Source organism: Phocoena sinus, chromosome 11 (genome assembly GCF_008692025.1).
Source record: "Phocoena sinus isolate mPhoSin1 chromosome 11, mPhoSin1.pri, whole genome shotgun sequence".
Classification (NCBI taxonomy): Eukaryota; Metazoa; Chordata; class Mammalia; order Artiodactyla; family Phocoenidae; genus Phocoena; species Phocoena sinus.
The window spans coordinates 83,208,843-83,326,546 of NC_045773.1; the positions used below are offsets into that span (position 1 = coordinate 83,208,843).

The 117,704-nt window shown below is 38.9% G+C and overlaps 2 protein-coding genes across 7 annotated transcripts; one reads left to right on the plus strand and one right to left on the minus strand.

The window, feature by feature from the left end:
- The first annotated feature begins 11,904 nt into the window (after window positions 1-11,904).
- SLC17A1 (solute carrier family 17 member 1) lies at window positions 11,905-88,077 on the plus strand. Of its 6 annotated transcripts, none has more exons than XM_032649154.1 (13): window positions 11,905-12,072; window positions 15,343-15,427; window positions 33,860-34,032; window positions 43,958-44,191; window positions 44,278-44,365; window positions 44,707-44,793; window positions 50,900-51,018; window positions 51,122-51,283; window positions 52,280-52,412; window positions 52,499-52,646; window positions 60,617-60,707; window positions 68,754-68,890; window positions 87,845-88,077. In XM_032649154.1, exons 2-12 carry the CDS (start codon window positions 15,400-15,402, stop codon window positions 68,886-68,888), a joined length of 1,398 nt encoding a protein of 465 aa, XP_032505045.1. In that variant the 5' UTR covers window positions 11,905-12,072; window positions 15,343-15,399; the 3' UTR covers window positions 68,889-68,890; window positions 87,845-88,077. The 6 variants fall into 6 exon arrangements, with proteins under 6 accessions (XP_032505045.1, XP_032505046.1, XP_032505044.1 ...); XM_032649155.1 differs by lacking the exon at window positions 11,905-12,072 and adding an exon at window positions 12,178-12,237 and having other exon boundaries at window positions 87,833-88,077; XM_032649153.1 differs by lacking the exon at window positions 11,905-12,072 and adding an exon at window positions 12,178-12,237.
- LOC116762199 (probable small intestine urate exporter) lies at window positions 85,969-89,970 on the minus strand. Its single transcript, XM_032648938.1, has 5 exons — window positions 89,764-89,970; window positions 88,613-88,745; window positions 88,373-88,520; window positions 87,447-87,535; window positions 85,969-86,105 (listed from the first exon to the last, which is right to left on the minus strand). The coding sequence occupies exons 1-5, from the start codon at window positions 89,968-89,970 to the stop codon at window positions 85,969-85,971; spliced, it is 714 nt and encodes a 237-aa protein (XP_032504829.1).
- Between the last annotated feature and the right edge of the window lie 27,734 nt (window positions 89,971-117,704).

Consider the following 117,704-nt stretch of genomic DNA (forward strand, 5'->3'; position numbering starts at 1 on the left):
GACTATACATTGGGTGTTGTGTGATCTTGTGATTTATAATAAGAATTTTATATTTGGTCTTTGTCCCTAGCTTCCTAGCTCCTAAAAACCTCGAAATGTCCCAAGTGGAGAGGTGTCTTTTGTTATGTTAATGTGGTTACTTTTGGAATGTACCAAAAGATGGGGGCTGCTTGCCAAGGGAATCCAATCTGGATTAGGGGGTGGAATTTTCAGTCTCACTCCCGTGACCTTTGGGGAGGGGAGAGGGGCTGGAAGTTGAATCAATTGCCAATGGCCAATGTTTTAACCAATCATATTTACATAACGACGCCTCCATAAAAGCTCAAAGGAGTTGAGTTCAGAGAGCTTTCGGGTTGTTGAACCAGAGCATGTCCATGTGCTGGGCTCCCAACCCCATAGGGAAGAAGGTCTTGTGTTTGGGACCCTTTTGGACCTCACCGTATGTATCTCTTCATCTGCCTGTTCCTTTGTAGCCATTAATGTCCTTTGTAATAAACCAATAATCCAGTAGATAATTGGCTTCCTGAGTTCTATGAGCAACTCCAGCAAATTAACTGAACCAGAGGAGGGGATCGTAGGAACCTCTGATTTACAGCCAATATGTCAGAAGCACAGGTAACAACCTAGGTTTATGAGAAGCATCTGAAGTGGGGGCAGCCTTGTGGGTTTCAGCCCTTAAGCTGTGGGATCTGATGCTACCTCCAAGTAGACAGTGTCAGCATTGAGTGAAATTGTAAGACGCCTGGTCAGTGTCCATTGAGAACTGGAGAACTGCTTAGCAGTGTGTGAAAAAAGCCCATGTTGTACCTTGTGCATATGACAGCGTGCAACGGGAAGTAAGCCCACTGGGAAGCATATCATGTGTTGAATTATTCATTTGTCAACACATCGGGTGTTGGTTGCATATGACAGCACATTATTCGACAGGACATTATTTCAGCACAGCCATTGTAGAATTTGTGATTTCATGAGAACTGTTCATCCTCTTCCTTGGCTCTAGATGAACCCACAGGTGTGAGGACAGTAGTGCAAATGGGTGTGTGTGTGCTGATCTCCAGTACAGCCCAGTATTTGCAGCAGCCTCTCGGAGTCAGAGTTTTTCAAGAAAAGGGAATTGATTTTTCTTGAGTAATAACAGTAGTGGACATTTTCTAAAAGTTGCAGAATGGTTAAGTTGCTTGTCCAGGGTCACAGCAGTGAGTAGCAGAACTGAGATTCAATCTCAGGCAGTCTGACTGAAGAGTGTGTGCGAAACTTCTACACTACACTGCCCCTTAAAAGTATATTTTGGGCTTCCCTGGTGGCGCAGTGGTTGAGAGTCCGCCTGCTGATGCAGGGGAAGCGGGTTCGTGCCCCGGTCCAGGAGGATCCCGCATGCCGCGGGGCGGCTGGGCCCGTGAGCCATGGCCACTGGGCCTGCGCGTCCGGAGCCTGTGCTCTGCAGCGGGAGAGGCCACAGCGGTGAGAGGCCCGCGTACCGCACACACACACAAAAAAGTGTATTTTACTTGGATCAGGAACAGCTACTAGCTATCAAAAAATTATAAAAGTTAATATAAACTATTTTATTAAATCTTCACAACCTTATGGATTAAGAAATTATTTCCATTTCCTCACAGGGAAGAGACTGAAGGGCCGGAAGGTTAAATGTCTTCCTCAAGTGCTATTTGCGTTAGGGGCAAGAATTTTACAGCGGCCAAAATTCCACTGTATAGATTGATATAAATGTTAATCAAGACTGATATTTCTGTTGTTCTTCAAATACATTGTTGAGGTTGCACTGAGCACTTCATCATTTTATCCTGCTGGGTTGCTATCAAAGACCGTTTACCATGAGCTATAAGTTTCATCTGCTGGTCCCCATTAGCTCAAGTCTCACCCCAGAACTAAGTGCCCATCAACCTGCTGGTCCTTCTGCACACACATTCCATTAGTTGCTATTTCACCACCAGAGTAAACTGTGAATCAGAAAGCAGGAAGGCCACCTAAGGGTAGGTCAGCCATCGAGGTCTGACTCAACCTCACGGAGGAGGTCTCTTTCAGACACCAGATCTTAGAATTGTTCCAATCAAGGGCAAGAGAGTCTTACCCTTCTGCTCTTCGTATGTGCTCACCTTTATCATTTCTGAATTCTTCAGTTTGGGTCATTTGGGCAGAAGTGACCAGTGTCCTCCATAAAGGCTTCAGCCATCTGGCCTCCCCATTTGAGCACAGATATGACCAGAGACGTGCTGACTGAGGATGGACTTTTGTTTGTATTCTGTATCCTTGCCTTCAACCTATACACTCTGATCTCCCTTCTCATCACTCTGTGTGCAAACAATTCATTGCCAGGCATACACACAGCCTCTAGTACAACATCTTTCTTATAGTAGTTTTAACGTGAATTTTTTTTTAACGTGAATTTTTAAGTAGGCATAATTTACATGATACAGGAGCGAGCTTTTAAGTGTAAAACTACTGAGCTACTTTATTAAGATCAGAAGTTTACAGGTGATATTCAAAAAATAATGACATGTATTGTGAAACTTTTGTTTTCCCAGGCAACACCAATCTGGGGCAGAAGTGGGGGGAAATGATTCACACTTACAGGGGAAAGATTGCACTGATCTGACACCAGCCACAACCTGCTCCTACCAAGACTTCACCCTCCAATAAAGCTCAAATCTTTCTGAGAATCCCAATGAGGGACTTATTATCATGAGTTTTGTATTATCATTGCTATGTCAATATTTGGTGTCAAACCAACAAGAAATTTAAAACCATTTCCAATATGTTCATTTGATTCACTCCTTTTCATTATCTGTAAATTCCATTACACATATGAGTAGTCATCGTGGATGACATAAGTATCCCAGGAAGCTGTTCCTATACCAGATTAGCCGGCAGTAATTTAACTGTATCCATTTTTGACCCAAACCACATAAATGTAGCCTAATTTTTAGCCCAAATTAAGTATATTCCCACTTAAGCTTTGCCTTAGCAATATTAAACCATTCCCTCCATTACTTCATCACCCATCACTAGGGGGAGTCCAACAGAATGGTGATGGATAGTGGCCTTACACGATTGTGGTTAAAACTGGTTAAAATTTTCAAACACCTAAGACTATGTGAACACATTTCTAGTGCCCTGTCCCCCTCCACCGGAAGCTTGGAAACAGCCCATGCAAATGACAGGTTCTTAATCTTGTCACTGAGAGTACTATATGGATATGACTGACTGCTGAAGGTCCTGACATGGCTGTACCATGCTTCTTTGAGTCTTCAAAGTAAGCACATAATAAATATCCAGTGAACTGAACTGAAGCACCAGTGTATGGTCAGGCCACTCCGGATGGCTGTTCTCTTGCTCTCTGTACATCTCCTGCTCGACCTACACCTGCTTCACCTACGCCCAACTCACAGGAACGTGCTTTCCCCCTGCCCCTTAGGCCAGAATGGCTTCACCTGCTAGTTTATAAAAGGGAAACAGCTGTCCTCAAGATGCTCATTACCCTGAGGGGCTGTGAGGGACGTGCCCCAGCTGCTGGTTTCCCTGGTAACTGATGAGCCAACCTGACGTCATTCCCCCTATAAATGGTAGCCTCTCCACGCCCGCCCCCTCCATGGCGAAGGCTGCTGCCATGTCCTGCAGACTGGCTGCCGCACACAGTGGGGTGCTGCTCCGGGACCTGGTTTCAGACATGTAAGATCCCCTGTCCAATAAGCCATTGACGTCTCTGTCGCTGTCTCCAAGCTATTTCTTCGGTCTTGAGGCTGGGCAACTACAAGGCTTGCAGGCCTGCGGGGTGCAGACTGATGGGTCAGCCAGAAAGCCGGGGAAACTCCTGTGAGCGCCACGATGTTGGGAAAAAAGGACAAGGAATGGAAAGTTGTGGGGAAAGACGTGGCTGTCCATTTGCATGTGGGGGCCTGTAGCAGCTGTCTGCCATGAGAGGTATCTTGCTTTTTCCATTATACTGATGATATCCTGTTAACCTCGGAGTCCCTTTCTAGTTTAAAAGTAGCAGCCCTGTACTAGTGACTCATCTGATTGCACAGAGATGGCTGGCAAATAAGCCACTGTTTGGGGTCTAGAAGATATGTGTGTGAACTCTAGGACCCCCATGGACATCAGTAGTGACCAAGGGATCCACTTTGTCAGCCATGAAGTTCAGGAATGGGCCGATAAGAATGACACACACCGGCATCTCCCCCCGCCTCACAACCCCACTGCTGCTGGGCGGTGAATGAGCTGCTTCAACAACAACTGAGACGGGAAACCTGCTCCTTCAACGTGTGGACACATCCCAAGAGCTATCGGCCCAGTGCTGACGCCATGTTAACCCAGAGGCCGCTAGTCAACGCCATTCAGGTTCAACTGTTGACCACTGAAGGACCGTTGCCAACTGCTGGCCAGGACGATAACTCACTTTTGCCCTCGCCACAGGATCTACCCCCAGAAGAACACATAACATGGCCCTGGGACTGGCAGGTAAGTCTCTGTAGTTTGGGTTTGCTGCCTCATGGAGAAGAGGTTTAGAAAGAGACAAGAGGTTTCACCTGTCTCCTACCCAGCCCCACCTAAGAGGACTAACGTAATTAATCCACGCCCCCTACTGGAGAAGGGCACCATTACACTAACCCTGCAGTTATGGCCTCTCCAGTATTCGGCACTGGCTGTGGGGACTGAGGGTAGACAGGCTGTGGGGTCCTGCAGGCCAGGACAGAAACCACGGGCAGGGGTGGTGGTATCTCAATGCTGTTACTGCTTGTATTTTGCTCAGTGGTCATCATCTTCCCTGTATTGTGCCTGTTAAACACCTTACATTTCACCCCTAGTCTGAGCAGAGGGAATCTGTTCACAGACTGGGCGACAACAGTGGCCTCACTGTGAAATGAGTTTGATGGCTGGGTCTACAGGGAGACGCCGTCATGGTCCTCCTCTGGCCCCTCCATGACCCGATAAGCTCCTGACTCCATAAGTTTGCCCACCTCTTGGCCTCCTGATACTCTTTCACTGCTGTTGTCTGTATTGCATTTGTGGTAGCTGGTTGCAGTTCGCCTCTGTGTACCTGACCCCTAGGACCCCTCACTCCTCAAAGTGTGAGGGGACAATGCGGAAGGTGGGGGGGCAAGATTGTAAGGGTTATGCGGGGTGTGTAGGGGTGGAGTATATGGAGGCTGCTCAAGATGGCTGTTCTCTTGCTCTCTGCCCATCCCCTGCTCTACCAGTGCCTGCTTCACCTACACCCTACTCACATGACTGACCTTCCTACATACTTGCGCCGGCCCCAGCTAATGATTGTTCTAGCTTTAAATCAGGACATCTCCATCATAATAAGTTATCAAAGGGGCCGTGAGGGGCATGCCCCTTTGCTGGTTTTCCTGGTAACCGACGAACCAACCTGACATCAATTCCCCACATGAACGTGCTTTCCCCCTGCCCCTTAGGCCAGAATGGCTCCACCTGCTAGTTTATTAAAGGGAAACATCTGCCCTCGTGATGGCTGTTAACCTGAGGGGCTGTGAGGAAAGTGTCCCCACTCCCGGTTTCCCTTGGTAGCTGATGAGCCAACGTGATGTCAAATCCCCCTATAAATGGTTGCCTCCCCTTCCCCATGCCCCCCCCCCCCCCACAGCGAAGACTGCTGTCAGGTCCTGCCTGCCTTCCGCCCCACATGGTGCCACTCCAGGACCTTGCTTCAGACATGTAAGATTCCCTATCCGTTACACCATTGATGTCTCTGTCACTGACTCCAGGCTCTTTCCTTGGTCTCAAGGATGGGCAAGTACAGGGCTTGCAGGCCTGAGGGGTGCAGCTCAACCGGTGTCTTCCAAATGTCCTATTCCACTTCATCATATGAGTTTCCAAGCAGAACTACCTTGTCCACTATGTCTTAAAGAAGTTTTGGTAAAATTGCTCCTTTAGTTTTTACCTGCAAACCCCTCGGAACCCTCTTCCCTCAAAGTCTGAGGGGCTGAACCACACTCACTTTTTCTCTCCCAGTAATCGCCTCTCTTTATTTCCTATGCAATTGTTACTGAATCAGCAATATTGAAATTGTGTGCCTGCCTTCATCATCCCTTTGGGTAAGGTTTTGTCCCAATTTTCCTCATTCCCAGGGGTCTTTAGTCACTTATGAAGAGGTTCCCATCGGATTCCTCCATAAACCAAGCATATTAGGATTTTACTGATTATTATCAATGAAAACAGCTTAGGTTCATCCTGAGACAATCTCTACCTTAGCTGTATGTGTGCTTAAAAAAAAAATCAATGTAGAGGTTCTTTCCCATCAAAAATTAAGAAGTCTTTCAATTAGTCAGTAACTGCAGTACACATTCTCAGTTCCCTTTGCCAGAACTACCTACCAATCTGCAGTGAGCTTTCTTTCCCAACACCTGTCACCTATTTGCCTTATTGGGTTATAGGAGCCTGTTTTGCCTGCCAGCATGAATGTGCCTGGGAATTTATGTCCTCCTGGGAACAGGAGACCAGTAATTCATCGCCACAGAGAGATAAATACTCCAGCTCCCTTGCTCCTACTGGGGACGTCTCTGAGGCAAAACCTGCACTGTCTCCCAAACTCCTAAGAATTGATCTGGACCTTACTCGATATCCCTTCTAGATCTTCTCTTCTCTGCCAGTTTTTCCTGGGAATGTGTCCTAACAGATCATTTTCACAGGAATCCTCATTTCAGGATCTGGTTCTTGAGAATTTGATCTAAGACAGTTGTTTCTGCAAGGGAACCTAGGATGCAGACTCTCAGGATAGACTTCTGGAGTTAAATCACTCACAGGCCAGATGGCACAAGGACCTTCTTGATGTTAGTAAGAGCGGTGGTAATAATCCTGGCCTACTGTAGCAGTATGATTATGAAGACCCTCTCCTGTGGGACACTGGGGTGGGAAATGGGATACTGATGAAAGGACATGCACTGGCTTGGTTAATACTTCTAGTGTTGAGAGATATGGGGAAATAGCAATTATAACAACTTCGAAGCTGGCTCTTTGATGGTCAGTACCACTGAGGGCCTCAAGCAGGAGAATTACATCAGAGCATGACATGAAAGTCAGAAAATCTCCCTGACAGCCTTTAAAGATACGCGATCTCCAATAACCAGAAGGAAGACCTGTTCTGAAGATCAGACTCAGGATTTGATGGTCAGACTAGCAGAAACACAAAGAAGACTGGATTTAAAGGCACAACAATTATACTAAAGACAAGTTTGGGGTAAACCTGAAACTTATCCTGCAGGAGTGGCCATACCTGCGCTGGCAGACAACAGCCTCTTTGTCTGCAGACCACATAGAAAGCGCAGTTGATACAGATGCCTTGCAAGAAAAAGCTTACTTGGTCAGTTTCTGTTATAGTTTCCTCTAATATCTGACAAATAATAAACCTAATGCTAGACAAATAACTAGGTCAGATCTTAGTATGTCCTAACTGGTATAGTACTGGTCCCACTAAGAGAGGGAAGGGATTTTTCACCAATAAAGTGTCAGGAATAAGGAGAGTGTGTCTGGAATATGGGACCAGGCTTTTGGGGCAGAATGTAAGACTGGATGAGGGAGACTTTGTCAATACGGGGATACAAAGCTGTGACTCAGGACTTAACGTTATATAAGCCTGAACGGGATGCCTGAAATCGTCCACTCGTGGAAAATTAGTAACTCAAAAGCAATGCTAGGGCTTCCCTGGTGGCGCAGTGGTTGAGAGTCCGCCTGCCGATGCAGGGGACACGGGTTCGTGCCCCGGTTCGGGAAGATCCCACATGCCGTGGAGCGGCTGGGCCCCTGAGCCGTGGCCGCTGAGCCTGCGCGTCCGGAGCCTGTGGTCCGCAACGGGAGAGGCCACAGCGGTGAGAGGCCCGCGTACCGCAAAAAAAAAAAAAAAAAAAAAGCGACACTGCATGCCAGGTGGAATGGCGGAGAGTAATGCCATTTTAAAAGATTTATAGGATGCTAGGGTGATGGCCTCTATCATATTCCCATTCAACTCACCATTTTGTGGCCCCAGCAAAAATGGATTGTAACAGAAGATGAAGGATTACCGTAGACTTAATCCAGTGGTAGTCTTAATCGTGTGTGTGTTGTGCCAGATGGCATATTTTTAATAGAACAACTTTATTTTCAGCATGTATAGAAGTCCTAGTTCCCAGAAGAGAGGAATGCCTCCAGGAACAGACTTAGTAAGGCTTCCAATAAGCCTAAAACTATGAATGCTGACTTGTCACGTTGGGATCCTCTTGCTGGTAGACCAAGTGAAAGAAAGAAGCCGCCATACTGGCCAGGAGTATTTAACCCTGATCATATGAGACTGTTGGTTGCTACCACATAATAGGGACAGAGACAAGTATGTCCTGAGCTCAGGGAATCCCATGTCCATTTTAACTATGAAAAAGTAATTACAGCACCTACATAAAAGTTATGGCATCAAACCTTCAGAGATGAATTATTGGGTTACCCTACTCTGCAGGCAACCCAAAGCAGCAAATGTGCTGGCCAAGAGAGGAGACCTGTAATGGGTAGATGAAGAAAGATCATGAATATCAGTTACGTCCTTGGGACTGATTACGGCAGCAGGGGTGTAAATATTTCATTAATCTTTTCTTCCTGAAGAATCAGTGCTATGAACTTAATGTGAAGGGAGAATGGAACTGAAGAGTGTGAAGGATAACAGAAGCTGTTGGTGCGCTGCCCTTATCTCCTGGGGTCCTTTATATTTTGGAGCACACAAATTCCCCTTGTGCCTTCACTGGCAACAGCCAGCACCCCCATCACTTGGTTTGAGGGCTGCCCTTGGGTTGCTGGAACCTACTTGATCTGTGCTCACTGAAAGGTAAAATTGTCTGGGGAGTTAGGACCTCCCAGAGGCAGCCCTTAGCCAGGGATTAATGGATGCTGGCATATACATACTCCAACTTCTTTAGCTTTGGTTAGGAAAACTCTGAGGTATGGTCAAGGCTGTGCCCACTGCTCCCTTGCAGAATGAACCCCAAATTGCCTTCCTCCAGATTTAGCTTGTTACCGCACTCTTGTTTGTTCTCCTTTCTTTTTCTGCCCACTTCCCTCCTTCCCTGCTGTTTTCATTGTTTTTCTGAAAATACTGCCTATTAAATCACTTTTACAGGAATCTTAATGTCAAGGTCTGCTTCTAGGAGAAGAAACATTTATTTTGGTAATAATATTAGTGTTATTTGGATGTTAATATGGGTATAATAAAGCAAGAAATGTAATTATATTAACTAAGACATTCAACATGAGGGGAAAATGCAAGAGTATAAAATTAACGAACTTTAAAAGAAATCGCTCTAACATTCAATTTGAATTGGAAATATTAGAATTTATGATTTTTCTCTTAAAAACTGTTTCCAAACTCTTCCACTGAAAAGGCCTAGACGCAATGAGCACCCCAGTGCCCAGTGTGTGGTCTCCAAATGTTCTTTCTTTCTGAAAGGAACCAGCACTCCTTAAAGTCCAGGTCTGGGAAAAGAAAATATTTGGGGACCCTAGAATATAATTTGTGCTAGAAAATAAGGAAGCTAACCAAGATCATTAGGGTCATGTCATAAGGACATAGAAACCAGCTTGAAGGGACTCTTGCTGGCCAAAGAGGAGACAATCTGAGAATCAAAATAGAGTAAGGACTGATGGATTGAAACACATCAAATTCCATGAGGTCATAAGTTTACTTGGTCATCTTTGCTAAGACACTAAATTATTATTCTGGAATTTTATAAAGTATTTATCCTGACTTTCCTATTAAATCTGTATTTAAGTATAACCAAATATTTGATTAGGAATATTTCCTGTTTTGTAGAAAATTCCAGCTCATAAATGAAGGCATGATAGGATTAGAAAATCACCATTTTGCAACTTCTAATGAAATAACAGTTCTAGGTAACATTAACAACAGCTAAAATCACAGGTGAAAGGTTAAGTACTTTATTAGTGGATAAATCAGAGAATATCTGAACCCCCTGATCAGTCTTACTAAAAGTGAGACAACCTGCTATGGTGAAAACATCCAGCACCCCTACGAAGTATTCATGTCCTGAATCTAACCAAGTCTCTCTATATACTTAGTAGTTCCCAGGATAAAGAAATATATCAAATGACACAGGAAGCAATTAGCCAAATCAATTATGAGAGTCATTCTGCAAATGACTCTTGTATTATTGTTGTTTTAAATAACAGCAAGTAGAAAAGAGGGGGTGGAATTGTTATGAAATTAAAGAGAGCCGAGAGCCATAACAATTAAGTGTCATATGTGGATCTTGTTTGGATCTTCATTTAAATAAATCAAGTATAAATGAATAACCTTGAAGCAATTAGGAAAATTTTCATAATGACTGGATATTAGATGATATTAAGGAGTTATTGTTTATTTATTAGATATGCTGATGGCATGTTACGTTTTCAAAAGTCCTAATGAGCTATGTAGTCATGCTGTACATTTTGCAGGAGAAATGACATGATATAATAGAAAACAACCTTTGGGTATATGGAAACTCGAATGGCCAATTATTGAAAATTGTGGAAACTGGTTAAGGGGTACATGGTTATATTAGACTGGTCTACTTTTTTTTTTTTTAATGTTTGAAACTTTCCATAATAAAACGTTAAACATAAAAACTTAATAAGGAAAACACAGAATCCAGATGTAGAAGCCAGAAGTAATTTCAAAGGGTATGACAGAGCAGTGTAAAGCTTTGGGGCCAGCAAATAGAATGATGGTTCCCTCCTGGGTAATCAGTACCTAGAACTGGGGATATTGACACCAGATAGGAGGTTGTTTGCTTAAAACATGGACATTAAACAGCTGCTGACCTGGGACTTTCAATCAATAAAAGGGCCCCTTCCCAGAAAATGTCAGAAGTTGCCAGTCTTTGTGTCAGACAGGACAAACAGCACAAACATCCTGGAATAGCCAGATGAAAATCAGCAAAGCCTAGACTTCAGAAAAAGAAAACAAACCCAGCTGTATATGACAAGACATCAAAGTCTCTTGGGCAAATGGGTTAAGGTTTTCAACATTTTAAAAAACTTTTTATTGGAGTCTAGTTGATTTACAATGTTGTGTTATTTTCAGGTGTACAACAAAGTTCATCAGTTATACATATATCCACTTTTTTTACATTCTTTTCCCATACAGTTCATTACAGAGTATTGAGTAGAGTTCCCCGTGCTGTGCAGTAGGTCCTTATTAGATATCTATGTTATATATAGTAGCGAGTATAGGTCAATCCCAATCTCCCAATTTATCCCTCGCCCCCTTACCCCCTGGTAACCATAAATTTGTTTTCTACATCTGTGACTCTACTTCTGTTTCAACATTTCTTGAGAGAGAAAATAATTTGTTTAATTTATAGAGCATCTTCTATGTGCCAAACATTTATTGGGCACTTTAAAAGCACACTAAAAAAAATTTAAATGCTTAAGTATGTAAGAAACTATAGTGCACAATTTTTTATTTAAGGGTTTAGATGTCCCTATCTGCTCAGTAGTTTGCCTTCAAAGGGTTCCAAGGTAAAATGCTCCCAAGTACTGCTATAGATAGGAGGCTGAACCAGCAGAACTTACAGTCAATGCAGGAGAAGCCACAAGGGAATTCATACTCTTCAGAGGACACAACTCAATAAAATGTACCTCATTCTGAGTAGCTTGAATATTAAACAGATGTGACCTTTGGAAGAGATGACAAAAGGAGTGTGGGGGGAGGAGGGATGAGACGGAGGGAGAGGAAGGGAAGAGGAAAAGAGAGGAGAGGCAGAAGGGAAAGGAGGGAAGAAGGAAGGATGGAAAGGAGGGAGGGAAGAAGTGGGGAAAAGCCAATACGTCATTTATAAGGCATTTAGAAAGCCATAGCATGCCTGTCAAAATAGTACTGTACGCACAGAACCATCCTCAATAGAAAAATCCTGGAAATTCTTATGGGGCAGGCAGGTTCTACTTCCTGGTAGGGACAGAGACTGGTGGTGTCTGTCTGTCATGGTCATGAAATTACTGGCAGATTTCTAGGAGGTTTCTGGCCCATTGGATGACTTTAAGACTTGCACTCCTCCCCTGAAGATTCAAGGCAAGAATGTAAGTGAAGTTAAAAATTAAGTTCTCAGCTTTGACCTAGGGAGATCAAAAGATATGAAGAATTTAAATGGCTGAAATTAGCAAATCCTGTAATTCAGTATTTTTAAAAGTTGAGAGGAAAGTCTGCACAGGGGAAGAAGGAATCGCTTTTCTGTCCTGAATCAGGTTAGTGACTATACGCTTATCTACTATTCATTAAATGAAATTTACAATTAATTAATTCCCCAGGAGGATTAATCAGGAGGGCTCCTTTGTTAGAGATCTGGTCAAAGGTATTTAGCAATCTGGGGAAATCTGGGGGGGAAATACGTATTTTCGCAAGTTTTTCACAAGGGAAAGAAAAAAAAATTTGTAGGGATGAATGTGAGCTGGACAGTTATGTGGATAGACAAGGAAAGAGAAGTGTGTATTGTGGTGGATGGTGCTTGTGTATTTGTGAGTGGTGTGTATGTGGTGGAGAGTACATGTGTGCTCATGATGTATGTGATGGTGGTGGTGGTGTGTGTGTGTGTACTGAAAAAAACAGCAGCCAGACATTCCAATGTGTAATAATGGTAGTTGACAAACTGCTCGTTTAAATACACTTTGCAAATCCAATCTTAGGAATTTTAAGTGTCTTTTGAGCATCTGCTGTCATATATGCTGATATGGTCAAAACTCTTTTGTTTGATTCACCCACTTTTCTGAGCTTCCTACCAACAAAGGCAGACCTGGCAGCAGGAGTCCTTTTGTCCAAGGTAGTAGGGAGAATGATTTGCCTCTCCTTATAAGGGTGCTATTAAAAAGCAGATCTTTAACTCTATGAAGATATAAGAAAACTAAAGGAATTAATTTTACCTTTAATTCCTTTTCTGACATCTTTCCTTTCTTTTTGTACATCCAAGTTTCTGACCTTTAGCAATCTCCTTCTGTCTGAAAAACTTCTTTTCGTATTCCCTGCAGGGTAGGTTTCCTGGCAATAAATTGCCTCATGTTTTTTGTGTTTCATAGTCTTTATTTCTCTTTCACTTTTCTTTTTAATTCATTCACATTCTTGCATGTAGCTCAAGTTTCTTTTCTTTTCCAACATCTTTATTGGAGTATAATTGCTTTACAGTGTTGTGTTAGTTTCTGCTGTATGACAAAGTGAATCAGCTATATGTATACATATATCCCCATATCCCCTCCCTCTTGCGTCTCCCTCCCAAACTCCCTATCCCACCCCTCTAGGTGGTCACACAGCACCGAGCTGATCTTCCTTTTTTTTTTTAAGATTCCATATATATGTGTTAGCATACAGTATTTTTTTTTCTCTTTCTGACTTACTTCACTCTGTATGACAGACTCTAGGTCCATCCACCTCACTACAAATAATTCAATTTCATTTCTTTTTATGTCTGAGTAATATTCCATCGTATATATGTGCCACATCTTCTTTATCCATTCATCTGTTGATGGACACTTAGGTTGCTTCCATGTCCTGGCTATTGTAAATAGAGCTGCAATGAGCATTGTGATACATGACTCTTTTTGAATTATGGTTTTCTCCGGGTTTATGCCCAGTAGTGGGATTGCTAGGTCGTATGGTAGTTCTATTTTTAGTTTTTTAAGGAACCTCCATACTGTTCTCCATAGTGGCTGTATCAATTTACATTCCCACCAACAGTGCAACAGGGTTCCCTTTTCTCCATAGTCTCTCCAGCATTGATTGTTAGTAGATTTTTTGATGGTGGCCATTCTGACCTGTGTGAGGTGATACCTCACTGCAGTTTTGATTTGCATTTCTCTAATGATTAGTGATGTTGAGCATCCTTTCATGTGTTTATTGGCAATCTGTATATCTTCTATATATTTCTAATGAAATGTCTGTTTAGGCCTTCTGCTCATTTTTGGATTGAGTTGTTTGTTTTTTTGATATTGAGCTGCATGTTCTGCTTGTAAATTTTGGAGATTAATCCTTTGTTGCTTCATTTGAAAATATTTTCTCCCATTTTGAGAGTTGTCTTCTCGTCTTGTTTATGGTTTCCTTTGCTGTGCAAAAGCTTTGAAGTTTCATTAGGTCCCATTTGTTTATTTTTGTTTTTATTTCCATTCCTCTAGGAGGCGGGTCAAAAAGGATCTTGCTGTGATTTGTCATAGAGTGTTCTGCCTATGTTTTCCTCTAAGAGTTTTATAGTATCTGGCCTTATATCTAGATCTTTAATCCATTTTGAGTTTCTTTTTGTGTATGGTGTTAGGGAGTGTTCTAATTTCATTCTTTTACATGTGGTTGTCCAGTTTTCCCAGCACCACTTATCGAAGAGGCTGTCTTTTCTCCACTGTATATTCTTGCCTCCTTTATCAAAGATAAGGTGACTATATGTGCATGGGTTTATCTCTGGGCTTTCTATCCTGTTCCATTGATCTATATTTGTTTCTGTGCCAGTACCATTCTGTCTTGATTACTGTAGCTTTGTAGTATAGTCTGAAGTCTGTGAGCCTGATTCCTCGAGCTCCATTTTTCTTTCTCAAGATTGCTTTGGTTATTCAGGGTCTTTTGTCTTTCCATACAAATGGTGAAATTTTTGGTTCTAGTTCTGTGGAAAATGCCATTGGTAGTTAGATAGGGATTGCATTGAATCTGTAGATTGCTTTGGGTAGTACAGTCATTTTCACAGTGTTGATTCTTCCAATCCAAGAACATGGTATATCTCTCCATCTGTTTGTATCATCTTTAATTTCTTTCATCTGTGTCTTATAGTTTTCTGCATACAGGTCTTTTGTCTCCCTAGGTAGGTTTATTCCTAGGCATTTTATTCTTTTTGTTGCAATGGTAAATGGGAGTGTTTTCTTAATTTCACTTTCAGATTTTTCATCATTAGTGTATAAGAATGCAAGAGATTTCTGTGCATTAGTTTTTTATCCTGCTACTTTACCAAATTCACTGATTAGCTCTAGTAGTTTTCTGGTAGCAGCTTTAGGATTCTCTATGTCTAGTATCATGTCATCTGCAAACAGTGACAGTTTTACTTCTTTTTCACTTTTGAGGGGTATCTTCACTGCATTTAGAATTATAGTTTGGCAGGATCTGTTTGTTTTCTATAGTTTTCAGGTTTTCTGTATATTTAGTAATCAACAAATATATCATAAAAATGAAATGTGAAAGCAAGAACATGATAGAGTTGAAAGGGTACTGGTATGACAAAGCAAATTTCCCTTGGATTAATGTTTTAAATCAGAGAGGAGTGCTAGATGGATTTTGCTCAGTTCCTCCCCGAGTTATGCTGACATCAGTGTGTTTTGCACTTGCAGTGGATAGAGAACAAACCCTTCAGCAAGAAGAGAAGCAACCGGAACACCCTTATGTAAATGGATAACCAGGTCCCTCCCAGGAAAGGTAGAAATTATTCTCTGTTCCTCACATAGGTTTTCTCCTGCTCAAATATGACACCACAGATTCCATGTGAGAGGCTTTTGTCCATAAAAGTATGTATGGGGTCTTAGAAATGTTCAGGAAAGGAGGTGAAAGAAAAAAAAAAAAAAAAAAACGAGTCCTGCTATGGTTTTCCATTAGAAAAACCCTAAATAAAAGAATCCTTGTATCTAGATTGTTCACACTTTGTTATTTTGATTCTTATATACTTGTCAGTTTACCACTTGGTGCAGAATATCAGAAAGAGGTGCACTATTTTGGTTTTATCTCAAGGAGAAAGAGACAGATCCATGGATGCAAGTGAGGCAGGATGAATGTTCTTGAGTCACTGCACCCTTGTATATCAACAGGTGGATATTTACAGAATATTTTTTTAGACTAACTGTTTATCTCAAGCAGGGCAGGGGGAAAACAATAAGGAATTACTGCAGATTAGTGTTAGGTCCATGTCATAGGGGACAAAATTCTAGAAGAGAGGGTGGGCAACAGATTGCATACTCTTTCAATTTATATAAATGTTAGTGGGCTATTAAATTTTATATTTCTTGTATCAATTTTGATATTTTTATATTGTTCCTTTGAATTGGAATCTATATTCAAATTTATACATGAACATATAAAAGATATAAACATGTATAAGACATAAGCATATATACATATATATATATAATTGATTCCTGCCTTTATGCTTAACATTTCCTCCCTTTTAGGTTCTTTGGGTTTGTCTCTTTGTTCATTTTCCAAGTCTTTGAGTTCTCTCTTCTTTTCTGATAAATATGTTTAGGAGTGTACAGTTTGCTCTAACTTTCCATGAATTTGACATGTAGTATCTTACCGTTACTCAGTCCCAAGCACTTTAGAACACCCCTTGTGACTTTTTTAAATTTTAATTTAATTTTATTTTTTTTACATCTTTATTGGAATATAATTGCTTTACAATGGTTTGATTTTTAGATTTTTAAATGTTTTATTGAAGTGTAGTTGACTTACAATGTTGTGCTGATTTCTGCTGTACAGCAAAGTGACTCAGTTATACACATATATATATATTACACATAAATATACATATACACATATATATATTCTCTTTCTATATTCTTTTCTAATTTCCTATGTTTTCTTTAATTCAAGACATTTAGAAGTAAAGCATGTTCTTCCTGGAGTAACGTAGAGGAAAACAAAACACAAAAGGGCACCCCTAAGTGACCATGACAAGCCCTCCTCCATACATGGTGAGGATTAGGTTGTTTAGAAAGCTTTGGAACAAGTCATCTTGGTGTATGTGTGTACATTCGTGGTTTGAGATGTTTTTCAGATGACCCAAGGCCAGTGAGTTTAAAATGAAAGGAAGGGCTCGGTAATGATTAAATTTCTGAGGCATTCTTTTCTTTCTTCTGCTCAGTTCCAAGGTTCAAACAGGGCAAAAATTTTTGCCTGTCTCCCTGGAAAGTTAGGAGGCAGTGTATTTACCCTTCACTGCCTCAGTGAGTTTTTGGCATCTAAACGTTTAGGGAAGAGGTCTCTTACTAGACCTTCCCACTGCCAGGGCTTTGGTGTCTGACTCCTGTTGTCCCCATTCCCTGGGAATCCAGAAAAAACCCTGTGATCAAATGTCTTCAGGGTAAAATCTTCCTTCAACGATCAGTTTATGCCCTGAAGACTGTCTTCACAAAATCTTTGGCCTGAATATCTCATCTTTCCTGCCAGATCATCCACACTTTCAATGAAATGTTATTTTAAATATATTTTATCTAATATTCTTATCTGTTTACAAAGGGAATCAGTCCAGAAAGCTTATTTTCCGGGCACTAATGTTTCTCTTTTCACTTAATATATCTAAATAGTAACCCACATTTGTACCTAAAGAGCTTCCTCATCATTTTTTAGAGTTGCATATGAATTTGGTATGAATATATTATACTTTATTTAACTAATTATTGATTTATCTGATTTGTTTAAAATCTTTTACCGTTGTTTCAAACAATTCTTCAAAAATGGATAATGATATAAAATTCAATTCAGTGAGATAACTGAAAAAATATTTGTGCAACTAAATAAAATAGCCTCAAATATATAAAAGCAAAATTAACAGTACGTTAAAAAGATACAAAAATCCTAATAAAATATTAGCAAAACAGGTTGAAGAATTTATAAAAACATTTTTAAAAATCATGAACACTAAGTCCAGCTTAACCTAGGAAAGGAAGAATAGTTTTATATTAAAAAGTAGATAACTGTCATTCAACACAAATTAAAGAGAAAAACTGTATGATGATCTCAATAGATATACAAAAAATATCTTTATGAAATTAACAGTCATTCCCAATGAACACTATTAGGTAACTAGGAATATGTAATGGACAGAACTCTAAGATGGCCCCTTTGCATTCTTGGGTGGAACCAAAGTGCAAAGGACAAAGCAGAGAGCTCAGAGGACAGAGCCAAGAGCCACAGGGATTATCCCCAGGCCTTGAGAAAGATCCAACATTTGTCTAGCTGAACTTCAAAACTCTTATGGATCAATGACTCCTTTTTACTCTCCATTTTTACCCTTTGGAACTAGAATGTCTGTATCAGTTATTCTGTGCCTGTCCCACCACTGTACAGTGGAAGTTTTGGGGGCATGTAACTTGTGTCCTTAGTTTCACAAGTCCACAGATAGATACTGCACCGAGGGTGGTTTACTTTTAGAAGCTTCATCCACACCTGTTTTAGATGATTTGGATCATGAGATTTTGGAAATTTGAGCTAATGAGATTTTGATGAGGCTTTGGACTTGAGTTGATGCTATATTGAGATGAGACCTTTAGGAACCTTGGGAATGGGGTATGTTTTGCATAAGGGATGAACATGGATCTTCCAGGACCAGATGGTGAACTGAAGTAGGTAGAATTCTAAGCCTGCCCACAAGATCCTGGCCCCTGGTATACATACACCTTCCTCCAGTTTTTGAAGCAAACACTAACCTAGGTGCTGCTTGAAGGGATTTTGCAGATCTAATCATGGTCCCTAATCAGCTGATCTTAAAATAGGGAAATTATCCAGGTAGGACAGATCTAATCACGACAGCTCTTTAAATCTGGGTCTAGAGGTCAGAGAGCAGTTAGAGAGGTTCAAAGCATGAGAGGGATTCAATATAAGAGAGATTTACAATAGCCCGGAGATGGAAACAACTTAAGTGCCCATCATTGGATGAATGGATAAAGAAGATGTGGCACATATATACAATGGAATATTACTCAGCCATAAAATGGAACGAAACTGAGTTATTTGTAGTGAGATGGATGGACCTAGAGTCTGTCATACAGAGTGAAGTAAGTCAGAAAGAGAAAGACAAATACTGTATGCTAACACATATATATGGAATTTAAAAAAATTATGTCATGAAGAACCTAGGGGTAAGACAGGAATAAAGACACAGACCTACTGGAGAACAGACTTGAGGATATGGGGAGGCGAAGGGTGAGCTGTGACAAAGCGAGAGAGAGGCATGGACATATATACACTAACAAACGTAAGGTAGATAGCTAGTGGGAAGCAGCCGCATAGCACAGGGATATCAGCTCAGTGCATTGTGACCGCCTGGAGGGGTGGGATAGGGAGGATGGGAGGGAGGGAGACGCAAGAGGGAAGAGATATGGGAACATATGTATATGTATAACTGATTCACTTTGTTATAAAGCAGAAACTAACACACCATTGTAAAGCAATTATACCCCAATAAAGATGTTAAAAAAAAAAAAAAAGATGTGCTGTTAGTGTAAAATGCCTATCAGATTTCAAAGACTGAGTAGTAAAATAATAAAAAATTTAAAAAAAGATTCTACCCTGCTGGCTTTGGGGATGGAGGGGTCCATGTGAGAAGGAATGTACACAGCCTCTTAAAACTAGCAGCTCTTAGCTGACAGCCAGCAGGAAAATGGCAACCTTTGTACTACAACCATGGAAAACTGAATTCTTCCAATAGCCTGAATGAGCTTGGAAATAGATCCTTCCTTAGAACCCATGTTGGCTGATCCCTTGCTATTAGCCTTTAAGACCAGGAGTGGAATATCCAACCACATCATGCTAAAACTTCTGACCTATGAGCTAATAAACATGTGTTGTGTTAAGCCATTATGTTTGTGAAATTTTTTTGCACAGGAAAGCTAGCTGGATATAACGTCAATATTTAAAAGTCAAATTTATTTCTTTATACCAACCACAGACAATTTAAAAATATAACCTTCATTGGGTTGTAACAATGTAGGTTCACTCCTCTTTTCTTTCAGGCTGGCCAACAAATGTGCTTTTGGATCTATGCCAATCTGACATGTCATCGTAGTTTCTCTCTCTACACAAATGTTTTTGGTGTGTGTGGGGCCGTTATTCTGCTTACCACACATCCCATAACAGTTATTTGAGTTATAACAAGTTCAACCCACAAGAAAAAATTCTACTTAATTTAAGTTATAATTTTATTTCTAGAAATCTAATTGGCACAAATTTTCTGGAACATATTTATAACTTAGACATTAAACCACATAAATTCCTACAGATATTTTTCTTTCTTCCTTCCTTTCTTCCCTCCTCTCCTTTTTTTGTACTTCCTTAACCCATTTTTTGTACCACCTCCCTCACCGCTGGCAACCACTAATCTGTTCTCTGTATATACGAGCTTGATTTCTTTTTTTTTAAGATTCCACATATAAAAGAGATCATACAGTATTTGTCTTTCTCTGTCTGACCTATTTAACTTAGTGTTAATGTCCTTGAGGTCCATCCATGTTGTCCCAAATGGCAAGATTTCATTCTTTTTAAATAAAAACACTAATTCAAAAAGATACATGTACCCAATGTTCATAGCAGCGTTATTTACAATCACAAAGATATGGAGGCAAACTAAGTGCCCATCAACAGATGAATGGATAAAGAAGATGTAGTATATATGTACAATGGAATATTATTCATCCATTAAAAACTCAAATTCTGCCATTTGTAACAACATGGATGGACCTAAAGGGTATTGTGCTTAGTGAAATAAGTCAGACAAAGACAAATATTCTATATTACCACTTATATATGGAATCTAAAGAATAAAACAAATTAATGAATGTAACAAAACAGAAACAGACTCACAGATATAGAGAACAAACTGGTGGTTACCCAGTGGGAAGAGGGAAGCGGGGAAGGGGCCAGATAGTGTTAGGAGATTAAGAGATACAAACTACCATGTATAAAATAAGCAACAAGGGTATATTGTACAGTACAGGGAAGTATAGCCATTGTTTTGTAAAAACTTTAAAAGGAGTATAATTTTAAAATATTGAATTACTGTGATGTATACCTGAAATTAAAATAATATTATAAATCAACTATACTTCAATTAAAAGAATTTTATTCTTTTTTAAGGCTTAATAATCTTCCATCATATATATAACCACATTTTCTTTATCTATTCATCCATCAGTAGATACTTAGGTTGTTTCCATATCTTGGTTATTGTAAACAATGCTGCAATATACATGGGGGTATAGATACATTTTCAAGTTAGTGTTTTCATTTTCCTTGAATAAGTACCCAGAAATGGAATTGCTGGATCATACAGTAGGTATTTTTTTCTTTTCTGTAATTTAATTTTAATATTTTTAAATTTAATTTTATTTTCTTAATACAGCAGGTTCTTATTAGTTATCTGTTTTATACATATTAGTGTATACATGTCAATCCCAATCTCCCAACTCATCCCACCACCACCCCACCTTCCACGTTCCCTCCTTGTGTCCATACATTTGTTCTCTACATCTTTGTCTCTATTTCTTCCTTGCAAACCAGTCCATCTGTACCATTTTTCTAGATTCCACATATATGTGTTAATATACGATATTTGTTATTCTCTTTCTGACTTCACTGTGTATGACAGTGTCTAGGTCCATCCATGTCTCTATAAATGACCAAATTTCATTCCTTTTTATGAATGAGTAATATTCCATTGTATATATGTAACACATCTTCTTTATCCATCTGTCAATGGGCATTTAGGTTGCTTCCATGACCTGACTATTGTAAATAGTGCTGCGGTGAACATTGGGGTGCATGTGTCTTTTTGAATTGTGGTTTTCTCTGGATATATACCCAGTAGTGGGATTGTTGGGTCATATGGTAATTCTATTTTTAGTTTTTTAAAGAACCTCCATACTGTTCTCCATAGTGTCTGTATCATTTACATTCCCACCGACAGTGCAAGAGGGTTCCCTTTTCTGCACACCCTCTCCAGCATTTTATTGTTTGTAGAGTTTTTGATGATGGCCATTCTGACTGGTGTGAGGTGAGTACCTCATTGTAGTTTTGATTTGCATTTCTCCAATAATTAGTGATGTTGAGCAGCTTTTCATGTGCCTCTTGGTCATCTGTATGTCTTCTTTGGAGAAATGTCTATTTAGGTCTTCTGCCCATTTTTTGACTGGGTTTTTTTTTAATATTGAGCTGCATGAGCTGTTTATATATTTTGGAGGTTAATCCTTTGTCTGTTGATCTGTTTGCAAGTATTTTCTCCCATTCTGAGGGTTGTCTTTTTGTCCTGTTTCTAGTTTCCTTTGCTGTACAGTAGCTTTTAGTTTCATTAGGTCCCATTTAAAAATTTTTGTTTTTATTTCCATTACTCTATGAGGTGGATCAAAAAAGATCTTGCTGTGATTTATGTCAAAGAGTGTTCTTCCCATGTTTTCCTCTAATTTTATAGTGTCCAGTCTTACATTTAGGTCTTTAATCCATTTTGAGTTTATTTTTGTGTACGGTGTTACGGAGTATTCTAATTTCATTCTTTTATATTTGGCTGTCCAGTTTTCCCAGCACCACTTACTGAAGAGACTGTCTTTTCTCCATTGTATATCCTTGCCTCCTCTATCATAGATTAGTTGAACATAGGTGCGTGGATTTATCTCTAGGCTTTCTATCCTGTTCCATTAATCTATATTTCTGTTTTTGTGCCAGTACCATATTGTCTCGATTACTGTAGCTTTGTAGTATAGTCTGAAGTCAGGGAGTCTGATTCCTCCAGCTCCGTTTTTTCCCCGCAGGATTGCTTTGGCTATTCAGGGTCTTTTGTGTCTTCATACAAATTTTAAGATTTTTTGCTCTAGTTCTATGAAAAAAAAAATGCCATTGGTACTTTGATAAGAATTGCGTTGAATCTTTAGATTGCTTTGGGTAGTATAATCATTTTCACAATATTGATTCTTCCAATGCAAGAACATGGTATATCTCTCCATCTGTTTCTGTCATCTGATTTCTTTCATCAGTGTCATATAGTTTTCAGAGTAAAGGTCTTTTACCTCCTTAGGTAGGTTTTTTCCTAGGTACTTTATTCTTTATGTTGCAGTGGTGAACGGGATTGTTTTTTTTTTTCTTTTCTTTTCTTTTTTTGCGGTACGTGGGCCTCTCACTGCTGTGGCCTCTCCCGCTGCGGAGCACAGGCTCCGAACGCACAGGCCCAGCGGCCATGGCTCACGGGCCCAACCACTCCGCAACACGTGGGACCCTCCCGGACCGGGACACGAACCCGTGTCCCCCGCATCGGCAGGCAGATTCTCAACCACTGCGCCACCAGGGAAGCCCGGGATTGTTTTCTTAATTTCACTTTCTGATCTTTCTATGTTAGTGTATGGGAATGCAAGAGATTTCTGTGCATTAATTTTGTATCTTGCAAGTTCACCAAATTCATTGATTAGCTCTAGTAGTTTTCTGGTGGCATCTTTAGGATTATCTATGTATAGATATCCTGTCATCTGCAAAGAGTGTCAGTTTTACTTCTTTTCCAATTTGTATTCCTTTTATTTATTTTTAATATCTGATTGCCTGGCTAGGACTTCTAAAACTATGTTGAATAAGAGTGGCAACAGTGCACAACCTTGTCTTTTTCCTGATCTTAGAGAAAATGCTTTCAGTTTTTCAACACTGAGAATGATGTTTGCTGTGCGTTTGTCATATATGGACTTTATTATGTTGAGGTAGCTTCCCTCTATGCCCACTTTCTGGTGTAATGTGTTGTTGGATTCTGTTTGCTTGTATTTTGTTGAGGATTTTTGCATCTTTATTCATCTCATCAGTGATATTGGCCTGTAATTTTCTTTTTTTGTAGTATCTTTGTCTGGTTTTGGTATCAGGGTGATGGTGGCCTCGTAGAATGAGCTTGGGAGTGTTCCTCCCTTTGCAATTTTTTAGAAGAGTTTGAGAAGGATGGGTGTTACCTCTTCCCTAAATGTTTGATAGAATTCACCTGTGAAGCCATCTGGTACTGGAATTCTGTTTGTTGGAAGATTTTTAATCACAGTTTCAATTTCATTACTTGTGATTGGTTTGTTCATATTTTCTATTTATTCCTGGTTCAGTCTTGGAAGGTAATACCTTTCTAAGAATTTGTTCATTTCTTCCAGGTTGTCCATTTTACTGGCATAGAGTTACTTGTAGTAGTCTCTTAGGATGCTTTGTATTTCTGCGGTGTCTGTTGTAACTTCTCCTTTTTCATTTCTAATTTTATTGATTTGAGTCCTCTCCCTCTTGATGACTCTGGCTAAAGGTTTGTCAGTTTTGTTTATCTTCTCAAAGAACCAGCTTTTAGTTTTCTTGATCTTTGCTATTGTTTTCTTTGTTTCTATTTCATTTATTTCTGCTCTGATCTTTATGATTTCTTTCCTTCTGCTAACTTTGGGTTTTGTTTGTTCTTCTTTCTCTAGTTCCTTTAGGTGGAAGGTTAGATTGTTTATTTAAGATTCTTCTTGTTTCTTGAGGTAGGCTTGTATAGCTATAAACTTCCCTCTTAGAACTGCTTTTGCCACATCCCATAGGTTTTGGATCGTCATGTTTTCATTGTCATTTTTCTCTAGGTATTTTTTGATTTCCTCTTTGATTTCTTCAGTGATCTCTTGGTTATTTAGTAATGTATTGTTTAGCCTCCATGTGGTTGTTTTTTTTCCCCTGTAATTGATTTCTAATCTCATAGCACTGTGGTCAGAAAAGATGCTTGATATGATTTCAGTTTTCTTAAATTTACTGAGGCTTGATTTATGACCCAAGATGTGATCTGTCCTGGAGAATGTTCCATGAACACTTGAGAAGAAAGTGTAATCTGCAGTTTTTGAATGGAATGTCCTATCAATATCAATTATATCTATCTGGTCTATTGTGTCATTTAAAGCATCTGTTTCCTTATTTATTTTCATTTTGGATGATCTGTCCATTGGTGTAATGTGTTAAAGTCCCTCAGTATTATTGTGTTACTGTCAATTTCCTCTTTTAGAGCTGTTAGTATCTGCCTTATGTATTGAGGTCCTCCTATGTTGGGTGCATATATATTTATAATTGTTATATCGTCTGCTTGGACTGATCCCTTGATCACTATGTAGTGTCCTTCCTTTCCTCTTGTAACATTCTTTATTTTATAGTCTATTTTATCTGATATGAGTATTGCTACTCCAGCTTTCTTTTGATTTCCATTTGCATGGAATATCTTTTTCCATCCCCCCACTTTCAGTCTGTATGTTTCCCTAGGTCTGAAGTGGGTCTCTCGTAGACAGCATATATATGGGTCTTGTTTTCGTATCCATTCAGCGAGCCTGTCTTTTGGGTGGAGCATTTAATCCGTTCACATATAATGTAATTATTGATATGTATGTTCCTATTACCATTTTCTTAATTGTTTTGGGTTTGTTTTTCTTCTCTTATGTTTCCCATTTAGAGAAGTTCCTTTAGCATTTGTTGTAGGACTTGTTTGGTAGTGCTGAATTCTCTTAGCTTTTGCTTCTCTGTGAAGCTTTTGATTTCATAACTTTAAATATATCGTGCCACTCCCTTCTGACTTGTAGAGTTTCTGCTGAGAAATCAGCTGTTAACCTTATGGGAGGTCCCTTGTATGTTATTTGTTATTTTTCCCTTGTTGCTTTTAATAATTTTTCTTTGTCTTTAATTTTTGTCAGTTTGATTACTATGTGTCTTGGTGTGTTTCTCCTTGGGTTTATCCTGTATGGGACTCTCTGTGCTCCCTAGACTTAGGTGGATATTTCCCTTCCCATGTTAGGGAAGTTTTCAACTATAATCTCTTCAAATATTTTCTTGGGTCCTTTCCCTCTCTCTTCTGGGACCCCTACAATGCAAATATTGGTGCATTTAATGTTATCCCAGAGGTCTCTTAGACTGTCTTCACTTCTTTTCATTTTTTTTCTTTATTCTGTTCCACAGCTGTGAATTCCACCATTGTGTCTTCCAGGTCACTGATCCATTTTTCTGCTTCAGTTATTCTGCTATTGATTCCTTCTACTGTATTTTTCATTTCAGTTATTGTATTGTTCATCTCTGTTTGTTTGTTCTTTAACTCTTCCAGGTGTTTGTTCTTTAATTCTTCTAGGTCTTTGTTAAACATTTCTTGCATCTTCTCGATCTTTGCCTCCATTCATATTCTGGGGTCCTGGATCATCTTCACTATCATTATTCTGAATTCTTTTTCTGGAAGGGTGCCTATCTCCACTTCATTTAGTTGTTTTTCTGGGGTTTTATCTTGTTCCTTCATCTGGTACATAGCCCTCTGCCTTTTCACCTTGTCTACCTTTCTGTGAATGTGATTTTCATTCCGCAGGCTGCAGGATTGTTGTTCTTGCTTCTGCTGTCTGCCCTCTGATGGATGAGGCTATCTTTGTACGTTACTTCTATTTTTATTTTTTTAAGGAACCACCGTATTGTTTTTCAGAGTGGCTGCCACAATTTATATACCCACCAACAGTACACAGTTCCTTTTCTTCACCTCCTTTCCAACACTTATTTCTTGCCTTTTTGATAATAGCTATTTTAACAGGTATAAGTTGCTATCCCATTATGGTTTTGATTTGCCTTTCTGTAATGATGAGTGATGTTGAACATCTTTTCATGTACCTCTTGACCATATGCATGTCTTCTTCGGAAAAATGTCTATTCAGTTCTGCCCATTTCTTAATTGGATTTTTTCTTTGTTTTTCACTGTTTAATTGTATGAGTTTTTTTATATTTTGTGTGCAAACCCCTTATCAGATTTATGATTTGCAAATATCTTCTCCCATTCAGTAGGTTTCCCTTTCATTTTGCTGATAATTTCCTTTGCTCTGCAGAAGTCTTTTAGTTTGATATAATACTCTTTGTTTATTTTGCTTTCATTGCTTTTGCTTTTAGTGTCATATTCAAAAAATCATCGCCAAGACATATGTCAAGGAACTTACCACCTATATTTTCTTCTAGAAGTTTTATGTTTTCATGTCTTAAGTTTGTCTTCAATCCATTTTGAGTTAATTTTTGTATATGGTGTAAGATAGTGGTTAAGTTACATTGTTGTGCATGTGACTGTCCAGTTTTCAGAACACCATTATTGAATATTTTAATATTAATTGAGGTATAATGATATAAAATAAAATATGGATCTTAGGGATATATATAGATGTGTTTTTTTAATTTTTGAATTTTATTTATTTTTTTATACAGCAGGTTCTTATTAGTCATCAGTTTTGTACACATTGGTGTATACATGTCAATCCCAATTGCCCAATTCAGCACACCACCATCCCCAACCCCCTGTGGCTTTCCCCCCTTGGTGTCCATACATTTGTTCTCTACATCTGTGTCTCAACTTCTGCCCTGCAAACCGGTTCATCTGTACCATTTTTCTAGGTTCCACATACATGTGTTTATATAAGATATTTGTTTTTCTCTTTCTGACTTAATTCATTCTGTATGATAGTCTCTAGATGCATCCAGGTCTCAACAAATGACTCAATTTCGTTCCTTTTTATGGCTGAGTAATATGCCATTGTATATATATACCACATCTTCTTTATCTGTTAATCTGTTGATGGGCATTTAGGTTGCTTCCATGATATGGCTATTTTAAATAGTGCTGCAATGAATATTGGGATGTATGTGTCTTTTTGAATTATGGCTTTCTCTGGGTATATGCCCAGTAGTGGGATTGCTGGATCGTATGGTAATTCTATATTTAGTTTTTAAAGGAACCTCCATAATGTTCTCCATAGTGGCTGTATCAATTTACATTCCCACCAACAGTGCAACAGGGTTCCCTTTGCTCCACACTCTCTCCAGCATTTGCTGTTGGTAGATTTTCTGATGATACCCATTCTAACTGGTGTGAGGTGATACCTCATTGTAGTTTTGATTTGCATTTCTTTGATAATTAGTGATGTTGAGCAGCTTTTCATGTTCTTCTTGGCCATCTGTATGTCTTCTTTGGAGATATGTCTATTTAGGTCTTCTGCCCATTTTTGGATTGGGTTGTTTGTATCTTTAATATTGAGCTGCATGAGCTGTTTATGTATTTTGGAAATTAATCCTTTGTCCATTGATTCATTTGCAAATATTTGCTCCCATTCTGAGGGTTGTCGTTTCATCTTGTTTATGGTCTCCTTTGCTGTGCAAAAGCTTTTAAGTTTCATTAGGTCCCATTTGTTTATTTTTGTTTTTATTTCCATTACTCTAGGAGGTGGATCAAAAAAGATCTTGCTGTGATTTATGTCAAAGAGTGTTCTTCCCATGTTTTCCTCTAAGAGTTTTATAGTGTCCAGTCTTACATTTAGGTCTCAAATCCATTTTGAGTCCATTTTTGTGTATGGTGTTAAGAAGTGTTCTAATTTCATTCTTTTACATGTAGCTGTCCAGTTTTCCCAGCACCACTTATTGAAGAGACTGTCTTTTCTCCATTGTATATCCTTGCCTCCTTAGTCATAGATTAGTTGACCATAGGTGTGTGGGTTTACCTCTGGGCTTTCTATCTTGTTCCATTGATCTATGTTTCTGTTTATGTGCCAGTAACCTATTGTCTTGATTACTGTACCTTTGTAGTATAGTCTGAAGTCAGGAAGTCTGATTCTTCCAGCTCCGTTTTTTTCCCTCAAGATTGCTTTGGTTATTTGGGGTCTTCTGTGTCTCCATACAAACTTTAAGATTTTTTGTTCTAGTTCCATAAAAAATGCCATTGGTAATTTCATAGGGATTGCAATGAATCTGTAGATTGCTTTGGGTAGTACAGTCATTTTCAAAATATTGATTCTTCCAATCCAAGAACATGGTATATCTCTCCATCTGTTGGTATCATGTTTAATTTCTTTCATCAGTGTCTTATAGTTTTCTGCATACAGGTCTTTTGTCTCCCTAGGTAGGTTTATTCCTAGGTATTTTATTCTTTCTGTTGCAGTGGTAAATGGGACTGTTTCCTTAATTCTCTTTCAGATTTTTCATCGTTAGTGTATAGGAATGCAAGAGATTTCTGTGCATTAATTTTGTATCCTGCAACTTCACCAAATTCATTGATTAGCTCTAGTAGTTTTCTGGTGGCATTTTTAGATTTCTCTATAGTATCATGTCATCTGCAAACACTGACAGTTTTACTTCTTGTTTTCCAATTTGTATTCCTTTTATTTATTTTTCTTCTCTGATTGTCGTGGCTAGGACTTCCAAAACTATGTTGAATAATAGTGGTGAGAGTGGACATCCTTGTCTTGTTCCTGATCTTAGAGGAAATGCTTTCAGTTTTTCACCATTGAGAATGATGGTTGCTGTGGGTTTGTCGTATATTGCCTTTATTATGTTGAAGTAGGTTCCCTCTATGCCCACTTTCTGGAGAGTTTTTATCATAAATGGGTGTTGAATTTTGTCAAATGTTGTTTCTGCATCTATTGAGAGGATCATATGGTTTTTCTTTTTCAATTTGTTAATATGGTATACCACATTGATTGATTTGCGTATATTGAAGAATCCTTGCATCCCTGGAATAAATCCCACTTGATAATGGTGTATGATCCTTTTAATGTGTTGTTGGATTCTGTTTGGTAGTATTTTGTTGAGGATTTTTGCATCTATATTCATCAGTGATATTGGTCTGTAATTTTCTTTTTTTGTAGTATCTTTGTCTGGTTTTGGTATCAGGGTAATAGTGGCCTCATAGAATGAGTTTGGAAGTGTTCCTTCCTCTGCAGTTTTATGGACGAGTTTGAGAAGGATGGGTGTTAGCTCTTCTCTAAATGTTTGATACAATTCACCTGTGAAGCCATCTGGTCCTGGACTTTTGTTTGTTGGAAGATTTTTAATCACAGTTTCAATTTCATTACTTGTGATTGGTCTGTTCATATTTTCTATTTCTTCCTGGTTCAGTCTTGGAAGGTTATACCTTTTTAAGAATTTGTCCACTTCTTCCAGGTTGTCCATTTTGTTGGCATAGAGTTGCTTGTAGTAGTCTCTTTTGATGCTTTGTATTTCTGTGGTGTCTGTTGTAACTTCTCTTTTTTCATTTCTAATTTTATTGATTTGAGTCCTCTCCCTCTTTTTCTTGATGAGTCTGGCTAATGGTTTGTCAGTTTTGTTTATCTTCTCAAAGAACCAGCTTTTAGTTTTCTTGATCTTTGCTATTGTTTTCTTTGTTTCTATTTCATTTATTTCTGCTCTGATCTTTATTCTTTCTTTTCTTCTGGTAACTTTGGGTTTTGTTTGTTCTTCTTTCTCTAGTTCCTTTAGGTGGAAGGTTAGATTGTTTATTTGAGATTTTTCTTGTTTCTTGAGGTAGGCTTGTATAGCTGTAATCTTCCCTCTTAGAAGTGCTTTTGCCACATTCCATAGGTTTTGGATTGTTGTGTTTTCATTGTCATTTTTCTCTAGGTATTTTTTGATTTCCTCTTTGATTTCTTCAGTGATCTGTTGGTTATTTAGTAGCATATTTTTAGCCTCCATGTGGTTGTGTTATTTTCCCTGTTATTGATTTCTAATCTCATAGCATTGTGGTCAGAAAAGATGCTTGATATGATGTCAATTTTCTTAAATTTACTGAGGCTTGATTTATGACCCAAGATGTGATCTATCCTGGGGAAATTCCATGCACACTTGAGAAGAAAGTGTAATCTGCTGTTTTTGGATGGAATGTCTTATCAATATCAATTAAATCTATCTGGTCTATTGTGTCATTTAAAGCATCTGTTTCCTTGTTTGTTTTCATTTTGGGTGATCTGTCCATTGGTGTAAGTGAGGTGTTAAAGTCCCCCAGTATTATTGTGTTACTGTCAATTTCCTCTTTTAGAGCTGTTAGTATCTGCCTTATGTATTGAGGTCCTCCTATGTTGGGTGCATATATATTTATAATTGTTATATCGTCTGCTTGGACTGATCCCTTGATCACTATGTAGTGTCCTTCCTTTCCTCTTGTAACATTCTTTATTTTATAGTCTATTTTATCTGATATGAGTATTGCTACTCCAGCTTTCTTTTGATTTCCATTTGCATGGAATATCTTTTTCCATCCCCCCACTTTCAGTCTGTATGTTTCCCTAGGTCTGAAGTGGGTCTCTTGTAGACAGCATATATATGGGTCTTGTTTTCGTATCCATTCAGCGAGCCTATCTTTTGGGTGGAGCATTTAATCCGTTCACATATAATGTAATTATTGATATGTATGTTCCTATTACCATTTTCTTAATTGTTTTGGGTTTGTTTTTGTAGGTCCTTTTCTTATCCTGTGTTTCCCACTTAAGTTCCTTTAGCATTTGTTGTAGAGCTGGTTTGGTGGTGCTGAATTCTCTTAGCTTTTGCTTGTCTGTAAAGCTTTTGATTTCTCCATTGAATCTCAATGAGATCCTTGCCGAGTAGAGTAATCTTGGTTGTAGCTTCTTTTCATTACTTTAAGTATACCATGCCACTCCCTTCTGGCGTGTAAATTTTCTGCTGAGTAATCAGCTGTTAACCTTGTGGGAGTTCCCTAGTATGTTATTTGTTGCTTTTCCCTTGCTGCTTTCAATCATTTTTCTTTGTCTTTAATTTTTGCCAATTTGATTACTGTGTGTCTTGGCGTGTTTCTCCTTGGCTTTATCCGGTATGGGACTCTCTGTGCTTCCTGGACTTCAGTAGCTATTTCCTTTCCCATGTTAGGGAAGTTTTTGGCTATAATCTCTTCAAATATTTTCTCTGGTCCTTTCTTTCTCTCTTCTCCTTCTGGTACCCCTATAATGCAAATGTTGTTGTGTTTATTGTTGTCCCAGTGGTCTCTTAGTCTGTCTTCATTTCTTTTTATTCTTTTTTCTTTATTCTCTTCCACAGCAGTGAATTCCACCATTCTGTCTTCCATGTCATTTATCCGTTCTTCTGCCTCAGTTATTCTGCTATTGATTTCTTCTAGTGTAGTTTTCTTTTCAGTTATTGTATTGTTCATCTCTGTTTGTTTCTTCTTTAATTCTTCCAGGTCTTTGTTAAACATTTCTTGAGTCTTCTCGATCTTTGCCTCCATTCTTTTTCCAAGGTTCTGGATCATCGTCACTATCATTATTCTGAATTCTTTTTCTGGAAGGTTGCCTGTCTCCACTTCATTTAGTTGTGTTTCTGGGGTTTTATTTTGTTCCTTCATCTGGTACATAGCCCTCTGCCTTTTCATCTTCTCTATCTTTCTGTGAATGAGGTTTTTGTTCCACAGGCTGCAGGATTGTTGCTTCTGCTGTCTGCCCTCTGGTAGATGAAGCTATCTAAGAGGCTTGTGTAAGTTTCCTGATGGGAGGGACTTGTGGTGAGTAGAGCTGGTTGTTGCTCTGGTGAGCAGAGCTCAGTAAAACTTCAGTATGCTTGACTGTTGATGTGTGGGGCTGGGTTCTCTCCCTGTTGGTTGTTTGGCCTGAGGCAACCCAACACTGGAGCCTACCTGGGCTCTTTGGTGGGGCTAATGGCAGACTCTGGCAGGGCTCGCACCAAGGAGTACATCCCAGAACTTCTGCTGCCAGTGTCCTTTTCCCATACGGTGAGCCACAGCCACCCCCTGCTTCTGCAGGAAACCCTCCAACACTAGCAGGTAGCTCTGGTTCATTCTTCCCTGGGGCCACTGCTACTTCCCCTGGGTCCTGAGGTGCACACTACTTCATGTGTGCCCTCCAAGAGTGGAGTCTCTGTTTTCCCCAGTCCTGTCGAAGTCCTGCAGTCAAATCCCACTAGCCTTCAAAGTCTGATTCTCTAGGAATTCCTCCTCCTGTTGCCGGACCCTCAGGTTGGGAAACCTGACATGGGGCTCAGAACCTTCACTCCAGTAGGTGGACTTCTGTGGTATAAGTGTTCTGCAGTGTGTGAGTCACCCACCCGGCAGTTATTGGATTTGATTTTACTGTGCTTGCACCCCTCCTACCATCTCATTGTGGCTTCTTCTTTGTCTTTGGATGTGGGGTATTTTTTTTTTTTTTTTTGGTGAGTTCCAGTGTCTTCCTATTGATGACTGTCCAGCAACTAGTTGTGATTCTGGTGTTCTTACAAGAGGGAGTGAGAGCATGTCCTTCTACTCTGCCATTTTGTTTCCTCTCCCAATGCCAGTTGTGGTTGTTGTTGTTGTTGCTGTTGGATAATCTTAGATGTGTTTTTAAAAATGTATAAACATACAAACAAGACTCACAGAACACTACATTAAAGTCCCTTCATGTCCTTTTGCCCTCCTCACCAAGAGGGAATTGTTATTGTAATATCTAGCCACATAAATTAATTTTGCCCATTTTTGAAATTCATAGAAATAGTATGCATAAAAATAGTATGCACTCTTTGGTGTCTAGCTTCTTCAGCTGACCATATTTTTGTTGAGATTCATCCAGATTGTTGAGTGTATCAGTGTTTCCTTACTTTGTATTTCTGAGTAATATCCATTGTATTAATTCACTATGGTATGTTCATCCATTCCAAATATCCAGCTATTTTGAATAAAGCTGCTATAAATATTTCAGTACAAGCCTTTTGTAGACACATATTTTTATTTCTCTTGAGAAAGTGCCATTTGTTGAAAAGACTGTACTAGCCTCCATTGATTTGCATTAGTGTATTTATTCAAAAGCATATGACTATTTATACTCCTCTCTTTCTGGACTCCCTACTTTCTCTTATTGATGAATTTGTTTGGCCTTTCACCAACACTACACTGATTGCTGTAGCTTGAAACTACTTTAAATACATTACATTTTTTAAGTGCTATTTTTCTCTGCAATGTGCACATATGATTTTCTCAACCAGACTAATCATATAAGTTTTGAGAATAAAGCAGTTTACTTGAGGGAAGGTCTTTTTTGTTGTTCAGGGGACTTACTTCCAAGAGTAACTCAGGGTATTTGTAAATGGTCCCTTTAAAATAGACATGAGCCAAAGTCCTTCAAGGACTGGCTCAATTTTCTGGGACGTTCTATTAAGGATTATATTTTAGGGGGTATGAAATTATAAGTTCAGTCCCACATCTTCTTATTGTGTCATGAATTCTCAAAAGCCAGTTAGTACAATAAAATTTTTAATTAATATATAGGGGTCCAGATTTCTAAGTGGCACTTCCTAAAGTTAAATTATGTTTTTACCTCAGATGTGTTAACGATGGATACTTTCTGTTCTACATTCCAGTTCCAAATTTTTGTTCCATTCGTTATGGAATTGCTCTCTTACTGCTCCTCTGTAATGTTATAGTAATGTCACAGCGCGTGTGTATGAGCCTCACAATGATAGCCATGGTGAACAGCACAGAGCCACATGGTTTGTCCAACACCTCCACAAAGGAGCCACAGGATAACATAAAGGTATATCAAAAATATTATAGACAGTCATAAGTTTAAAATCCTATCTTGTTAACTAATTTGTGGAGAGGTTGAATGTTATCATAATTGATATGACAGTAATTATTAAAGAAAGACGCTCAAGTCTTGATCTGTCTTGCCAGTAGTAACCTAAATAAACATGTCCCACAACTAAAATATGTCTCAGTATTTGTAAAGGGCAAGAGAAGTTTGGACAAGAGAAAAAAGGAAAGCATCTTAAATGAGAATTAGAAGTCAAGACACTTTTTCTTTCTTATTTACATTTTTAACATACAGTACATTTACATGTTTCATTAATTTCATCTATGTAAGGTAATGAGTTGATACCTTTCAGAAGATGTAGTACAGAAAAAAATGAAAATAGGTGGGAAAAATATTCTCCACTATACTCTTCCTATGTCCCTTTATGAATACACAGGCAAATAAGAAAATATTTTCTTATTATCACCCCTATTTACATTAAAAATAACACTATATGAAGTGTACTGCACCCTGATTATTTTTAACATAAGCATCAGAACCAGGCTCAGATTTGACACATATGTAGGAATTCCTAGACAGGGAATTTAAAATAACTATAATTAATATGTCAAGGGCGCTAATGGGAAAAAAATGACAACATACAATACCACATAGGTAATGTTAGCAGAGAGATGGATATTATTAGAAAGCATAAAAAAGAAATAGTAGAAATCATGGCAACTGTAACAGGTACAAAGATGCCTTGATGGGCTTATAAGTAATCTCAACACAGCTGAGGAAAGGATCAATGAACTTGAATATAGGTCAATAGGAACTTCCCAATCTGAAATGAAAGAGAATTTAATAAATAAATAAACAAACAAACAGAACATCTCAGAACTGTGGACAATACCAAAAGTTGTAACATATGCATGACTAGAACACCAGGAAGAGTAGGAAAAAATGGGAAGAAGAAATATTTGAAAAATTAATGGCTGAGAACTTTTTGAAATTAATGGCAGACACCAAGCCACAAATCCAAGAAGCTCAGAGAACACCAAACAGGATAAATATTAAAAAGAAAAATAATCATCAACAACAAGAACAACCACCCAGACATAGATATTTAAATTGCAGAAAACTAAGACAAAGAGAACTTCTTGAAGGAAGCTAGAGACAAGAATCACCTACAGAGGAACAGGATAAGAATTACGGAAGACTTCTTATCAGACACCACTCAAACATGAAGAGAGAAATGAACTCTTTAAAGTATTGAAAGAAAAAAAAAAGACACCTGCCAAACTAGAATTCTATATCCAATGAAATTACCTCAAAAGTCAAAGAGAATAAAGACATTTTCAAGCAAAGAAAAACAGAGGGAGCTATATTAATTTCAGAGCAGAATTTATATCAAGGAAGATTATCAGAGATAAAGAGGGCACTGTCTGATGATAAAGGGGTCAATTCTCCAAGGAGACATAATAATCCTAACCATGTATGTCTCTAACAACAATCCTATACATGTATGCCTCTAACAAAGCAGCAAAATACAGAAGGCTAAAACTGCTAGAACTAAAAGAAAAGACAAATATAAAATTGGTAACTGTTTTCTATTTGTTACATCTGTTCTCTGTTACGTTTCTCTTTTCCACTCCTTTTTTTGTCTTATCTTGGTATAATTGAGCATTTTATATGATTCAATTTTTTTTTTTTTTTTGCTGTACGCAGGCCTGTCACTGTTGTGGCAGGTGACACACTGTTGTGGCCTCTCCTGTTGTGGAGCACAGGCTCTGGACATGCAGGCTCAGCGGCCATGGCTCACGGGCCTAGCCGCTCTGCGGCATGTGGGATCTTCCCGGACCAGGGCACGAACCCATGTCCCCTGCATCGGTGGGCGGACTCTCAACCACTGCACCACCAGGGAAGCCCTATATGATTCAATTTTATTTCTTCTCTTGATGTATCATTTATACTTAAAAAAATTGTTTTAATAGTTTCCCTAGGGTTTACAATATACATTTTTAAATAATAGAAATCCACCATCAAATAACACTTTACTGCTTCATGTGTAGTGCAGGCACTTTATAACAGAGTATTCTTAATTCTTCTCTCCCATCTTTTGTGACACTGCTGCTATTCATTTCCCTTATCCATATGCTATAAATACCCAATACAGAATTACATTATTGTTTTAAACAAGTAGGTATCTTTTGCATCAATTCAAAATAAAATAATTTACACCTTCATTTATTCTTTCTTCATGCTCTTCTTTTTTAAATGTAGATACAAGTTTCTGAACTATATAATTTTCCTTCTGCATAAAGAACTTCTGTTGGTTTTACCAAAACTTCTTCTGGCTTTATATCTAATAAATCTTTGCATAGCCCAAAGTAAAAATATCTGTTATGTTTTCTTCTAGAAGTTTTATAATTTCAGGTTTTACATTTAAATATTCATTTTTTCAATTTTTGTATATGTTGTGTTAAAGATCCTTTTTTACATATGTGTATACAACTGTTCTACCATCATTTGTTGAAAAGACTTCTTTCTCCACTGAATTGTCTTTTAAGTTTGGCAAAAAATCAATAGTTACAGGAATAACGCTACCTACCTGATTTTAAGACTTTGTTATAAAGCTACAGTAATCAAGACAGTGTGTTATTAGCATAAAGACAGAAAAGTAATCATTGAAATAGAAGAGAGTGTCCAGAAATAGACTCACACACATATGAACTACTGATTTTTTTCATGATTCACAAAAGAACAAACAAAAAAATTGGACTTCACCAAAATTCAAAAAACACTGTTAAAAGACTGAAAAGGCAAACCAGAGACAGTGGTAAATTTTTGAAAATCATATCTAGTAAAGGAAGTTCATCAAAAATCAATAATAAATGAAACCAACAACGCAGCACAAAAATGGGGAAAAGATGTGAATAGACACTTCATCAAAGATGATACATGGGGCTTCCCTGGGGGCGCAGTGGTTTAGATTCCGCCTGCTGATGCAGGGGACACAGGTTCGTGCCCTGGTCCAGGAAGATCCCACAAGCTGTGGAGCAGCTAGGCCCGTGAGTCATGGCCGCTGAGCCTGTGCATCCGGAGCCTGTGCTCCTCAACGGGAGAGGCCACAACAGTGAAAGGCCCGATATGACTACACATCAATTCAAATGGCCAAAATTATAAAGATTGGACATAAGTGTTGTAAGAATGTGGAGGAACTGGAAGTCTTCTACACTGCTGGTGATAATTCACAATGGTACAACCAGTTTAGTTAAGCATACAGCTACCGTATGATCCAGCCATTCCACTGCTACTAAAGAGAAATGAAAGCATGTGTCCATATAGAGATGTATATATAGATTCTCATTGTAGCTTTATTTGTAATAGCAAAAAATTGGAAACAGCCAACATGTTCATCAATAGGTGAATGAATGCGCAAACTATGGCCCGTCCATAAAATGGAATACTGCTTAGTACTAAAAAGGAATGGGGGGCTTCCCTGGTGGCACAGTGGTTGAGAGTCTGCCTGCCGATGCAGGGGACACGGGTTTGTGCCCCGGTCCGGGAGGATCCCACATGCCATGGAGCGGCTGGGCCCGTGAGCCATGGCCACTGAGCCTGCACGTCCAGAGCCTGTGCTCTGCAATGGGAGAGGCCACAACAGTGAGAGGTACGCATACCACAAAAAAAATAAAAGGGACGAACTATTGATACACAGGCCAACATGGATGCCACTCTTATTCTGAGTCAACTAAGCTAGATATAAAGAAATAGTACATACTGTATGACTCCATTTATATATAAAACTTCTAGGAAGTGATGACAAAGCAGATCATTGGCAGTGGAGGAGCAGAAGGGAGGAATTACAAGGAGTAAGAAAACTTTTGGAGGTGAATAATATTTTCATCATCTTGATTCTGATGATGGTTTCATGAGTGTACACATTTAAAAATTTAGCAAGTTGTACACTTTATGACAAAGATTAAATATACAGTTTATTGTGTCAATTGTACCTCAAAATATCTGTCAAAACCTATTCAAATTTTTTTTCTTTAATTCTTAAATATTTGTAGTATTCCATTGCCTTGGTTTAAATATCGAGAACCCCATTCTCTAGAGAAGATGACTCTAGAGAGATGACTACTCACAAAGGCTGTACTTCATTTCCTTCACTGTAGCAAAAGAAGAGGCAAGAGAGATGGCTACTCACAAAGGCTGTATTTTATTTCCTTCACTGTAGAAAAAGAAGAGGCAGCTCAAGCTGTGGAGCTTGGAACATTTCTTTGGCACATTCACCCCCACCCCCACCCACCATGGAACCTGCTGCTATAATCCAGGACAGTTGATCTTCTTCAAATATGAGTCACAGGAAAGGATTTCAGTTTGCTGCTCTACAAAGGTACTAGATGAAGAAACAGAGCACATAATTATTCTCAAGTATGAAAACTCACCAGGATATCATTTTCCCAAAGCAGATCTAAATTGTAACCTGAAATTACAAATGAACCTAAAAACTGGGAAAGCAACTCTAGCTATGGAAGGAACACTGCAGTGCAGCACATCCAAGAGCTCAAAACAAAAGATAGCCAGGTGGTAGCAGTCTATGCTCAGACAGCAGATGAATGGGGAAGAAAAAAGGAAATTAACAGAACTCAGAAAAGGATTATGACAAAATGAGACAGAACATTTTAGGAAAGAAGACAAAATAACAAGGAAAACAGCGAATAGGAACCACAGAGACCACAGTAAGGGACACTGAGTATAGAAAGGAAAAGGAAGGAAGATGAGAAAAAGTGTGACACATAAATGAGGAGTATTCTCTATCAGTCTTCCCTCTGCCACAACAGCCAAGGAGTATGTATAATTATTCTATTTAAAATTTACCAATCCGATAGAAATTCTGCCATAACTGTAAATTTTTTATTATTAATGAATGTGCACATTTTTATATTTCTGTTACCTATACTTATTGATCATTTCCATTTTTCTCTCATAAATTGTCTATTGATACCCTCAGTCCATTTTACAAGTAGGTATTATCTACTTGCTCATTTATATGACTCATACAGATGTATATATATTTATTCCTAAAATTTATATAGGATAATATAACATTTATATATGTAGCACTTTGTTTAATGACAACTAGTTAATGCAACTTAGGTTTTATCCTTCTGGTGTGGGGAGTTTATGAGTTCAGCAGTTTTAATTCAACTATGGTGGGATTTTTTTCTTTTTCTTACATCCTGCTGTGAAGAGTGATGGCTTTATGCCATTAGAAAAACAACCCAATATTCTGAATAATCTGCATAGGAAGAGTTGAACAAATGTGTGCTGGACCACCTGATATGGGTAAGGGTGAATATTGATTTCCTTGGAGAAATTCCTGTGATTTAGAAAAAAATGGCAGAACATCTTGTTCCATTCTCTGAGTAGCTTCCCACCAATGGAAAAGATCTGGAGCTTCCATGCTCCCTTGGCTACTCTATGGATGCCTCTCAACTATTCAATATTCTCAGAGTTGTACTCCTACCAGATCTCTCATGAAAGTCCTTTCCATCAGAAAGAGACATCACTATACAGAGGCTACAGGCTGACAGAGATTTGAGAAAGGGAGGAAAAAAAAAAAAGGGATGAAGGGTGAAAGATAACAGTGATGAGAGAAGAAACACATGGACTCCTACCTATTTCATTATTTCATAGTCAGCCAAAAATTTCATTAAGGACATTCATTATTTAACAAAACTCTTCATTTCTTAATATAAAAACTAATTATGCAAGTGCAGAGAAAGTTGAGAGAAGCAGACTATCATACACATTACCAAAGAGGCTTTATCTTGTCCTCACTTACTGAAATTAAGGCTTCTCCCTGTTCAGTGGGTCCAAAAATAGCACAGCCTCCTCATAGCCCAGGGTATAAGTTCAATGTTCAGAATTTCTTATATCAACTTTAATAATGCAACAAATTTATGCAAGACCACCTAGCCTAAGAATTGACAGAGGAAACCACTCCCAAGACAGACAACAAAACATGCCACATCAGAGCCAAGTGAAAGAAGAGAAATGGTCTTTTTCCTTCACTATCCCATTCAATTATTTCCATAGTTCAGCCTGAGAACTTCTCTTCATGATTTGATATTCTCTCAATTGCTGCTTTTCTCTCTGGGATCATGTGGTGGGGGGGAATGTTGTTTTATGAATGAGGTTAACTGAATAGAGAAATTAGAGGGTGAGAAGGGGCAGGAGGAAATTAATGATTGCAGTAAATGTAGTATTACATGGCACTCGACAGAAGAGTTTACATGTTTTTTACAAACATTCAAGAAACAGATATTAGAGATGTTGAAGATAAAGAGGTAGAAAGGTCTGGACTCACCTCTTCATACAGACACACCAAATATACAGCTACATATGGAACAACTTTCTCTGGAAAAAAAATTGAAAGCTGAGTAACTCCTACACATCGGGTGAACAAGAAAAAGCCCACAGCCAAGAGGAAATGCTGAGACACAATCTCACTGTAAACCCCACCCCTGGCAAGGCGACCCAGCAAGGCAACCCTGAGGAGTGAAGAGTTTGAGCCCCACAATGGGCATGCCAACTTTTAAGACCTGTGCCTGAGAGATACGCCACCCAAATATCTAGCTCTGAAAGCCAACAGGGCTCATATACACAAGTCCCACAGGGTATAGCGAACTGAGAAATGGTTCCTAAAGGGCTTGCACATGAACTCACCTACCCCAGAGCACAGAACAGAGGCAACCATTTGAAAAGCACCAAGATGTTCTATGAAAAAGGCTTATTTGCTTACCATAAACTGTTGGCCTGAGGGGCGGGCATCTAATTTAACACACATCTAGGGCCTGCTGGAGTTCTCTTTGGGGATGGAGACCAGCAGGTGCCATCCTTGTGTTCTCTCTTTGCTGTGCTCTGGAGAGCCAGTATCTCCCCAAAGGGAGTTTTTACATTCATCTGGCCTCTTGTTCTGGCACCCGATTTATTTTCTTTTTAACAGCTGCCGCCTTGATCATCTGGCTCTGGTGGCCATCAAGGTTTGACAAAATTAATATCCAAAATTCTAAACAAGTGAGTATAGAGGGAATGTACCTCAACATAATAAAGGCCATGTATAACAAGACCACAGATAACATCATACTCAATGGTGAAAATCTGAAAGCTTTTCCTCTAATATCAGGAATAAAACAGTGATCCCCACTCCCACCACTTTTATTCAACATAGTATTGGAAGTCCTCACCAGAGCAATTAAGCAAGGAAAAAAAAAAGGCATCCAAATTGAAAAGGAAGAAGTAAAATTGTCACTATTTGCAGATGACATGATATTATATATAGAAAATCCTGAAGACTCCACTAAGGAAACTGTTAGAAATAAAAATGAATTCAGTAAAGTTGTAAGATACAAAATCAATATACAAAAATCTGTTGCATTTCTATACACTATTAACAAACTAGCAGAAACAAAATTAAGAAAACAATTCTAATTGCATCAAAAAGACTAAAATATACAGGAATAAATTTAACCAAGAAGGTTAAATACCTATGCACTGAAAACTGTATGACGCTGATGAAAGAAACTGAAGAAGACACAAGTAAATGGAAAGATATTTTGTGCTCATGGATTGAAAGAATTCATATTGTTAAAATGTCTACAGTAGATGTAATCATCAAAATTCCGATTGCCTTTTTCACAGAAATAGAACAAACAGTACTACAATTTGTATGGAACTACAAAAGGCCCAGAATAACCAAAGCAATAATAAGAAAGAAAAACAAAGCTAGAGGCATCAAGCTCCCTGATTTCAAACTACATTCCAAAGCTATAGTAATCAAAAATTATGGTATTTGCATAAACTCAGACACGTCAATCAGCGAAGCAGTGTAGATAGCCCAGAAATAAACCCATACGTATTTGGGCAATTAATCTACGACAAAGGAGGCAAGAATATAAAATGATGAAAAGACAATCTCTTCAATATATAATGTTGGGAAAACTGAGCCACTATCTTATAATGCACACAAAAATTAACTTAAAATGAATCCAACATTGGAACATTAAGACCTAAAAACATAAGCTAGAAGAAAACATAGGTGTAAAGCTCACTGACATTAGTCTTGGCTATGATTTTTTGGATTTTACATCAAAATCAATGGCAACAAAAGCAAAAATAAACAAGTGAGACTACATCAAACTAAAAAGCTTCTGCATGGCAAAGGATACCGTCAACAAAATGAAAAGGCAACCTACTGAATAAGAGAAAATATTTGCAAATCATATCTGATAAGAGATTGGTATCCAAAATATATGAAGAACTCATACAACTCTATTGCAAAAAAAAATTAAAAAATGGGCAGAGAGGCTTCCCTGGTGGCACAGTGGTTGAGAGTCCGCCTGCCGATGCATGGGACACAGGTTCGTGCCCCGGTCCGGGAAGATCCCCTATGCTGCAGGGCGGCTAGGCCTGTGAGCCGTGGCCACTGAGCCTGCTCGTCCGGAGCCTGTGCTCTGCAATGGGAGAGGCCACAACAGGGAGAGGCCCGCGTACCGAAAAAAAAAAAAATGGGCAGAGGATCTGAATAGACATTTTTCCAGAAAAGACGTACAAATTGTCAAGAGGCATATGAGAGGGTGCCCAACAACATCAGGGATATGGAAATCAAACCCACAAGGTATCACCTCATACCTGTCAACATGGATATTATCAAAAAGACAAGAAATATCAAGTGTGGACTAAGATGTGGAGAGAAGGGAGCCCTAGTGCACTGATGGTATAACGTAAATTAGTGCAGTCACTGGAAAGCAGTATGAAGTTTCTTCAAAAACTTAAAAATTTAATTATCATATCCAGCAATTCTAGTTCTGGGTATTTATCCTAAGAAAATAAAAACACTAACTTGAAAAAATATCTACACCCCCATGTTCATTGCAGCATTATTTACAACAGCCTAAGGATCCATCCAAGGATGAAAGCACTGTATATATGCAACGGAATATTATTCAGTCATAAAAAGTAAGAAATCTTGCCATTTGCGACAACATGGATGGACCTTGAGTGTATTATGCTAAGTGAAATAAATCAGACAAAGAAAGACAAATACTATACCATCTTGTTTATATGTGGAATCTAAACAAACAAATGAATCTGAGCTCCTGGTTACAGAGAATAGGCTGGTGGTTGCCAGTAGCAGGGGGTCGGGGGAGGGTGGTGTTGGGCAAAATGGGTAAAGAGAGTTAAAAAGTGCACACTTCCAGCTATAAAATAAGTTATGGGGGGACCTCCCTGGTGGTCCAGTGGTTAAGACTTTGCCTTCCAATGGTTTTTCTGGCGGCCAAAAAACCAAAACAGAAGCAGTGTTGTAACAAATTCAATAAAAACTTTTTTAAAATGGTCCACATCAAAATAAATCTTTAAAAAAATTGTTATGGGGGTGTAGCAGATAGCATGGTGACTATAGTTAATGATACTGTATTGTATAGTTGAAAGTTGCTAAGAGAGTAGATCTTAAAAGTTTTCATCACAACTATATATATGGTGATGGATGTTAACTAGACTTGTGATCATTTCTCAGTATATATAAATATCGAATCATTATGTTGTACACCTGAAATTAATATAATCTGCCAATTATATCTAAAATCTTTTTAAAAAGCAAGTATTAAACGTCTATGCTGTGACAGGTATGGGTGGTACAAATGATGCCCTTGACTGCAAAGACTTTTCGTTATACTTGAGGGTACCAATGATAAAATGTAACTACACACAGATAATGATGTTATTAGGAATAAAGAAGTCCCATAATAGAGGATATTAGGCAGAGGACAGCTATTTTACATGGGGTAAGCTGGAAGACCAGTTTTCCCATATTCCTGAACATCATAGAAAATCATCTGCAGAGTGGCTAGATGTGTCTCCTTTTTCCTTTCAGGACCCTGTGTATAACTGGAGCACTGAAATCCAGGGGATCATGTTAAGTTCCATCTTCTACGGTCTACTCATCAGCCAGATTCCTGCTGGATATTTATCTGGAATATACTCCTTAAAGAAAATGGTTGGTTCTGCATTGTTCCTCAGCTCTCTGTTTACTCTGCTTATCCCACTGGCAGCTGAATTTGGAGAAGCTTTGGTCATCATATGCCGAGTAATCCAGGGACTATTCCAGGTATTAAGATAATACAAAAACTGAACCAAGAGTTTAAATTCACAGAAAGTGTCAGAGATCAAATGTTCTAATCATTCTTCTTTCAGGGGATGGCGTTAACAACTCAGCAAGTAGTATGGATCAAGTGGGCTCCTCCCTTGGAACAAGTCCGACTTACCTCTCTGAGTTTATCAGGTAATGACTAGGGGCCTAGAATGTTTAATCTCATTGTCATCTCATTGTAGCATGTGCTGCCCTAGAGCCGTAAGAAACATGTATGTTTTGAACTGTCAAGGGCTTTGGAAACCATCCTCACTTTAAAGATATGGGAATTGTCTGGGATGGAGAAGAGGCTTCCTTATCTCAAACAACAGAGAAAAGAGAGAAAAGCAAATATTTTATTATTTTCTTCTGTTCGGTGTTATACGTTATACAGATATTTCACTATAAATTGTTCACTGCTACCATGAGACTACATTATTTCTACTTCCAGATGCCTGCATTCATTGGGGGTGTTCTTTGTGCCTTCTGATTAGGACTTCTGCTAGGACCCTGTGTTGTCCTACTTATAACAGGATTCATCTGTGACTCCCTGGGATGGCCTATGGTCTTTTATATTTTTGGTGAGTCTCTTTCTATAAAAATCCCAGTCATTATTCAGAATTTTTAAAACTTAAAACTAAAAATGGAATACAGTAGTTTATATGAAGTTAGCAATATTAAAAATCATAAATCCCATTGAAGGAAAAAGAGCAGTCAACATTCATGAATTTCTTATTATAAGCAAGACATCATGCTCAGAACTATACGTGCATTACTGTATATAATTTCACAATTCTACAACATCGATGCTACAGATACATATCCCTTACGTGAAACTCTTGGGGAAAGGGATGATCAGAATAGATCAAAGATAATATGAGTATACTATTTATACTTAACATCCCAAGCAAAATTTAGAGCATCATCTCATAATCAAACACATTAATTTCTGAAGTGAAACATGAAATTCTCATAAATTGGAATAAATGAAAAACTATAAAGGATTGAGTTTTCTAAATAAGTTAGAAATCTTGGTTTCAGATTTGTGGATAAGGGACTGTGGATAGGTGCTATTGTGCTCGTTTGATACGTAAGGAAAATTACAGAGACTTAATTCAGAAGGATCTATTACAAAGTGATTCTTTAAAATGGTAAACAAAGATGTGGCAGAATCAAATGGATAGAGCAGTAATCAGGTGTTAGCAAAATGGAAGCTGATACCATCCCCAGGTCCAAAAGGGCAAGCAAGGGTATAGTCGATGAGAATCTACTAGGAGAGAGTCCTGTAGAGATGGCTGCCTTGAGAGGACCCATGACTTTTCATAAAAGAGCATATAGACTGAGGCAATGCTAGAGAAGGTGATAACTAGAGAAAGAGACACCCTAATCTCATTCAACCCTCTCCCTCTCATCTTTTGCTCAAGATTTCTGCTGCCTAAGTCTATCTGGAAAGCAGAGAACATAGGGGCCGGTTGATATTCATTCAAGTCAGCCATCTGTGGCCAAAGCAGGGTAAAGAAGGGTGGAGAGTGGATCTAGAGGGACAAACAGGGAACCCCCGATACCCACAGTGAGCAAATGACAGAGGCATGTCTTCCATCCTCACAATTTCATTGTTTTCATCACTGCATTAGTCATCAGTAGTAAGTAATGGTCAGTATAGTGATATTACACAAACCCTATGTCAGGAAAGGGCCGGAAGACTTGGAACTGTCTAACCTGGTGAAATGAAAACTTGAGCAGGCATGCCTTGCAGGACTCTCGTGTAAGAGAAATGCATACCTGCGCTGCATTACAAAACTAAAATTAATACGCAGGTAATTATAGGGAGGTGAAGTTTCAGCTCCATGTAAGAAAAACTTTTCAGTAATTAACGCTGCCCAACATTGCTGATCAAAAGTTGGGTGAGCCCCAGTATTCATGGTGTATTCATATTTCAACATCATATACATGTATACAGCAACATTTGTCATTTGCAGTTCTCATGGGTGGCTCTATGAAGCGCAAAGAAAGGGACTATGCATTATACTATGATAACAGCTTTACCATGAATTGCCCCATCTGCTTTTTCTTATCACTTAGAATAGGGGAAGAGTGCCATCACTTAGATGGCAGCAGTATAGGGATTTAGGTGTTACCGCCACAAGTCTTACAATGAGTCATACGGTGCCCATAGATGTGAAATAACCTGCCCAAGTTAGTGGCAGAGGCAAACTAAAACCAGGATGTTTTGTGGTTCCATGTGAATGCTCTTCTCAATAAAGTTAAATAAATCTAATCAATACTATTTTAAAGAACAAAATAATACCTGCTTTTAAGCAGCTGATGATTGCTGGGGAAAATTACCATACAGAACAAATTGAACCATACACTCACATTTGCACTTAAAAGGGCCTGACTGTCCTGCCATGTTTCTCTCCATAAATACTATTTCAAACTTCTCAAAACTACTCTTCTCAAATCTCTAAAATGGCTCCCTTTCCCTGCCGTCTCTTTCAAGTTACCTCCCTTTTAAGAGTCAAAATTATTGAACAACCTGTCTACACCCACGGCCCCCATTTCCTAGCCACCCACTGTCTCCTCAACTTGTATCTGACTATAAGTGTCTGACGCATTCTACTATCAAGAGAGCCCTTGCCAAGATCACTTATGGCTTCCATAAGAGCTAGAGCTGCTCTGAAGCCCAGACAGGAGGGGCCTTGCCTTGGATTCTACATTGTAGTGAGCCCATTCTGGCCCCCCTCCAGCCAAGCCTTCTTCATAGGGTAGAAGTCCATGGCATCAAAATTATAGGCTCATCAGAGCCCATGACTTTCCTTCTAATGATCACTCCCAGAATTTTTTGCTCATATACAACCAAGGCTTTTTCAGAACTGGCAGGACTCTTCCCCACATTTACTGAACTGAGGCTGGGCCGGGAGGTGACAGGTAAAACTATTGGCAGAGAATATAGATGGAACATGATGGGGAAGCCAAGAATTTCTCTACAGAGCCATTCAAAACCCCTAGTGGTGTGGGACTGGATCTGGGTTGGAACAGAAGAGGTCAAGTCCCAGATCAGTGATCAGGGATTTGTGACCAGTGGAATCTAAGTATTCTAAATTTAAACCCGACTACCCGGGTCATTTTCTTTCCTCTGGCTTCTTTCAAAATTTTCTCTCTTTTATTTTCTGCAGTTTGAATATGATATGCCTATGTGTAAACTGATTGATTGATTGATATTCATCCTTTGTGTTCTCTGAGCTTCCTCTATCTGTGGTTTTGTATCTATCATTACTTTTGGGAAGTTCTCAGTAATTATTCCTTCAAATATTTCTTCTGTTCCTTTCTCTTACTTCTCTTTCCGATATTCCCGTTACACGTATACTACACTATTGTAATTGTCCCACAATTCTAGGATATTCTGTTCTTTTTTATTCTTTTACTCTATTTGCAATTCAAGTTTGGAAGTTTCTATGGACATTTCTTGAAGCTCAGAGATTTTTCCTCGACCGTGTCTAGTCTCTTAATGAGCTCGTTAAAGGCATTCTTCATTTCTGTTACAGTGTTTTTGATTTCTAGCATTTTCTTTTGATTCCTTATTAGCGTTTCCATCTCTCTACTTACATTACTCATGTTTTTGTATGTTGTCTGCTTTTCCCATAAGCATTTTAATCATAGTTGTTTTAAATTCTTGATCTGATCATTCCAACACCTCTGCTATGTCTCAGTCTGGATCTGATGCTTGCTCTGTCTCTTCAAACTACATTTTTTGTCTGTTGGTGTGCCTCATGTTTTTCTTGTTGAAAGCTAACAAGATATACTAGGTAAAAGGAACTGAGAAAAATAGCCCTTTAGTGTGAGGTTGTATGTTTTTCTGGCTAGGGGTTAGGCTGTGCTTACTGTGTGCTATAGTTATAAGTTTCAGAGGCTACAGCTTCCTCTGGTGTCTTTGTTTTTGTCTTTCCTTGTCTTTGAGTTTCTCTAGAGACTTCTTAAATAAGGTTTGTGATGTGCAGTTCTTCTAGGTGGATTCCCAATAACGTGCAGGGCACTTTTGATGTGGTGGTAAGGTGTGTATGTTGGGAGACAGTGTTCTATAGTGCTGTGATTAGGTATCAGTATTTTAGTGAGCCTCTGCCCCGAACTTGACCTTCACAAGTCCTTCTCAGTTTTTTTTTTCCCCTCCTTAAGTGAGACAGGAGGAAGGGGCTGGAATTGGATATTTCCCTTCCCTTAAGTTGGTTAGGCTCTGGCAAAACAGTTTCCCTTTGAGCAGTTTTTGTTAAGAACAGAATGCTCTAGACATAATTCAAAATAGCTACTTTTCCCTTCCTCTCCTGTAAGGATGGAGGGATTTTTCTCTTCTATTCACTGTGAGAACCTGGTAGGTGTTCTGGAGATAAAACTCACGAAAGTGTGAGGGGTCTTCTTAAGACTGGGCCCCCATCCCCAGACTTTTCACCTCTCAAACTTGTCTACACTGAACCTAAAGCAAGCCATCAATTGCTAGGTTTTCCTACCCTAGAACTGACTGGTTCCAATGGAGTTTTCTGTTTTCCGGGCTTCTGTTCTGGGAAGTTGTCATTCTCTGTATCTACCTGTCTGTCTCTCTAGAGACAGGAGGGCAGTGGTTTGCCCTGTGACCTCAATTCTCTGAAGGATCAAAGAAGAGTTATTGATTTTTAGTTTGTTCAACATTTTCCTTGTTTTAAGGATGGGAGTGATAACTTCTAAACTCCTTATATGCCTCCGAAATGCTGGCCAAGCTCCATGCCCATAAATCAAGTGGAAGTTTTTCAGTCCACATTTGACCTGAACTCTCAATCATATTCAACAATACCATTCTTTCCCTTGTGCCTTTGCCTCTGACTCCATGCACTGAACCTCAGTGACTGGACATTTCCTTCTCATCGCAGTCTCTCTGACCCTGTTCTCCCTACAGCGGACTTTATCCTTCTGGCCATTCCCTCTCAGTCTCCTGTGCAGACTTCTCCTCTTCTACTTGCCATTAACTGTTGTCTTTCTTCCAAGCTTTTCTCCAGCCTCCTCCTCTAGGGCTATTTTCCATCCCTAGACAATATAATCCATGCTTAAGCGTCAGTTACCACTTGCTAATCATGTGTCCCTGGGTAAGCAAGCAGATCGTTCCGAGCACCAGTCTTCTTATTTTGAAAAAGAGCTAATAGTATCAAATGTATTTTCTGAGGGTTGAGTACAATAATACAGAGAAATATATGTATTGCATGTGTATTTATTAGGTGCTCACTTTTCTTCATTTACATTTTGCCTTGGGTTTGGGCTCTCAGGTCACAGAATGAGGTGGAAATGGTATGTTGTCAAAGTATTCTTTTAATGTTGTCTTAAAGTGTGTTGTAAGCATCTGAGATCTCACAGTGGCTCCAGGTTTCCACATGGTCTGGTCTCATTACCTCTCATCCTCATCCATTTCCACCCTCACCTTGCTCCCTGCCCAGTGACACTGGCCTCATAACTCTGGGCTTTGGTACTTATTTCTCCCTCTGCCTGGAGTGTCTGTGCCCCATCCACATCCTAGCCTTCCCTGAACATGGTACTCCTTCCTTCCTCCCCCCATAACTCTCCTCCATAGCTCTTTTCACTGACATTTACTACCTTTTATTTAATTACTTTTCATTATCTTTGTCTCATCCATTAGAAACTAAAGTCTGTGAAGGCAGGGCTTTGTCTGTTTTATTCACTGTTGTATTCCCAGGGCCTAGAATGGTTCATGGTACATAATGGACACTTAACCAATACTTGTCAGATGAATGGATGCAATTCTGGAAGGCTAACTACTGAGTACTACATACTCCCTGTCCTAACATAGGATTCCTTATGATCAGATCATTAGTATAAAAAACAGAAAAACAACAAATAATTTGGCAAACTCTTATGGGACTTGGACAATCCCTAAGGCCTGGTCTGCATCTTAGGAGCATAGCTAAGGCCTAGCTCTCAAAACTGGGTGATTGGGGCTTCCCTGGTGGCGCAGTGGTTGAGAATCTGCCTGCTAATGCAGAGGACATGGGTTCAAGCCCTGGTCTGGGAGGATCCCACATGCCACGGAGCAGCTTAGGCCCGTGAGCCACAACTACTGAGCCTGCGCGTCTGGAGCCTGTGCTCCGCAACAAGAGAGGCCGCGATAGTGAGAGGCCCGCGCACCGCGATGAAGAGTGGCCCCCGCTTGCCACAACTAGAGAAAGCCCTCGCACAGAAACGAAGACCCAACACAACAAAAATTAATTAATTAATATACTCCTACCCCCAACATCTTTAAAATAAGATTGATTTAAAAGTAAGATTTAACTTAAAAAAAAAAACAAAACTGGGTGATTGTCAAGCCCTGTGTGGGCTCAGCTATGCCGTACTCTCACAGTAGAACACATTAGGAATCTGTAGAGATGATGGCCTAAGAGCCGGGAGGCCCAGCTGTCCTGCGTGGAGAAAAAAGAGGCTAGGAGATCAGGAGAGGCCAGAGGGTTTACCACCATTTCTGTAAAATTCATTCTGTTGAGAGAGGCAGCTATGGATACAGAGAAAACTATCAAAATGTGAGCTTTGTTGCAAAGTTCCAAAAAAGAAGAGAGGAGTCTAGGTTCTCAGACCAATAATGAAAAATGCCAGTTTGGAAAAGAAACTCACTATAGACAGAAGCAATTCCAATTCTAACTTGTCCTGTTCCAATAGGTGCTTGTGGTTGTGCCTTAAGTCTTCTCTGGTTCGTTCTGTTTTATGAGGACCCAAAGGACCACCCGTGTATAAGCAAAAGTGAGAAGGAATACATCACGTCCGCCCTCGCCCAGCAGGTAGAACACGCATGCTCCACTTTGGTATCTCCCAGATTCTGTGCCAAATAAAATGTGTTCCATCTTGTCCTAATGTGCTAATGATTAATGGGTTCCTTTCCAGGTCAGTTCAAGTGCACCATCTCTGCCCATCAAGGCTGTGCTTAAGTCTCCTCCACTCTGGGTCATTTCCCTCTGTAATTTTGCTTTTTTCTGGGCAAATAGCTTCCTGAGTCTGTATACACCAATGTTTATCAACTCCAAGTTTCATATTAATGTAAAAGAGGTAAGTACACCTTCTGTTCTTCACTTTATGAAGGACTTTGCACCCATTTCCTTTTCTCCCATGACTCTAGTCCTAGCTCTTGCCCACCGCTATACTACTTAGCTGGAGACGTCACTGTTTCCAATTATTAGGTCAACATTGCCCAGAATAAAAGGTGTAGACATGGTGTCTAGCACTCCCACAATACACACTCACCCACATTCCCACAGAGTCCCTATCTCCCGTTCCCTGTATAATCACCCTTATGTATTCCTTAAGGCTCAACACCATTGTTCCCTGCAGGGTCCGATCCTTTCCTGAAAGTCAGTTGGCCAGGCTCTACCACCCTTTCCAGCTCATACCAATCCTCTCCCCTGGGGAAAGGCAAAGAGTCCTGGGTTGTGAACCCATGACTCACAGCTTGCTCTGAAAGGACTGACACTTTCATTGGTTGTCTGACTTGGAGAATTACTGATGCCTGGAACCTTCTGTTGTTTGATGCCATAATAACCAGAGAAGACTCCTTTAGAAATGGAGTCTGGGCTTGCCATTTTGAGACATTCTATAATGAACTTCCAGTAACCCAGCTTAGTGACCAGTGTAACAGTGAGGTCACTTAAGCTCTCTAAGATTCAATTTTATCTTCCATGAGATCATGGATCTGCTGCAAGGATTAACAGCAGCTGGGTCCACAATAAGCACCATATACATGTTTTCAATTGTTATCATTATCATTTCTATCACTTTCCCCACAGGCAGCATTTCCCATTCCCAACATAGCTTTCCTCTCTACCATCTAGGACTTTCAGGTCCCAACAGAAAGCTAGGCAGATTGTGATGACTGTTTCTGACGCCCAAACGATTTTTCTCTTTCTCTTGGGTAGTGTGTCCCCAGAAGTAACTCTGGGATTGTACGTTGATGGTTTCCTATATGACAATACAAATTTTAGATACTGCATTTCAGTGTAGGGCTTATCCTGTTTCTCATACTCACTCGGAATAACATTCCTTCCTCAGAATGGGCTGCTGTCTTCCCTCCCCCATTTGTTTGCCTGGATTTTTGCTATCCTAGCAGGTCATATGGCAGACGTCTTCCTGTCCAGGAATATTCTCAGCCTACTCACCATCCGGAAACTCTTCACCTTGCTAGGTAAGAAGCCAGGACATTCAAGCACTTTGGGGCATTTCACGCTCATCTTTGGGATACACCTGACTGTTGTCTGAATCGCTCCCCAGGACTTCTCCTGCCCGCCCTCTTCAGCCTGTGCCTGCTTTACCTGAGTTCCAGCTTCCATGGCACTATGATTTTCCTGATACTTGCTAATGCAACAGGAAGCTTTTGTATGGGTGGAATATTAATAAATGTCTTGGATATTGCTCCCAGGTAGGGTTTTAAAAATCTCTTTCTTTCTTGTATCCAAGTTCTCAAAGTTTTAAGATTTCAAGTATTTTGCAACTGGTGGTCAGCAGGCCAAAAGTTCCGAAGAAGCATCTATGTAGGTCAGACATATAACTTAAATAATATTTATATACCAAATGATATATGCAAATGTATGCAACTCTCACATGTGTATGAAGAAGTATAGTCCAGTGATCAGGAGAACAGATTCTAGAGTCAGACTCTTGGGTTTCATGACCATTTTCCTCAAGCCAATTACTTACTCTTTCAACACCTGTTTATCACCTATAAAATGGAGGTAATAAGAAAATGCTTACCTCATAAGTTATCCTCACAAGAGGATTAAACAAGTTAATATAGTCAAGTACATAGAATAGTGCCTGGAACATAGCAAGCATGTATAAGGGTTAACTGATCCATTAAAATTGTTATTATACCATGCTTATATATTATTACTCATGAAGAAAAGCCATCAGTTAGTAATATTTATCTTGTAACTAAGGAAACTGAGTTTCAGATACTTAATTTTCAGCCTAAGATCCACTGGCTTGGATATTAGCTAGGACTTTAACCCAGATCTCCGTGACAAAGAACTTTTCCTCTTTTTACTACGTTATGTCTTTTTTTAGATATAATAAGTGTGACTGATGGAAGCAGTTCTGTCATTTGCACAACTGCAGGGGACACTCTTCACATTGTACTTTATGGGGCTAGCAGTCTCTGGAGAACATAGATTCAATATGAACAGAATTATTTGAAGCTTTGTAAAGCAGTAGCCTGGGGTAGAGAGGCAAAAAGAAACCAAGAATGATCTACTTTGTCACAGTTCTGTAAAGAATCTTGCCCATCAGATCTATACTAGGTGAAGGCCAGAGTAATGAAGACATGTATCCATTTGATTTATTGAGTTCTGAGACCCTCCTTAAAAATGCCTGCAGGTATTCTGATTACTTGGAATTATATAAAGACATAAACGGATTATTTGATATTGAATACACAATGCCACCTGAGCCATATGCACTCTGAAAAACAGGTAAATTAAGAATGTATATACAAATAGATAAAGGAAATTATAAATAGCTACCACTTATTGAGTATTTTTTATGTGTCTGTTATGCCCCAGTGTGAGATAATATTGTCCACATAGTGTGGGTAAGGAAACAAAAGACCAGGGAAATGAATGTATATAAAGTCACATGATTAGTAATAAGTAGAGGGAAGGTTCATACCTTGAATGTCTGCCTCCAGAGCCGTCTCGATGTAGTCAATGCCTCACTAGTGTTATTTGCCAGCACCTGGTCACTAAGATGGGAAATATCTCAGCCAGCAATGGCTTGGATAACATAGAACTTGACCTGAGTTCCATCGTTCTAATGGGCCCAAATACCATGTTACTCAGGTAATTTTGTAGCATCAGAGAAGATATACTAATAGGCAATTTGGGAATATTCTTAGTCTCTTAAGCTAATTTATCCTCAATATTTAGTGCATATGTCACAAACATATTAATTTATAATGCTTAAACTTTTTAATGGTTGGGGATAAAACTTATTCCTAATATTCCTAACCATATACTTCCCTTGCCTATTAAAAAGAGTCCCCTTAGAGGATAAATTACTCAACTGTCCTTTTAGGGGAATTTGGTCTTTGCTAGAAGTGAGGAATAGGGCAAGTGATTATATTTTTTGAGCATAACGAAGGCGTCAAGGAAGAAGAGGAGACACAGGTGTGGTTCTGTGAGAATATTGTTTGGGAAATGAAATTGAGTGAGACAGAGAAGACCTGGGAATGTAGTGACCATCTCTGTGGTGGGTAGCATGAGTAGAAAAGCACAGAGGATTCTAAAGATGCTGTGTGATGCATTAAGCGGGGATGACAGGGAGGCTCCAAAATTTTTTTAATTGCTTTTAATTATTTTTGACTGATGGATGGGTCATGCACCCTTGAATTTCCCCCCATGGGGGACTGAAGTATAGTTCAGGTATCTGAACTGTACCCTCTCATCTTATGTGCTATTTATTGTTATGCATTTTAATTTATGAGAGGGTATTCTTGGCTGCATTGGGTCTTCGCTGCCGTGCGCGGGCCCCCTCCAGCCGAAGCGAGCGGGGGCCACTCCTCGTCGCGGTGTGGGGGCTTCTCGTCGCGGAGCACAGGCTCCAGGCTCACGGGCTTCAGTAGCCGTGGCATATGGGCTCAGTAGTTGTGGCTCCCGGGCTCCAGAGCACAGGCTCAGTAGTTGTGGTGCACGGGCCCAGTCGCTCCGCGGCATGTGGGATCCTCCCGGACCAGGGCCCGAACCCGTGTCCCCTGCACCGGCAGGCAGGTTCCAAACCACTGCGCCACCAGGGAAGTCCCTTTAATATTAATTTATATTAGAGCATAATAAGTTGAGGATACATGTTTTACTCTCTAAGGTAACTACTGAGGGATAATAAAAGTGTAAAGGGAATGATATATTAAAAAACAATTAATGAAAAAGAAATCAAGTGAAATTATAAAGGAAGATAGGATAGAAGGGAAAAAAATAGAATGATGATCATTTTAAGTCAAATGTGGCAGAAAAACATGAAATATAAAAGAATCAATTCTTCCAAATTTTAAGTTAACCTTAATTGAAATAAAAGCAAAAACAAAATTAAAGTAGATTAAAAGTAAAATAAAGGAAACTAGATCAGCCAATGTAGATTTTAAGACAAGATACATTACTAGAGATAAAGAAGGATATTTTATAATTATTTTAATCCACTAGAAGATATTTCTATGCATCTAACATTTTACAACCATAAAGCAAAATTTGAGAAAACTCGTAAACCTCCTCATGGGATTGAGCAGCTTGTGTATGACTCGTATTCTGGCTGAGAAAAACTGGAAAAGTCCAGATAAAATACCATGAGTGTGCTTCCCTGGTGGCGCCGTGGTTGGGAGTCCGCCTGCCGATGCAGGGGGCGCGGGTTCGTGCCCCGGTCCGGGAGGATCCCGCGTGCCGCGGAGTGGCTGGGCCCGTGGGCCATGGCCACTGAGCCTGCGCGTCCGGAGCCTGTGCTCCGCAGTGGGAGAGGCCACAACAGTGAGAGGCCCACGTACCGCAAAAAAAAAAAAAATACCATGAGTATTCACTAAAAGATATCAGACAGCAGCAGAAGCCAGTAGGACCAAAGACATCAGAGGCTAGCACCTCTGAGAGGTGAGCTGACAATCCCCACCATTTTCTCCTTGGGGCTACTTGCAAAAGGCTGATAATCCAGCTTTGGCCCTGGTAGAAGCCTGCAGCTCTGGACATAGAAATTAGCCAAGCATTTGTCAGTTGCACAGGGCTAGAGTGGCAAAATTGGAAATTAAGGGAACTTAAACACAAAGTCAGTTCCTCTCCTTGAGATGTTTTTTGAATTCTGAAGTTTAATAGGGTAAGGGGCAAAAAAAGTCTAAGCTAAAAATCAATAAGAAACATGGCAGAATTTCCCATACCATCTGTGCTAAGGAGACAAGCTCTACCAGGGCCTGGTGGGACCCAGCTGAGTATGCCAATCTCTCTGTTTAACACCATGGAGGGCTATATTCAAGGAACAGGGGGTACCAGAGGTAAACTGAGTCTTATCAAAATTGAAGCCTAGCCTCACCTCATTTCATTCCCTACTTAGGTTAGAGTGTTCAATTTCCTCCTCTCCAAATCTATCTATTAGAGAAAAGAGTAAATCTTTTCTGGCAAAATACAATATATTCTAAAGTCTATAACTTCTTTATTTAATGTCCATCATTAAATAAAAATTAGGCATGCCAGGGGACAGGGCCATTTGATTAATAACCATAAAATGCCATTAGAAATAGTCATACAAATGATACAGATATTAAAGTTATCAGGTAAGGGCCTCCCTGGTGGTGCAGTGGTTAAGAATCTGCCTTCCAATGCAGGGAACACAGGTTCGATCCCTGGTCCAGGGAGATCCGACATACTGCGGAGCAACTAAGCCTGTGTGCCACAACTACTGAGCCCACATGCCAAAACTACTGAAGCCCACGAGCCTAGAACCTGTGCTCTGCAACAAGAGAAGCCACCACGATGAGAAGCCCCCACTCGCTGCAACTAGAGAAAGCCCGCATGCAGCAGTGAGGCCCAAATGCAGCCAAAAATAAATAAATTAAAAAAAAAGAAACTCTCAGATCTTTATTAAAAATAGGTAAATAAAAATAAAGTTATCAGGCAAAATGAACTTCAAAATATCTATGATAATATACCCAAGAAACCAGGGAGAAAGCTGACAAAAATAGATGAAAAGATAAACAATTGACCAGCACTGGAATCTATAAAAACAATCAAATGGAAATTCTAGAACTGAAAAATAAAATGTCTAAAATTAAGATCTTCATAGACAGGTTTAATAACAAATTAGCCACAAGAGAATATAGATTGGTAAACTGGAAAGCATTAACAAAATCCAAATTGAAACATATAGAGAAAAGAATAGAAAATAAAGAAATAAGCAGAAATGTGGAATTAAGTGAAAAGGCTAACAAATCTGTACTTAAGTCTCAGAAGGAAAAAACAGATAAAATGTGACATAAGCAGTATTTTAACAGAAAACAGCCCCAAATAGCTCAAAAGTAATAAAAGACCATAAGCCACACATGCACAAAGCTCTGCAAATTTAAATCATGACATAATGTAAATTTATATATATATATATAAAATATATATAGTAAGAATGCTGAAAGTCAAAGTCAAAGACAAAAATCTTAAAAGGAACTAGAGAGAAAAGACATGCTACTTTTAAGTAGCAAGAATAAGCCTGACATCTGACTTTTCAACAGAAACTATGAAAACCAGAAGATAATGAAATGAGTTCTATAAAATGCTGAAAAATAAATGCCAACCTAGAATTTTATGCCTAGTGAAAATATTCTTCAGAAATCAAAGCAGGGCTTCCCTGGTAGCGCAGTGGTTGAGAGTCTGCCTGCCGATGCATGGGACACGGGTTCGTGTCCCGGTCTGGGAAGATCCCACATGCCGCAGAGCGACTGGGCCCGTGAGCCATGGCCGCTGAGCCTGCGCGTCCAGAGCCTGTGCTCCACAACGGGAGAGACCGCGACAGTGAGAGGCCCGTGTACAGCAAAAAAAAAAAAAAAACAAAATAAAAATGTTTTCAGACAGGCAAACAGAGAAATTTTCATCAGCAGATTTTCACTAAAAGAAATATTAAAAGCGATTTTTCAGTCAGAAAGAAATTATCCCTGATGAAACCTGAAAATGCAAGACAGACTGAGGAGCAATAGGGGGGTAAATATGAGTGTAATTAGGAGACCATTGATCTTTAAAACAACAGAGTATCTTATGAGTTGAAATGCATATAGAAATAAAATACACTAAAGAATGAAAATACAGGATGAACTAATGCAAAGAACTAAAAATTCTCATATTCTGGCATTATGAAAATAGTAAAAGTATAATTCATAATAAACTTAAGTAAAGTGCATGTTATATCTTCAGTGCTGAAAAGAATAGTGAAATGTCATAGAAGGAAAAATGAAATGAAAATGGATTAATCTAAAAGAAAAAATGTGCAATGAGAAAAAGGGTAGGTCAAATAGAAAATAAATAGCAGATAATCACAAATACATCAGTAATTATATTAAATTAATATGGATGAAATACTCCAAGTAAGTATCAAGATTTTCAAGCTCAATAAAAAAGGAAATGCAGCTCTATGCTGCAAATAAAAGACAAATTAAACATGAGGATACAGAAAGGATGAAATAAAAGGATGGGTAAAGATATGCCAAACAAATATTAACCCAAAGAAACCTGGAATAAATATGTTAATAGTTATTAACTATGTTAATATCAAATAAAATAGACTTTAATATTTCATAATGATAAAGAGAAAAATATCAGAATTCTTCTTTTGGAACCCAATCATACAGCTTTAATTTATACTCATGAATTGAGCAAACTCAAAGAACTAGACAAATTTACAATGAAAGAAGAGACTTTCACATCTTTCAATAGCTTATACCAAAAAAGAGGTAGACAAAAAAGATATGGATGATTAAACAACAACGACAATGAACAGAGTTGACCTAATTGACATATGTAGAACACTGCGCTCAATAAGGAGAGAATTCACATTCTTTTCAGTTGCCCATGGGACATTTTTTCTGAAATTAACAATATGCTGGATCATAAAGCAAGCTGCAATTCATTTTAAATGACTAAAATCATTCAGAATACATTCTTTAATCACTGTGAAATTAAGGTTGCTATCAAAAGCAAAAGATAAGTAACTCCCATTGCTTTGAAACTAATGTTTAGGTCAAAGAAGAAATCGCATTTGAAATTAGAAAATATTTTAAATTACAATGAAATATGATATATCAAAGCATGTGGGATGCATTTAAAATCATGCCCAGAGAAATGTATAGCTTTAAACATATATACTGAAAGACAATTAAGTCTTAATATCAGTAATCATGTTTGTATCTCAGGTATTATAGGTAGGGGAAAAAAGCAGCAAATTAAACCCAAAGAAAGTAGAAGGAAAGAAATTATGAAGAGTAGGACAAAAAAATGATATGTAAAGCCAACAATATCAAAAGTTGCTTCTTTGAAAATTAATAAAATTAGTGAAATAAAGATTGATCAAGAAAAAGGAAAAAATTATCAATATAAGTGATGAAAATGGCTGCATTGTAATAACTCTTAGCACATAATAAAGAAAATAACAGAATATTATGAACAAGTTCATACCAATAAATCTGACAATTTAGATGAAATTGAAAAGTTCCACAACACATAGAGTCATAAAATTGTAAGTATTTTTTGTGGTGGAAGGTGATTATGAAGGCAAAAGTAACAAGGGCTCCCAAAGGCATAAGTGACCCTATTACCACTGAAAACTCAGGAGTTCGATTGCTAAAATGAAAAAGGAAACAATGAATATTGGAGACAAGTGATGGTTTCTGCCCCAATCTGCACCCGTGGCTGCTCATAACCATAAATCTTCTTCACACATTAAAAGACACTTTCCATCTCCCCCAAAAAAGAAACAACTCAAATTTCCACCATGTGACTGCATACAGCTCCACAATCCAAGGACTCTAGGTCCAGATGTGATGCTTCTCTGACCCAGGACCCATAAGCTAATAAACTATACACTCCCTCCCATATTCAACAGGTAAAGGCAGAGTAAGAATGGAAAAGACCCAAGGAAATAAAATAAGAGAGCAAAACAAAAAAAAAGCCCTCACTCTCATAAAAGGCAAGAATTGAAAACAGGGAACATTTTATGGTGAAATCTGTTGGGCAGGAAAGGCACAGACTCCCTGTCCTGGAGTGAACTAATTTCTTGATTAGACATGGATTCTGTTCTGCAAGAGGCACTTCCTTGTTCTTTATGGCTGATGGATTTGATCCCTACTTTATCTATTATTCTCTGTGGCTTCCCTGCTTTTGTAGCTCCACTTTCTGCTGAAGTTGGTTTTGGCGCTCAGGAATGGCCAATCACAGTTGCTTGTAAAGAAGTCTCTGGTTTCCTTGCCTGAATAATGGGAGCAATCATAGTGGCCAGTAGTTCTGGGACTGTGAGAATAGGTCAGGTGAACAGAGCCCTTCAATTTTGTATTAATCCCAAACCTGTTCCTATTACCAACACACATCACCTTTGGAATTTCTCAACTGTATTTACAGATTTCCTAACTGCTGGCTTTTACTCTAATATGGCCTCATTTTCTCAATATATTAATATTCTTTACTGCTAAAGCCAACCTTTCTGGCTCTGCAGTGCAACCAGAAAGTTACTTATATCCATATACTTTTTCAGACATTTTTAATGGAATTTGAATAGTGGAAATGGGAAATTTAGGAAGTCAACAGTTCTCTCTCTTAAATCTCATTTCATTAGGTTTTTCCTGCAGCACTTGTATTACTTTACATCTGTGTATTGTCATTCATTTTTGCATAGATATTACGGATTTCTTAAAGGATTTACAAATGTAATTGGACTAACAGGAGGACTAGTTGCTTCCACTGTGACTGGAGTGATCCTTAGTCAGGTAAGGAACACCCAGACATGGGTAGTTATTTTTCTCATATTAACTGTACAGAAAAAGAAAGTGTAAGGCATACAAAAAGTTGCAAAGGAGACATCAGCAAGAGGTGAGTTATGAGGTTTTGTGTCATATTAAACTTGGCATTCCCTCCAAACATACAGAGGATACAAGTTCTTTCTTGCTATATGTCAATTAGTTGTGATGGTAACTCTTTAATCATTGGTTATTGAAACAGAAGTGGACCTCTGTGATTTTTAACAATTAATGTGTGCCTTTATCAAAACAGGTAGTTGACTGGGTGAATGGTAATATAAGTAAGAAGTTATAGTTTTGTCAGGAAAGGAATGAAAAATCAGGAACAAATACAATTTTAAAAAGACCAAAAGAAACAATTCTATGAAGGCTGGCTTCTGTTCCTATGGATGAGGTTACCTGAAATTCTCCTCTTAAAAATACTTAAAATGCCTTATCTGGTGCTGAAGGAAAATAACTGCTAGTCTAGAATTCTACAATCCACCAAAAAAAAATCCATCATAAAAAATGAAGTTTAAATTCATCCATTTTCAAACAGAAACAGAGAATTCATCAGAAGTAGGCTAGCACTGAGGAAAAAAGCTAGTTTTTTAGGGAGAAATAAAATTATCCCAGATGGTAGATTGGAGATACAAAAAGGAAAAGAGGCAACAGAAATGATCAATCTGTGTATGATTCTACAGGAATATTGTATAAATTGGTAGTATTATGTAAAGAAACTCTGGTTCTCAAAGCTAGTTACCTAGTGGAGGCAAAACCACTATCATCACCCAGGTGATAACTGGAAACACGTGCACGTTCCTCAACCATCACATTTATTCTGACTTTTCTTCTTAAGCCACAGATAATTTGCCTGCTAACCATTAATACTAAGTTTCTTTATTATTTGTTACATTAGTTCATCTTTGACCAGGATTTATTGATCTGTTATGATGACTCTGTTCTAATACACCTGAATATGCTTTCTCCAACACACTATATTGCAAATGGCTGTACAATCTTTGCCAACACATTTTGACGAGTTCTATGGTCCCAGAATCTAATAAGGTATATTCAAAAATTTTTAAATGCCTTATCAAATTTTAACAATCATGTTAAATGCATGCCTGATCTTGAGAAAAAAAAAAAATAAGGGAAAATTTCAGAGATTGAACATGAAGGAAGAGCTTGATTCCAGAGAGGTAAATGACCATCAAAGCCACTGGCTGCCTTGGAGAAATTGCCTATCCTGAGTGTTATAATGGACACCCAGTTATAACAGACAAACAGAGCATAAGAGATAATATCCCAAAACCACTCATAAAAGAAGAGTCAGAATGAAAATGCTGATATATATCTGTAACCACTAAGGACTACAACCTCACACCACTACTACCATGTAGCTCATATATAAACTTGGAGGAAAGTTTTGGAGGAAAATCTCCAAGATGAGAGAGAGCAGTGTTCAGGCAAATACTCCAGTTGCTCCTTGTCCCACAACTTTGGCCAAGGAGAGACAATTTGTACTCACCGTGGCCAAATTTCCCATAGAGAGGAGCGCCCCCCCCACACCATCATGTGCTAGGACTTATGGTATCAGAAAGGCTAGAAACATCACTATAACCATGGAACCTCCCTGATCAGAGAGGTAGCCTTATTAAAAAAGAACTCCAAGGGCTTCCCTGGTGGCGCAGTGGTTGAGAGTCCGCCTGCTGATGCAGGGGATACAGGTTCGTGCCCCGGTCCGGGAAGATCCCACATGCCGTGGAGCGGCTGGGCCTGTGAGCCATGGCTGCTGAGCCTGTGTGTCCGGAGCCTGTGCCCCGCAACGGCAGAGGCCACAACAGAGAGAGGCCCGCGTACCGCAAACAAACAAACAAACAAAAAAAAAACAAAAAAAAAGAACTCCAGGAGAGCAGGGTGTGTTTTCTCCCCCTGAGCATGGAGCCCACTCAGCCTGTTCTTCCAATGAACTCATTCAGACCTGCTGAGCTGACTTCCCCCAAAGGTGGCAGGAAACATGGCTCCAGAACTGTCCGAAGTTGTCTCTGCCCAGTAAGGAAACTTATCTATTTCAGCCTCAGCTACAAAGGGAGAGGAAAAACTGAATAAAGACTCTTCTGAATGTTTGAAACAATAAACCAATCTTCACAATGGTTTGAGGCCCTAATTCAAATTCTGTTGTGTCCAAATGCCATAAGCCAAGAATTGAATTTCTAGTAGTCCACAGATGCCTAATAAAAGTAAATAAATTTTTTTTTTTCTGGAGAAACTCTAAATTCATACTCCAGAATTTCCTTGTGCATAAAGTTTTGGTGAATATGATTTTACAGTCAATCAAAAATTATAAAATGCTTGAGGAAATAATGTGTTATGTGAGAGATGAATAAAAACCACCGAATCAGATCCTCAGAGATATTGGACATATATGTATATATTTAAAGAAGTAAAAGAGAGGATTGAAAATATAAATAAAATATAAATAAGAAAAAATATATAAATATAAACTTAAGAAACATAAGTTTAGGGCTTCCCTGGTGGTGCAGTGGTTGAGAATATGTCTGCCAATGCAGGGGACACAGGTTCGAGCCCTGGTCTGGGAAGATCCCACATGCCACAGAGCAACTAGGCCCATGAGCCACAACTACTGAGCCTGCGCATCTGGAGCTTGTGCTCCGCAGCAAGAGAGGCCATGACAGTGAGAAACCCATGCACCGCAATGAAGAGTGGCCCCCTCTCTCTGCAACTAGAGAAAGCCCTTGCACAGAAATGAAGACCCAACACAGCCATAAATAAATAAATAGCATTCCCTTTAAAAAAAGAAAAAAAGAAAGAAACATAAGTTTAGACAAAGAGCTAAATCTAACCTCTGGCAATTAAAAATATAAAAATTCAGATTAAGTACAGCTAATAAGAGAATTAGTGAATTTAGTGAATTAGTGAATTAGTGAATTAATGGGAGGGTAAGTAATTTGGACCAATTCTCTTAAGAAAGACAATTTAAAAGCCTGAAAAAATGTATAAACCTACATGCACAACAATTTTACTCCTTCCATAAGGGAGTCAACAGACATCCAAAGTCCCACCTAGTTATGGCATCAAGTTCAAAGTGCAGAATGTATCACCCTTTACTGGGGGATAATGCATAATGGCCCTCTATATCAGGAATTACGTGCTCCATCATGCTGTATACAATGATAGCATAGCAATCCAATAACTGCAATAAATACTTCCTTTCAGAAAAGGAGGATTGGAAAAGAAATAGCAATCATTTGTCCTTAGTAATGCTGACACACTGCTAGGCAGACATTTTGAGAGTCATGTCCTGATTAATGTTGGAATGTTCTTCAGTCAGGCTCTGAAACAGATGAAGGTAGGGACTGGAGGGTCTTTGGAGTGGTCTCCCTTGATTAGTGTGTTTGGCATAGAGGAAGGTGAGTGAATCCAATGTTTGTGGAGCAGAGGGCAGGCTGGAAAGTAACTATTGCAAATACAATAATTTTTTGGTTCTCCTCTTGGGCATTTCCCCACTTCCTTGAAGTTAGATATATTTATATAACTTATTTTGGCCAGTGACACATGAGAGAAAATGATATGCATTCATTCTGAAGAGAAGCACTGAGAACTAAGAGGCCACTCTCTCGGACACAGCAACTGGCAACAATCAGAATGTCAACTGCAACTCTGTTGACCAGGATCCAGGAATGAAGAGATGTGGAGCATAACCTCTAGCCAACTTGCTATGGACATTTAGTGTAAACAAAAACCAAATCTCTGCCATTAAAAGCCACTAGGAATTGCGGGTGGTGGGGGGTGGTGGGGTGGGTATTGGTTACTGTAGTATAACCTACTCTATCTTGACTGGTCGGGAGGATCTATCCTCCTGACCACATGAATCACCACATGAATGAATCACATTAAGAAAAAAAGTATAGAAAATACAAAATATGTGGACTCAGTGAGAAGGCCCAACATACATTTTACTGGAGTTCCAGAAAACAGAATAGGGCAGAAGTTAAATTTGAAGAGAAAATGATTGTCTTCTAGTTTTTCAGAAATATACCAATTCACATCTTTAAGAAGTCCATTAATGACAAGTAGGATAAACAAAAGAAATCCACAGTTGCACACCTCATAGAGAATTTACAGAAAAGTAAAGACAAAAAGAAAGTCATACAAGCAGTGAGAGAAATAAGAAAGGTTGCCTTCAAATGAACAACAGTTAAACTAATCTCTGACTCTTCATCCACAAAAAAAGAAGCCCAGAAGACAGTAGAATGATATCTTCAGTATACTAAATGAAAATAACTGCCAACTTAAATTTGTAAACTCAGTGAAAATATTTTTTTAAAGGAGATAACATATTTCAAGCAAACAAAAATCAAGGAAGTTCAATTCATTAATGGGCATTTAAAGAATGTTTTTAAGCATAAGAAAGTTGGAGGTACAAACAGGAATGAAGAACAGTAAAAGTGGTGTGTGCAAATCCACTTATTTATTTATTTGTTTTATTGTACAAAATAATAAAAGTGTCTTGTAGAGTTTTTAAAAAACTACGTGTATAGAATGAATGAAGTAGAGTAGACAGTAACAATATTTAATTAATCAGGAGAGGATAAATGGAATAAATTATTCCAAAGACTTCATGTTCTCTTGCCATAGGATAAAAGTATTAATAGAGTTTGGTGCACCAAGGATACATGTTGTAATTTCTAGGGTAATAATTTTTAAAATACAGAAAAATGTATATAAATTTCAAAGTAACTGGAAAATGAAATAAAAAGCACTTTCTTTAATAAAAGAGGGCAAGACACAAGAGAAAAAGCAATATAGACCAGGAGTTGTCGATGTAAAGCCAACAAAATAAGTAGGTAAATTAAGATACATCACTATTCAGAGACTACAGAATTATTCTCCAGCTTTTGTTTTTAAATTGCATAAGTGTGTGTGTATGTGTATTAAAATAAAAACCACATAACATAAATTTACCCTCTTAACAAATTTTGAGTGTACATTATGACATTGTATAGTTAGTATTGTTAACTATATGCGCATCGTTGTATAATAGATCTTTAGAATTTTGTCATCTTGCATGATTAAAGCTCTATACCCACTGAACAAGAACTCCCTGTTTCCCCTCCTCCTGGACCCTCTAATTTTTTAATACATAAAGATGAGTATTAAATTTGGGGGTTATGTATATTAAAATTCCAAGACATAGAGTGTGGAACTTTCAAACCAGGAGAGAGGGAAAAACATGGAATAAAAAAATTATTTTAAAAGGAAGAAAAAGCCCCTCAATGTGAAAGAAGGTAAGAAATGGTGTGGGGGTTGGGGGTAGGACTATAGGTAGAAGACAGGACAAATTGAAAGCACAAAGACAGATGGTAGAAATGAATCCAAATATACCAAAGATCGCAATAAATATAGATGGACTAAACTCTGCAATTAAAGGACACATTTTGTACAACTAAAAACAAAAGCCACTCATATGCTATTTATATATAAAATACATACCTAAAATAAAGACATAGAAACATTGAAAGTTGTAAGGACAGCATAAAAAATGAAGTAAACATTAACCAACAAAAGATGATATTATTATATTATCAGGAAAAAAGTTTTTCTTTAAGCAAAAATACTAGAAACAATGAGAATCAGCTACTTAGTAGTTTACAGTGTATATTTCCCCAGCAAAACAATCTTGTTCAAGTCTTAGCTCACCTACTTATAAGATATGTGACCTGGAAACATTTCTTAATCGAAGTCTCAGTGTCTCCAGCTGTAAATGGCTAAGATGACATAGAAACCTCGTGGGGTTAAGGTAATTACCAAATCAGATCATGTATGCAAGTATCAGATGTTTATGTGTTCAATGCATAACAGCTATAAGTATTTTTAGTCTCATATACTTTTAAATCAGGAAAAATAAAAGTGTGTTTGCTATACTATTGTTTAGCATTCTGAAAATGTTAGCAAACAAAATTGTCAAGAAAGCTTAATTACGGATATATTCTATGTAAGTGTAGAGGAAAAATATAACATTATGTACAGAGAATTCAGTTGTCTTCCTGGGGAAAAAAAATTAAAGTTAGGTAGCATACTGTGGAAAAATCTAAAGCACAGTATCAACCAATATTGCAAAATACCTATGGGTATTTTGAAAATTGTACAAAGTCCACAAGAAGTCCAAATTGTACAAAGTCCAAAAAGTTGCTGCATACCTATTGAGCAACATCAGTGAAAATATTAGACGGGAGAGGCACATCAAGTTTCTAGGTTGGAAATGTATAATATTGCTTATATGTGGAATCTAGAAAAATGGCAGAGATTAACTTATTTGCAAAGGAGAAATAGATCTACAGATGTAGAAGACAAACTTATGGTTACCAAGGGGGCAGGGGGGGTAGGATGAATTGGGCTATTGGGATTAACATATATACATGTATACATATATATATGTATATATACATATACATATTGGGATTAACATATGTATATGTATACATATACATATATATATGAGGACCTACTGTATAGCACAGGGAACTCTACTCAGTGCTCTGTGGTGACCTAAATGGCAAGGAAATCTAAAAAATAGTGGATATATGATTCACTTCGCTGTACAGCAGAAACTAACACAACATTGTAAAGCAACTATACTCCAATAAAAATTAATTTTAAAAAAGTTTCTAGGTTGGACTTCAATTCCAAATCAAAATAGATTCTATTAACTTAAAATTACCACAAGCTTTATTATTTATCATTAAATTTCTAAGCACATCTTGGTTTTTTCCTCCACTTTCTGTTTGCCTACTACCTGTCAAATTTGTCGAATTTGGCATGTTTGATTATAGAAATCACTATGATTAAATATATTTAATGTCTAGTTTGTCAGGAAACATTGTTTTATTTTTTTCAGTGTCTACTCTTAATTATATTTTAAATGAAATTGATGATGATTTAATAATGGTCAAGTTCTGAAAAGAATACATTCTATATAATAAAGTTTCATTTCAAACCAGAAGGAATGGATTGATTTTTTTAAAAACATAGTGGCAAGCCCACCTGAAAAATACAATTACACTCTGTTCTCATATTTACCCCCAAGTTAATTCTAGGTGATTAAAAAATGTAAATGAAGAAAGGAAACAATAAAGATACTAAAGTAAAACAGGGGTTAATAATTATTTAAGCTTTAGGCAGGACATCCTTGAAAAGCATGGCACCAGAGACCAAAACCCAATCACAATGCGTTTTACATTTAACTGTATAAAATTTAACCTCAGCTGATGAAAAAGTAAAGGGCAAAGTGGTAAAGAAAATCTGAAACATAACTGAAATTCAATGTCATCTTTGAATATGGATTCCAAAAATAAATTACCTGTGCACAGACTCCACCAACATATTAAAATACATATGACACCATGATTAAGTAGGCCATTTTCTGTGAAAGTAAAAGTGACTCTATCTATTAATAAAATCTGTTAATGAAACTGATCATATTAATAGGCTGAAAGAGAAAATGTGTCAACAATTTTTATAAATAAAGAAAGCATATTTGACAAATCTTATTCAAAAGCATTGCTGTATATGTAATTAACCACCAATATATTCAACTTTATATCAACAAAAAGTGAAAAACAACTTTAAAGAAATAAGGGATGCTTTTGTAAATTTTATAAATCTAAACTCTGGATTACTAATCAGTCAGTAACAGTTATGATATAGTCAAATATTTCCTGATATGCAAACATGTTTATGAGATATTTCTAAATGAAAAATCATATGCATTCTTGGCTTTAGTACTATATACATACAATGTCCTTTTCATACATGAAAAATTATATATAATAGATCTAAATCAAAACATGGAAAGATAATGATTATCTTTGTAGAGTGAAATGGCTTTTTTTGTTCCTTATTATAGTGTTTTGCTGTGTTTTAGTGACCTGCATTGAGCCTATATTAATTTTAATATTACATTTTAAATGTTACAAAACACAATTTATAATTTTTTTCACTTTAATTCCTCAGGATCAAGACTCTCCCTGGCTTAAAATCTTCTTCATGATGGTAGCCAATAATGTGATAAGCCTAATCTTCTACCTTATATTTGCTAAAGCAGAAATTCAAGACTGGGCTAAAGAAACACAAAACACTTATCTCTGAAGGTAAGAAGTGATCCGATTAAGGGCAGATTTTGAAGCTGGGGATGCAGGAAAGAGAGGAGCTAAAGATGGCCCCTGAGCAAACTGTGGTATTGCTGACTGAGATGGGAAAAAATATGGGGTGCAGGTTTGGGGGAGAAGAGGGAGCCATGTAAAGTCTGAAACTATTTGACATCCTGATGAGATGGCATGCAGCCCAGCGGATATACCAGTCTAGAATTCTTGAAAGATACTGGGGCTAGAGATATAAATTTGTGAGTCTGGGCCTCTCTAACATCTAAAGGTGAGGAAGAGAGGGGGATGCTTGCAAGGGAAACTGGGAAGGGCCTTTGGTGAAGTAGGAAAGACAGTTGAAGAATGTGGTGTCTAAGAAGAAAAGTGAAAAAGGTGGGAATGAGTACCCGTGGTAAATGCTATCAAGGGGTCAAATTATATAAGGTCTGTGAATTTATTAATGGGTCTGGCAAGAGTTACTTTAAAGGTGATCCTGACTAGAGTGGTTTTCAAATGAATGATGGAGACAAAGCGTCCATTAAAGTTCAAAGGAGAATCTGATATTGTGCCTTTCTTCTCTAAACTCTGTCAGTGGTAAATAAATAAATAGGAAAAATGTATTTTTGTAGAATTAGTTCAGCTAGTACACAAATAAGAATTGATAGATGTAGAAAATCCCTATTTTGCAAACCCCAGTGAATTAAGGGATCTAGGGTTGAGCATCAGTGGCTGATATCACAAAGAGAGACATAGAGACATTGTGTACATGTCTCTATGTCTGGCGGAAAAACGCACCACCATCAAGGTCTTGCTAAAAAGATCAAACTGAATGTGATCAAGCCTCAGGATACAGCTACTGTTTTCTAATAAATACAGAAAACAGAGAATATGTTGAACTAAATCCTAAGGGTATCATCAGCAAATCTAAACTGTCTTATAATTGTCTTTAACAAATGAATTTTAAGGAAAAAGAAGAGTGGTGGAGGGGGAGTCTCTGATTCAAAGAGACTTAAAAGACATACAAAATGGGGCTTCCCTGGTGGCGCAGTGGTTGAGAGTCCACCTGCCGATGCAGGGGACACGGGTTTGTGCCCCAGTCCAGGAAGATCCCACATGCCGCAGAGTGGCTGGGCCCGTGAGCCATGGCCACTGAGCCTGCGCATCCAGAGCCTGTGCTCCGCAATGGGAGAGGCCACAGCAGTGAGAGGCCCGTGTACCGCAAAAAAAAAAAAAAAAAAAAAAAAAAGACAAAAAAAATGTTAAAAAGCTGACAAAACTAAAGTCTACAGTGATACATATGTGGGTAATAAATCTACAAAGACATGCACAGAAGACATTACACTAAATGTCAGGATAGTCATTACCTGTAGGGGGAGGGAGAGGTTGTGATTAGGAGAGACCACATGGAAAACTGCTGGGATCCTGGTGATAGTCTGTTTTTCATATCCAAAGTTATGATTAAAAGAGTGTTCATTGGGTGGAGACTTTAGGGTTCTCTATATAGAGTACCATGTCATCTTCAAACGATGACAGTTTTACCTCTTCCCTTCTGATTTGGATACATTTTATTTCTTTTTCTTGTCTGATTACTATGGCTAAGGAAGTGGAGACAGCAAGAATAGACAGCCCTATAAAGGAGAGCTTAGAAACGTCATGGTACAGTGGGGAGTTTTTTATATGTTTGTTGTTTTAGAATTAGATGTATAGTATATAAACTGATGGTATAATCTAATAGTGAGGTTTCACAATATTGGAGAGAAAATGCACATGCAGAATTAAACTACTTGATTTACCAAGACTCGTTCATACTATGAGACTCAGGTTGAAGCAGCAGCTGAGGCCCTGTCCATAGGGAACTTAGAGAGCATGGCACAGAGGATGGAGGTGTGCCTCAGTGGGCACTTGCAGTATAGCTCTCCTTGAAGACTGTGAGCTTCTGCAAGGTACAGCCTAATGGCTTCACCCACTGAAAATCATCCCAGGTCTTCACCCAGGTCCCCTCTTCCTCTCCCTAAAAAGCCATCATGATAGAGAGAGAGTCAGGCTGGTGAAGGGGCTCTGACCACCATGCACATGTGTACATCCACAGAAAAAAAAAGGGGAGCAATGCACCAGGCTGTAGAAGTCTGGAGAGTTCTGCCTTTCTTGGTCAGGAAGTGCTGCTGCTACTGATAACAGCAATTTTATAGGCTAAGAAAGTATTTGTGCTCAAGTAAACTTTTATTACACAATTATGTACATATTAAAAAATGGTGTGTATGATTCCTCGTTTAAAAAACAAAAAAAAAAGTCCAGAGGGGATGAAATCCAAGCACAGTGCAGAGGCTGGCCTTGGATACAAACCCAGAGTTTACTTAGCTGAGAGAAAGTAGGGTTTATGGACACAGACTTGGTAGGTCAACACATAGGTTGGCATTTTGTCTGTGCAATAAACAGTGAGGTTTTCACTTAAACTGTCCTCATTTCTTTTTTCTTTTTTTTCTGTCCAGTGGCAGTGATTTCTCCTACTCTGTTTTCCAGCTCACTGATCTGTTCCTCTGTATCATTTAGTCTACTATTGATTCCTTCTATTATATTCTTCATTTCAGTTATTGTATTCTTCATCTCTGTTTGGTTGTTCTTTTATATTTTCTAACTCTTTGTTGAAAACTTCTAATTTCTCATTCTGTGCATCCATTCTTCTCCCGAGTTCTTTCATCACCTTTATGATCATTACTCTGAACTCTTTCTCAGGTAGATTGCCTATCTCCACTTCACTTAGTTCTTCTTCTGGGGTTTTATCTTGTTCCTTCATCTGGGACACGTTCTTCTGCCACCTCATTTTGTCTCAGTTGCTATTACTATTTTTATGTATGTAGTTGGTTAGTTATATTTCTCGACCTTGGAGAAGTAGCCTTCTGTAGGAGAAGTCCTATGCATTCTTGCAGGATACTCCTCTCTTGTCACCCAAGGTATAAGCTTTAGGGATTCCCCCTAAAAGGGCTGTGTGTTGTGGTCCTTCTGTTGTGGCAGTCTGCCTATGTGGGTGGTCTGGTAGGCTTGGTTGGCCCCTGGCCCGGTTGGTTGCCAGGCCTTGCCTTGTGTGGCTGCTGTTGCCTAGTAGGGCCTGGTCACAGGTGGCTGACTGCAGAGCCCCTCCCAGGGCCCCAGGGTTAGTGCTGGCTTGCTGGTGGGTAGAGTAATGCTCCAGAAGGCTCCAGTGCTGTTCCCCCCCACCCCCCGCCCCGCCATTGGTGGGTGAAGCCAGGTCCTAGTGTTAGTGATGGACTACTGGCAGGCAGAGCCAGGTCCTGGAGTCTGGCTGCAGGGCCCAGGGATCCCAGAGCTGCTTTCAGATTGCTGGGTGAAGGGGTGGGGTTCCTGACACAGTTGCATATGAGGTCCTTCATGTCCCTGTGTTGTTCTGCTAGTGGGCAGGGCTGGGGCCCAGCTGGTCCCAGGATAAGGTGTGGCCTGCTACGAGTGTGCTGTGTGGCGCTGAGGCTGTGGAACTGTGGTTTTCCTGTGTCTGGTGTCTGCCTCCTGGTGGGTGAGGCTGGTCTGGAAGCTAGCACAGGCTTCCTGGAGGGCAGGGTCAGTGCCTGCCCACTGGTGGGAGGAGCTGGGTTTTGGTCTTCTGGTGGGCAGGGCTGTGTGTAGATGCCATGTCTAGAGGCAGCTGTGGGCTCAGGAAGTTTTTAGGCAGCCTGTCTGCTGATGGATGGGGTTATGTCCCCACCCAGTTAGTTGTTTGGTCTGAGGCATCCCAGCATTCCAGACTGTTGGGTGGGGCCAGGTCTTGGTGCTAACAAGCCAGAGAGAGGATCCCACACAGTGGCACCCACCAGCATCCGTGGCTCCCAAATATGTATGCCACCAGTGTCTGTGTCCCCAGGGTGAGCCGCAGCTGCCCCTCACCTCTCCAGGAGACTCTCCAAGACCAGCAGGTAAGTGTGGCCCGGGCTTGTATCAAATTACTGCTTGTGCCCTGGGTCCTGGTGCATGTGAGGTTTTGTGTGCACCCCTTAAGAGTGAAGCCATGAAACCTCTATTTCCCGCAGTCCATTGGGACTCCTGAAATTAAGACCCACAGGCCTTCAAAACCAAATGCTTTGGGGGCTTGTCTTCCTGGTGTAGGACCCCCACGCTGGGGAGCCTGATGTGGGGCTCAGAACTCTCCTATGGGGAAACTTCTGTACTATAATTATTCTCCAGTTTGGTTGCCCACCTGAGCATATAGGACTTGATTATATTGTGAGTCCTCCCCTCCTACCCATCTCACTGTGGTTCTTCTTTCTGCCTTTAGTTGTAGATCTTTTTCTGATAGGTTTCAGTCATTTTCATAGATGATTATTCTGCAAGTAGTGATTCTGATGTGTTTGTGAGAGGAGGTGAGCTCAGGGTCTTTCTACTCCCACATCTTGACCAATTGCCAAGGTTTTTACTTAAGAGACAGGAGTTGAGAGAAATGGAAAGAAAAGGAATCCACACTGGAAAAGGGTAAAATTACCATTATGAGTTGATGATATGATTGTTTACCTAGAAAATATAACTGGGTTGGCTGCAAAGCTACAGAAACAATAAGAGCACACAGTAAGTTTCCTGACTAACCTATTAATACAGAAAAGTTTTTTCATGTTAAACAATAACTAGTTAGCAAATTTATTGAAAGAAATGATCCAAATGATGGTTGGAGGGAAATCTGATATGATCAAAACTTTATTTGATCAAAACTTTATTTGATCAGTTTGCCAGCACCAAGAAATTTCCAAAATGGTGCACTCACAAAACTTCACCAGGATGCATTTATGCTCAAGATTGCTGATTAGAAATGACAAAAATCTGGATCTGGAATTAAACATGTCTATCAATGGCATCTTCATTAATAAATTTTGTAAGTGAATGGAATATAACCAGCAGCTGAAAAATATGGGATCTCATACAAATATTTTAATATGGATATTACTGAGGCCATTGTTATGAATAAGCACATAACAACACTAGGAAATATTCCATAGGTGTTAGCAAAAGTTCATCTTCTATTTCCAAGGTACAGAGTTGGGCACAGCTATGGAAGAAATCACACTACTTTATTCAGACCCTAGAAATCTTACTTGTTTCTATATATTTGACCTATTTAAATACTAAAAGTTTTTAGTTTAGATTTTAGTTTAGCTTTATACTAAAGTTTTCCATGATTGTTATTTCTATTCATTTCTGTTTATGTCCAAGCAGTCATTATTGAATATTCTGATGTTATATTACAATTTCAAAAAGATTTTGACAAGTATATCTTAATTGAAAATTTAATTTTGATTTTGTAAAGTTATCAGCCTTTTCCATTTTTTGATTTTTACTCACTTGACTTTCTGATATTGAATCCTCAAATTTTATGCGTGTGTGTGCTCGTTTTAGATTCCCAGGAATACTTTTTCATAGCCTTTAAATTCCGCCTTTCTGAGTCATTTCATTTTGTATGTGTTCCTTACAAAGGGTATATATTTGGGTTCAATAATTTCACCCATTCCGAGAGTTGTCTCCTATGTTAGCTGAGTTTAACCCAACCGCATTCATTATGTTTACAAATATACTTCATTTTCGGTCATTTTATTTTATGTTCCCTTAAAAAAAAAGTCCTCCTCCTCCTGCCCCCTTGCCTGCCTCTAGTAATTTGGAAGGTTTATGGAATATTGTAAGTTTGGGCTGTGCTTACTCTCTAATGAAATCTTTGAAAATGTGTTCATTTTCCATTACCATGCTACATTCTTTTCCTGCCAAAATATTTAACATATTCGACTTTTCTAATTACTTTTCTCTGGCTAGGACCAATTCTCCCTGAGCTTGTAATTCCCCAAGCATGGCGTGGGTAGAATTTCCTCAGTTCTCCTGTTTACCTGCTCGCTGTTTCCATCTTCCCATCAGTCTGCAGCTGGAGGTCTGGGAGTTTGAATCCACTTTTCAGACCCTAGGCAAGAGGACAGCTCAGGGAACACCAGCCTGGGTAATGGGGTAGTTCCGGAGACGTTTTCCTTAGCTTTGCTTTTTGTTTTGATGTGCTGATGGTTGTTTCTTCAGTCATCTGCGTCTTCAGGGCTGTCAGCCATAATCAGCGGTATTTTTCCCTGTCCGTCTAACTGACACACTGTTGCAAAGGTGACCAATCCCAGCTTCCCATCTTTATTTAAGAAATTGGGGGAAACAAGAAAGGGCTGAGTCACAGCCACGTGTTTCTCCTCCAGCCCAGAAGCCATTGCCAAAGGGCCTGGGACGCCAGAATTGCAAGGGTCCACCTGGTTCCCAGATGCCCTGGCCCTGGGGCATTACCCTCTCTTACTTCCAGAGGAATGTACCAAAGTTTTGAGTCTGGTAGCATCGTGAGTTGATTTCCAATGTTGCTTTTTCATTTGATCCCCATTATTTTGAATTTAGCAAATAGTCTTTGTTGGTTTTGGCATGGTGTAGTGCTCTAGTCTTTGTAATTTTCTGATTTTGCTTCTTTGAATTTATTTCAGTGGGTTCCAGACATAGTAGTTGTGTAAAGGGGCATACATTCTGCCTGTGAAAGTTTGTTTAGAGCAAGGCTCCTCAACTGTTTTGTGATGGACCTCAATTCACAATATAATGCCCAGAACTCCAAAGGAGAAAGATTATAGTGAAATAGTTATCAAGATATTTTAAAAACATGTTTATGATCATATATATGCTCCTTTATTAATTCATTAAATAATGAGAACTAATTACAGGTCTAATAGAACCATTGTAATTTCAAAACAGTGTTGAGTAAAACAGCATATTTTGCGATATTGGTAATAACTGTAATGACACAAGAAGATATATGTGAGTTCTTATGCCATCAGTCATCGGTACTGCTAATATTACTGTGGTTTGTTGCCTACATTCATAATAGATAGAAATGTTAAATTTCAGCCAGAGGTTGGGGATATAAAGATGTAATTTTTTTCTATAAAGTTCGCAGATCCCAGATTAAGAACCCCTGCTTTCTAATATTCAACCAGATAAAAAAAAAACTTTTAAAGCATTTTCATAAGTGCTGAGAAGAGAGCTATGTCGTCAGGACTTATTCCTAAAGGAGATTTATGTTTTGTTGTGTGTGGGGAGGGGGGTATAGGGAGAGAAGATGAATGATATCTATAGTTTAAAAGTTAAGAAAATTCCAGGTACTAATAGCCCATAAAGAACACGAAAGAGGGTAACGTGATAGAGAGAGTCCAGGAGAGCTGCTTTAGTTGCAGATACAGGACGTGACATTTGTGTTGAGACTTCAGGGATGAGAAGGAGAGCCTCATGACAATCAGGGGAAAGAGTGCTCCAAGCATCAAAAATAACCAAGGGAAGGACCTAGAGATGGGAATGAGCTCAGTCTACCTAAGAGGGAGAGCAGAGGGCAGTGTGGTTGGAATCTAGTGAGTGACGGAAAGTGAGATTGGGAACTAGTCAAGGGCCAGATCCTGTAGAGCTTGAAGATCATGGTAAGAGCTTGGTCTGAATTTAATTCTATTTATAATTGGATCAATTAAATGCTTTTGAGGAGGGAGGTGACTTGCCTAATTAATGCTGTATAGAGATCCTCTGGCTACCTTCTAGAAAAGGGTCTCTAGGAAAACAAGAGTGGAGGCAGGGAGACCAGACTGAGGCTGTTTCAGAAGTTCATGTCAAAGATGTTTGTGGAGTGGGCTAAGATGGAGGCAGAAGGAATGGTGAGAAGCAGTTAGATGTAGACTCTGCAGGTGGAGCTGGGCAGACATGGCAGGGAGATTATGGATTGTGCAGGAGAGAGAAGAAACAAGGATGGGACCCAGATTTTGGTTTTAACAACTAAGTGAATAAGGAAGTACATTACACAGAGCTCTCAGCATTTCATTCATGGTGTGTTGTCATACTTGCCTTTGCCACCTAACTGTTTTCCGTAGCGGCAGTACCATTTTACCTTTCCACAAGCAATGTGTGAGGGTTCCAATTCTCTGCATCCTTGCATTTGTTATTTCCTGTTTTGTTGTTTTATTATAGCCATCTATTGCATTTGAAGTGGTTTTGATTTGTGTTTCTCTAATGATTTCTTTTAACATCTTTATTGGAGTATAATTGCTTTACAATGTTGTGTTAGTTTCTGCTGTATCACAAAGTGAATCAGCTATATACATATATCCCAATATCCCCTCTGTCTTGTGTCTCCCTCCCACCCTCCCTATCCCACCCCTCTAGGTGGTCACAAAGCACCAAGCTGATCTCCCTGTGCTATGTGGCTGCTTCCCACTAGCTATCTATTTTACATTTGGGAGTGTATATATGTAAATGCCACTCTCTCACTTCATCCCAGCTTACCTTTCCCCCGCCTGATGTCCTCAAGTCCATTCTCTATGTCTGTGTCCTTATTCCTCTCCTGCCCCTAGGTTCTTCAAACCATTTTTACTTTTAGACTCCATATAAATGTGTTAGCATATGGTATTTGTTTTTCTCTTTCTGACTTACTTCACTCTGTATGACAGACTCTAGGTCCATCCACCTCACTACAAATAACTCAATTTCATTTCTTTTTATGGCTGAGTAATATTCCATTGTATATGTGTGCCACATCTTCTTTATCCATTCATCTGTCGATGGACACTTAGGTTGCTTCCGTACCCTGGCTATTGTAAATAGAGCTGCAATGAACATTGTGGTACATGACACTTTTTGAATTACGGTTTTCTCAGGGTTTATGCCCAGTAGTGGGATTGCTGGTTTATATGGTAGTTCTAGTTTTAGTTTTTTAAGAAACCTCCATACTGTTCTCCATAGTTGCTGTATCAATTTACTTTCCCACCAACAGTGCAAGAAGGTACCCTTTTCTCCACACCCTCTCCAGCATTTATTGTTTGTAGATTTTTTGATGGTGGCCATTCTGACTGGTGTGAGGTGACACCTTATTGTAGTTTTGATTTGCATTTCTCCCATGATTAGTGATGTTGAGCATCCTTTCATGTGTTTGATGGCAATCTGTACATCTTCTTTGGAGAAATGTCTATTTAAGTTTTCTGCCCATTTTTTGATTGGGTTGCTTGTTCTTTTGGTATTGAGCTGCATGAGCTGCTTGTAGATTTTGGAGATTAATCCTTTGTCTGTTGCTTCATTTGCACATATTTTCTCCCATTCTGAGAGTTGTCTTTCCATCTTGTTTATGGTTTCCTTTGCTGTGCAAAAGATTTTAAGTTTCATTAGATCCCATTTGTTTATTTTTGTTTGTATTTCCATTTCTCTAGGAGGTGGGTCTAGAGGATCTTGCTGTGTTCTACCTATGTTTTCTTCTAAGAGTTTGATAGTGTCTGGCCTCACATTTAGGTCTTTAATCCATTTTGAGTTTATTTTTGTGTATGGTGTTAGGGAGTGTTCTAATTTCATTCTTTTACATGTAGCTGTCCAGTTTTCCCAGCACCACTTATTGAAGAGGCTGTCTTTTCTCCGTTGTATATTCAGGCCTCCTTTATCAAAAATAAGGTGATCATAGGTGCATGGGTTTATCTCTGGGCTTTCTATCCTCTTCCATTGATCTATATTTCTGTTTTTGTGCCAGTATCATACTGTCTTGATTACTGTAGCTTTGTAGTATAGTCTGAAGCCTGGGAGTCTGATTCCTCGAGCTCCGTTTTTCTTTCTCAAGATTGCTTTGGCTCTTCAGGGTCTTTTGTGTTTCCATACAAATTGTGGAATTTTTGTTCTAGTTCTGTGAAAAATGCCATTGGTAGTTTGATAAGGATTGCATTGAATCTGTAGATTGCTTTGGGTAGTATAGTCATTTTCACAGTGTTGATTCTTCCAATCCAAGAATATGGTATATCTCTCCATCTGTTTGTATCATCTTTAATTTCTTTCATCAGTGTCTTATAGTTTTCTGCATACAGGTCTTTTGTTTCCCTAGGTAGGTTTATTCCTAGGTATTTTATTCTCTTTTTTTTGCAATGTAAATGGGAGTGTTTCCTTAACTTCTCTTTCTGATTTTTCATCATTAATGTATAGGAATGCAAGAGATTTCTGTGCATTAATTTTGTATCCTGCTACTTTACCAAATTCATTAATTAGTTCTAGTAGTTTTCTGGTGACATCATTAGGGTTCACTATGTATAGTATCAGTTCATCTGTAAACAGTGACAACTTTACTTCTTCTTTTCCGATTTGGATTCCTTTTATTTCTTTTTCTTCTCTGACTGCAGTTGCTAAAACTTCCAAAACTGTGTTGAATAATAGTGATGAGAGTGCACAACCTTGTCTTCTTCCTGATCTTAGTGGAAATGGTTTCAGTTTTTCACCATTGAGAATGATGTTGGCTGTGGGTTTGCAATATATGGGCTTTATTATGTTGAGGTAAGTTCCCTCCAAGCCTAGTTTCTGGAGGGGTTTTTTTTTTTTTTATCATAAATGGGTGTTGGATTTTGTTGCAAGCTTTTTCTGCATCTTGAGATGATCACATGGTTTTTCTCCTTCACTTTGTTAATATGATTTATCACATTGATTGATTTTCATATATTGAAGAATCCTTGCATTCCTGGGATAAATCCCATTTGATCCTGGTCTATCCTTTTAATGTGCTGTTGGATTCTGTTTGCTAGTATTTCGTTGAGGATTTTTGCATCTATGTTCATCAGTGATATTGGCCTGTAGTTTTCTTTCTTTGTGATATCTTTGTCTGGTTTTGGTATCAGGGTTATGGTGGCCTCGTAGAATGAGTTTGGGAGTGTTCCTCCCTCTGCGATATTTTGGAAGAGTTTGAGAAGGACAGTTGTTATCTCTTCTTTAAATGTTTGATAGAATTCAGCTGTGAAGCCATCTGGTCCTGGGCTTTTGTTTGTTCGAAGATTTTTAATCACAATCTCAATTTCAGTGCTTGTGATTCGTCTGTTTATATTTACTATTTCTTCCTGGTTCAGTCTCAGAAGGTTGTGCTTTTCTAAGAATTTGCCCATTTCTCCCAGGTTTCCAATTTATTGGCATATAGTTGCTTGTAGTAATCTCTCATGGTCCTTTGTATATCTGCAGTGTCAGTTGTTACTTCTCCATTTTCATTTCTAATTCTATTGATTTGAGTCTTCTCCCTTTTTTTCTTGATGAGTCTGGCTAATGGTTTATCAAGTTTTTTTTTTATCTTCTCAAAGAACCAGCTTTTAGTTTTATTGATCTTTGCTATTGTTTCCTTCAAGTCTTTTTCATTTATTTCTGATCTGATCTTTATGATTTCTTTCCTTCTGCTAACTTTGGAGTTTTTTTGTTCTTCTTTCTCTACTTGCTTTAGGTGTAAGGTTAGGTTGTTTATTTGAGATGTTTCTTGTTTCTTGAGGTAGGATTGTATTGCTGTAAACTTCCGTCTTAGAACTGCTTTTGCTGCATCCTGTAGGTTTTGGGTCATTGTGCTTTCATTGTCATTTGTTTCTAGGTACTTTTTGATTTCCTCTTTGATTTCTTAAGTGATCTCTTGGTTATTTAGTAGTGTATTGCTTAGCATCCATGTGTTTGTATTTTTAACAGATTTTTTTCCTGTAATTGATATCTAGTCTCATAGCATTGTGATTGGAAAAGACTTGATATGATTTCAATTTTCTTAAATTTACCAAGGCTTGATTTGTGACCTAAGATATGATCCATCCTGGAGAATGTTCCATGAGCACTTGAGAAGAAAGTGTATTCTGTTGTTTTTGGATGGAAAGTTCTATGAATATCAATTAAATCCATCTTGTTTAATGTGTCATTTAAAGCTTGTGTTTCTTTATTTTTTTTCATTTTGGATGCTCTGTCCATCGGTGAAAGTGGGGTGTTAAAGTCCCATGCTATGATTGTGTTACCGTTGATTTCCCTTTTTATGGCTGTTAGCATTTGCCTTATGTATTGAGGTGCCCCTATGTTGGGTGCATAAATATTTACCATTGTTATATCGTCTTCTTGGATTGATCCTTTGATCATTATGTAGTGTCTTTGTCTCTTGTAATAGTCTTTATTTTGAAGTCTATTTTGTCTGATATGAGAATTGCTGCTCCAGCTTTCTTCTGATTTCCATTTGCATGGAATATCTTTTTCCATCCCCTCACTTTCAGTCTGTATGTGTCCCTAGGTCTGAACTGGTTCTCTTGTAGACAGCACATATACGGGGCTCGTTTTTGTATCCATTCAGCCAGTCTATGTCTTTTGGTTGGAGCATTTTATCCATTTACATTTAAGGTAATTATTGATACATACGTTCCTATGACCATTTTCTTAATTGTGTTGGGTTTGTTATTGTAGGTCTTTTCCTTCCCTTTTGTTTCCTGCCTAGAGAAGTTCCTTTAGCGTTTGTTGTAAAGCTGGTTTGGTGGTGCTGAATTCTCTTAGCTTTTGCTTGTCTGTAAAGGTTTTATTTTCTCCACCAAATCTGAATGCGATCCTTGCTGGGTAGAGTAATCTTGCTTGTAGATTTTCCCCTTTCATCGCTTTAAATATGTCCTGCCACTCCCTTCTGGCTTGTAGAGTTTCTGCTGAAAGATCAGCTGTTAACCTTATGGGGATTCCCTCATATGTTTGTTGTTTTTCCCTTGCTGCTTTTAATATGTTTTTCTTTGTATTTTATTTTTCATAGTTTGATTAATATGTGTCTTGGCGTGTTTCTCCTTGGATTCATCCTGTATGGGACTCTCTGTGTTTCCTGGACTTGATTAACTATTTCCTTTCCCATATTAGGGAAGTTTTCAACTATAATCTCTTCAAATATTTTCTCAGTCCCTTTCTTTTTCTCTTCTTCTTCTGGGACCCCTATAATTCGAATGTTGGTGTGTTTAATGTTGTCCCAGAGGTCTCTGAGACTGCCCTCAGTTCTTTTCTATCTTTTTTCTTTATTCCGCTCTGTGGTAGTTATTTCCACTCTTTTATCTTCCAGGTCACTTATCTGTTCTGCCTCAGTTATTCTGCTATTGATTCCTACTAGAGAATTTTTAATTTCATTTATTGTGTTGTTCACCATTGTTTGTTTGCTCTTTAGTTCTTCTAGGTCCTTGTTAAAAGTTTCTTGTATTTTCTCTGTTCTATTTCCAAGATTTTGGATCATCTTTACCATCATTACTCTGAATTCATTTTTAGGTAGACTGCCTATTTCCTCTTCATTTGTTTGGTCTGGTGGGTTTTTACTTTGCTCCTTCATCTGCTGTGCATTTCTCTGTCTTCTCATTTTGTTTAACTTACTATCTTTGGGATCTCCTTTTCACAGGCTGCAGGTTCGTACTTTCCATTGTTTTTGGTGTCTGCCCCCAGTGGGTGAGGTTGGTTCAGTGGGTTTTGTAGGTTTTCTGGTGGAGTGGACTGGTGCCTGTGTTCTGGTGGATGAGGCTGCATCTTGTCTTTCTGGTGGGCAGGACCACATCTGGTTGTGTGTTTTGGGGTGTCTGTGAACTTATGATTTTAGGCAGCGTCTCTGCTAATGGGTTGGGTTTTGTTCCTGTCTTGCTAATTGTTTGGCATAGGGTGTCCAGCACTGGAGGTTGCTGGTCGTTGAGTGGAGCTGGGTCTTAGCATTGAGATGGAGATCTCTGGGAGAGCTCCCACTGATTGATATTACATGGGGCCAGGAGGTCTCTGGTGGTCCAGTGTTCTGAACTCTGCTCTCCCACTTCAATGTTCAGGCCTGATACCCAGCCAGAGCACCAAGACCCTGTCAGCCACACAGCATACCTCCTCACTGAGCCCAGGAATAGTTGATCTCTGCTAAGTGACCTGATGCGAGTTGTCCTGATGCCTCTCTTACCCAAACTCAGAGGCAGAGCACCACTTGGATGAGCATGGGAAGGAAAGTCACGCAGACCAAGCCCTGACCTTTGCTGCAGTCTTCACAGCAAGGCCTGGCACCTGGGCACGGCACTGCTGGTTCAGAAGCGGCTCATTTTAATACACTCTGGCCTAAAGTTACAGCTGGTTTCTAGAAAGGGGACAAAAAACACCACTTCCCTAATGATTAATGATGGTGAGCATCTTTTCATTACATATAGGTCATATTTATATCTTCTTCAAAAAAATGTTTATTCAAGTTTTGCCCATTTTTTAATTGGGTTGTTTGTCTTTTTGTTGTTGAGTTTATATATTCTATATATAAGACCCTTATCAGATATGTGACTTGCACATAGTTTCTCCCATTCGGAGGTTGTCTTTTCACTTTCTTGATAGTGCTCTTTGCCACACAAAAGTTTTTAATATTTATGAAGTCTACTTTATCAATTTTTTTTTGTTGCTTATGCTTTTGGTGTTATATCTAAGAAACCATTGCCAAGTCTGAGGTTGTGAAGGATTTACCCCTATATTCTCTTCAAAGAATTTTATTATTTTAGCTCTTACATTTAGATCTTTGATCTATTTTTATCTAGTTTAATTTTTGTAAATGGTGTGAACTAAAGGTCCAGATTCATTCTTTAGAATGTAGCTATCCAGTTATCCCAGGACAATTTGTTAAAAAGACTATCCTTTCCCCATTGAATGTCTTGGTATGTTTGTCAAAAGTCAGTTGACCTAGACACTTTGGTTTATTTCTGGACTCAATTTGATTCCACTGGTCTATATATGTATCCTTATGCTAGTACAACTCTGTCTTGATTACTGTTGCTTTGTAGAGAGCTTTGAAGTGTGGGTCCTCCAACTTGGTTCTTCTTTTTCAAGAATTTTTGGCTATTCTGGGTCCCTTGCAATTGTGTATTAATTTTGGAATCAGCTTGTCAATTCCCACAGAGAAATTTGCTGGATTACTGATAGAAATTGCATAAATCTATGGCTAATTTCAGGAGTTTTGCCATTTTAACAGAACTGAAGTCTTCCACTCCATGAACGTCGATTCTTTTCATTCATTTAAATCTTCTCTCACTTCTTTCAACAATGTTTTATACTTTTCAGAGTATAAGTCTTACATTTCTATTGTTAATTTTATTCCTAAATTTATTTTTTTATGCTACTTTAAATGAAATTAGTTTAATTTTTGGATTGTCCATTGCAAATATATAGAAATATGACTGATTTATGTATATCAATCTTGTATCCTGAAACCTTGCTGAACTCATATATTAGTTCAAATAGTTTTTTAGTGGTTCTTTACAATTTCTATATAGAAGTTTATGCCATCTGTGAATATAGTTTTATTTCTTCTCTTCCAGCCTACATGCCTTTTATTTCTTTTTCTTGCCTAGATGCCCTGCCTAGAACCTCTACTAGAATGTTGAATAGAAATGGCAAGAGTGGACATCCTTGTCTTGCTCTTGATCTTATAGGGAAAACACACATTTAAAAATTTTCTCAAAGCCTTTCTCTAACTCCACTCTGCTGAGGCTTTTACTTTTATGTAATCCTAAATTGTTTTAGAACCATATGACTTTTTAAAAATCACATCCTGAGCAATATCTGTGAGGTACCCTAACACCCCATGTTGGAATTTCATGTCTGTTATATATGGCCACCTACAGCAAGTCTTCAATGTAACATCATCATACACCCTATTACAGAATTAGTCACCGTAAATTTGGCCGGATACAGGCCATCCTAGAAAAGAGGAAACAGATAAATCTTTATTTCTTCCCATGGACTATGTGCACTTAAAGCAGTGACATGTTGGTGAGAGATGTCAACTTTTTTCTCAGTCTTGGGTGAAATACCTGTGTTGCATAGTATTTTCCCTCCGGTGGATAAAACGCATCATGGTTGCTTACGTTAAAGGAATGTTTATACTCAGCTAACACGTAGAAACACATGTGGGGGTACTTACCAGTAGTTATTAGGCAACGTAAGTAACTGTTTCTACTGGGAAACCCAGAAAATGTCTGTTTGTATGAATGGCATGTTTTAGTGTGCCTTCCTCATCACTGCCCCAGATAGGCTCCTGTACTGATACCCAAATTAAGCACCTTGGCCACTTCCCCTTTTTGGGTTTTGGAGAACATTACATCAGATGAGTTGATCTGGACACCTGCTAACCAGGTGAAGCTGGGTTTCAGTCCAGTTTTCCAGATAGCACTGTCCCAATTGCCACAGGTTTTGGTAGCTTGTTCTATGAAAGGACTGGGAATGTTTCTGAGCAGAAACAGAGTGTGTGGTTGGTGGAGGATCACAAAAAGAAGTTTCATTTTCATTTTCTTAGTAACAAATATTTACAAAGAATGGGAATTTGGTCAAGTACAAAAAGTGTGCCTTGTGAATGCTGTGGATAAAATGTATTCCTATTAGGGAGAGCAGCAATATCAAACTACCTGAGTCCCAAACCCCAGGAGTGTGCAGTGTTTTTACTTTCAGGATACAGCATAGGTATAGAGCAAATGGTGGATGGTTTCATACCACGTGCTTGGACCTAGCAAGATACTGGAATTGTTCAGACCTCTCACTCAGAGACTTTTGAGAGTAAAAACGGGTAAGGAGGATAAAATTGCACCGTTTTTATGTCAAGAGATGAGAAGTGTAACAAATGCCTAGGATAAACTAATTGGGACAAAGAAAACAATTTGAAAAAATATACTAAGCCAGACTATTCCTTCGAACTGTTGTAAAGCTTTCTTATATCCACTGGGTATCAGGACTCAGTGACATTTATGTGTGCTTTTTTCTTTCTCTACAAAACTTAGTGTAAAATAGAGCACTAGGAGAGCCTGGGTCTGAACTTCTTATTGAGGGGGAGAGGGACCAGCACACAAGCTGGGACTGAGGGGCAGTCACCAGCCCAAGGAAGAAGATGGCATGGAGATTCCTAGGAGGCCAGTCCCCACCCCCAGCCCCTGCCACCATGCACACCCTGTGGGCATCCCTTTTGTCCATGTATTGTTTGTAACAAGTAACACATCTGAATTTTAAATTTGGGTTTATTTGTCTTCCACTCTGCATTAGTTGCCTTATAAATGATTGTTAAATAAACCGAAAAAAAAGCAAAAGAAGATAAAATTTTATTCTAAGACTTTATGAAAGAGCCTTTCCATAATTTGCAACTCTCACTCCTCCATGTCCTAGGTGTATGGGCCAGTGGAAAATCTGAGATTTCTGTACTTTAAGGACAGCCCATTTTGGGGTAGAACTGTAAGTCAGGGGAATGTCCATGAGGGCAAACAGTGAACAACTAAGCACTGGCATCTAATTCGTCACTCGGTTTGCTCAGAAGCGGGTGCACCTCTACCTTTAGCCCAGTCCTGCACCTCTGCTTGGCCAAAGATGAGGTAGAAAAACAGGCCTGCTATGTTCACAGCAGCTGAAAGCAAGAAGACATTCCTCAACTGAACTCTGAGTCCTGGAGGCAGGAAACTACAAGTTATTAACAGTCTCCTAGTTCTTGTCCCTCCTGGTTCAGAAAGGCTTTGGCACCATATTCTACCGCCCTCATCCCCAACTCTGCCCCGCATTATATGTTCCTGGTTGTTTTTAGAATATGCAGGTACATTTCCGGTGCCCTGGCCTTTCCCTCTGCTGGAATATTCATCCCCTCAAGTAGTCATTTCTCTCACCCATGTACTTGCTTCCCATAAATATTACTTTTTCAATGAGACTTCCTCGGCCACCCTACTTAAAACTGAAATCCCACCCCCTCTTATGTGCCCTATTCTCCTCTCCGGCCCTACTCTTTTCTTAGCGCTTACCACCAATCACTATACCATGTTTTCCTTTAGTTTGTTAGTTTTCCATCGGTTTCTTTCCTACCGACTTCACAAGGGCAGGGACTTCTGTTGGTTTTATTCACTTAAACAGTACATGGCACATGCTAATGTTCATTGCATATATGTCAAATGAATGAAGAGATAAATGAGTGAGTGAGTGAGTAATAAGGGAAACAAGAGCAGTTTGAGAATTTCCGTTGTAAACAGTGTTAGTCAGTGGCTGGAAGAGAACTGAAGCTTCAAAAAAAAGGATTTGGTGTCAAAAAGAATACCCTTTGTTATTCTCCATTCATTTTCCTGGCTTACTGGTGGAAACCACAGGAAACTTAAGGAATGATAGTCATGTGAATGTCATATGTATGTTTCTTCACATAAAGTCTGTATCAGTCCGATTCTTATGAAATTGTCATCAGATGAATTTGTTTATTCTGACAACTTTAAATGCATCTCCCAGGATGGAAGGCTGTATGAATGTAAAAACACTATGTAAGCAATACTGGGCAGAGGAATTCCTGTACTAACCACTGATGAGCATACCTGTAATGTACAGGTTGCTCCTTCGCTCTGTCATTCACTCATCCACTCAGCATCTCATTCATTTGTTCTATAAATATTTGTTGTGTTCCTACATAGGGTGACCAACTCTTTCCAGATTGCCTGGAACTTTCAAGGTTTTAGTGTTGAAAGTCCCACATCCCAGGAAACCCCTCAGCCCCAGCCAATCAGAATGGTTGGGCATTCTATACTTCACAAGAAGGGTCATGATTCTTGCTAGAAAATGTGATGATTAGCATGAGAAACTCATTCTAAGAACTCATAAAGCATAAACTCATACAATAGAGCATTCTCCTTCACTCCATATCCTGAACATGTGGTAATTTTTCTGCATGAGCTGAGCCTAGGGTCAGAATGAGAGGCTGGATGATATTTCGAGGTGACTCTTGTAAATATCATAATCATCAGAACACTTGACCTTACCTGACTGATGAAAAATCCGGCAACTGTGGGAGAGATGGCTCCCGCTATGTAAGAAAAGATCTGTGATAGTCCCCTGTACCTGCGAGACAGAAAGTGTGAGAAAACAATATTCCTCTGTAAGCAAAGGGTTAATCTCAGCTGATCTGTTGCAACTCTGTGATCATCTCTGGGGATTGCTGGAGTTGTGCTGACCCTTAGTCAAATCTGAATGAAATGTACTGACTAGTGATGAGTATAATCCAGTGCTAGGATCTGGGATTTCCAAGGGGTAACCTGCACTAACTTGTCAACATTCATTATACAAAATGTACAGATTGATGGTTGGCAGCTGGTTTATATGTTCTCTTGTCTTCTGCTATGGAGCCTGATCTTTCAGCCTTGCTTTTAGGTATAAAAGACCTCCCATTGGATGAGACATTGGCTTCCCTGAGACCAAGGTATCTCCCGTGTAATTTGGTGGTTCATTACCTGAAGATGAAATGTGTCCTATTGACTGTGAACGGTCCATGGATGGTCTCTGGGAGCTATATTTGGAAGTCTCAGTCATCTGGTATTTACCTATATCAGAGCTGAATGTTTCTCCTGCTATCCTGTATCCTCTACCTTTATTAAAGCCTTACATGAGCACGCCCTCTGAAGTTTACGAGTCCTTTCAGTGATCCAGCCCTGTGTAACTGCTGCATTCCCCAACAGAAAGAAATTGGTGTGAGTCTCACACAGTTGAACTGTGAGTGTGGCCACTGACTTCTCCCGTTTTCATCTGGAAAAATTAAGTTCACAGAGGTTGGCTAGCTTTGGGTCCCTTCCAGGAATTATTTGGATGTACGGTTGGTGCTGAAATTTCCTGTGACCCATTGCATGTGTCACATTTTACCCATGTGTCAGAGCAGGTTTAGGGATGATCACAGGTCTCTACCGAGGAGCAATATCCATGAAGTTGACAAGGGCTCCTGATTGGCTGAGGCTTTTGGTGGCAGAAGACAGTATCAAGAAGGCCATGGTGGCACTGAAGCTGGATCTGACCCAGAAAAGGGACACGAGGAACGCAGATGGGAGGAGAACCCCTGGGGCAGGAGAGCAAACACAGTGAATAGGAAGCTTCCCTGAGCATCCCACATCCAACCCCCCCCCCCCCCATATCTACCTTGGTTCTTACCTATGGCAGTGAAGAGTTTCCTGATGGTATTGAGTCTGAGGATTTTTCTGGAGAGGAGAAAATCTGCCAGTAGACCTCCATGGACAATGCAGATACAGGCAGAAACAAATGACAGGGCTGACAGCATCCCACTCTGAGAACCAGAGCTTAGGTGAGGTGCATGCCTCACTATACCCACTATGACACAGATTGATCCCTGGGTGGATTGTCTACATCTATAGCTTTTCTTTTATATACACATCACCTTTAATATGAATTTCTGGAATAAGCCAATATAATTTTAGTGCCTGAGGAAAAATATGCATACAGTTCAATTTGAAAAAAAAATGGACCAATGCTGTCTTCATATATAAGGATCATGTAGAAATAGATATTAAAAAGAACAAAAGCCAGTAGAAAAATAGTCAAAGGATATGAATGGACCATTTACAGAAAAAGAAAAATAAGTGATTTCTAACATATTAAAAGGTATCCACCCTCATAATAGTAAAACTACTGTGAGATACCATTTTATCAAACGGCCAAAAGTGCAACAGTGTTTTGACATGATCTGTGGTGATGCCAGGGGGTATCAGGTACTTCCAAATATTATCAATGCCCAATGGAGGGCCATTTGACAATAAATATAAAAGTTTATAGAGGAGATAGATCAAGATAGTGGAGTAAGAGGACGTGGAGCTCACCTCACCCCATGAAACATCAAAAATACATCTACATGTGGAGCAATTCTCACTGAAAACAAACTGGAGACTGGCAGAAAGACTCTTACACAACCAAGTCTGTAAGAAAGTTTTGCATGTAATTGGGTAGGAAGGGAGAGAAGTGATCAGATCGGGACCTACACTCCTGGGAGGGTACACAGAAGAGGAGGGGGAATTACACAGGCTCAGAGATCCTCCCTGGGGAGTGAGTGGTGAGAACCACTGAGCACTACGCCCTAGGCTCTGGCACTAGGAGGACAAGTCTCCTTAGCTGATTCGAAAAACTGGGATTGATAGCAGGACTATAACAAACCAAGACTCCGCTCATGAAGAGCGTGCACGCACTGGCTTACTCCCAAAACAAAGGCAGAGGAAGCAGATTGAAACTGATAGGGACTCTGGCTGGTTTCCCACCACTGCCTAACGCACACCCCAGCTTGAGCAGAGCACCTGCTCCAGCCCCTCTTGCTCCCAGTGCAGCTCCACACTGGAGAGACGGCTGCCATGGCTGAGAGGAGTATGCAGTTGTGAGGGAAAGAGGTAGCTCAGACTTAGCACAGCATCTGGACATTGCTGGTGCCTATGAAGGCAGAAGATCAGGAGCTGTCCAGGACTCTGACTAGTGCCGGCACTACCACAGTCTGCACTCCAACCCATACCAAGCACCCACTCCAGCTCCTCTTGCTCCAGCACTGTTCCCCTCTGGGTGAGTGTGCATGTGCTGGGAGCGGGGAGAGCACACACTTAGAGGGAATGGAGCCAGATCAGACCAACCCTCAGGTCTTCTGACCCAGCATCGTGGAACCCACCCCGACCCTGATAGTGTGGTGTTGGCCACCAAACCGAGGAGAAGCCCTGGCTCACAACTGGCTCTTGCTCTAGCCCTTCTACTTCTAACCCTACCTCCTATCCTGGTGATAGCTGCTAGCACACCATTGGGGAAGAGTGACTTATGCTCAATGTCAGATGTAGCTGTGCCACCAAAGACACTGGGCACATACGGACTGCACAGGGATGCTTCCATACAAGGACACACCTTCAATTCCAGGATAGCTAAATGTTTCACCTAATTTCATAGAGACAGAGAAAGTTAAGCAAAATGAAAAGATAGAGAAATTTAATTCAAAGGAAAGAACAAGAGAAAACCCCTGAAAAAACAAGTAATGAAACAGAAATAATGTACCAGATAAGAGTTCAAAGTATTAGTAATAAGAATGCTAACTAAATTAAAGAGTAGAGTGATAATTTTAATAAGGAAATAGAAAACATATAAAAGAGCCAGCCAGAACCAAAGAATACAATAACTGAAATGAAAAACACAATCAAAGGAATTAACAGCTGACTAGGTGATACAAAAGAATGCAAATGTGATCTGGAAGACAGAATAATGGAAATTGCCCAATCAGAGCTGCAAAAAGAAAAACAGAAGAGTTTAAGAGATCTCTAAAATAACATTAAGCAAACCATGATTTGCACTATAGGAGTCCCAGAAAGAGAAGAGAGAGAGAGAGAGACAGGTCAAAAATGTATTTGATAAAATTATGGCTGAAAACTTCCCAAACCTGCAGAAAGAAACAGATATCCAGATACAGGAAGCACAGAGGGTCCCAAACGAGATGAACCTAAACAGACCTACACCAAGACATATCATAATTAAAATGGAAAAATTAAAGATAAAAAGAATTCTAAAGGCAGCAAGAGAAAAACAGTCATATACAAGGGAACCCCCATAAGACTATCAACTGATTTTTCTGCAGAAACTTTGCAGGCCAGAGGTAGTGGCATGATATGTTTAAAGTGCCGAAAAGGAAAAACCTGCAACTAGGATACTCTACCCAACAAGATGATCATTTAGAATTGAAGGAGAGATAAAGAACTTCTCAGACAAGCAAAAACTAAGAGTTAATCAATACCAAACTTACCCAAAATGTAATGTTAAAGGGTCATCTCTAAGTGAAAAAGAAAAGGCTACAACAAGAAGTAAGAATCTATAGGAAAGCAAAAATCCCACTAGTAAAAGAAAATAGACAGTAAAGACTGGATCAACCACTTAAATAGGCTAGCATGAAGATTAAAAGACAAAAAATTGTAAAATCAACTATAAATACAATTAACAGTGAAGGGATAAACATGAAGATGTAAAATATGACATCAAAACACAAAACATGGAGGAGGGGAGTAAAAAATGTAGATCTTTTACAATGTGTTTGAACTTAAATGACTACCAGTTTAAAACAAGTAGATATAAGTAAATATACATGAACCTCATAGTAACCACAAATTAGAAACCTACAATAGATACAAAAAAAATGAGAGAAAGGAACACAAGGATACCACTTAAAAAATCAAACCAGAAGGGAATAAACTAAAAGAAAAAGGAACAGAAAAGAACTATAAAAACAATCGGAAAACAAGAAACAAAATGACAATAAGGGCATACCTACCAATAATCACTTAAAATGTCAATGGACTAAATGCTCTAATCAAAAGACATAAGGTGGCTAATTGAATTAAAAAACAAGACCCATCTGTATGCTGCCCACAAAGACTCACTTCAGAGCTAAAAACACATACAGATTGAAAGTGAGGGGATGGAAAAAGACATTTCATGCAAATGGAAATGACAAAAAATTGGGGGTAGCAATACTCATATCAGACAAAATAGACTTTAAAACAGTTTATAACAAAAGACAAAGGCATTATATAATGATAAAGGAATCAATACAAGAAGATATAACACTTTCTAACATATATGGACCTAATATAGGAGCACCTAAATATATAAAGCAAATATTAACAGACATAAAGGGAGAAATTGACAATGATACAATAATAGTAGGAGACTTTAATACCTCACTTACATCAATGGACAGGTAATTCAGACAGAAAATCAATAAGGAAACAGTGGTCTTAAACGACACAACAGACCAGTTGGATGTACAGGACATTCCATCCAAAACCAGCAGAATACACATTCTTTTCAAGTGCACATGGAATGTTCTCCAGAACGGATCACATGCCAGGTTACAAAAGAAGTTTCAACAAACTTAAGAGGATAGCAATTATATCTGGCATTTGTTCCAACCACAATGGTATGAAACTAGAAATCAATTACAGGAAGAAAAATGGGAAAAACAAGAACATGTGGAGACTAAAGAACATGCTACTTAAAAAAAAAAAAGGGTCAGTGAAGACATCAAAGAGGACATAAGAAATACCTTGAGACAAATGAAAATGGAAACACAGTACTCCAAAATCTATGGGATGCAGCAAAAGCAGTTAGTTTATGGCAGTATAGGCCTTCCTCAAGAAACAAGAAAAATCTCAAACTCTGGTATTTGAAAGAGAATGCAAAAAGCCCAAAGTCAGCAGAAGCAAGGAAATAATAAAAATCAGAGAGGAAATAAATAAAACATAGACCAAAAATAAATAAATAGCTATAGAAAAGATCAGTGAAACCAGGACTTGGTTTTCTGAAACAGTAAACAAACTTGATAAACCTTTAGCCAAGATCATCAAGAAGAAAAGAGAGAGGATCCAAATAAAATAAGAAATGAAAGAGGAAATATACCACCCAATACCACAGAGATACAAAAAAAAATCATAAGAGAATACTATGAACAGTTATATGTCAACAATTTGGACAACCTAGAAGAAATAGATAATTTCTAGAAACATACATGACTGAACCAAAAATAGACACTCTGAACAGACCAATCACTGGTAGTGAAATTGAATTCATAATTTAAAATATAGCTCCCAGTAACAAAAGTCCCAGACCAAATGGCTTCACAGGGGAGTTCTACCAAACATTGAAGAAGAACTCATACCTATATTTCTCAAACTATTCCAAAAACTGGGAGAGGGGGGAATACTCCCAAATTCATTCTATGAGACCACCAGTACCCTATACCAAAATCAGACAAAGACACTACAAAAAAGAAAATTATAGGCCAATATCTCTGATGAATATAGAAGCATATATCCTCAACAAAATATTAGCAAACCAAATTCAACAATATGTAAAAAGGATCATACCCCCATGATAAAGTGATTTATTCCAGGAAGGCAAGGATGGTTCAATGTTCACAAATCAATCAATGTGAGACATCATATTAACAAAAGGAAGGATGAAAATCACATAATCATCTCAATAGATGCAGAAAAAAGCGTGTGACAAAATTTAATATCCATTCATGATAAAAACTTCCATCAAAATTGGAACATGGGCTTCCCTGGTGGCGCAGTGGTTGAGAGTCCCCCTGCCGATGCAGGGGACACGGGTTCGTGCCCCGGTCCGGGAGGATCCCATATGCCGCGGAGCGGCTAGGCCCGTGAGCCATAGTCGCTGAGCCTGCGCGTCCGGAGCCTGTGCTCCGCAACAGGAGAGGCCACAACAGTGAGAGGCCCGCATAATGCAAAAAAAAAAAAAAAAAAAAAATTGGAACATAACATAATAAAGGCTGAGAAAACAGGGCAGATTGGGGACAGGAATGAGAGTAAGCTTTTTTACTCTTTTACCTTTTTATATATTTTTTTTAAATGTTGATCCCTGTTTTTATCAATTCAACTCCTAAATTAAATTGCCATTAAAGAAAATGCAAGGAAAGGAGGTCATTCCTTGTTGTATGTAACCCAAACAATGAAAAGGATTTCACTGTCAACTGGTCCGAGATGTTTATTTTACATATGAGTAAACATATGTTGAATAAGACTTCTAGGAGGAGAAAATAAAGAGAATTGAGGACAGGCAATACTTTTAAAAATATCGAATAGGACTCCTTCAGAATAGATGAAACATAAGATTTCTCAGATTCAAGAATTACAAAGAGTGTCAAGCCAAAGAAATGAAATGAAATTTACACCTAGACATATCATAAGGCTGCAGTATATGTATTCTGCTTTTTGTATACTGCAGGATACAAAAAGCACAGGCCTTATTTATAATAATAGATACCATTAAAGGTCATTGACAAATGGGGAGAAATCCATTTCAGTATGATATCAGACAGGGGAGAGGTGTTTTTTAAACTTATTCAAAATAATTTTAAAAAGACAAAATATAGGAAAATGGGTAAAGAGCAGGTAACTATCAGAAGAATAGATAAATACAGATGAAGAACGAACAGTGGGAAATGCAGTCTGCCTTACTATAAAGGAAGGTCATGGATATCAAAAGAACAATATCATACTATCTCTTACCCATCAACCTTCATAAATATTTAAAAGACTTTTGGGCTTCCCTGGTGGCGCAGTGGTTGGGAGTCCGCCTGCCGATGCAGGGGACATGGGTTCGTGTCCCGGTCCGGGAAGATCCCACATGCCGCGGCAGCGGCTGGGCCCGTGAGCCATGGCCGCTGAGCCTGCGCGTCCGGAGCCTGTGCTCCGCAACGGGAGAGGCCACAGCAGTAAGAGGCCCACGTATCGCAAAAAAAAAAAAAAAAAAAAAAAAAAAAAAGACTTTTATCACCAAGTTTAGGCAGAAGCATGAGTAATAAATAAGCTGTTATTTATGGTGGTCAAACTGCATTCCTTCTACCTGATATTGCTGCTTCACGGTGTCTGCACAGCCACACAGAGTATGTCCCAAGACACTCCTTGTAGCAGCAATATTTGTAAAAGTAAAAAATCAGGGACAACTAATGATCATTAATATTTAAATAGTTAAGTAAAGTACATGTAAATTTTAGAATACAGCAGTCAAAAAGAATTAATTGGATCTATATTAAAAAGCATATAAAGACTTAACAGACATTAGGTGGAAAAAGTACATTGTAGAATAGTAAGTATAAGATAGTAAGTAAAACATACATATACATAATATTCCATTATGTAATTTATGTGTTATAAATGAATAGAAAATTTACAATGCTGAGAGGGTGACAGCTCTCATCTACATTGTCCTGAGCTCTGGTTTTAAAATTAAGTTGCATGAATCTGGTAACACGGGTCATCTGTATGTAAGGGAATGCACAGGACCACTCCCTTGGGGAGGGATGGCCACGGGGGGATTTAATTCTATCTATGGTGTTTAAATGTGTTACAGAAATAATGTATTTGTGAATTATTACTGTGATTAAAAAACACATTTACAATTGCAACAACAGAAAGCTGTCACAAAAACTGGGGTCACAATGTGTGGAATCTTTCATCCTGACACCTTCAGCAATTGTGTGCACCTGTGTACGTGTGTGGTAACGTGTCTAAGTGTAAATGGATGTTCAAGTAGCACTCTTCTGACTCCAATTTGATTGAACATATCCTATTCTGAGAGGAAAACAATACATGTTGCCTTCATTCGAAAACGATGGGAAAGACTGGAGAAGGAGGAGGCTGCTGAGCCCACTTCAAGGGCACAAACTGACTGAGATGAAGAAGCTGAGAGGGTTTCTCTAGAGGTAGTTGCTGGTACGCTCAGTCTTATTCACCCTGCCTTCATGAAAGAGGGGAAGTGGGTGCCGCCCCTCACCTCAAGTCAAACGATAGCTGCTGCCTGCAAAGGGGTCGCCCAGAGATTGACTTATGTCCCCTGGAGGTTGTGTGTGTGCATGCCAGTGTGTATGTGTGAGAGGGAGAAGGGGACTGATGAGTGACACAGGCCTTAGAATCTAAGGCCATGGGGCTGTGACTCTTGGCCTGAGGCTGCAGAGCAGAGAAGGGCCCACAGCACACCGAGAGGTCATGAGACCTCCCACAGCAGCAGGTGCAAAGACGCCTGGACAGAGACCTGCAGGTTCCTTCTGAACCAGATACGGATGATTCAGGAGAGGTCCGGTTTACAGCCTTTTAAAATCCTGCCCTAGAGAACTGTCTAGAGGGGCCACGTACCCCAAAAAAGGTGGGGTGGACTGCAGGATGCCCAGCAGGTGAGGGAGGAACAGTAAGCGCTGAGCAGTGGATACGCATCACCTGTGACATGGGGGAGACTGATGGGTGTCCCCAGTGGGGAACTCTCCAAAAGATCAGCACTGAACATCCACCCAAGCCCAGAGAGCCCCAGTGCCAGATCACAAGAGTCCCAGTCAAAACCCACACTTCCTGCCTCTTATCCACCAACCCATATCTCCCTAACCGCCAGCCTTAGAAGGATCAGACGCCTCAGCTAGCAAGAGGGGCGAGGGGAGGAGCTGACAGAGAAGGGAATAAGAAGCCAAACCAAATCATCCACCACACCCCTCCCCAATCAGACCCAAGCTGGAGATGGGGAGAAGCTCTACTTTTAGATAAAATTTGGAGTTTTATGCTTTTCATCAGACTGCAGCTATTAATTATAACATGAGATTATTTGGAGGCTGAAAATAACCAATGGACTTTTCACTCTCTGAAAGTCATCAGAAAAGTTATGGGCCTGAGCAGATATAAAGGGAAGTGAGGGCAGGGCAGGAGTTGCTGGTAAAATAAAATTTCTAATTTCTCTCTATGGAGTACTACTTTTATTAACATAAGAGCAAGTATATATCTGATTCTTTGATGATTTGTTTTTAAGTATAAGTGCAAACATTGCATAATGTCTGTGCATGTCACAGCTACAGTTGGTAGTGGTTAACTAACAGAACAGTTGCCTAATTACGTCATTCAAAAGTACAGATGTTGGAGATCAAGGAGCCCTCCAGTCCACACTGAAATTCAGAAACAAACTGAAAGTTGAATTGAAATCCAAATCATTGTTCATTGGCAAAATAGAGTGGCTCTGCTAACTGAGAAGAAACCTGTCACAAGAAGGGACTGAATATCCCCCTGTATAAGTAATTTGCTTATCATGTCTGTCTACACCTTAGGGCAATTAGTTTAATTGACGGGGTTATTAGCAGTCACAGAACTGAAGACATAGCTTTCAGAGTAACATTTTCCCCCAAGGGTTACACCTATAAGGACTCTTCTCGTGTACCAGTGCCTAAGAGTTCACTGACCACTTGCTCCTTCATTGATTCAGTAAATATTTGTTGAGCCAATAAGTGGAATGTTCTGCTACCTTAGCCCTTTCTCTTGCATTTGTGACTGAAGGACTCCGTTCTCATTAAATTTCCTCTCTCTATACTTATTATTACAGAAGCACTTGCTAGTTTCTCTGGCAACCAGCAATAATGCCAGCATACTGTCCACACCAGCATCCCTTACCCTATACCAGCTTTGTCCCAACTTCTAGTGCCTTGTTAACTCCAGCAAAGTCTCCAGGAGGGGCACAAAATGAAAAGAAAGAGGAATGACATTTGCTATGAAGAAAATGAGAGTAGCGGTGACAGTGCCTTAGTAACTAGCATCTGGAGAAGAGAGCAACTACTTTGCCAAATCTAACTACTTTACCTGTTTGTGTGAGAAAGTTACATGTGAGCTGAAATGGGAATGATGAGAAAGGCAGCTCTGACCAGAGCATTCCAGGCAAAGGAACCAGCAAGTTTGTCCAGCGTAGCCAGTGCAGAGTGAGTGAGGAGGCTAATGGTGGGAGATGAGATCAAAGTGGTGGTCAGGGCCACACCATGAAGGGTCCTATGGGGTGGATAAGGGGACTGGATTTCCCTTGGCTGCTGTGGGGTGCATGGTCTACAAGGCCCAAGACTAGGAACCAAGAAACTGGAGAAGAGGTTGTCGTAGTCACCTATTCAAGTGTTGATGTGTCTGGGCTAGGTTGTCGTGGTGCAGAAGAAAAGATTGGGAATTGTTTTGGAGCTAGACCCAAGAAGAATGGCTGATAAGGTGGATAGTGGGATGAGAAAAGAGGTGGGGGGCGATTTTTGGAGACTTCTAGATTTATGGCTTGAGCAGATGAGTGAATGGTAGTGTGCTCAATGGAGGTGGGGGAATGAGTGAGAGGGGAGCAGGTTTCCAGAAAAAAAACAAGAGTTTCATTTTGGACATGTTGGGTTTGAGATGCCTGTTAGACCCAGAAGGGAAGATTGCCAAGTAGGCATTGTGTCTATGAGTTGGTAGCTTGGGACAGAGGGCCCAGGTAGAAATATAAATTTGAAATTCATCAGCCTTATTTATTTAGAGACCAGGTAAATGAGGAAGAACCAGCAAAGAAATTGGGCCATTCGTTCTTCTATCAATTTCCTGGCAGTTTCTCTGGCCAAGATTGTTTCTGTGTCTATGACCTTTGCATTAAGTATACCCTGCTCTTCCGCCATTGATTAGTTCACTGTAGAATGAGACTTTTCTCTAAGGTACCATGCAGAGTTATTAATAACTCAAATGTTATCTCTGTCTGGTCTCAGCACTGAGCATTTCTTCCATATAAGAACAGTTCATGGCTCTTATTCATAGCCCCAGAATAAAAGTTCTCTGCCCCAAACTCTTCACTCACTACCTACTTCCCAAAGCCATGTGGGATTTCATTTTGTTTTACTCTTCCCCCTACATAAATTAATTGGAAAGGTCTAGTCTGTTTTGATTATTTGATGTTTTAGCCCCGATGAAAATCTCCCTTTGCCAGAATATACACTTACTGTCTCACCATAGATGTGATCAATGTCTTCTTTTTTAATTAATGTGTCCCACAAAAACAAGCCCAGTTTAGGAATCTTAAGCTGGCCATCTAGCCTAATGCCAATAAATGGGTGATATTAACCCTAAAAAGTATAATTTAAAATTGTTGGTTTATCTCCAGGTCTCTGTAGCCATCCTTTTGGATAATTTTGTTCCCTGGAGTTCTGGGGCTCTGTTTTCTCTTAGGAAAAGGTGACATCTTCTCTCACTTCTCAGAATTATCTCAGGAAAGAAAAGGTCTCTTCCCCACTCCAACAATCTCTACCCCAAAACAGCAAATTAAGCTCCTCTCTATGGGAAAACCCATTCCCATCATCTCAAAAGCAGAATATTAAAGAGCGAAAGATTGAAGGCTAACCTGAGGGAGGTGCAGTGCAGGGTCCTCATTCCATTCAAATAAATTTCTCTAAACGTCTCCAAATTTCCTAGTCTTCAGGAGGTAAATGATTACCCCAAACCTTTAGCATCTATGTTACCACAGGGGAGAATTCTATTGGCTTAATGGTTTAATTTTTAACTTCACTTTCATTGTCTCCCTGACAAGTAGATCGAGCTCATTAAATCTTCCTCATGCTTCAAGCCCAGATGAGGCCAATGCCATCTTCCCTGATCTCCTATTTGGAATTGATGCCCCCTTCTTGTAGGAACCTGACAGCCCATGCTCCTTGTTTAAGCACTGCTACCTTATGGGGTCTCTCAGCGTTATTATATTCTTCATGAGGATGGGGTATGTCTTGTCCCTTTTTGGTCCTCTCCCCATTATCCTCCTGTTTAATAGAACTGGGCTCTCCACAGAGTGGAGACTTAATATATTTTGGTTAACTTGAATGATTTTTCTTTTCGGTACGCGGGCCTCTCACTGTTGTGGTCTCTCCCATTGCGGAACACAGGCTCCGGACGCGCAGGCTCAGTGGCCATGGCTCACGGGCCCAGCCGCTCCGCGGCATGTGGGATCCTCCTGGACCGGGGCACAAACCCGTGTGCCCTGCATCGGCAGGCGGACCCTCAACCACTGTGCCACCAGGAAAGCCCAACTTGAATGATTTTTGTGGTTTTCTGATTATACCTATTTGCACAAAGGCCATTGAGTTTTCTGTGAAAATTGACACCCTGTGATTTTGCTCCCTTTTGTAGCAAAATATTTCATAAAACTCAGGCATGCTTGTCTGTTTCCTCACCTCCAATTCTCTCTCTCTTTAAATTGAACTATACTTGACTTACAATATTATATTAGTTTCAGGTGTACAACATAGTAATTCGATATTTTTCTAGATGATACTCCATATATAGTTATATTCTCTCTTGAGTCCACCAGTAACAAGACAGCCCTTGGCAAAGCCATCACTGACCTCCATACTTGCAAATCCAGTGGTCACTTAGGCCTTATCCGTCTATACTTAACAGTTTTCATCACTCACTCCTTCCTGTTTCCCTTGATTGCCACATGCCATTCAGGTCTGATTTTTCTCATGCCTTATTGGTTGCTCTTTCTGAATCCTTTTTGCTGAATCACCATCTTTTCCTTAACCTCTAATGTTGGTGTACCCAGAGCTCTGTTCTTGAACTTCTTCCCTATCTAAACTCACTCCCAAGGTGATCCCATGCAGTCTCCTTTCCTTACATGCCCTCCCTCTGAGATCCACTTTCTTCAGCTGCCTTCACCTGTTGTGGAGGTTGGATTTCCACCAAGTGACACAAAACTACAGCAGCTCCTCTGCCATCCAGTGAGCTACACATGTGCCCTCTCCCAGAAGGTCTGGATCTCAGTCCTTGGTGCCCCTTATCTCTGCTAGTCCTCTGCTATTTAGAGTTACTTTAACTGCTTATTAGCCAGTCCCAAGTCCCAAGTCCTTACTCCAATTCCCTGAATTCATTCTTTATATTCAAGTTTCCCTCTTCAGATAACTGTTGGTTTCTCTCTCCTGATTGGACCTAGTGGTATAACCATTGACTTATTTTTTGTGTATTTACTGAATATTAAACCATTGGGATCATAGTATGTCCTTGTGTGCTATTTATTTAATGTTCTCACAGAGTTGACTTCTAACGTTTAACATAGGAAATAGGTCACTCTGAACAATTTTGAGCATGTTGTTTTCATTAGGTTTCATCATACTGTTATATTTTCTACATAAATAGAAATGAAGTGTATTTTTGCTCAATTTTTCTGGGGTTCAATTTTCTTTCTATATTTCCCAGAATTTCTTTCCCTCTTTTTGGGAAAAAGAAACCTGCAGCTGACACACACACACACACACACACACACACACACACACACATGCACACGCACACATGCACATGCAGACACACACGCAGAGGGATGGTGTATGTGCTTAATTCAAGGAACAATTGACTCTCATAAGTTTGATTATTCTTAGCTATCAAATTACGTCATTACTTCTAATCTTATGTTAATCCTCTTAGAAAGCTTTAGACTTTTCTTCACAGCATCACTGCACATTTTTGTTGTTTGTCCCAAATCTCTGTACCTTTTGATCATATGTGATAATTAGTAGGTGTATGGGTTACATTATTTTACCTCATAGCCTCATAGTTAAAAAGGAGCTTTTTTTTTTTTACAGTAATGTATTTGGATTTCCATTTTCATTTCTTTCTTTGGATGTTTCTCTATACTCAATGCAATAAGTCAACTCCTTGGAAAATTCCTTGACTAATCTTCCTGAATATATCACAAAGTGTCATCAAATAATGATGGTGGTACAAAGATTTCTTGTTACATTTCTGACTCTCTGGGGAACAGTACTGATATTTCACCATCAAACATGATATTGGGCTTTAGGTTGAGATATACTTGGTCCATATGTTAAGAATCCTATTAGTCTTGTTTTACTAAGCACTTTTTTTAAATGTAAAATAAGTATTAATTATGCCCTTTTAGCAAATTTTGAATTTAACAGACTTTTTGGGGGATTTTGGGGGGTTTGTTTTTAGCACTGTCAGGGAGGAGGAAATTTCCCCCTACCCCTCTCAAGTTCTTCTGGCTGGTCTAATAATTAAATTGACACAAGAGAGATTAACAGGAGAGAAAAACACCAATTTAATTCGTACTCATTGGGGTTCTTATGGAAACCCCAAATGCTCAAAGCAGGCTGTTTATATATCATTTTTAGACAAAGAAACAATTATTTGTGAAGATTTAACAAAACAGAGGGACTTGTGCTTGGGGTAGCTGACTAACGAAGAGTAACAAAGTTTGTTTATACAGCTTTCTTAACCTTGAATTCCCTAACTCTGGTGGTATAGTCTACCCTCCTAGTACAGGGAGGGTATCTTTACATGAAAGATTTATTTTCCACTTTCAGGGGGAAAGTAGAGGATCAGAGTGAATTTTTTAATCATTTTTTTCCCCACTGGCTGTTTCTCAAGTAACTTTAATTCAAAATAATCCATATGCTGTTTTCCATAGCGTTTGTACCAATTTACATTCCCGCCAGCAATACACTAAGGTTCCCTTTTCTCCACATCATTTGTAATTTGTGGTCTTTCTGATGACAGCCATTCTGACAGGTGTGAGGTGATATCTCATTGCCGTTTTGATTTGCATTTCCCTGATGGTTAGTTATGTTGAGCATCTTTTCATGTAAAAAAGAAACAGACTCACAGATATAGAGAACAAACTAGTGGTTACCAGTGGGGAGAGGGAAAGTGGGGGAGGAGCTTTAGGGGATTAAGAGGTACAAACTAATATGTATAAAATAAATAAGCTACAAGGATATTTGTACAGCACAGGGAATACAGCCAATATTCTATAACAACTTTAAATGGAGTATAATGTATAAAAATACTGAATCACTATCTTGTATACCTGAAACTAATATTGTAAATCAACTATACCTCAATTTAAAAAAAAAATCAATATGCCATTGAGGCATATTTTGGGGCAGCCTGCCCTGGGCCCCAACAGCACAAATATGACATTTAATTTGCAAACAAAAACTAAAACCAGCTATAAAAATTTTTCAGAGGGGCTTCCCTGGTGGCGCAGTGGTTGAGAGTCCGACTGCAGATGCAGGGGACGCGGGTTCGTGCCCCGGTCCGGGAAGATCCCACATGCCGCGGAGCGGCTGGGCCCGTGAGCCATGGCCGCTGAGCCTGCGCGTCCGGAGCCTGTGCTCCGCAACGGGAGAGGCCACAACAGTGAGAGGCTCGCGTACTGCAAAAAAAAAATTTCAGAAAATTGGGCAAATTTGAAAATAGACTAGGTATTAGGGAATATTGTTAATTTTCCTAGATATGAGAATGATACTGAGAATATCCTCTCTTAGGAGAGGCATACTGAAATTGAAGTTGCCATAATGTGTCAATGTGGGTGTTCATCATACTATTCTTTCAAATATATATTTGAAAAATATAACAATAAATAGTTGAGAAAATTAATAAAATAACATAAAAAGTGAATGACAGGGTTGGGAAGGAGATATTATTGAAAATAACATATTCAGGCTATATGTAACTTTTATGGTCTACTCCTATTTAAAATTTCTGTGTAAATTTTGTATGTTATATATACACAATTTTGTTTCCTGGAAAAAAGTAGACTAACTGCTATCAAGTCAATATTAAAATGACTGGTGTTAAAAAATATAGTACCCCTTTACTGAATAATGGGCTTCAGAAACTTGTATTGGAAGACAACATAATAAAGAAATGATTTTTTTTTTGCTGTACGCGGGCCTCTCACTGCTGTGGCCTCTCCCGCTGCGGAGCACAGGCTCCGGACGCGCAGGCTCAGCGGCCGTGGCTCACGGGCCAAGCCGCTCCGCGGCATGTGGGATCTTCCCGGACCGGGGCACGAACCCGTGTCCCCTGCATCGGCAGGCGGACCCTCAACCACTGCGCCACCAGGGAAGCCCAAGAAATGATTTTTTTTTTTATGTGCAACTTAAGATGATAAAATGACTTGTAAAGGTAAGAAGGGTATTCTGAGGAACTATATAGCACTGGTGTGAAAAAAATGAGCAAATACTTTTAGGAACAATTTGTTAAAGCAAAGCAAACACAAAATCTATAAATATGTTTGTATAAAATATTAGTTCTAAGAGAAGAATTGAGGTCTTTGTGCCTGCTGGGGTTTTTTGAGGAGGGATAATAATATATCAATATATCAATCTCACCCCTACTTCACAGCTCTCTCATCACTTCCCTCTCAAATGAGGTTACGTCAGAGACATCAATAAATTATGTTTATTTTAAGTAAAAAGGATATCAAGTTTTTAATAAAATGGGTGCTTGCAAAAAAGACAATTTCATTATCTGTTATGTGGCATGTGTTCTATAAATCTGACTTTACTCTCACTTTAGTTTTAGAACCTAGTGTGATAAACCATGATCACGCTGCAGTTACCTGTGATTTCACTACAGCTCTTAGTGAAGGGCTTTGCTGTAGAGCTTTTTCCATAGTTAGGCTTCTTTTCAAATCATGGATCTTTTATATTTGCCCTCTCAGTGGAATAAGAAGATTTTATGTACATAAATTTAAAACCATTTAAATATAAATTATCTCTCAAACTTGAAAATTGACGACCAATATATCAAAATTACATGACCAAGTTGTTACATTCTAATATTTACCCAAAGCAAAATGTTCGTATAATTCACTCGTCTGCTGTCTCAAGAGCCATAAGCCAGAGCAGAATTAATTTTTATGGAGAAGAAAAATGAATCAAATGGGGATGAGGACCAGCTCTGGGTTCTCAATACTGTTGGTGAATTGGAAAAAAGGCGTTTAACACAATTTTTGGAATTTTTTGGCTTGGTATTGTGGATCCCATATTATAGATGCTCTAATGTTAATATATGCTAAGTTTCTTGGAAGAATATTCCTAACTAGATGTATGAAGAATTTACACAGCCTTGGAGGTGTGGTGTTATCTGCCGATATCCTGTGGCCATACACTCCCATCAGACAGTTGAGCTGAGAGCTGAACGTTTACATGCCTCCTTCCGCCTCTTCTAATCCCATCGGCATTTAAGCCTAGCTCCTTGCATCATTGAACTATAAGCCCTAAAATAAGATTTACCCACTCATCCACTATGATCTATGTATTTATCCTCCTTTCTGAAGAGCTATGCTGCTGTCACAATGCATAAGCAATTGTACTTTACTCCAATACCCTAGCATAGCTCCATGAATGCCCTAACCAAGACTCAAATGGTAATATTGCTGCCAGATCCCGCTGGGCCCATCTGCTCTGCCTACCTGCAGGAGGTGCTAAGATAGATCCACTTCCATACCCGCATCCCCTCTGAAGCCAGAGGCATCAAGCGTTCCTCTGTTGGTGATATTCTTGGTAAATAGCTTTGGGAGGCCCCCTGTCATTCAAATCAAAGATTCTTTTTAGGTTACTGTGAATTTGTAAAAGAAAAGTTGTGATAAAGTATCTCTTTTTATTGGCAGTCTATGGCTGGGAATCAATCAATTGCTCCCTTGATTCTCTTTCCTACTTTGTGACTAAAAGAAAATGCATTATCTATTATAACCTAATCTCCACAGTGACATAGTCTAACTTCTGCTGTATTGTATTTCCTGGGTCCCATAGACTAATCCTCGTACAACGTGGGAAGGGGGCTGCTCAAGGGTGCCAATACCAGGAGGTAGGGGTAATGGAGTGCCATCTTAGAAACTGGCTACCACACTAGATCTGCAATGAAGTCATCCAAAAGTATGAAATTGGCTTAGAGTTGACCATGGTTAAATTCCATGCCTACTATCTTTGTCTAATATTTCACAATAAGACATATGGTGGTGACAGGGACTTTGGGGGGCAGGTTCCTGACTCTAATGACAGTAAAACTATTATTTCACTACTGGACATACGATGCTGGGTTTTCTTTGGGGATGTATCCAATTCAACAACGTCTAGAATTTATGCCATTATCTTCAGTTTACCAAAAGTTTTTAACTGTACAGTAACTATAGAGAGTATTTTCAAATGCATTTTTAGTAACTGTTGTTTTGAATATAATGCTTTATCAGTATTGACTTGCTAATTTGCTGAATCACCTTTATGGATGTGCCAGTACTGAATCATCCTTGGATTCTGGGGAGGAACTCTATGAGGCAGTCATCAAGGACTCCAGCTGCAGATAAGCTAATTAAAGATCATCAGAAACCAAAGTATTTTCAGAGCAATTAAGTTTCCATAATAATAGCTGTAATTAACTGTGTTTTTCTTGTTTATATGCTTGTGGCTCTGGATCACATAGTTCATTGGATAATACATAATATATTTTTTTTGTTGAGTTTATTTTGCAGATGTGGTAAACATTCAAGCTCACCAGGTAGATGACATTTAATTCTACTTATTATTAAGGTTGCAAAATCTTCTCATGAGTGATCCTCTCTGTCATTAAGTCAAACATGCAAATTTATTTCCAAGCGTGTCTTCTAATACTTCTGAAACGGTCTCGTGCAATAGGACCGTTTTTAGAAAGCCTCTGAGGATTTGTTTATTGGATGGAGTATAGGAGAGGCAATTTTTCAAATAGAGGAGGAGCTCTAGAGAGACAAACTAATGCCTCCATAGTGCCCATTTGTTTTGGCCTTTAGTACTTTCCCAGATATTCTGGAAAGAGGCCAGAGCATCTGTTTTTGTTATTTTGATGACTGTTATTCTATAAATCTGAGATAGAAGGATCAGGAGCCTGAGAACAAGCCTCCAACTTTGGAATGGGAATAATAAGCATCCATTTTCTTTAGTATAGGAAAAAGGAGTTTTTCCTATGATCTGGCCTCCCTCCCCTCAGGAAACATGCCGGGGTTTGAGGCTACAGAACAAGTGAGTGTTAAAAGTATTCCTTTGCCTCTCATTGCCCTCTATACATTTGTTTCATTTCGGGGCCTCTCTCAAATGTCTGGAATGAGGGTTATAGACAGCGATGTGCTGGTAAATGTTAAACAACTGGCTCTAACAGAAAAACAAATACACACACAAAACATACACACACACACACACACACACACACGCATACATATACATATTAATAAAACCCTTGATACCGCTCAAGGGTTAAGGTAAAAAAACTGTTAAATATTTTCATATAGTTTTACAAATAGATTTTAGCTAAAACCTCCTTGATTTTCAGATTAGACCAATAATTTCAAAGGAATTGCTATTTCTTACAAAATCTACTTACCATTTTTATAATTTTATTACCCACAATAGTGTCATAAAATCAGACTGCAAATAACTGCTTGATTACTATCCATTTCATCACAGAAGTCACTCACACCACTGACCAATGAATATAGTCCTGACATAAATGTTGATTCCTTTTTTTTTAATTTCACCAAGTAAGAAAAAACTGTGTCAGAGCATTGCTCAGATGTCATTGACATGAGGGACTCCTTTGCTGAATCAGATAATAGTTTCTGAACACTAGAAAAATATTTCCTCAGTATTTGGGGTTATTCACAGTGTAACAGCTGCAGATACACCACACTTTTAAGTTTAACGCACATTTTCTCCAAGATGTTTTAAAATCTAGATAATCACCAAACTTAAATCTAGATAATCACCAAAACAATAAGTTAAGTCCTGCCTTTATAGCATTTGTTGATTTCCATGGCGTAAAAAAATCCTATCGGGCTGATTTCCAGCTACCAACACTTCTCTGAAATCAGAACTGGGAAGAAAACACAATAGCAAGCCGTTGAATGGCATGTCTATCATTTAGACAGAATTAACGAAAATAACCTCAAGGGCATAGGTAATAGTAAACACTGGCAAAAATTAGAAGGTGATGTATATTTTTACCTGTTCTAAATTTATTTAATTGTAGTTTTATACGATTTAATTTTTAGTAATGGTCTTATTTAACACCAGCTTGCAAAATTCCCCCAAATTTAATGGTTGACCCTTGCAAGCAGGTTTGCTCTCACTGGAACCTAATCCATCACATCACTGGCTCCGTGAGTGACAATTTGTAGGGATTAGGGACAGAGTTCAATGCTTAAGAGAATCCCAAGTATCTGGCTGAAGCAAACGCATTAGATGTGTTTCTTCAAACCTCCCTGCCTCCCCATTACAATCCATCCGCATTGGTGCCAACAGTCTCTCAATAACTCGCACATCTGACCATTTCAGTCTCATACTCAGAAGCTTTGAACATCTACCCTTTTGATTAGCGGTTCCAATCTCTTTAGCATCCCACACAAAAGTTTGCGTCAACCATCCCCAAGCTGCCATCCAGTCAAGTCTTCCCACTGTGCGCCTGTGTTGTCTAGTCATACTGGACTCTTTATTACTCAAAGAGGCCATTCTCGCCACACCTCAGGGCCTTTGATGATGCTCTTCTATATCCCTCAGTCGGTCTTGCCCTTTCCTCTGCATGGCATTTAGTAGCTCCCTCATCCAGGTCTGGCTCACATAACCTTCTCCTTGGAAAGCTTTTCTTTACCTTCCTCTCCCGAATGAACCAGACTTTCAATCCAGTAGCTCTCGCACACTTTTGTACATATTATCTGCTATACAATAGGTTTTTTTTCTTAAGCACTTATGATTTTTCTAAAATTATCTGGCTCATTTATTTGTTCATTTCCACATCCGTAAGTTCTTTGAAACATTGTCTGGTTTGCCACCAATTCCCCAGGGCCAAGAGCAGTTATCATTGGCATGTGCATGCTCCGTAACCCTTGTTTAATGAGTGGGTGGAAGACATTTTAAGTCCTTAAGTATACTGGCACTCCAAGGTTCAACCATCTAGCTTCACAAGGTATTTTTCCTTAATAAACTGCTTGCTTAGATTTTATATTATTCTGTTTAGGACTTTTGCATCTGCTCGAGTAATTGAGATTAGCTTTGAGTTTTCCTGTGCTACCTTTGTCTAATTCTGGTTTCAGAGTAATGTTAGCTCATAGAACCCCACAGAAGTTGCTTCATTTTTCTGTTAGTTTACAAAACCTGGGATTTAAATTTTTAATTTATTTTCTTCTTCTTATTTTCTTTTTAATTTCTGACAGAAATAGAAGGCATCCCAATAAGAATATACCATCAGAGAACTGTGTTCAGAAGTCACTGGAAATAATCCATTCTTTGTGGATTCATTTTACCAATATGATATACAGTCACCTTCATTCATGTCAGTCTGTTTTCAGAATTTGCTTATTTTCCTTTTGATGTAATTTTATTTCTTGAACCTGTGAAGTATGAACATGGTTCAAAATTTCCATCCTTTACCCAAAAGTGTCACTCGATATGCATTCTTTCTTCACCTCATAGTATATCATGGAGCTCTTTCCCTACCAGCACATGAAGATGATTCTTATTCATTTTCATGGCTTCCCAGGTGCTCCAGTGTGAATCTGTCCTGGAGATTATTCAACCTTTCCCCTATGGATGGACATTAACATTATTTCCATTTTATAATATATCACAAATAATGCTCCCTGAGCAACTTCGTACATTTTTGTTAATTCATATATGTAGAATCATATTTTTCAGGTAGATTCTTAGAAGTGGAATTCCTGAGTCCAAGGTTAAGGCATATGTTGCTTTGTTAGATATTACTAAACTTTCCCACCATATGTATTATATCATTTTACACTCCCACCAGCAGTGCACATGTACGCCCATTTCTCCTTAGCATTGTCAGCTGGGTGGGTTGTAGGATTTTTGACTATCAGATAGGCAAGAATTGATATCCCAGTGTAGTTTTAACTTGCCCTTCATTTTGATTATAAATGAATATCTTTTCATGTATTTAAGGGTCATTTGCCTTTTTCTCCACTGTGAACTTTCTTTTCATCTTGTTAAATAAATGGGACTACACTGAATTTTACATCTTTAGGATGTTATATCATCCTGTCCACAAGTATAAGATGCTTTCTTGTTTATTTAAATCTCCTTTTGATTCTTTTAGGAATATTTAAAGTTTTTCTTATATAGGATTTACATTTCTTATTAAGTTTACTCCTAGATATTTCACATATTTTGCTTCTTTTGAAAATTTGGTCTTTTCCTTTTTTATAACTTCTAACTGGTTATAGTTTATAATTAATGCTATTGACTTTTGTCTTAGTTTCATATCCTGCCACTTTACTGAATTATCTTGCTTTTCATTGGTTCTCTTGGGTTTCTTCAAGAAAGTTCTGTTAGCCTGTTAGCCAGATAGAGTGTGCCCTTTACTAATCTGATTCTTGGGCTCCCATTTGCTCCCTTTCCAATGCTCCTTATGAGAGCACTTATACGACACTTTCTATGCGTTGGTCAATGTTTGAAGCACTTTACACACATTTATACTTTTAATACTCACAACAAATCTACAAAATACTGTCATTATCCTTATTTCACAGAGAGGTTAAGTAACTTGCTTGTATGGAATGGAGTCAGGATACCAGCCCTTGACCCTGGCTATAGGGTCTGTCCTCTTACCCTCCACCTATTACAAAATAAAATCGTTTCCCTTAAATTTTCCTTCTTTTAGTTCAACCACCTTGGAATTCTTAGATTGGAGGGGACAAAAGCAAGAGGAGTTTCTTTTCTTTCTTTTTTTCTTCGTTTTCTTTTTCTAATACCCACTGTTCTCCTTAAGAATGTCAGGCATCCCTTCAGACTCTACTTGACTACTTTCCACTACAACCATTTACTTTAAAGCTTTTGAGTGGGTTTAATGCCATCAGGCTCCTCTCTCCCTCACTCTAATTTTCACTTCCCTTTCAATGAAAGATAAGCATTAAGAGCAACAACATTGGGGATTCCCTGGTGGCGCAGTGGTTGAGAGTCCGCCTGCCGATGCAGAGGACACGGGTTCGTGCCCCGGTCCGGGAAGATCCCACATGCCGCAGAGCGGCTATGCCTGTGAGCCATGGCCGTTGAGCCTGCGCGTCCGGAGCCTGTGCTCCGCGATAGGAGAGGCCAAAACAGTGAGAAGCCGCGTACCACAAAAAAAAAAAAAAAAAAAAAAAAAGAGCAAAGACATCAGTATTGTTGCTACAGAAAAAGGGCAGAATGCACTTATTTGTTCAATATGCTAGAAAATGTGGAATTCTTGTGTTGAGTTAGTTTTGGCTTGGATTTGTCACACAATCTCTTGTTAGTGACAGAAGTCAAATTGAAATAGCATTTTAAAAAGAGAGACAGAAAAGTGGAGGGTGGTGGTTTGTGCTAAGTAGACAGAGACACCTCACATTATAAGAGCCTTTGGAACAAGCACACCTGTTGAGACTGGATATAAATGTATCTCTCCGTTCCTCACCCCAAACTTCCAAACTCATTTTTGTTGTTCCCCTTCACTTCACCTTTCTTCTCAATCTTTCCCAAGAGGCCGGAGACACTTCCTCAGCCCCTCCAGTCTCATTCACACCCTCATAAAAGAAAGAAAAATTATGTTCAAACCGCTGAAAATCTCAGAAAGCTCTGTCACTGGCTCAGCTCAGGCCACTTGCCTACTTTTGGGCCAATCACTGTGGCCCAGGAGAGCAGTTCTATTGGCAATAAGCCTGTGTAATTATCCCAGCATTTTTCAAACTGCAGTGTCCTACCCTGCCTTGAAATCAATTTAGTGAGCACCCAGAGCATGGTTTTTAAGAAATGTAAAAGGTTAGAACAGGATCAAAAATCTAATGACAATCTAAATTTCAAGAAAAACTAACTTTCACAGAGTAGTTACAAACAGAATTTACAAGGAAGGTGTCAAGATAACATTTTTAACTGGACTGTTTTATTGAAAGATTGTATATTGTTCTTTGGAATCTAGCCACAGCTCTTCCTCAGAAACTATGTGCTTAGCCTTTGGTTTTTGGTTTGTTGTTTCCGTTCCCCAGAAATGCATATTACTTACTAGGCTTTGCTAACTGGAGACTTTACTGGCACTTGCCTCTGTGGTGGTGGCCCTTGGTTTCCCTTAATATCGGACTGGGCTTCCCTGGTGGTGCAGTGGTTGAGGGTCCGCCTGCCGATGCAGGGGACACGGGTTCGTGCCCCGGTCTGGGAAGATCGCACATGCCGCAGAGCGGCTGGGCCCGTGAGCCATGGCCGCTGAGCCTGCGTGTCCGGAGCCTGTGCTCCGCAACGGGAGAGGCCACAACAGTGAGAGGCCCGCGTACTGCAAAATAATAATAATAATAATAAAAAGGGCTTCCCTGGTGGCTCAGTGGTTGAGGGTCCGCCTGCCGTTGCAGGGGACACGGGTTTGTGCACCGGTCCGGGAGAATCCCGCATGCCGCGGAGCGGCTGGGCCCGTGAGCCATGGCCGCTGAGCCTCCGCGTCCGGAGCCTGTGCTCCGCAACGAGAGAGGCCACAACAGTGAGAGGCCCGCGTACTGCAAAAAAAACAAATATCGGAGTGAACGCCCGCCCTTGGGCGATGGTTGTGCAGAGTCAGGCAGGATGATGCCTGACTTGTAGCTGCCATGTTGTCTGCCAGGCCTTGCATCGACCCTCGCTCAGAGCAGACTCGCTCCTCGCCAGCCAAGGAGAAGACACGATGAACTTCTGCCTACCTGCTCCCCACCTCCAAAACAGAGAAAGCTGAAAAACAAGAGTTAACACACGATTGAGGGAAATACCCGCAGGCTATTTTAGCTGCTTGACTAAGGTATAAGGTGTGGTTAGTGTTCTGATTGGCTGATGTCAGGGAGGCATTTATCCAATCAGAGAGTTGAATTGGCAGTCCTACTTTTACTTTTATTCTACTATAATCATCCTCCAATCAGACCTGGTTGTTTCAAAACTTCATTTGAATATATGGACTATAAATGAATCCCTCCCAGAGCATCCATGTAAATCATCAGTCTTTCTTAGAGACCAAGTTGCGTTACAATGACTGATTTTCTGAAGGGTTTTTGTGAGTCTCAGAAAGGCGATTGAAAAGCGAGAACTGCAAATGTTGACATTACAACAGGAGTTGTGTTTGTTTGGCGAGTTCCTAAAGCAACTTTTTTTCAAAATCCAGCTGTGGTAGTAGGATCAAGTTTTCTGGGAAACACCGCAAGTTAGAATTCGCTGCCTCTAGTACTGCCCAGAGAACTGCAAGGCTATTGGGCTGTTTTACTAGAACCCAAAGGGTTTATTCAGAGCCATTTCAAGTTCTTCCATCAAAGGAGTGTTTACTGTTTACCCACCATCTAGGACATCAGCAAGAAGTGAGTAATAATTTATAATTTATCTCTATAATTTCGTTATTTTGGAATGTTATATGAATGAGATCATACAGTATATAACATTTTGAGATTGACTTTATTTTCACACAGCATAATTCCCCAGAGATCGATCCAAGTTGTTGCATGTATCAGTAGCTTGTTCCTTTTTATTGTTGAATAGTATTCCATGGTATGGATAAACAACAGCATATTTAACATTCACCTATTAAAGGACATATTAGTGTTTTTCCAAGCTTTGACCACTACAAAATAAACAAATCAAAAACAAATAAACAAAACCCTGGTATAAACATTCACCCTCAGGTTTTTGTGTCAATGTAAATTTTCATTTCTCTGGGATGGATGCTCAGTAGTGGGAGTGCTGGATCACACAGTAAGCATATGTTTAGATTTTTAAGAAACTACCAAAATATTTTCCTCCACCTTCATGCCAGCATTTCATTTTTGTCACTATTTTTAATTTTAGTTGCCTAATGGGTATATATTAACATCTCATCATAGTCTTAATCTCATTTCTCTAATGGTTATTAATGTTAAACAGCTTTTCATGTGCTCTGCTTGCCATCTCTGTGTCTTCTGTGAAATGTCTCTGTGACATTTTGCCCATTTTGTAATGGGATAATTTGAGTTTGGGGTTTTTTTTGTTGTTGTTTTTAACTATTGAGCTTGGAAAGTTCTTTATATACTCTAAAAATGAGGCTTTTGTCATATATGAAGTTTGCATATATTTCTTTTATGTCTATAGTTTGTCTTTTTATCCTTTCCACAGGGACTTTCACAAAACAAAAGTTTTTACTTTTGATGAGATTTACCAACTTTTTCTTTTCTGGATCGTTTGGGTTTCATTTTTGCCTAGCTCTCGATCCCCAATATTTTTATATCTTTTTTTCTAAAAGGTTCATAGATTTATATTTTACATTTAACTCTACCATCCATTTTGAGTTACTTTTTGTAAGTGGTTTGAGGCTTAAGTGGAGGTTCTTATTTTTGCCTGTTGCTCCATCATCATTTGTTGAAAAAACTATTCTTCTTCATTGTATTTCTCTTCATCATTGTCTAAAATCGGTTGGCCATACTTGTGTGGGACAATTTGTGGGTTCTCTGTTCTGGTCCACTGATACATTTGTCTATCCCTTTCCTGTTACTATACAGCCTTGATTACTGTAATACATAATAAATCTTGAAATTGGGGAGAGTGACTCTTCCCACTTTATTCTTCTTTTTCAAAATTATTTTAGACATTGTACCTGGCAGCTATTAGTAGTTTTAGGAGGTTTTTTGTTTCTTTTGTTTTGTTTTGTTTGTAGATTCCTTGTTTTCTTCTACACAGACCATCATGTCATCTTTGAACAGAAGGAATTTTGTTTCCTTCTTTCAGATCCATATGCCTTTTTCTTTTTCTTGCCTGACTGTGCAGTGGAGGACTTCAATGTGAAGTTGAATTTAATGGTGAGGATGGATATCTTTGCCTTGTTCTTGACCTTATGGGGAGGCATTGCGTCTCTTCATTAGTTATGGTGTTACCTGTAGGATATCTGTAGATGCCCTTCATTAGACACAGAAACTTCTCTTCTACTAATCTGTTGAGTTTTTAATCAGATAAGGTTGATGAATTTTGGCAAATGTTTTTTCTGCATTCACTGATGTGATCATGTTGTTTTTCTTTATACTGTTAATATGGTGGGTTACACTGATCGATTTTGAATATTGAACCAGTCTTACATTCTTTGATCTACATTGCTGGACTTGATTTGCTAATATTGTATCAATGTTCATAAGGAATATTGGTCTAGTTTTTGTTTGTACTGTTTTTGTCTGATTTTAGTATTAGGGTAATTTTGGACTCATAAAATGAGTTGGGAAGTATTTTATCTTCTTTTATATTCTGGAAGAAATTGTGTGAAATCAGTGTTATTTCTTCTTCAAAGATTCAGTAGAATTCTCCAGTGAAACCATCTAGATCTAGTGGTTTCATTTCCTGAAGGGTTTTAATTACTATTTCAGTTTCTTTAAGATATAAGAATATTTAATTTCTGTAATTTATCTTAGATGAATTCTGCTAGTTTCTTTTCCCTTATTATCATTTTAATAGTCTGTTATTTTATCCCCTGTTTTGAGATTGGTAGTTTGTGTCTTCTCTCTTTTATTATCAGTCTTGATACAGCTTTTTCAATTGTATTGGTCTTTTTAAAAGACTTTTTGTTTCAGTGATTTTTCTGTTCTTTTTCTGTTTTAATCTCATTGAGTTCTCCTCTTGTTTTTATTTTCTTTATGCTTAATTGAACTTACTTTGCTCTTCTTTTTCCATATCTTAACATTGAAACTTAGATTAATGATTTGAGAACTTTTACCTTCTCTGATATAAACATTTAGTGCTAAATTTCCCACTAGGCATGGCTTTCACTGCATTCTACAAATTTTTTAAATTAAACTTTTTTATTTTGAGATCATGGTAGATTCACATGCAGTTGTAAGAAATAATGCAGAGAGATACCATGCACCCTTTGCTCAGTTTCCCCCAAAGGTAACATCTTGCAAAACTTAGTACAATATCACAACCAGGATATTGCTGATGCTTTAATCAGGATATAGAATATTGCCATCACCGCAAGGATCCCTCATGTTGCCTTTTTATAGCCACAGATACTTCTCTGCTACCACCTCCTCAACTCTTGGGCCACTAATATAGTCTCTGTTTCTTATGTCGTTTCAAGAATGTACTATAAATTGAATTTATAGTAGGTAATCTTTTGGAGTTGGCTTTTTTTTTAATAGACTTTATTTTTTAAAGCAGTTTTAGGTTTAAAGTAGAAAAATTGTGCAGAAAGTACAGCAACTTCTCATGTACCTCCTCTTCGTCTACATTAGTGTGGTACATTTGTTACAATTAATGAACCACTATTGATATGTTATTATTAAAGTCTATAGTTTGTGTTAGGATTCACTCTGTGTTGTAAAGTTCTGTGGGTTTTGACAGATGCATAGTGTCGTGTATCTACCTTATAGTATCATACAGAGGGTTTCCCTGCCCTAAAAATCCTGTGTGCTCCACTTGTTCATCCCTGCCCCCTCTCACCACCAAACCCTGGCAGCTGCTGGCCTTTTTACTATCTCTATCGTTTTACCTTTTCCATGATATGATTAGTTGGACTCATACAGTATGTAGTCTTTTCAGACTTGCTTCTTTCACTTAGCAGTATGCATTTAAGATTCCTCCATGCCTTTCCACGGCTTGATAGTTCATTTCTTTTTATCACTGAATAATACTCCGTTGTATGGGTGTAACATAGTTTATTTATCCATTCACCTGTTGAACAACATCTTGGTTGTTTCCAGTTTTTGGCAATTGTGCATAAAGCTGCTATAAAGAGTTTGTGTGTATGTGTGTGAATGTACATATAAACTCATTTGGATAAATAGCTATGAGCACTATTACTGGATCAAAGAGCCAACGTTTACTATTGTAAGAAACTGTGTCTTCCAAAGTGGCCATACCATTTTGTGTTACAAACAGCAATGAATGGGTGTTCCTGTTGCTTTATTTCCTACTTAGCATTTCATATTGTCAGTGTTTTGGATTTTGGTCATTCTAATAGGTGTGAGATAATAGTGGTATCTCATTGTGGTTTTAATTTGCAGTTCCCTAATAAAATATGGTATTGAATTCCTTTTCATGTGCTTATTTGCTGTCTGTATACCCTTTTTGGTGAAATGTCCCTTCATGCTTTTGCCCATTTTCTAATTGGATTCTTTAACATTTTCTAACTATTGGATTTTGGAAGTTCTTTATATATTCTAGATACTAGCCCTTTATCAAGTATGTATTTTGCAACTATTTTCTTTGAACCTGTATCTTGTCTTTTCATCCTCTTAACAGAGTGTATTTCTTATGGTCACCATAACAGATTTTCACAAACTGGGTAGTTTAAAACAACAGAAATTTGTTCTCATGTAATATTGGCAGGACGAAGTCCAAAATCAGGTGCTGGCAGAATTGGTTCTTTCTGGATGCTCTGAGAGATAATTTGTCCCATGCTTCCCTTCTAGTTTCTGGTGGCTTCCAGGAATCTTTTGTGTTGCTTGATTTGTAGCTGCATCTCTTCAATCTCTGCTTTCATCTTCCATGCAATCTTCTCTTCTGTGTGTCTTCTCTTCTGTCTCTTATAAGAATACTTGTTACTGGATTTAGGCCCTACTGGGGCCCTTGAGATGATCTGAGATCCTGGATAACCCAGAATGAACACAGATACCAACTAGAATCCAAGCAGAACCTGAAAGGTTGGGATTAAGGAGAATCAGAAGAAAGGTATCAGGAATGAAATGACTTATATCACACAGGATTTATTTTTTATAGTTCTTTATGGTAACAAGAGGAGAGACTATTCATTTGGGAAAACCTAAATTTTGCTGCCAGATATTTTTAAGGGGAAAACTGTGATCTAATATCACTGTTATATTTCAGTGAATGCAGCAAGCTTAGCTCTTATTTCCAGCATCATGTTATTTGGGTGCCGTTAGTATATGATGGTCATATACTATTGGTTGATTAACACACTGATGAGTTTAGTTGGACCATGTAAGAAAGTAAAGTTCAAGATGGAAAAGACAAGAGGGTGTCACTTTTATTTCTACTGGGTAGAAAGGGCTTGGAGGCAAACTTAGTTAAATGTGATCCAGGTCTGATAAAATTTCAAGATTTTAGCTGATTCATTGGGTAAGAGAAGGAACCATGAGTGACAGACTGACGTTATCTCACTGCCCTCATATGGATTCTGGCAGTAGAGGT

What these genes read in the sequence shown, in the direction of transcription:
- SLC17A1 (XM_032649154.1), top strand. Translation starts at nt 15,400, where the DNA reads ATGGATAACCAGGTCCCTCCCAGGAAAG. An exon ending in AGCCACAGGATAACATAAAG is followed by an intron (nt 34,033 to 43,957) that starts GTATATCAAAAA and finishes TTTTCCTTTCAG; the next exon opens with GACCCTGTGTATAACTGGAG. An exon ending in GAAACTCTTCACCTTGCTAG is followed by an intron (nt 52,413 to 52,498) that starts GTAAGAAGCCAG and finishes ATCGCTCCCCAG; the next exon opens with GACTTCTCCTGCCCGCCCTC.
- LOC116762199 (XM_032648938.1), bottom strand. Translation starts at nt 89,970, where the DNA reads ATGGGTTGGAGTGCAGACTGTGGTAGTGCCGGCACTAGTCAGAGTCCT. An exon ending in GAAACTCTTCACTGCCATAG is followed by an intron (nt 88,521 to 88,612) that starts GTAAGAACCAAG and finishes CTCCTGCCCCAG; the next exon opens with GGGTTCTCCTCCCATCTGCG. An exon ending in TTCATGGATATTGCTCCTCG is followed by an intron (nt 87,536 to 88,372) that starts GTAGAGACCTGT and finishes TCTGTCTCGCAG; the next exon opens with GTACAGGGGACTATCACAGA.